Source organism: Plecotus auritus (assembly GCF_963455305.1).
Source record: "Plecotus auritus genome assembly, chromosome: 7".
Taxonomy (NCBI): domain Eukaryota; kingdom Metazoa; phylum Chordata; class Mammalia; order Chiroptera; family Vespertilionidae; genus Plecotus; species Plecotus auritus.
The window spans coordinates 41,160,613-41,287,616 of NC_137774.1; the positions used below are offsets into that span (position 1 = coordinate 41,160,613).

General features: G+C 54.0%; 4 protein-coding genes across 13 annotated transcripts; 2 read left to right on the forward strand and 2 right to left on the reverse strand.

Annotated features, from left to right (window-relative positions):
* Nucleotides 1-2,438: 2,438 nt before the first annotated feature.
* Nucleotides 2,439-44,591, forward strand: SPNS3 (SPNS lysolipid transporter 3, sphingosine-1-phosphate (putative); the record flags this gene model as incomplete). Of its 6 annotated transcripts, XM_080679865.1 has the most annotated exons (12): nucleotides 2,461-2,701; nucleotides 6,483-6,548; nucleotides 11,947-12,083; nucleotides 12,607-12,758; nucleotides 13,409-13,475; nucleotides 14,159-14,301; nucleotides 15,121-15,273; nucleotides 19,641-19,830; nucleotides 37,273-37,338; nucleotides 42,860-42,958; nucleotides 43,090-43,261; nucleotides 44,200-44,591. In XM_080679865.1, exons 1-12 carry the CDS (start codon nucleotides 2,494-2,496, stop codon nucleotides 44,271-44,273), a joined length of 1,527 nt encoding a protein of 508 aa, XP_080535991.1. In that variant the 5' UTR covers nucleotides 2,461-2,493. The 6 variants fall into 6 exon arrangements, with proteins under 6 accessions (XP_080535993.1, XP_080535995.1, XP_080535991.1 ...); XM_080679867.1 differs by lacking the exon at nucleotides 37,273-37,338 and having other exon boundaries at nucleotides 2,439-2,701; nucleotides 44,200-44,581; XM_080679866.1 differs by lacking the exon at nucleotides 6,483-6,548 and having other exon boundaries at nucleotides 2,466-2,701; nucleotides 44,200-44,590.
* A 7,328-nt stretch (nucleotides 44,592-51,919) lies between these two features.
* Nucleotides 51,920-91,401, forward strand: SPNS2 (SPNS lysolipid transporter 2, sphingosine-1-phosphate). 4 transcript variants are annotated; one of them, XM_080679862.1, is made up of 13 exons: nucleotides 51,920-52,457; nucleotides 66,602-66,667; nucleotides 77,584-77,720; nucleotides 82,180-82,331; nucleotides 82,557-82,623; nucleotides 83,902-84,044; nucleotides 84,297-84,449; nucleotides 84,577-84,766; nucleotides 85,089-85,154; nucleotides 88,564-88,662; nucleotides 88,748-88,911; nucleotides 89,207-89,398; nucleotides 89,843-91,400. In XM_080679862.1, exons 1-13 carry the CDS (start codon nucleotides 52,088-52,090, stop codon nucleotides 90,315-90,317), a joined length of 2,274 nt encoding a protein of 757 aa, XP_080535988.1. In that variant the 5' UTR covers nucleotides 51,920-52,087; the 3' UTR covers nucleotides 90,318-91,400. The 4 variants fall into 4 exon arrangements, 2 of the variants coding, with proteins under 2 accessions (XP_080535988.1, XP_080535989.1); XR_013961187.1 differs by having other exon boundaries at nucleotides 51,940-52,457; nucleotides 89,238-89,398; nucleotides 89,843-91,398; XR_013961188.1 differs by having other exon boundaries at nucleotides 51,940-52,457; nucleotides 89,250-89,398; nucleotides 89,843-89,945.
* On the reverse strand, nucleotides 91,265-109,149 carry MYBBP1A (MYB binding protein 1a). Of its 2 annotated transcripts, XM_080679860.1 has the most exons (26): nucleotides 108,901-109,149; nucleotides 108,626-108,721; nucleotides 107,841-107,924; nucleotides 107,679-107,753; nucleotides 107,482-107,589; nucleotides 105,748-105,923; nucleotides 105,444-105,611; nucleotides 105,200-105,317; nucleotides 103,749-104,044; nucleotides 103,359-103,469; nucleotides 102,659-102,784; nucleotides 102,299-102,466; nucleotides 102,103-102,208; nucleotides 97,943-98,039; nucleotides 97,695-97,846; nucleotides 97,304-97,387; nucleotides 97,075-97,224; nucleotides 96,820-96,990; nucleotides 96,575-96,732; nucleotides 95,175-95,427; nucleotides 94,819-94,953; nucleotides 94,670-94,738; nucleotides 93,985-94,098; nucleotides 93,716-93,817; nucleotides 92,702-92,850; nucleotides 91,265-92,523 (listed from the first exon to the last, which is right to left on the reverse strand). In XM_080679860.1, the coding sequence occupies exons 1-26, from the start codon at nucleotides 109,111-109,113 to the stop codon at nucleotides 91,794-91,796; spliced, it is 4,209 nt and encodes a 1,402-aa protein (XP_080535986.1). In that variant the 5' UTR covers nucleotides 109,114-109,149; the 3' UTR covers nucleotides 91,265-91,793. The 2 variants fall into 2 exon arrangements, with proteins under 2 accessions (XP_080535986.1, XP_080535987.1); XM_080679861.1 differs by lacking the exon at nucleotides 93,985-94,098.
* Nucleotides 109,150-110,516: 1,367 nt separating this feature from the next.
* On the reverse strand, nucleotides 110,517-113,062 carry GGT6 (gamma-glutamyltransferase 6; the record flags this gene model as incomplete). The annotated part of the gene is made up of 4 exons (XM_080679342.1): nucleotides 112,774-113,062; nucleotides 112,001-112,203; nucleotides 111,806-111,919; nucleotides 110,517-111,556 (listed from the first exon to the last, which is right to left on the reverse strand). Exons 1-4 carry the CDS (start codon nucleotides 112,905-112,907, stop codon nucleotides 110,517-110,519), a joined length of 1,491 nt encoding a protein of 496 aa, XP_080535468.1. The 5' UTR covers nucleotides 112,908-113,062.
* Between the last annotated feature and the right edge of the window lie 13,942 nt (nucleotides 113,063-127,004).

A 127,004-nucleotide genomic window follows, 5' to 3' on the forward strand; every position in this document is an offset into this window, starting at 1 on the left:
AGACTCACGGAAGGTTGTTCATTGAAGAAGCCTACACTAATGATCCACACAGAGTCCTGAATTGCTGTTCTATCACTGAAAGCCTTATCAGTTCAGTAATTCTAGCTACTCTACCAAGATAATGTAATCTCATTTAATTTTCTAAGTACTATACAACAGTGATGTCCTATTTTGGTGTTAGTTTTTCAATAAAGTTTTGATTATGGGCAAAAAAACAAGGACTTACAACCAAGATGACTTTACCCATGAAGGCTATCATTTAGAATCAAAGGACAGATAAAAAGCTTCCCAGAGAAGAAAAAGCTAAAAGTTTTTCACCACCAAACCAGTATTACAAAAAAAAAAAAAAAAAAAAAAAAAAAAAAGTTACATACTTCTTTAGGATAGAGAAGAAAAAAAGATAAAAATATGAATAATAAATTGGCAATAACTATATATCTATCAACAATTACTTCTTTTAAAAATATATTTTATTGATTTTTTACAGAGAGAAAGGGAGAGGGATAAAGAGTTAGAAACATCGATGAGAGAGAAACATCGATCAGCTGCCTCCTGCACACTCCCTACTGGGTATGTGCCTGCAACCAAGGTACATGCCCTTGACCAGAATCGAACCTGGGACCCTTCAGTCCACAGGCCGATGCTCTATCCACTGAGCCAAACTGGTTAGGGCAAGGTACATGCCCTTGACCGGAATCGAACCTGGGACTCTTGAGTCTGCAGGCTGATGCTCTATCCATAGAGCCAAACTGGCTAGGGCAATAATTACTTTAAATACAAATGGATTAAAAGCTTCAATCAAAAGACATAGGGTGGCTGAATGGATAAATAAAACAAGACTATTATATATGTTGTCGATAAGAGACTTCAGATCGAAAGACACACACAGACTAAAAGTAAAGGGATGGAAAAAGGTATTTCATGAAAAAGGGCACAAACAAATAAACAAAGCCAGGGGAATACTTATACCTGACAAACTAGATTTTAACACAAAGGCTATAACAAGAGATAAAGAAGGACCCTGCAAAAGAAGTGGTGCAGATATACGATGGAATATGGCTCAGCCATAAAAAAGAACAAAATCTTACCATCTGCAAGATGAACCTTGAGGGTAGTGTGCTGAGTGAAATAAGTCAGACAGAGAAAGACAAATGTCATGTAATTTCACTTATATGTGGAATCTAAGAAACAAAATAAATGAACACACAAAACAGAAACAAACTCATTGGTTGCCAGATGGGAGGGGTGGTGGGAGGATAGATGAAAGAAGGGGAGGGATTAAGAAGTACAAATTAGCCCTAACCGGTTTGGCTCAGTGGATAGAGCGTCGGCCTGCGGACTCAAGGGTCCCAGGTTCGATTCCGGTCAAGGGCATGTACTGTGGTTGTGGGCACATCCCCGGTGGGGAGTGTGCAGGAGGCAGCTGATCGATGTTTCTAACTCTCTATCCCTCTCCCTTCCTCTCTGTAAAAAATCAATAAAGTATATTTAAAAAAAAAAAAGAAGTACAAATTAGTATTTACAAAATAGTCATGGGGATGGAAAGTTCAGTATAGGGAAAATAGTCAATAATCCTATGTAATAAAGGCCCAATATGCAAATTGTCCCCTCTACCGGGAGTTCAGCCAAAAGTTGGACCAGGGGGCTGGCCTGGCTGGCCAACCTCGGGAAGGGAGGCCCCAGCCTGCAGCCAGCAGCCGCTAGGGACCCTACCCGTGAAAAAATTTCATACACTGGGCCTCTAGTATTGTAATAAGTATGTATGGTGTCAGATGGGTACTAGATTTATTGGGGTGATCATTTTGTAAGTTATATAAATGTCTAATCACTGGGTTGTACACCTGAAACAAATATTGAATATTAAGTGTAAATGAAAAATAAAAATAATTGTTTAAAAATATTTCCCCCTAGATTTTTTATCCATTGATGAGTTTTGCCCACAGGCTGTCTTCCTGTAGGCAGCCCGTCTGCCATCCTTGTTTCTCCAGGTGGGCATCACTCAGGAGTAGGTGCTGCTTTCACTTAAGTCCAGTCCAATGCTGCTCTCCTGGCCAACACCACTCTTCCTGATTTGACCCGGATGCAAGTCCCTGGTTCACATCTCTTGTGTGGGCAGCCAGATCCTCCCACATCTAGGAGTCTCATCTTATTTCCTGTCCTGTGAAGCTTCTCTTCCTCACTGCAGTCACTGCAGCCACCACAGCCGCAGACTAGATCAACGCCCGTGGACTAGTTCAACGGGGCCATGGCATTCAGTTGCCCAGGGTGGGGGATGGGGACAGGAGCCCTCTTCCCCTCTAGCAGCCTCTGGGGCAGGGGATGGTGAAATCTCACCATCGAGGCTGTGGTGGGCTCAGCAGGAACCTGTGATAAGATGCTCAAGCAGTTAGGGCAGCTGCTTTGAGGTTGGGCGGCTGGAACCCACAGGAAGTGACTCGGTGCAGAGCTGTATGCCTCCTGGGACAGGAGCTGCAGGCCAGCAAGGTGCGGGGCATGTCTGCGGAGCTCCAGGAGCCGGGGCCAGAGGGGCCTCAGAGGTCCCCAGGGTCAGGCGGGCAATCAGGGGCCTCTGGCTCAGGTCAGTGTCCTCCTCCCCGCACGCCTGCCCCCTGGAGCCTGCCCCGCTGGAGAGCGTATGTGGCTGCGGCGGTGCTCTGCTACATCAACCTCCTCAACTACATGAACTGGTTCATCATCGCAGGTGAGGAAGGACAGGCTTCCCGGGCAGCCCTGCCCATCTACCCACTGGCTGTCCTGCAAGCTTTCTTCCTGTGAAGCGTTATATCCCTGCTGTCTTCATCCCTGGCCATGCCAACCTCGTTTCCCAGTCCAGCCCCAAATTAAGAGTGTGCGCATAGGTGGGTGGGTGGGTGGGTGGGTGGGTGAGGACAGCAGGCCTGGGCCTTCAGGCAAAGGCCTGGAGGTTCTGGGTGGAATGGCGGGGTGAGGTTGTGGAGGACGGGGCAGCCTGGCCTGGTCCCTAAGCTTGCTGGGACAGCAGGCTCCGCGCAAACCTTGCACATCTGCGTTCCTTCCTGTAGGCCCCAGGGGTCAACCTCCTCTGTCACTCATTTACTCATTCATTAATTAATTCATTCAAAATTCAACCTTCTTTTCTGAGGTTCATCTTGCAGATGGTAAGATTTTGTTCTTTATATGGCTGAGTCATATTCCATCGTATATCTGCACCACTTCTTTTGCAAGGTCCTTCTTATCTCTTGTTATAGCCTTTGTTTTAAAATCTAGTTTGTCTGGTATAAGTATTCCCCTGGCTTTGTTTATTTGTTTGTTTGTGCCCTTTTTCATGAAATATCTTTTTTCCATCCCTTTACTTTTAGTCTGTGTGTGTCTTTCGATCTGAAGTCTCTTATCGACAGCATATATAATAGTCTTGTTTTATCCCTGATTTATTCAAAATTGACTGGGCACCAACTATGAGCAGGACCCTCTGGGTGGGGCTTGGGAACCCAGGGGAGGGGAAGCCAGCCTCGTAGTTCCTGAACTTAGAAATGACCATCTCTAGGCCTAGCTGGTTTGGCTTAGTGGATAGAGTGTCAGCCTGTGGACTGAAGGGTCCCAGGTTCGGTTCCAGTCAAGGGCACATGCCTGGGCTGTGGGCTTGGTCACCAGTGGGGAACGTGCAACGGGCAGACATTCAATGATTCTCTCTATCATTGATGTTTCTATCGCCCTCTCCCTTCTTCTCTGAATTCAATTAAAAAATATATTAAAAAAAAATAAAAAGAATGACCATCTCATAGAACAGAGGGAGAAGCTCATTATCAAGACTCCTGCCAGGTAGAGAGATGCAGCCAGATGAGGGAGGTGCCACCTAGCCTGGGAGCTCAGAGATGGCACCTGGAGGGGTTGGGATCCCTGAGACCAGGATACTGAGTGGTCAGTTACCAGCGTGGCACATCAGAGAGAGGCTGTGGAATGAACGGGACTCAGGGGTTACAGAAAGCCCCAGATCCAGGGTCTGTCTTTGATGAACTTAGAGGGTCACAGACACATGTGCAAGTAGGTCCATTACAGGCAGAGTGGGGTGAGCATCAGCTGGGCGGCCCCAGGACCAATGACTGAGGGTTCTGGTAGAATCCACAGGAGAGGGAGCATTTGTTTGGGCCTTGAAGACTCAGAAAATTGGCAAGGCGGGGAACGGGATGAGGCAAGGGCATTCAGAGAGAGGGGTCAGGATGAGCGAGGGCACCTGGGGCAGAAGTGATGCTCTGATCAGGTGTGGTGAGGGGGAGAAAGCAGGAACTTGTTCTAAAAGGGGGCTTGGGGCTAGATCATGGACTTTATCGGTGCCAAAGCCAGGAGCCTGGACTTTCTGCTAAAGCAACGGGGAGCCATGGAAAGTGTTTTTACGTGGGGGGACTATAATCAGATTTGAGCCCCCGATGGAAGCAAACTGAAGCAGGGAAGCCAATTCAGGGGCAACTGCAAAGGATGAGGCCAAAGCCGAGGAGGCCTGAGCTGGAGTGTGGGCCCAGGGCATGAAGGGGGAGGGACCGGCAAGACATGATGACAGCAGGGCCATCATGGGTGCAGAGCTCTTTGAGCCCCACGGGCTGGGGTCCCTGCTCTCACGGCCACTTGTCCAGATGCCTTTGGCTGGGTCAGACCCTGAGTTCTGCCTGCCCGAGGCCCTTCCCTGCTGGGACTTCCTCTGCTGTGAGAAGCGAGGCCCCCAAGGCGTTACTGGGAAGAAGGAGGCCTGGAGAAGTGAAACCAAGCGTGGGGGCTGCTGGGGGCAGGCAAGTATCCCAGCAACTAGAGTTCTCTGTGGGAAGCAGCCCTTTGGGAGGCCAGAGTGACAGCGTAAGGTAATAAATGAGGCTGCGCCCAAGCACCACAAGGCTGGGAGGAGCCCAGGAGCAGACCAAACCCGGGGTGAGTCCTTGTCCCTAAACATGGGAGATGAGTGTGGTCAGAGAGAATTTTTGTTTAGCCATTTACTTTGCTTATCTGCTTGTCTATTTATTCTTTCCAATGATTCTGTCTTATTCGTGTAATTAAAAATATTAAAAGGGAAGGAAAAGGCATATAGGTTGGTATGCCTAGATGCTGTGACAATTGGGCCCGAAGTAAAAGTCTGAACAAAAATCTTACTTCGTTTCTCTGATTCTTTGCTCTTTCTTCACCTGCTGACAAGTCTCGGAGGTGTGGATGGGGGGCTTTCTCCTCCTCCCCCAACCCCGTGGGCATTTTTGCAGGGCCCCATTGGGGGTTTCTGCTCCTCTTCTGTGCCTCTGGCTGGGATTCTAGTCCCAGCTCTCCCGTTTCCAGCTGTGCAAGCATGGCTGGCTGGAGCCTCTGTCTCCTCGACTGTGTTGTGGGGACAAAGATAGTCCCCACTTCTTGGCAAAATACTGCAACTGTCCAGCTCAGGGTCTGGCCCTCATTCATCTCATGATTCAGTGAAAGTAATGATTGTTCCTCATCATGACAGGGTCAGAGCCCCACCGCTCAGATACTTGGGTGCCTAGGACCCCGACTTCCTAAAATACACCAAAAGGCTGAGGGATTTCAGGGAACAGAGCCTGGTATCAGGAGGCCCGATTCCTATCTCTGCAATAGGCTGAGGGCCCACTGCACCACCCACGGCCTAGCAAGGTCTCAGAGGGGCTTGAGGGACCTGGCTAGTGCAGAGCGGGAGCCTGCCACCTGCAGGGAGTTGGGGCCAAGGTCGGATCTATCTCTGAAGCGTTCACGTGCACTCTCATGCCTGTGTGCTCATGCTTCTGGAAGAACATGCTTGTGTGTGCGCATGTGCAGGCCATGGCACATATGTCTCTGGATGTAGATGGATGTCTGTGAATATCTGGGGTTTGTACGTGAGCGGGGCTGCTATGCGCAATCCCAGGGACTTCCGTTACACTGTGGCCCAAGTGGATGGCTGTGCACTGGGCAGCAACAGGGAGCTGCCGGTCCCTCTGGCTGTGATGTGAATGGCACCTCTGCACATGTGCACACGCGTGCATGACTGTGGGTGTGTCTTTATGTGTACATCTCAGTGTGTATGTGTATGTGTGTCTGGGTGTACGAGGCTGGGCTACCACGTCTGTGAGCACAGGTTCCTCTGTGTATGTGTATCTGTGTCTCTGTGAGTATATTTCTCTGGGCATTCCTGTTTGTATGTATGTGGACCTGCATGTCTGTGTGTCTGTATGACTATGTGCCTGTGCCTGGGAGTGCATGCTGTGTGTGAATGTGTCTGCATAAGTCAGGGCCTTTGGGATGCATGTTTCTGCATGTGTTTGACGTGCACACGTCTCTCTGTGCCTGCTTGTGTGTGTGTGTGTGTGCGTGTGCACGTGTGTGGTGGTATTATGTGTAGGAGAGAGGGGAAAGAACAGTGGGCCTGGGGTACACCCTGTGCTGTCTTTCAGCTGTGGCCCTTTCCCAATGTGGGGCAGTTGCCTGTAGAGGCCCGTGGGCCACTTCCCATTTCCTGAGCGCTGTCCGTCTGTCCGCAGGAGTGCTGCTGGATGTACAGAAGTTTTTCCGGATCAGTGACAGCAGTGCTGGTTTGCTTCAGACGGGTAAAGGAGGGAGTCCTGGCCCTGGGCTGGGGCCGGGGCTCGGGCCGGGCTGGGGTTCTCTGGCAGGTCCTGCTCTGTGCCCAGCAATAGCTCAGTCCCCGGCAGAGGAGGGCACTGTGGATGGCGGTGGGTGAGAGGGACACCCCGGTAGCAGAGGCGATGGCACAGGCTGAGACTCGTGCTTGAGCAGCCAGCCCTCGGGTCTGAGTGCGGTGCTGCCGAAAGAGCAGGGCGCGGGGCTGGAAAGGGCTCCCGAGCTCCCGAGCCTGAGCTCCCGATCGTGGCTGTGGAGTTGGTCACTCACCCTTCATGTTGGTTCAGCTCAGCTGGGTACCGGGGCCTGGCAGGGGCTGAGAACTCCTGACGCCTACTTTCCTCTCATGGACCTGAAAAATCTGGTCACCAGGACACACAGAAAGACAGACAGACAGACAGACAGACAAAGACCCCCACCCCACACAAGGCCTAAGAGAGGGTCTGGGCCCACAGGTGCCTGCAGTCCAGCATCAGGGAGCAGCCACGTGTCCCATTCCAAGGAGGGGGCAGTTAGGGTCATGCGTGCCTGCACATGCACTCCCCAAATGTGTGCACACACTGTCATAACATAGGACACACATGCGTGAATATACCCGGACAGTAACCAGCACACGCGTGGTTCCTCTTCCTAATAGTCCACCATATTCGATGCAATTTAGAACAAGGCTCTCAAACTGGGGTACGGGGACCCCTGGGGAGACATAAAAACTTTCAGGAGCTACCGGAGCAGCGCCTTGAGAAAACCCATAAATAGGTCCTCAAGCCTGTGGCTGTCTCTTCTACAGAGGACCTGCCTGAGCGCAGCCTCTGGCTCTCCCCTCTCTCCCCTCCGAGTTAACCATCACCCACCCACCGTTTTAGCAGGAAAGGACACCTCTCCCCCTTTCTGAGTCTTACCATGGTGCCCTGCCTGGGGGTGTCAAAACCTCCAGGGTCCAGACAGAGGGCCTCCTCGGGGATGCGTGGCTTTGGCTGGGGAGGGGCTGGGAGCAGAGCAGTCAGTAGAACCCCCTGGGGATGTTATCTCCAGGCCACAAATCCATGGCAAGACGCCAAGCCTCATCTCGCTGTCTCGCTGGCATGACAGTCTGCTATTTATCTATGATTTAGAATTCAGAAGTGAGAAGGTTGTCTCGGGGATGGGTGTCGGCACATTTATTTTGATAAAAAATGAAGCCAACATTTTAACGTCTTTCTTACAGACAACCAGTCTGATTTGTCCTGTTGGTTTGGCAAATAAGGTCTGGTTTTGCTCATTAGACTCTCTGGCAGGCATTTCTCATAAAGTGAATGAACTCGATCTGCAGCCTCGAGGATTTGGATGAAAATATAGTTAAAAAATACCATAATGCTGGAAATCACATCATTTGCAACTATTTAAACTTATGATGAAAGTGTTTTAAATGTCAGCGGAAAACTCATGCAGGGGTGCATAATTCTATAAACTTCTCCAAGAGGCACCAAGCAGAAGCGTTAGCAGAGCCCTGCTTCAGACCATGACTCTCCCAGTTGCTCCTGTCTCAGGCCACCAGCTGGGGCTGGTCTTCCTTCATAATTGTAGCTAAAGTGAGATCATCTCCGCTCAATGCCCTCAAACTTCTAGATTAAACAGATAACGGTAGAGTCAACATTTCCCTTTTCTGGTTCTTACCATGGTGAATAGGATCATTACTACAAGGCCCCTGATAAGTGAGATGCTGTGGAGGAAATAGTGTGTGCATGTGTGTGTGTGTGCATGAAAGAGAGAGAGGGAGGGAGGGTGGGGGGGGGGGGAGAGAGAGAGAGAGAGAGAGAGAGAGAGAGAGAGAGCGCGCGAGAGAGAGAGTGCGTGCGAGAGAGAGAATGAGAATGCGAAGATGTGGATATGTGAGTGTGTGTTTGGGAGTGGGTAAAGGGCAGGGTCACCTCTGCAGAAACAGCCCCAAAAGGTGTATGGATGGAGAGGGCAGTGGGACTGGAGGCCTGATGGCCAAGCGTGTCTTTAGTGACCTCAGGTGAGTATTTTAACCTTTCCAAGTCACCATGCAGTGGCCCAAAGACTCACCCTGCTCTCTGTCCACAGGGCTGCAGCATGAAGGAAACCTATAAGAGAGGGCTTGGTCAAGCTGTAAGAGTGGGGTAGGGGGAAGGGGGAAACAGTGGTCAGACCTCCTTCCCCCCAGTTGGACAGAAAAGCTTCTGGAGTTGATCCTATCTAATAAAGAGGCAATATGCAAATTGACTGTCACTCCAACACACAAGATGGCCACCCCCATGTGGTCAAAGATGTTGGCCCCTATATGGACACAAGTTGGCTGCCACAAGATGGCTGGCAGGGGAGGGCAGTTGTGGGCAATCAGGCCAGCAGGGGAGGGCAGTTGGGGGGGTCCAGGCCGGTAGGGGAAGGCAGTTGGGGGTGACTAGGCTGGCAGGGGAGGGCAGTTGGTGGGGACAAGGCCAACAGGGGAGGGCAGTTAGGGGCAATCGGGCTGGCAGGCGAGCAGTTAGTCATCGATCAGGCTGGCAAGGGAGTGGTTAGGGAGTGATCAGGCTGGCAGGCAGGCGAGTGGTTGGGAGCCAGCAGTCCTGGATTGTGAGAGACCTGGTGGGATTGGGCCTAAACGGGCAGTCGGACATCCCTCGAGGGGTCCCAGATTGGAGAGGGTGCAGGCTGGGCTGAGGGACACCCCCCCACACCCATGCACGAATTTCTTGCACCGGGCCTCTAGTTGATTAATAATATTAAAAAGGAACATTGATGTGGCCTTTACCCTGTGCCAGGCACTATTCTTTTCTTTTCTTTCTTTTTTTTGTTAATCTTCACCTGAGGATTTGAATCTATTGATTTTTAGAGAGAGTGGAAGGGAGAGGGAGAGACAGAGAGAAACATCAATGTGAAGGAGACCCATAGATTGGTTGCCTCCTGCATGCACCCCGACCAGGGCCAGGGAACCTGCAACCGAGGTGCGTGTCCTTGACTGGAATAGAACCTGGGACCCTTCAGTCACAGGCCGATGCTCTATCCACTGAGCCAAACTGGCTAGGGCCCAGGCACTATTTTAAGTGCTTTATAATGTTAACTCATTTAATCTTCAAAACAATCCCATGAGGCAGGCATTATTATGATGCTCATTTTACAAATGCGAACCTGAGGCACAGAGTGGCTGTGGAGCTTGCTGAAGGCCACACAGAACTGGGATTCAAATCCAGGCAGCTGCCTGGAGAGTCCTCTTAACCTGGTGGTCCTTGGTAACTCACTCCCACCTTGTCACAGAAATTATTTGAACGTGGAGATGCTAGAAAGGAAAGAAAGAGTACTTGCCTTCCCCTGAGGGGCAGGTCTCTCCACCCCAGGGCACCTGCAGGTTTAATTAAGGTGTTTATGTCCTGTGAAGCATCCCTGCCCCAACTCTCATAAAAGTATTAGATTTAGGGAAATATTTTTATATCCTGTGGGTAAAAAAGATAGGTATTAACAAGACATGAGACAACTTCCCTAGAGGAAGATTATAAATTTGACTACATCAAAGCTAAACTCTCCTGTGTGATGGTGGTTGAAACGACACATGCAATAAGTAATAATAGGTAACATTTATTAGGCATTTATAGAAAACCGGCCACTGCCTTTTATATGCTTTATTTTATTTAATCTTATGAGGCAAGTACTCTTACTGTCATTGAGTGGTTGAGAGGGGAACAGGAGAGTTAAGGAATGTGCCCAAGGTCACACAGCTAGGAAGGGGTGGCATCAGGATGAGCCCAGGTAGTTTAGTCTCAGATCTTGCATTTTATTTTATTTTTATTTTTTTAAAAATATATTTTATTGATATTTTACAGAGAGGAAGGGAGAGGGATAGAGAGTTAGAACATCGATAAGAGAGAAACATCGATCAGCTGCCTCCTGCACACCCCCCACTGGGGATGTGCCCACAACCAAGTTACATGCCCTTGACCGGAATCGAACCTGGGACCCTTCAGTCCGCAGGCCGACACTCTATCCACTGAGCCAAACCGGTGTTGGCCAGATCTTGCATTTTAAATCCTTAAAACAAATACGGAGGACTGGGAGAAATTATTTCCACACAACAAAGAGCCCAGTAGAAAAATGGGCAGAGGATGCTGACTTCACTGGGAATAGCACGCAGATTAAAACATCAGCGAGACACCATTTGTTTTTCAACCATTAGATGAACAAAAATAAAGTGATTGATCCTATCAAGTGTCACAAGGGTGCTGGCATATGATTCTATGCAAGTGTAAATCGATATAGCCTTTTTGGAGGCCTATTTTGGCAGTAGCTATTAAAATTATAAATGCCATTGACATCAAAGACCATTCTCGGTGGAGTATTATATTAAATATATTTATTATATTAAATAAGGTCGAACCATATTAAATTCTCATTTTTGTAGGTCAAAACTGGCCTAATTTCTGCAATTGCAGTGGCTCAACCCAATACTGGAGTGGGAGGGGCTGGAACCTGAGCCGGGAGGAATCTGGACAGTCTTTGGGCTCAGGAAATGTCAATCATATGTGCTCAATGAATAGAGACTCAGGCAGTGGGCGGGGCCCACTAAACTCTAAGGCCCTTGGATGGTGGGACTGGGTGGGGTGGGTCCAGACCTTCCCCTTGCCACCTGCAGGCGCTCAGAGGCAGTGGACACGTCCTCCCAGGAGGGTGGAGGTGAGTTATTTAAGGAACAGAACCAGTGAGGGTATATATTCACGTGGTAGAGCCATGAAAAAACGTGGCAGTTTCTTTGTCTTCACAGAATAGCAAGCGTATTCATTAATACAGCCGCCGGTTCTTAAGGGTTTACTTTAAAAAATGGTATAAACACAACTGACTTGTCAGGGGAATGCTTTACGTACTTAGGAAAACCAACGCATTTCCAGCCTCCAGGAATCACTGCTCATCTGCGTGATGTGTGCACCTCACACATCCCTCTGCCACCCCTCACCCCCAGCAGGCGCAGTCCCAGATCAGGCTCACAGAGGGCAGAAGCTCTGGCAAAGCTAGGGCACTGGTGGGCACCGAACACTGTCAGCTCCACGCCAGGCTCCATGTTCACTTCTATCTCACAGCCTCGGAGGAGCTCCTGAGGGTGGGGGGTGCTGGGGTGATGATCAGAGAGGTGGAGTTAGTAACCTAAGGCCGCACAGTGAGCAAATAGCCACGCTGGGATTTGAGCCTTTGAGCGGGGTCCAACCCCTGACTTTGGGCAATGGGTTATGTGCTAGGAGGGGACTGAGGGTTCACCTTCTTTTTTCCTCCTTTGGGCCTTGACCTGCTGCCAAGGTGCCCTTCTGTGGGTCTGCTGGGCCCATCTGCCTGCCCACCTTTGTGGGGAGATGCATGCTGCCCCTTGCCTGTCTCCTCCAGTCTTCACCGGCTGCCTGCTGCTGTCTGCACCCGTGTTTGGCTACCTGGGCGACCGACACAGCCGCAAAGCCACGCTGAGCTTTGGGATCCTCCTCTGGTCAGGAGCAGGCCTCTCCAGCTCCTTCATCCCCCCACAGGTAGGTGCTCTCACCCCTGCACAGACCCCAGGGAACACGCCTCCCCCTTCCTCCCTGGCCCAGCCCCAGCCCCAGCCCCATCAGGGCTGGGTGGGGCTGCTTCGCCTCAGTTCCAGGCTCCAGGCTTGCTGGGGATTTCTTCCAGGCGGAGAGAGGAGCCCGTTATGCTTTCTTAACAGGAGCCTTCCGCTCTTGCACCTCCCGCTGCTGCTGTGGCTTCATTTCTGCCCACTGTGCTGGGGATGGGGTGGTGTAATACCAGCTTACAGTCTGGGGGAACTGGCCTGGTGAGCAAGGGCTCCTTGGGGCTCAGGGCAGGCAGCAGCCGCAGGTGCCAGCAGGGGGCACCCGTGTGATTTGGGGAACCTGGGCTGGGAGGATAGCAAGCTGCCTGCAGCTGCATCCCCTCTTCCTCTCCTGGGGGCACGTGTCTCCAAGTGCCCTTGCCCCTCTGACAAACCCTTGAGTCCCTTGCCTGTGGTGATTTCTGGAACGCACCGTGTTCTCGTGCCTGCTTGCCCAGTACTCCTGGCTCTTCTTCCTGTCCCGGGGAGTGGTGGGCATTGGCACCGCCAGCTACTCCACCCTTGCGCCCACCATCCTGGCCGACCTCTTTGTGAGGGACCAGCGGACCCGGGTACTGGCTATCTTCTACATCTTTATTCCTGTTGGAAGGTTAGTAGCACCCTGGACCCACTTCCTGGGGTGGTAAACTGAGACCCAAAGGAGTCAGAGCAAGGGCCTGGTTGGGGAAGATCCATCAGACTCTACCCCTTTCTCACCGGGTCACTTTCCCTCTCTGAGCCTCAGCTCCTCATCTGTGAATGGGGACGATAACACGGGTGGGCTGTGCAGAGGTTTAGAGAGAATAAAGGTGCTCCCGCCATGCTAGTGCACTTCCAAAGGGTGAGCAAGAGCAGCCTGGTGGGGGCTGTTCAGAGAGGGGGGCTCTGGGAGGGGAGGCAGAGAAGTGCACTATGGCTGGGCAGTGTACCCCACAGCGGGGCAGGACAGCGTGGGACTTACAGTGAGGCCCCAAGCGCTCTGACCCAGGTTTCCTGATATCACATGACTCAGGCAGAGCTGGGCCTCGGGCGAGGGAGGGGCGTCCTCGTATAGAGAGACAGTGGACAGTGGTGCTGGGATGGGCTAGGAGCCAGAGGTCACCGGTGACCTGACGGAGGGCAGTGGACACCTGGGCCTCACGTGGCTCACTTTCCCAGTGCAAGGGCCATAGCTGCAGGAGCCGGCTCCCTGGGGTGGGCACCTGGGCTCCACTGGCCGTGGCGCCCTCGCGGCCCATCCCCCTTGCCTCTCCGTTGCAGTGGTCTGGGCTATGTGCTGGGGTCAGCTGTGAAGGCGCTGACTGGGAACTGGCGTTGGGCCCTGCGGGTGAGTCCAGCTCCCGTTTCTTCCCTCAGCTTTCCCCCTGGGCCGAGGGGACTTTCCAGCCTCCAGTGGCCTTAGCCACTTGGCCCGTGCCCGGTGCCATGGGGGGTGATCAGTACCAGCAGCTTCAGACAGCTGGGCCTCCTGTGGAATGTGGACTGTGGAAGCCTGTCCCTAGGTTCAAGTCCTGTCTGCTCAGTTTGCTAGCTGTGTGACCGGAAGCAAACCACCTCGCTCTTAGGAGCCTCAGTTTGCCTATTTGTAAGACGAGGGAGTAAGTGCTGCCTTAGGAACTCTCAAGATTAAGGAGATGAGATGGAAAGATGCTAGGGCAGGACTGGCGTGGCAGAGGGAGGGGAGGGGGCAGTGATGGGGGCAGCAAGTACACAATAGTCAGGGCTCCAGTTCTCAGTCGTGTCAGGCTCATTGATCCAAAAGAGCAGTGTCTGCACTGGATCAACAGGTATTAAAGCAACCCCCAAGGACACCTTGCTTTCAAGGGGTGGGGGTGATGGGGTGAGAAACGGTTAGGATCTGTATAACCAGCACCCAGGAATTGAGCCCTTCTCCCACCACCCCCAGAGCACAGAGCACCCCAAAAGCCTGGACCACAGGGCTCAGTCACCCTAACATCTCTGGCCACAGGGGCATGTGGCACTGAGCTTCCCGGGTCCTCCTGTCCCTAGATCATGCCCTGCCTGGAAGCTGTGGCCTTGATCCTGCTGGTCACGCTGGTTCCAGACCCGCCTCGGGGAGCTGCGGAGAAGCAGAGGGAGGTGAGGGACCTGAGGAGCACCTGGTGTGAGGATGTCAGATACCTGGGGAGAAAGTGAGTGTTCCTGCTCCTTCCTGCTTGTCCTCAAAATCCGCTGTCTTCCCCAGAATCCCTGACCTCTCCCTCTCTGCCTCCAGGGAGCCCTCTGTGACTGTCCAAGTTCACAGCCCTTTCTTTCTCCTCTGAGCTCCCACTCATCCACTGAGATGCCCCTCCCTTGCTTGGAGGCCCCTCCCCCTAGCCACGTGACAGAATATGGGCTGGGAGGGAGGGGAGGAGGGAGAGGGGAGGGGGTAGCATGAGCTCCAGCCTTGGCTCTGCCACTGCCTTAGCCTTAAGTGACCTGAGACTTGGAGCCTCACTTCCCTCAATGGACGTAATTCTCCAGCCTAGCCTGCTTCTCAGGGCTGCTGGAAGGATGGTGGGAGTTAATCACTTACCTCTCTGAGCCTCCTGGGAGTGCACCTAGCCTCAATTCCAGGCATGGTCAGGGAGGCAGACAGGAAGCAACTGCACTCCCAGGCCTCATGATTTACCCAAATGTGGGGCATGACCAGGACCCAGCTCTGTTTGTTACAGAGCCATGAGGCGAGGGAGGGCACCGGAGGAAGGTGGGGGCAGCAGGGGCAGCTTCTGGAGAATGTGGTGTTGGATGTGGGCCTTTAGGCTGGGGAGAGCTGGTCCTAGGGGAGGGAGGAAGGCAAAGCATGAGTAAAGGCATGGAGGTGGGACGGGCAGGGGTCTTAGGGGATGCTGGGTAGGAAGCAGAGCCCACCTGAGTGCCCAGATGATGGGAGAAGGGGAACAAACAGAAGCGGACGCCCCTGCACCCTAGCCCTCTCCCTGCTTCAGCCAGGGTGATTTCTCTTGCAGCTGGAGTTTTGTGTGGTCGACCCTTGGAGTGACAGCCATGGCCTTTGTGACTGGAGCTGTGGGCTTCTGGGCCCCCAAATTTCTGTTTGAGGCTCGTGTGGTGCATGGGCTGCAGCCTCCCTGCTTCCAGCAGCCATGTGACAGCAAGGACAGGTGAGGCCTCTGGGAGCCCTGGGCACCTGGCCCAGGTTAGGGGGCTCTTGGTGGAGAAGTGTCAGGAGGTTCCGAGCCCCCAAACTCAAATCTGTCTGGGCCCATGCTGCTCTGCGAAGACCCCAGAGCTCGGGAGCCAGCTGGCAGCAGGAGGCTGGTCTGGCTCTGGCTGAGCCCCAGCCACGCTGGGTGTCCTGAGGCGGCTCCCTTGTCCTCCCTGGACCCCAGCCCCTGACTCCCCACTCTTGGACTATTGTGGAGGTCCAGAAGGCACTTGGGGTCGGAGTGAGAATGATGGGACTCTTAGGCAAGTTTCCTTTGAAGGGACCCATAGTATGAGGTCATCCCATTTTACAGATGGCAAACCAAGGCACTGGGAGGCCTTGTTACTCACCTGGCTTAGGGATTTCACACATCCATTCATTTGTTCTTTACCTCATTTGGGGCACTGAAAATCCGGGAAAGCTGCTGGGAGGGTGGGGAGGAGGCGAACAAAAGCCCTCAGGGAATGCCCTATCGCTCTCTGCCCTCCTCACCCTATTCTCCAAGGGCTCAGTGACTCCTGATTGAGAGAGCACATCTCGGTCCTCTGCTACCTGCTTTCTCCTCCTCCTTGAAATCCTTAATCCTAGTTTCTCCTCCTTCTAATTGATGCTTTTCAGTCCCTCCTTCTCTCTGCCCCTGCCCCATGGGCCCTTCAGAGTCCTCAGGGCTCTGAGCTCTTCCCAGAGCTCTGTGCTCCCTGAGGCTTTAGTGACACCAGTTGTCTGCTGGCTCCCTCTCTTGTCTCTTCCTCACTCCCAGATGGCCAGAGGGAGAGCTCCCTGCAATTTCCAGACTGTCCCATGCCCTCTCACTGTTTGTGCCTTTGTTCAAGCTACGCCCTCTGCCCACAGCTCCCTCCCCTTTTCTCCTTGTTACTTCTCAGGCTTTCACTTTACTTCAGGCCCTAAGCTATGCATTCTAGTGAAAAGCCATCTGAGGTTTTATAATAATTAGCCCTATTATTCCTGTAAGACAAATGAGGCGATGGAAGACCTGAGAGGATAAGTGACTTGTCCAAGGTCACACCACTAGCAGTTAATAGAGCCAGGTTCAAACCCACCTGACTCCAAAGTTGGTGCCTTTAAGCTCCACATCCTGTTGCCTCTGGAGACTGCCTCTTACTGTGAATTGACTTGACCATCTCTCCACTTAGCTGGGAGCAGCTTCCTGGCACTCACCCCGTGGGAGCTCAGGGAAAGCACCCGTGAGTGAGTGAATGGATGCATCAAATGAGGCTGCCATGTTTGTCTTGGAGATTGTTATCTCCCTGGAGGCAAAGACTGAGTCCTAACAGCACCACAACAGCTTGAAAAAGTGGAGGGAAACAGTACTCGATTCCACCTCAAGCATTAACTGGCTGTGTATTCCCTGAGCAACTTACCTCCCCTTTTCTCAGCTTCAGCCTCTTCTATCTCAGTCCCTTCATAGAACCTGTGTGAGAAACAGACATGGACATTTATGTTCTCATCATTCTTGAGGTCAGCAGTCCAAAATGGTTTCACGGGGCTAAGATCCAGTTCAGCAGGGCCACAGTCCCTCCACAGGCGCCATGGGAGAAACTGTTCTTTTCTCTTCCAACTCCTGGTGGCTGTCGGCATCCCTTGGTCTGTGGCTGCATCACTTCAAGTTCTACATCTGCAGACACTTGGCTTCTCCTCTTCTGTCTCCAATCTCTCTCTGCTTCCTTCTTATAAGGACACGTGTGATTGCACTTAGGGCCCACTAACTAATGGAGGATAATCGCTCCTTCTCAAGGTCCTTGTTGCAATCACATTTTGTCATACGAGGTAACATTCGCAGGTTCCAGAAAATAGGATGTGGACATCTTGGGGGGGCATTATACAGCCTATCACAGAGTGGGTAGAAGGTCCCAGTGTTGAAGTTCTGCACAGACTCCATCTATTAATATGCCCTCTGTGGTTAGGATAAGCCTTAGGGTGAGCGTGGGTGAGGGCAGGAAGCTGCAGGACACAGGACTTCAGCTCGGCCAGAGGGAAAACTTTCAACACTCAGACCTGGCCAGATGGAAGGGGCTGCATGGGGGTAGTGAGCTTCCCATGCCTGGGGGTATGTAAGTAGAAGTTGACAGCTGCTTGCCAGGACCATTGTGCAGAGAATCAGCATAGAACTTGCAGGCCTTTAAGAACCCCCCACTCTTGGCTCTGAGAGTCTGATTCTGGGAAGGCCTTATAGAGGGGCTTGGTGGCTGGGAGTGTCCTGTGGCCACACCCTCTGCTTAGGGGTCTCCCCTGTCTGCACAGCCTGTCTGAAAATCAACCCTAAGACCGATCAGTCTTGGTCTCGAAAATCTGCCAAGGCCGGCTCAGACTAGGACTCAAGCAGATCGCATTCATCCGGGATTCAGGGTCACTTGACTGGGCTGAGCCAGAGCCTTGCACAGCGTGGCAGGGTGGGAGGGTTCAGTGAGCACCTTTAAGCTGCCTAAGGACCCACATGCTTTGGTAGGCAGAGGGCCAGGAAGCCCTGGCTGTGTGGAGGCCAGAAAGCGGCTATGTGACCTCAGGCAGGTGCCTGCCCACTCTGGGCTCTATACTTACTTCTGTAAATGGAGGAGGTGGGGCGGAGAAACAGACCACTAGTCCTCAGCCTGTGGAATGGATATTTTACAGAAGTTGTTTAGAGGAGAGGAGTTTCTTGTGACACTCAATTTGTCAGTAACCATAGTCTTGCATCTCTCATGTTCTTATATCTTGTGGGAGCCACCACGCAATGGCAGGGCACCGGGACATCCCATGAACTTCTGGAAATGTTTGGGTCTGGCCAGGTAGAGAAGTTGGGTGGGGGGTAAAGGTACTCAAGGCCAAGAGAAGAGTGTGGGCCAAGACAGGGAAGCTAGAAAGCATAGGGTGAGTTTAGAGAATTCCCGGTCATTTGTGTAGAGGGAGGGAGAGCGAAGAGAGGGGAGGTTACACTGGTGTGCGGGGGCCAGTACTGGCCAAGAGCTTGCCCTGAGGACAACAGGGAGCCACTTGGGGGCTGGAAAGGTCCTGGTTACATTTGTGTTTTCAAGAATTCACGTTGGTCAGTCTTGGTATCCCTTTGAGCTCTTTTAATAGGAGGCTTGGGAGAGCGGGATGGACTAGGAGATGAAGATGTATGTTCAAATCCTGCCTCTGTCATTTATTAGCTGGGTAATCTTGACCTTAACCTTTTCCAGTCTAACTTTCCTCATCTGTCCACCTGGGAATTCTGGGAAGGTTCAATGAGCTCATTTGCTCAGCATGTATCTCTTGTGGTCCAGGCTCTATGCTCCCAGCATCGTCAAGAAAGGAAACCAACCTGGTCTCTGTTCTCCAGGAATTCACAGGTCATACCTTGATGACAGAGACACAGAAGTGCGATGGTAACTGAAGGGAGTAAATGAATCAGCAAAGGGCCAGGGGAAGGCATTTCCAATGAGGAGATAATTGTGATGGGTCTTGAAGGATGAGTAAGAGTTCAGTAGGTACAAAAACTAGTGAAGTGTGTCCAGATGGAGGAATAAAAATATGAAGTGGGAACGATAACGAGTTTGGAGGCAGAGGAGGATGGAGCCGGTGGTTGGGGTGGAGGTCAGCCAGGGTCAGATCATGAAGGGCCATGTATGCCAGGAGTTGGCTCCAAGCCTGGTAGATGTTTGAGAGCTGGTGGAGAATTTTAGTCTGGGGGTGGGCAGGGGGACAGTCAGATCTGTGTTCTAGAAAGCGCCCTCTGGGGACCTGAATGGAAATTGTTTTGGAGAGACAGGTTTCCACAGGAGGGAGGTACAAGAGGGGCCAAGTAGTGTTGACGTAGGCCCAGGAGTAGGCGGGCAAGGTAGTGAAGTTAGGAGGGGGCTACTTGAGAGGTGTTCAAGGACAGAGAGTAGAAGGTGGGATTCAAGGAGGGAGGGTGTGCAGAATGTCTAGATCAGGGCTGAGGAACATGGGAACTCAATAGATAAATGTTCACTTGCCTCTATTCCCATTAGTATTGGGGGTGGAAGGTGAGGAGGTTGGGAGAAGATTGGGGCCATAGAATTGAGAATCCGAGTGGGATAGTTTTGGGTGGTGAGAGGATGGAGAAGGTTACTGGGGTTGAGGAAGCCTGGGAACTGGGGTGCTGGGCAGATCACCACATGGCCAGTGGCATCCCCAGAATGAGGCAGGAAAGGGGGCAGAGAATACCTGGGTTCCTGCTTAGGTTCCCAAGGGCCTAGGAGCACTGGTCAGCAGGGAGGGAAAGGGGCCCACAGCCACATTTCTTTTGGGTCCCATATCATGCACAGCGGCAGGTGGCTGCACCCACCCACTGACCAATCCCTTTCTGTTCTTTCCCACCAGCCTGATTTTTGGGGCACTGACCATTGTGACTGGCATCATTGGGGTGGTCCTGGGAGCAGAGGCTTCAAGGAGGTACAAGAAAGTCAACCCGCGGGCTGAGCCCCTCATCTGTGCCTCTAGCCTGCTTGCTGCAGCCATCTGCCTCTACCTGGCTCTCATCCTGGCCCCAACCACTCTTCTGGCCTCCTATGTAAGTGAGGGTCCCATTGGAAGCGGGGTGCGATGGGGTGCGATGGGGTGCGATGGGCTGGGATGGGAACTCCTGCCTGATAAAGGTTCACACTGTGCCAGGTCTTTACGTGCATCAGGTGTATCAGTTCTTCCGGGTGGAGCTTGTCATTCCCATTTTACAGATGAGTAAACTGACGCTTACCAAGAGTTACCCAGCTAGGAAGGGGAAGAACTGGGATTAGAGCCTAAGCCTTTCCGACTCGAAAGTGTATCCTCCGAGCTCCTGGTTAATGCTCTGATTGGAGATAAGGAGACTCACTTGCTCCTAGGACGTGGAGAACTAGGGTGATTCTTTCCAGGTTACAGATGAGGAAAGTGAGGCCCAGCTTGGCCATAGCCAGTGCAGACACTGCTTTAAAGGTGATCCTTGTGATGCTATCCCGTTTTCCAGATCCATGACCCACACATGCGCCTCACTCTCTATACCATTGACAGGTGCTCACGCCTCCCAGCCTTTCTATGTCCGTGCCTCCGCCAGGGGCACCTTTCTCTTCTGTGCACCTGGCAATCCTTCTCCTTCTGCAAGACCCAAATCAGAGGCCGCTGCCTTCAAAAGCCTCTCCGGACTACTCTCTGTCTCTCTCAGTGCAGTTCCCACTTGGGCTCAGTGCATGTGTGGGTCCCCTCAGGCACTGCGGCGCACGGGTGGGGCTGTAGCCACATGCACACGTATGTGTGTGCAGCGGTGTCCCTGCCCCCAAAGCGCCAGCCCTGACGGACCCACCTGATGGGAAGGGCACCGACTCTGGGAAGATGGCTGCAGCGCCCCCCCCCCCCCCCCCGAACGACAGGCTTGGGTGCCTCCCTGTCTCTGGCCCCAAGGCTGTGAGACCTACCGCATGGACACGGAGGCCCCTGCACGTATGTGCGGGGTTCACTGAGCAGACTGGACTCAGAAAGAAAAAAAAAGGAAAACAAAGAAAGCTAATCAGTAACAGTTTTCCTGTTCTCCTGCCACCAGATCTCACAGCTTTTCCAGTCACACTCATGGGCTAAAAAGCCAGTCCCGCTTAAATCGAAACTTGGGTTCTACTTCCCAATAAAGCTTCTATCCAGACCCAGATGGCATTGGGGTGGGGGAGAAGGGGGAGCTCCAAGTGGCTCTGCTCTCCTGTTCCATCTCTGTCCCTTGTCCCCAACACCGCCCTTCCCCAGGGTCCTGACCCCTCCAGGGCTGGGCAGGTGGGGGGTGGGGTGGGGAATGACCCCAAATGGGAGCTGAGTTGTTTTGCTGACTGCGTGCCCTCCACGTGGCGGGTGCCCAGAAGCTGGCTGACACCTCACTTTGGGCCACATCTGTGGGTGTTTGGGACCCGGGCCCTGGCTTCAGCACTGTGCGGCTCCCTGATGCAGCTGACAGTCACCGCGGCCTCTCGTTTCTCCCTCTACCCCTCCCTCGTCAGGTGGTGCCTTTCCAACCTTCCTGCCAGACCCTGTGTCCCGACAGGCACCCTGTGGGGCTCCTCTCGTGACCCTCAAGCCTGTCTCCTCTCTTGTGTCCCTTTAACCCCCGGATGAACTCAGGAAGTGCAGCTGCCTCCACCCCTGCCCTCTCTCCTCACCCCACACTGCAGGCTGCTCCCTCTGGCACTGCTGTCCTTAGCCTCCCCTGAGGCCCCAGGGTCCTGTCCTCCCAGTTCCAGCTGACATGCTTCAAGATGCCCCGAGGATGCCCTTTGTGGATGCCCCTGGGTGGCCCTGGTGCGGGAGGGTCAGCATTTCACTGGCGTCCAGCCAGAGAAGGAGGCCGGCCTCCTTCCTGGCGGGCACTGCCCTGTCTGTGAGTGTGTCGCCAAGGCCCCTCACTCAGCTTTCTCGCACTTCAAATAGACCCTCCCAGCCCAAGTCTCCAGCCTTCTACACAAGCCGGGGCAGCTCCAATTCTCTCTCTAAACCCTGAGGGTGTGTCCGGCACCTCTTGTAAGGTGTGGAGCTTCTCACCTGAGTCCTTAGCTCTGGTTGGGCTTCTGCTGAGATTCCTCGAGAGCAGACAAGTCCAGTTAGCATTCCTCCCTCCCTCTGTTCTTATTTGGTCTTTATGACACCTTCATGGGGAAGGCTTTTTCTCGTGCCCACTTGAAAGATTAGAAAACTGAGGCCCAGAGGCAGCAACACAAAGAACAGAACAGACAAAACCCAAACTCAGTCCCGCAGACTATAAAGTCTGTGTCCTTCTTGCTGCACTGACCTTTATCACCTGCATGGGAGAGAAACAGCCTGCATACACTTGGCACCGACAAATGCCTTAATGCTTTCTGGCTGAGGGAGCAGAAGAGTGACTGGGACCATCATCTCCAGCTGGTGGGACCTAGATGGACCTGACCTTGCAGGCGGGCTGAGGCCCAGGCAGATGGAGGCCCGTCAAAGGCCTATCCCGGCATTGGCTGTGGCCGTGGACCCCCTGTCAGCTCTGCTTCTGCCACTGCTTGGTTGGCTCTGGGAGGCAGCTCCTTGGCTGTATTTTGGGGACACAGCTGTCCCCCCTCCCACAGCCTGGCACGTTTCCAGAGCTGGATGGCTCATCTAGAAATGACATTGCGTCTTGGCTGACAGAGCCAGCTGGAGAAACTCTCTTCCAGGCCTGCCGGGTGAGGGCTGAGGGGCAGGGAGGTAGGAGGCCAGGATGCAACCCAGTGCTGGGAAGCTGCTCCTGCCTGTGGTTCGTGTTTGGCCCTGGCACGATGCCCAGAGGTGCTGAGCCTCCACCGCCAGAACTCCAGCCTCGCAGAAGCGGTGCCCTTCTTCTGGACCTCCCGACAGACCCCCACCGCCACGGTCCTGTTGTACCTCTGAAGTCCACCTGAATGTTCTGACTTGAGATTTAGGCTCCAGCTCCTTCCCCCCAAAATGGTTATAAAATCCTAATACTGCCAACCTACTCACTTCTCTCGGGCCCTTCTGTCCTTTCCTGGATCATATCTTACTGTCTTTCTCCAAGACTGTTCTGGGAGCCACCTTCCTGCCCACCCACCACGATCTGTTCTTCCCGCTCTGCCAGAGTGGCACCATGGACATTCCCTGCTCTGAAGCCTTGCATGGCTCCCTGGTGCCTCTCTTCATCCTGGGGTTCAAAGCCCCTCACAGACTCTCCTGACAATCTTAGTAGCCTTATTCCCATGCAGTCCGGCCATGCAGGTCCCTTCTCGATTTCCAGGGCATGCCCCAGGCTTCCCACATCTGGGGCCTCCCTCTGTTGCCCCACCCCTTTCCCATATGCCCGAATCACTCTGGACCTTCAAGGACCAGCTTGAGCACCATCTCTGCATGGAGCCTTCCCTGATTGGTAGGCCTTACCCTCTCCCCATCCTCGATGCTCCTCAGCATTGCCTTCCTTGGTCCATGGTCATTTATACTTTCACCCTCTCTCAGCACGGCCCAGGGTGGCTTTGATCTTTCTCAGTACTCCAGCCTGAAACATAATGTCAGGCATCTTGGGATGGGTGGGGTAGTCACTGCTTGCTCAGTGAATGGTTGAGTGACTAGCTATTTACTATCGTTTATTTATCCAACACATATTTATTGAGTGCCTATAAAGTGGCATGCTGGTTTAAATGCTATGGATGTAACACTGGATAAAACAGACTAAAATATCTATGTCCTTAGGGAGCTTAACTTCTAGTTGGGTGAGATAGACAACAGGCAAGATACATAAGTAAAGTTCACAATGTTCCGGATGATCATAAATGCTTAGAATACATCGAGGAGAAGGGAGATAGGGAGTGTGTGGGTTTGTGGGGAGAGGGCTGCACATTTAAAAAAATACATTTTTATTGATTTTTTTTAGAGAGAGAAGGAGTGAGAGGGAGAGGGAGACATCAATGGGCTGCCTCCTGCATGCCCCCTACTGGAGATGGAGCCCACAAGCTGGGCATGTGCCCTGACTGGGAATTGAACCAGGGACCTCTTGGTGCATGGGACAACTCTCGATCAATTGAACTACACTGGCCAGGACAAGGGCTGCAGTTTTATGTAGTATAACCAGAGAAGCCTCCCTGAGAAGGTGGTTGTTGCGTAAAGACCTATAGGAGGTGAAGGGGTGGATTGTGTGGCTATTTAGGGGAACAATTTTCCAGGCAGAGGAAACAGGAACTGTAAAAACCCTGAGGCAGGAGTGTACCTGGTGGATTCAAGGAGCAGCAAGGACACTGTGGTTAGTGTGGAGAGAGGGAGAAGAGGACAAAAAGTTGATGGGGCCGGATTATATAGGGCCTCATGGGTACTAGGTGGGATTAGCTTTTACTGAGAGTGAGACAGGGTTTTGTGTTGAGGAGTGGGAGATCTGGCATGTGTCTTCTGCATTAATTGAGATGATTGTGTTGTTTGTCCTTTATTCCATTGATATGGTGTATTACATTGATTGATAGTTGTGTGTAGCCAACCTTGCATTCCTGGGATAAATCGTGTCTTGGCCATGGTGTGCCGTCGGCCCTCCATAGCCATGGGTTCTACATCCATGAATCAACCAATCTCGGATAGAAAATAACTGGAAAAAAAGGAAATTATGTTGTTGCTGACATGTACTATGTTAAGCCTACAGTGGTTGTGTCTATGCTAAAATATACAGGCCTTTTTTTTTTTTGGTCATCATTCCCTAAACAATAATCTATAACCATTATTTACATAGCATTTCCATTGTGTTGGGTATTATAAGTACTCTAGAGATGATTTAAAGTATACAGGAGAATGCATCTAGGTCATATCCAAATACTGCACCATTTTATTATTTTTATTTTAATTAAAATATATATATATATTTAATTGATTTCAGAGAGGAGAGGAGAGGGAGAGAGAGATAGAAACATCAATGATGAGAGAGAATTCTTTATCAGCTGCCTCCTGCACACCCCCTACTGGGGAGTGAGCCTGCAATCCGGGCATGTGCCCTTGACTAGAATCGAACCCAGGACCTTTCAGTCCGCAGGCCGATGCTCTATCCACTGAGCCAAACCGGCTAGGCTACTACACCATTTTATATAAGGAACTTGAGCATTCATGGATTCTGGTGGATTCTTAGGGGCCCTGGAACCAATCCCCCTCTGATGCCGAGGACAACTGTATAAATCATTCTTACGTGATGCTGAATTCGGCTTGCTAGTATCTAGTATATTCATTAGTAATATTGGTCTGTAGTTTTCTTGGTAATGGCATCCTTGAATGAGCTGACAAGTGTTTCCTCCTCTTCTATTTTTTTGGAAGGGTTTGTGAAGGGCTTGTGTTAATCCATCTTTAGATGTTTGTTAGAGTCCATCAGTGATGCCATCTGGTTCTGGGCTTTTGTTTGTGAGAAGTTTTTGATTACTGACTAAATATTTATTTGTTACAGGTCAATTAAGACTTTTTATTTCTTTTTAAGTCAGTTTTGGTAGTTTGGGTCTTTCCAGAAATTTGTACATTTCACTTAGATTATCTAATTTGTGGCATATACTTGTTCATAGTATTCCCTTACAATCCTTTACATTTCTGTAAGGTCAGCAGTAGCGGTCCCTCTTTTGTTCTTGATTTTAGTAATTTGAGTTTTCACTTATTTTTTCTTGGCCAGGTCGACTAAAGATTTGTCAGTTTTGCCGCCAACTTTTGGTTTTATTGATTCTCTGTTGTTTTTCTATTATTGGCTTGTGTCTAATAGAATCACTGGTTTCTCAGTGGAGAATAGACTTGGGGGAAACAGAGAGAAGAGTTAGACTACTGCCATAATCCAGGTGAGAAGTTATGGGGCTTGGCCAGTGTGGAAGCAGTGCAGATGGTGAGAAGTGGTTGGATTACAGATATTTTTTGAAGGCAGAGCTATCAGAATTTCCTGATGGACTCAATGTGGTGTGTAAAAGAAAGAAGAGTCAAAGGTGAGTTCTAAAATATTGGCCTGAGCTCTGACTGGTTTGGCTTAGTGGATAGAGCGTCGGCCTGCGGACTGAAGGGTCCCAGGTTCGATTCCGGTCAAGGGCATGTACCTTGGTTGCGGGCACATCCCCAGTGGGGGGTGTGTAGGAGGCAGCTGATCGATGTTCCTCTCTCATCGATATTTCTAACTCTCTATCCCTCTCCCTTCCTCTCTGTAAAAAATCAATAACAATATATTAAAAAAAAAATAAAAATAAAATATTGGCCTGCGCAAGTGGGAGAAAGGAGATACCATTAACGGAGATAGTAAAGGGCAGGAACAGCATGGTTTCGTATATTCTCAGTTTGTGGTGGGAGGTCAACATCCAAGTGGAGGTATAGTGGAGAGTTGGATACAGGAGTCTAGAGTCCAAGGGACATGACATCACCCCTAAAACTTCAATGGGTGGAACTGGCTGCAGCCCACCATGACGGATGTCATTAGATTTGAAGAACCTATGAGGATCAACATCAGAAAGGCATCTAAAGGGGCTAAGGAATTGGCTGATGTTGAACTTCATAATAGGAAGGGTCACTTGAACCTCTTTGCTCCATCCACCTATCCCTTGTCCTCAGATTCCAGGAACCAAAGTTCTTGCACTATCTCTGCAAGTCCTCAGAAAACGGATGGGCCCCGAGATCTGCTTGGGAAGAGCCCATGGGAAATTGGGCATGTGTGTTAGTGTGTGTATGCATCTAAGTGTGAATATAGTTAGGTCTGTGAATATGAGTGCTGATGTGTGCTCTGGTGTGTTCAACTTCTGTGTACCTGTATAGTCATACTTCATGGGTATTGCATGTAAATGTATATTTATTCTATATGTACACGGTGTGTATGAGTGAGTCCATGTGTGCTGTTTTGTATATATGTTTGTGCATGTGTGTGCACGTACATGTGTCAGGGCATGCAGATAATTGTGTGGGACACATGTGCATATGTGAGTGTGCACATGTGTGTTTGCAGCTGAGTATAGTTTTTCTTCCATTGCTTTTGTGGCTGTAGCTGCATCACGTGTCTGCCCCTAAATTTCCTGAAGTAGGGGCCAAATCATGCTGTATGTTTCATGGCAATGAGGTTTCCTGAGCTTGTAAAGTCTGGTCTGGTCTGGTCTGGGCCTTCCCTGGGGGAGCTCACGCCCAGTGGCCCACCTGCCGGCACAGGGGTTTCCATCTCTTCCCTCCTTCCAGTCCCCTTGGCATGGAAAGTAGACTTTTTTGGCTGTTAATTGGGATCCAGACATGCACAGCAGGTCTTGGCTCACACCTTCTTCTTTGGCCTTTTTCCCAAAGCAGCTGCCCTTCAGAGGAGAAGGGGTTTGTACTCAGAGGAGGGACTGAGCCCCATGCCAGGCTCCACTGTCGCTGGCCTGGTTGCTGGAGGACATGGCTGAATGCTAGCAACCCCCAAGGGTGGGCTTTATGGTCCAGATGGGAGGGCAGGAGTGGGGGGATGGGAATGAGCATGCATTGAGATGTCTGCAAGACCTGGATGTCATTCCTGCTTCTTCATTTACTAGCTCTGTGAACTAGGGCAAGATCTTGGCCCTGCTGTGCCTCCATTTTCTCAGCTGTAAAATGGGAGTACTAGTACTTACCTCTTGGTTTCCTTAGGGAGCTAAATGAACTTTTGTGCTTGTTCTAGTAACTATGGCTATCTCATAAAACTTGGTAACTTAAAACAGCCCAAACACATTTGCTCACAAATTTGCAGTTTGGACAAAGTTGGGGTATGTGGATCATTTACCTTTTTTCCACTGGGGGTTAAGTAGGCAGGATGGGGTTGGGGACTGGATCAGCAAGGGCCCTGATAGTTGCATAGAGCCCTGATGCTGACTATCGGCTGAGGCCGCAGCTGGAACTATTGGCTGGAACACCTGCCCGTGGCCTTTCCATGTGGCCTGGGCTTCCTCAGCACATTGTGGCCGGGTTCCAAGGACCAGCATCCTGAGAGCCAGAGCCAGTTGAAGCCATATTGCTTTTCATGACCTGCCCTTGAAAGTTACATAGTGTCACTTTCAAGGCATTCAGTTCTTTGCTGGAGCCACAACTTCTCACGTGGATTTCAGGGGAGAGAATATAGATTCAGTCTTTTGAGGAGAATGACAGTGATCTTAAAGAGCATTTGGAAATATGACAGTGGGTGTTTGGGGTAAATACAATCTGCCACAGTGCCCCAAGGGCTCCTCCTCCACTGTGGTCTGGGTCCTGCATTGTGGGAAATGGTGTCTGGGCACATGGCCCTGAGGCCCCCCAAATGTGGGCCAGCCCCTCCCTGGGCAGGTGTCTAATTCCATGCTGCTCTTTTGGTCTCATAGGTGAGAAGCCTTAGGGTTCAGTCTTCACACTCAACCCCCACTGGGCACCCTGGGCTGAGGGAGCAGGGCCCTGGAGGGGCAGAGCCAAGGCCATGGTGAGATGGCTGGAGGAGCTGCAATGTTCACTTACTTACCAAGTATTTCCCAAGCACCTCCTGTGCGCCAGGCTCTGTTTCCGTTTTGGGGATACAACATTGAACAAAACAGGCAAAAATATGTGTGTAATGAAATAAACATGCAAAATAAATGGCATGTTCGATGGGGATGAGCTCTGTGGACAATAACAGAGCAGGGAAAGGGCACCAGAAGAGGTACAGGGGCAGTGCAAAGTGGTCAGAGAGGCCTCACTGAGATGGTGACACTTCCGTAGTCACTTGAAACAATGAGGGAGGGGCCGAGCGAACATGGGGTGGAGTGGGGAAGAGCATTCCACACAAAGGGAACAGCAAGTGCCAAGGCCATGAAGGGGAAAGCATGGCTGGTGTGTATGAGGAAATGTGGTTGGAATGGGGCGAGCCAGGGAAGAGCAGGGGACGTGAGGTCAGAGGTAATGGCAGCGGGGATGCCGGTTGCGTAGAGCCCTTTGGCTTCAAGTTTAAGTGAAACGGGAAGCCATTAGAGGATGTCTAGCACAGATGAAACGATCAGATTTATGGGTGTACCAGTGATCTGTTGCTGTATAACAAATCGCCCCAAACTTAGTGGCTTAAAACAATGATTTATTATTTCCTGTGATTCTGTGGATTGGCTGGACAGTTTCTCTGCTGGTGCTCACTCCAGTGGCTCCCTTCACCCGGAGGATGGGCTGGGCTGGCATGTGCAAGCTGGCCTCACTCAGGTCTGGCTGTCCGATCCTCCACGTGGCCTCTTGTCCTCCACTCGGGAAGACCGGCTCCTTACATGGCGGTCCCAGGCCAGCATTCCAAGAAAGCACAAGTGAAAGATGCAAAGCCCCTTAAGGCCTAGGCCAGGAACAGCTCAGCATCACTTCTGCTATTTATTAGTCAAAGCAAGGTGAAAGGCCAGCCCAATTTCACCACGGGAGGGCGCTATGCAAGAGTATGACCAAGAAGCATGATTAATTGGGGGTCATTTTGTAAGATGTACCATGTGGTTTAACAGGGTCTCTCTGGCTCCTGTGCTGACAATAGAATGAAAGAAGACAAAGACAGAAACAGGGAAAAGAATCAGGAGGCCTTCCAATAATACAGGCAAGGGAGGCTTGTGGCTGGGACCAGGGCCGTTATGGAGGAGGTGTGGAGAAGTGGTCAGATTCTGGTATATCCTGAGGTGGAATCAACAGGATTTCCTGACAGGTTGGGTGTGGAGTGGGAGTGAGAGGGAGGAGTCGAGGGCCACTCCAGGGGTTTTGGCCCGAGCAATCGGAAGTATGGACTTGGCATTGACTGGGATGGAGAAAACTGAGGGAGATGCAGTTTGTTTTGTTTTTGTTTCAGAGGGGGTGAAATTAGGAATTCAGTTTTAGACATGTTAAATTTAAGATGCCTCTTAGGGCAGTCAACTGGAAATGTTAAGAGGCAGTTAGATATATATGAGTCTGGAGTTCAGGAGAGAGGTCTAGACTGGTTATTTAAAGCCACGAGGTTGAATGAGATCATCCAGGGAGGGAGCATGGCCAGAGAAGAGGACCAGGGATTAAGCTTCAGGGCACTCTACATGTCAAGGCTGTGGAGGCATCAAGCGTTGAGACCAACAATTCAGTCTACCGTTCGGCATCCAAGGACCTTTACGTTTTTAACTGAGAGAAATTAAAAAAACACACACAAAAGCAAAAGCAGAAAAGGGCAATTTTATCCATATCCTCATCTTTCAGAATTAGCAACTCTCAACATCTTGGCCTATTTGCTTCCACTTTTGTTATGTAATTAGGTGACTGACAGGCTATACATGTCACGCAGATTTATTTATTCATTTATTTTTTGTTAATCCTCACCCCAGGATATTTTTTCCATTGATTTTTAGATTGAGTGACAGGGAGGTACGGAGGGGGAGGCAGAGAGAGAAACATCGATGTGAGAGAGACGTCTAGTGCCTCCTACACACACCCTGACCTGGCCGGGGATTGAACCTACAACCCAGACCCTAAATTGAACACTCGACCTCCCCCTCAGTTGCGTAGGCAGATGTTCTAACCCCTGAGCAATGCCGGCCAGGACCCAGCCTCCTGATTTTTGTTAGTTATATTATTAGTTTTACTTTTCTAGATGTATAACACCCACAGTTTGTTCTCTAAGCATAATCCTTCTGGTTGTTTGACAGCAGCCCCAGATTTAAATAGATGCAATGCTCACTATCAGTCCCTTTACATAGATCCTCCATTCCTGAGTTCTTTATTTTGCTTCTCCTAACCGAGTAGATTTTTGGGGTTAAGTAGTTTTATTCATTCCCCCTCTTCCCATGTCCCCCCAGAAAGGCTAGAGAGATTGTATTCCTTTGGTGAATTCATGTTTGAGATCGTCTTCTCCTCTTCGACAACATCTAAGTGCGTATACACTCCTGGCTCACATTTTCTTTCCCTCATTCCTTTGCAAACATTTGCTCTGCTGTCTTTTGGCATCAAATGTTGCTATGGAGAATGAAGTTAGCCTGATTTTTAAAAAATCCTTAATGTTGAGTCACTTTTTCCATCTGGATATCTGAAGACTCTATTATTCATTCCTGAAATTCAATAGCTTAGCTAGGATATTAGTTATCTCTTGCTGTGGGACAAATCACCCCAAAACTTAGCCATGGAAGACAACACGCATTTATTACCTCTCTGTTTCTGTGGGTCAGGAATCCAGGCACAGCCTAGCTGGGCCCTCTGGTTCACGGTCTCTTACAGGTTGCAGTCAAGGCAAGGGAGAGAAAACAAGAGGCATCTCGGGAATCATGTTGGAAGATGCTTACCATGGCTAGGCTATGTCTCAGTGGTAAATATCCTATAGCATAACGAAATCTCTTCTCAATAACATTAATCTTCTCCTTTTTTAAAAATATGTTTTTATTGATTTCAGAGAGAGAGAGAGAGAGAAACATCAACGATGAGACAGAATCATTGATCGCCTGCCTCCTGCACCCCTCCCTATCTCCCCCCCCCCCCCCCACTGGGGATTGAGCCAGCAACCCGGGCATGTGCCATGACTGGGAGTCGCACTGTGACCTCCTGGCTCATAGGTTGCTGCTCAACCACTGAGCCATGCCCAGCCGGGCCTAATAATGTTCTTATCTGAATCAGTGTGGAGTATCCTCCTTCCCATTTCAGCTCTTTGAATAGTTCTTATGTTTGTTTGTTTGTTTTTACGTGGGTTGTGTCATCTCCAGGGCTGGGCCTAGGGTGAGGCAAGCAAGGCATTGAGGACACATAATTTCAGGAGGCGCTCCCTCTCAGGTATTGACCCTGCCCGTGTGCCACCTGAGAGGAAGCAGCTCCTTAAATCCGGTGCCTTGGGTGCTTGTTTGCTCCATTCCCAGCCCTGAGCACCTTCATTTGTCTTCCATATCATTTACTTCTCTCTCATGTTTCCTTCTCTTGGTGTTTTAAAAAAATCACTAGTCAGTGAGATTATATCAAGCCTTTTCTTTATATCAATAAGTCTTTTGTTAATGCCTATTCTGTTTCTAGCTGTTTATAATGTGGTTCTTCTGTAATAATGTTGTTTTCTGTTTTGCAGCATGCCCCCCCCCCCATTTATTTCCTTAGGTCTTATATCTCATCCTATGGGGTTCGTTTCATCTTTGAGCTCTTTCTTGATTGAATAAACATTCAATCTAGTCTGAAGCAATTATAAGGAATTTTCTTCTGCTCCTTCTTATATATCTGTCTTCTAGGTTGGATTCTTTTTTTCTCTCCCCCCCCCCTTTCTCTCTCCCTTCCCTTCCCTTCCCTTCCCTTCCCTTCCCTTCCCTTCCCTTCCCTTCCCTTCCCTTCCCTTCCCTTCCCTTCCCTTCCTTTCCCTTCCCTTCCTTTCCCTTCCCCCTTCCCCTCCCTCCGCTCCCTCCCTTTCATTTCTTTTCCTTTCCTTTTCTTTCTTCTACTCTCTCTCTGTCTGCTGAGTGTTCTCCCCTAGCTTGCGTCTGGGCAACTCTGCTCAGATACTGAATTTGCTTTGACAGCCTGTGGGCGACTTTGGTCTTGACTGCCTTCCAGCCTTCTCTGTGACATTCTCTTCTCCAAAGGAGCGCAGTTGGCAGTTGGCGTTAAGCATTAGGCTTTCTGTCGCCTGAGGGAATTGTAGGGCTCAGGTGAGGCCTGAGGAGTCTTTGTTCCAACACCTGGGCTCCCTGCTCTCTCCTCTGGGATTTAGGAAATGCTCTACCATATTCTACCTAATTGCTGGGTGCGTCCCCTTCTGGGATGGGGGCTGTGCTCTGGCCTTGAGTGGAGTCAGTAACTGGAGCCATTGTTCACTTTCTCCACTTTTACCCATCTCCCCCCCCCCCACACACCCCCCCGCCCCTGCTGCAGCAGCTTTTGCCCCTGGTTCTCAGCCAAGAGCGGGGACTTAGGATCCTTCCGTTATTTCCCTCCCATAAGGGGATTTTGGAGAACTCTACGCTCTACTCCAGTTCAGAATTGTGCTTATTTTTCCCCTTGTCTGCCAATACTTAATGTTTGTCTCATGAAGTTTTGTTCTTTGGTGAAAAACAACATTTTTCTGAGTTACTATTTTTTCCTTTCGGGGGAAGGGAAGTCCGTGTTGCAATTTCAGCCTTCCATCTTCACACAGGAGCTGCCCCAGATGACCTTTGAGGCCCCTTCTAGCCCAAACTAGATCATGGCTCTGAGTTCCCTACTTGCCCAAGGAGGGATGTGTCCACCACCACCCAGGACAGAGCCAGCTTGGCAGTGCCGAGGCCTTTCCATCCAGAAGGGAATTCTGTCCTTCTGAGCTTTGAGGACTCCTGAGCAAGGGCCAGGGATGCCCACGGGGGAGACTTGTGCCCACAAGGGAGACTTGTGAAGTGGTTGGTGGAGATGTGCCAGGACGAGTGCCCACCACAGCCATAGTCAGGGTCAGCTAAAGGATTTTTCTCTCTGGCCCGTGGTGGTGGGGGCAGATAGGTGGGCCATGCAGGTGCTCAAGCTTAGCAGGGCTTCGTGAATAAGCCCCTTTTCTCTTGCATCTTGGGCTGGAGTAACCAGACCTGCCAGGGGCTTCCCCAGAGGGACTGTAGAGACCCACTGGCCCTTCCTCCGAAGGCCCCACTTCCCTGCCAAGATCTAGCAGGTGTCTCTTCTTGGATGGTCAGCAGAGCCCACCTGGAGAGCCCACAGTCTCACGCCCCACCTGCCTGCCTATCAGGCTGTGGGCTGCTGCTGGTCCCTGGGAAACAGGTGGTGCCCTTGTGCCCTGAAGCCAGTCCCTGCAATTACAGATTGGCAGGCCCAGGGGCGAAGTGTGCCAGCCAGCACGGCAGCTTGCTGGCAGCCAGTCTGTGCCTGGGGCCTGTGTCCTGACTGGGCCAGCCACACGGGGAGAGGAGCTGATCCATGAACGGAGAGGATCGGGTCTTAGCTCTGTCCCCGTCTCCACAGGCCCATGGAGGATGTCTGCCGTCTCCCTTCCTGGCGGGGCCTAGAATCTGTTCTTTGCAGGTCAGAGGTCAGATACTGCCCAATTGGAAGACTTAGGTGGGCCAAGGTGAAGACACTGCCCACCACCCCATAGGGACTGAGCCTTCTCTGGGCAGGGGCTTCCTCTTTCCTCCGGCTCCCTCCCCTGCCTCCCTGTGCGTGCAGGTGCGCCCGGGGGAGGTGTGTGTGTGTGTGTGTGTGTGTGTGTGTGTGTGTGTGTGTGAGTGAAGGTGTGAGTGTATGCATGTCTGTGTGCATGAGTGTGAGGGCACGAGCATGTTTGTGTACATGCATGCGTGTGTGTGCACATGTGATTGTGTGTGCTGTCCATGTTATGAGACCACAAGCATGCACACACACATGCTGGGCTGTTTTCACCAAGTGAGCATGTACCAGTGTTTACAGCCACCGTCTACTCGGTTGGTGCTTTAGCCACCAGAGTTTTAATGTCATTCATGTTACCTGCACATGTGTGTACTTGAGATACATGAGTTTTGTGTGTGTCCCAGGTTATGTGTCCATGTATATGTGCATATGTGAGATTGTGCACGTGTGCTGAAGCTTGTGTACATGTGTGTGAGGTCTTGCATACGCACGTGTCTGTGCGTGCTTGGGTGCCTGCATCACAGTGTGTGTGTGTGTGTGTGCCCGCCTCTGTGGTTGGGGTGATTAAGGCCAGGGCGAGTAATCAAGGGGGAATCCTCTTGAGTCTGAAATGGGAAAGGCCAGAGGCTGAGGGGCAACACGGTTCTCAAGCTCCAGGCAGCGTTCCCAGGCCCTGTCGCCCAGGGGGACTCAGTCAGGGTGCAGGGGAGCAAGCTCAGGCGATGAGGGGACAAGGGCAGAATCCGATTTCCCTTTTGGAAGTCCCCTCCAGCGCTGGGGCGGGGGTGTGGGGCCTGGGAAACTGGTAAGGAGGAGGGAGAGGGAGGCCTGGACTGGGACAGCAGCAGTGGCAGGAGGGATGGGTGATTGGAGGGATGTTTAGGATGCAGAATGGACAGGACTCAGTGACTGGAGGGCTGTGAGGGTGAGCAGTGCATGTGGGAGCCCCCCCTCCCACTCTCTGTGTGTGGCCTGAGTGATGGGGTACAACAGGCTTTCCCAGAGAGCAGCTTTGAGGCTCGCTGGCGGCCATCTGTCTGGGGCCTATGTCCTGGCTGGCTCATCCAGTGAGGACAGCGATGTGGGGGCACAGCAGGAAACAACACGTTTGGGGACCTGGTCAGTGAGAGGAGCCTGTGGCCACCCTGGAGAGGGTGTCCAGGGGGTGCCAGCCTGTAGGGCTGAGGCAATCACATAGGAGTAGCTTCAGACAGTCGGCTACATTGTTCACGGCGACTGTATTTCAAGCCACAGCCCTTTCTCAGTTTTAATTGAGGAACCAGAGTCTGAACTGGAGAGGGGAGCCACTGAGCTCTCAGACCCAAGTTGCACGCAGCCTGTGGGAACACGCGCAGTGCCCGGCGAGGGTCCCAGCTTTAGAAGCACAGGCCGGAGGCGCCTGGCAGAGTGTCTGGGCCACCCGATTGTTGTCTGGTTAGGCCAGAGGGTGCCCTCCCAGGGTAGCCCAGCCTGGCAGGGTGGGGCTGGCCCATCCACGGGGAGGACACACCCCTTTGTTGGAGGGCCCTTCCTTGAGCAGCTGTCTCAGGAGACTGTAATTGTGGGATTGGGAGGCGGCTTCTCCGCCAGGCCTTTGGCCCCTCCAGCCGCTGTGTGGAGAGAGGATTTGGTGGCTTGGGGCCGGTTTCCAGGTGTGTCAGGAAACCTGGCATCTTCGGAGGTGGCGCTCAGCCTGAATGGCCCATTGTGGCTGCAGCCTCCCTCTGATCTGCTCTATTCTGGGATCGGGCCCCACCCTGCCCCAGCTGGAGGAAGGAAAAGGTGTATTTCAGCATGTCCTGTGGCTATGAGGGGGCCGGGAGAGGCAGAGTGCGTGGTGCCAGGGCGGGTGCCCGCCACAAGCTGGAGGTGGCGGTCCAGGTGGAGCAGCTGGAATGTGAGGGGAGGTGGCTGTGAGCCCAGCCCAGGCTTTCATGTGGCCTCAGGAGGCTGGGGGGACAAATCCTGTCAGGCTGGAATGCGGGTCTGCGGCCTGCCTGGGCCTCGCCTGAGACCTGCCTGCCAGCAGGTCTGCCCCCCACCCTGTGGGTGCCCAGCCCTCTGCCTAGGCCCAGAGGGAGACCCACCCTGCCCTCAGGGTTCCCGAGTTTGGGTGCAGAGGACCAGGGCCTGGTTAGACGAGAGAACACACATAGCTGCTCTCCCTCCTCGGTGGGTTCTGCCCTCTCCCTACACTGGGCCATACTCCTGCCTGCCCAGCCCGGCGCGTGCATGCCGGCCTCTCTACCTCTGCTCCAGTGGGTTCTCTGCCTCCTGGCCTTGGGGCTCTTCTCAGCCCACCCCGATCCTGCCCACCCTCCAGGGCTTTGCTCAGCGCCACCTCCACCCGGGGCACTGCTGTCCTGGGCTTTCCTCTGCTTTTCTCCTGCCAACTTTGCTGGGCACTGTGGCTGCTGAGGCCTCTGTGGAGCCTCCCTCCCCGCCCCCCAGCTTCCTGTCTCTCACCTTGCACAGGGCCAGCCACAGGGGTGAGGGGCTTGCCTTAAAGGGTTTTGCTGTGTGACCTTGGGCTTGAGCCTCCTCACCTGTGAAATAGGTGTAATGATATCTAGCTTATGAGGTGGCTGCGAGGTTAGATAAGTGACCAGATTGACCATGCCTGGCACACAGTAGGTGTGTGTGCAGGCAGTGAGCCCTTGGTTCCTCTGCCCTGGGTGCTCACAGGCCTCCGGAAGCCAGAGCCTGGGCTGCCCGGGGCACAGCCCCGTGACTCCAGGAATGGCGAATTCCACCCCAGCAATAAGCTCTTGGAAGCTCTGAGAAATAAAACTTCTTTTCTCCTTCTTGCTGCCTCATTAAGCTCTTCTTGAGTGAGTGGAATGAGGATTGTCCTAATCCTTTGGCACGAGGAGGGGGTTAGGGAGCTGGGATAGACAGGCTGAGGTGGCCTCCTATTGCCAGCAGACACTGGGGTGGGGGTGGAGGTGGGGACACACAATAGGCACCCATCAGTGTACACAGGCCTTAGGGGAGCAGAGAGGAGGCAAGGGCTTCCCCCTCTCCCAGCCTGTTGTCCTGTCTCTAAAGGTGGCCTGGAAGTCCTGGCTGCCTCCTGCAGGGGCCCTAGGGGTGACCTCAAGTGCTGGACCCAGGGGCTGCCCATGAGGGAGAGTGCTGTTCCCAGGCCGGGGCCTGGCCTCCCCTCTGGGTCATGGCTGCCAGCCTGCCCCATGGGAATGTCCACCCACCCTTGAGGCTGCCGGAATAGGAAATAGTTCCAGACTCAGCCATCCCAATAAGTCTTTTTTAAAAAATTAATATATTTTTATTCATTTCAGGAAGGAAGGGAGAGGGAGAGAGAGACACACACATCAATGATGAGAGAGAATCACCGATTGGCTGCCTCCTGCACGCCCCACACTGGGGATTGAGCTCATCCCAATAAGTCTTGATGGGCCTTCCTCTGTGCAGCCTCAGTCTCCCTCTCCACAGCGGGAAGAGCCATTGCTCAGAGGGGTAGGTGACTGAGGTCCAGGGGCCTCACCCGCCTGCCCTTTGTCCACAGGTGTTCCTGGCCCTTGGGGAGCTGCTTCTGTCCTGCAACTGGGCAGTGGTTGCTGATATCCTGCTGGTAGGTGTGGGGGTCAGAGTGGGGGGTTGGTCTTGGGGCCTTTTGAGCAGGGGGAGCTGGAATCTGCCTACCTCAGGCTGGACCTCTGCTGTTAGGTGGCCTGGATGTTGGGAGGAAGACCCTGGGGTAGGGGACCGAAGTCACTGAATAGTTTCCTTGGGTCATGGGCTTCTCTGACACTCCTAAGTGTCTCCTCTATCACCCCCATTTTGCAGATGAGCAAATGGAGGCTCAGAGAGGGCAGGGCCTGGATGAAGGACACACAGCATGCCAAGGCACTAGGCTAGAACTGGAGCCCAGGCTTTTTGACTCCAGAGCTCCCTTCCTCCCAGTCTCTTTCTTGACTACACTGCTTTCCAACCAGCAGGCTCCTTGGCCTCCCCTCTGGGCTTGTAGATGGGAATGTTGGACTTTAGGGCTTTGGCCACTGAGCCCAGGCGGGTCCGGGCCACCACAGCTCCCATGCCAGGGGCTGTAATGAGGCCTGATGCTGTCCTGACCACATCCCTCTGCTGGGTGCAGAGTCTTCCTTCTTCCCGGTCTCCCTTCTTCCTTCTCAGAGACATGCAGGGAAGGGCTGTGCCCTTGTGGATAACCAAGAGCCCTCATCCCCGGGCACAGGGGATCTGAGCAGCTTGGCTGAGAGCTGTCCTGAGGATAGGGTGGCCGGGGAACGGCCTTGGGCCTTAGTTCCCCTATCTGTAAAAAGGGGTAATCATACAGGCCTGGCCCGGTACGCGAGGGAGCCTGCAGGAAAGCCCTGCAGGTGAATGAGAAAGCAGGAACGTGTTGGCAGACGTGTTCTTTGTGGAATTGCCTACTTTCAGGCAGAGGGAGCTACCCCTGACCGCACATAGCTGTTCTCCCGGGCGGTTCAGAGGGAGCTGCAACCTGCCCCCCGCAGCGCCCTCGCCTGCCCCCCACTGCGCTGCTCCCTTTTCCACGCGACAGCACCAGAGATATGTGAAGACTGCGCCCATGTCCCCCAGTGTCTGTGTTTACAAGAATGATTAACCTGGCCAGGAAGCGCCCTTCGTAGGGCTGTGTGTGCTGGGGGTAGGGGTTGGGGAAAAGGGAGTGCTAGGGCCTGCTCAGCCATAGTTGGACCCGTCTGGCTCTGCTGGGGAGCTACCCAGGGGGCCGGCTGGCCATGGCCCAGACACCTGGGTGCTCCCTGGGGTCCTTCCCTGGCCCGGAGGCCTCCAGCCCCCAAGCTTAGCAAGGCCCATCACCCCTTCTTCTGCTTCCCCACCTTCCCGAAGCCCCTTAGCGAGGACTGTCTTTGGGCACTTTGTCAGTGGGAGCTGGGCCAGTGCTTGCAGTCTTGGGAGCTCAGGTCCCTGGCAGAGAGGAAGTGGCCTTGGCCAAGCACAGGTGAGGGGCAGCTGTGGGGACCTGGTGTGTGGAGAGGAGGAGTAGATGCCAGCTGGGAGCAGGACGAGGAAGGAGTGGGAGGTGAAGGAGACCTGGAGTGCAGACCAAGCCCGCAGGAAGCTGTGCCCGGGGAGAGACAGGATGGCAGCTGAGTTGGCAGAAGATCCTGGGAAGCTGGTGTTGCTTTTCCAGAGATGGGGCAGGAGCAGGGAGGGGAGAAGGAGGGGTAGGTGAGGGCTGCGGGAAGAGCCTGGATCAGGGCAGGGGCAGGGAGCGTGTGGGGACATGGGTACGGCTGAAGGGTCCCATCTGTGCGCAGGCTCTTGCTCCTGAGGCACAGGTGGTCTCATTGGGCAAGACCCAGGGAGTGAGGAGGCCCCAGGCTATAAGGACAGGTAAACTAATCCCTGCTACCGCATCCTGTGGATTCCTGAGGGCTCCATGGAGGTGGCCTCCATGTCTGTCCTGCCCCAGGAGCACTGCTCTCTGGTCCGCATATCCACAAATAAGAGAGGCTGGATTCTCCTGGGGAAAGAGACCTCAGGGCTCTCTGGTCCAGTGGTTTTCGAAGTTCATGATTCATGTTTGGGGAGCTTGTTGCAAATTCAGCTCCGATGCAGTGGGTCTGCACAGGGGGCCAGGGACCTGCATTTCTAATGGACGTTCCATGGGATCCTGACATAGATGTTCCTCGCAGCACACCTGGAGCCCACTGGTCTGGCACGCAGCTCCTCAGTCTGTGAACCCTCTGCAAAACCTGACTAGTGCTGTCCATGCCCTTGTTCATGTCTCTCTGACAAGGCGCTCCCTCCCTGAGCCCTGGGAAGACCCCGTCCTGGCTCATCCTGTTGATGAAAAGGATCTGGCTCCGTCACAGTCAAGACCCACCTCAGACCCACTCCGACAAGCTCCCCCTAGCCCAGCTGGGTCCCCAAAGGCACTGCTCCCTGGAAGGCTGACATTGTGTCTTCCCAGGCTGAGCTCCCAGCTTTCCTGAATCTACCGGTGGGCTCCGGCTCCCTCCCAGCCCTCCTGTCTGTCTGGGCCCCACTTGGGGTGACCCAGAGTCAGCTTACTCCAGCCCAGCCCTGGGGAGGAGGGCAAAGGGGAGCTCACACCCTCTCTCATGTCCATCCTCTGGGGTCTGAAATCTAGCCACAGGACTTGTCTCCCACCTCCCAGCAGATTCCTCCTACCCCCTGCAGGGTAACCCTCCTGTGCTGCTGACCAGGTCCCAGCACCTCCCTGCTCTGCCTTCTGCCCTCCAGGTAGCTGTCTGCTCACACTCCCAGGGGTGTCTGCTCACACTCACAGGGGGTCCCAGTGTGAGGACTGAGTGGGGAGCGCGGGAGGCAGGCTGCCAGGGAGTCTGCACCTGGTGGTTGCCACTCTGAATCTCTGTGGGCCCTTGGTTGGCGCTGGTTATACCCGGGGCTATAAAGAGGAGCAGGCACTGCTCCTCTAAGGAGGGGAATAAAAACAGAGGTGTATTTGTCTCAGAATAGAGCGAGCCTGGGTGTTTGGGAACCCAAAAGCCTCTCGCTTCTACCAGCTGGGCTCCCCAGCATCTGGCGGGTCCAGCCTTGGCCCTCTGGCCACGTGGAGACAAGGGGGCCCAGAGCAGGCAGGGTGTTGGGAGGGGACCTCCCTCTCTAGCCACTGCCCGGGGTTCCTGGGAGGGGAGGATGGGAGCAGCCTGCCTGGATCTTACTCTGAGGGTCCACGCAGCCCTGGCCCCCAAATGGGCTTTTTTGGATACTCAGGGCCTGGCCTCTAGGAATTCCTGCCCTTTTCCCCAGAACTGCTAGTGAGTAATCACATAATTATGGGGTGAGAAGGAAGCGCTTGGGGAAGGTGCAGCGCTGTGGTCAGTTCCTCCTCAGGCCTGTTGGCAGGTTGCCGTGATGGGTGGGAGGCCCCGCTTTCTCAGCACCTGGAAAGAGTGGCTCAGCACCAGTGACCCCAGGACTAGCGGGCCACCCACAAGAGTGACTCCAACTACTCTGCCCTGCCCACCCACAAGGCCCCTCTCACCAGACCCCCTGTGGCTCCCAGTTCCTGGCTTCCTGCTCCCTTTGCTCACACTGTCCCTGGCCTGGAATGCCCCTCCCCAGTCTCTACCAGTTACCTGTTTGCAGGGCTAGGGATGAACTTGTCCTTTTTATCCTTCTCTCTGTTTTCCAAATGTTCTATAACAAACACATAAATATCGTGGAAAGACTCCTCCTTGCTCCTAGCAGCTGAATGGCCAGGTACTGGAGGGAGAAGGCCTGGGAGTGAAGCTCAGGCCTGCTGTTTCCTGGCTGGGTGGCCCTGCAAGTTACTCACCCTTCCTGTGGGAGGTTTCCTCACGGAGAAAATGTGGATAATAATCATATCCCCCTCATGGCTGGGTTGAATATACATACTAGTATGCATATTCATTTGTATATATCTGTATATCTATCTATCTATCTATCTATCTATCTATCTATCTATCTATACACGCACACACACACACATATATTTAAGTATATATACACATATATAAATACACACATATTTAAATATATATACACATATAAATATATATTCACATATAAATACATATATGTACACACACATATAAGTAATATGCACATAGGAAGCATTTAGTAAATGTTTGTAATTATTCTCATTGTTAGTACTCTCTGATGGGCTCTAGGACACCTAGATCTCAGGGAGAAGCCTCTGCAGTGGGAAGCTCCCCGGTGGCTGCTCCGTGGGGACCGTGTGGCTTCTGCTTGAACTCCCCCCGCCCCCCGGCCCCTGCCACAGCTGTGGGTCCAGGCAGGGTTTTTCCTGGGACCGGTTTCCAGATCTACTTGATTTATTTAGCAGTCCCCTCTGTGCCTGGTGCCTTGCTGTACCCCAGGGACCCCAAGAGAAATTCGGAGCTTTGCTGCCCAGACAATGTAGGGGTAAGAGGCAGTGGACAAAGGAGGAACCGTCCCAGTGGTGGGGGATGTGCATTCAGTTAGGGGTGCACACAAGGGCTGTGGGAACTCAGGGCAGGTCCCTGAGCTCTGAAAGGCTTCACAGAGGAGGTGACCCAAAGGTCAGTCCCAAAGGACAAATAGGGATTTATATACATCCCCCAGCTGGACCAGAGAGGGAAGGCTGGCCAGGCAGAAGGCACAGCATGTTCCAATGTCCGGAGGCATTCTGCCTCCCACAGTCAGAGGATGCTGTTTCCATCTGATGTCCACAGAAACCTCCAGGTACCAGATGAAGAACGCTAAGAGCATAACCCTCCGTGGAGGTACTATTATTATCCCTGTTTGGGGATGAGGAGACTGAGGCACAGAAAGCAACTTTCCCAAAGTCACACAGACATTCTGACTCCAGAATCCATATTCTTAACCCCCCTACCCTCTTCTGTGGAGTTGTGTGGGCCTCTCCAGCTAGGCTGCTGTTGGTCTCTGCCAAGTGGGGCTTGAACTTCTTCTTTTTTGAAAATATTTTTATTGATATCAGAGAGGAAGAGAGAGGGTGAGAGAGAGAGATAGAAACATCAATGATAAGAGAGAATCATTGATCGGCTGCCTCTTGCACACCCCCCACTGAGGATTGAGCCTATAACCTGGGCATGTGCCCTTGACTGGAATCCAACTTGGGACCCTTCAGTCCCCAGGCCGATGCTCTATCCACTGAACCAAACCAGCTAGGGTGGGCTTGAACTTCTTGAGAGAAAGGCCCAGCTGACCTTTCTCTGTCCTGCCCAGGCGCCCACCATGCCTGCACCTGGCAGTGTACCCACTTTCACCCTGGCAGCCTGCACTGCTGCTTCCCAGGACCCTGAGCTGGAAGGCCCCACCCCACCTCTGTTGTCACAGCCATGCCTTGTCCCTGCTAGTTTAAGAGCAAACCTTCAAGAGGGGTGGCTTCATCAGGGGCCTTGGCAGCCCCATCCTGGGAGACCAGGGAGTCTTCCTGAACCTCGGTGGGGCCTGCCATTTGGTGGTGGGGCTTCAGGCACTGGGGTCATTGACTCCCTCTCGTCGTATTCCCTGGGCCAGCCTATCACACCTCCAGTTATTGGCAGGAGAGAAGCAGGAGGTGAGCATGAGGGGGCATCCACTCCCTGCCCTCGCTTGGAGAGCTACCCTGGTGCTCCTGTGTTTTACAGTCAGTGGTGCTGCCCAAATGCCGGGGGACAGCAGAGGCGCTTCAGATCACAGTGGGCCACATCCTAGGAGATGCCAGCAGCCCCTATCTCATTGGACTGGTAAGGCCAGGGGGTGGCTGGGTTGCAGGAGGGCCTGAGTGTGTGTGAGGTGGGGAAGGTCTGGAAATGCATGTGGTAGGGCCTGCAAGCTGGCCTGGTGGGCCTGCAGACCCAGCCTCCCTTCTCTGCAGATCTCCAGTGTCCTGCGGGCCAGACGCCCTGACACCTACCTGCAGCGCTTCCTCAGCCTTCAGCAGAGTTTCCTGTGCTGTGCTTTCGCCATCGTCCTGGGGGGCGGCTGCTTCCTGCAGGTTGCACTGCATCTGGAGAAAGACCAGGCACAGGCCCAGCAGCCTGGATCAGGTACCTCCACCCCTCACACCCATGCCAGGCTCAGGGCTGAACCCCATAGGAGCAAGGAGCACCAGCCACCCCCTGAGCTCCTGACCAGTTTATTTGTTCATTAATTCATCATTCATTCATTAAAAAATAGTTATTATGCCCTTGCTATGTGCCAGGCAAGGGTGCAGATGCTGGCGAGTGAATGCCAAGTGCAAGTTCTCATGGAGCTGATGCTCTAGAAGGCAGAGATTCATGAAACAAACAAACAAAAAAAGCAAAAGATGGAGTGTGTTTGAGGTGATAAGTGCTATGGAGACACATTAAGCAGGAAAAGTGGGTTGAGAGGAACAGGTAGGGACAGTTTAAAATTTTCAAAAGGATGGTGAGGGAGGTCCTCACTGCACAGGTGACACTGGAGCAAAGATTTGGAGTTGAGGGCATGAGCCAGGCAGCTGTCTGTGGAGAGGGAACAGCTAGTGCAAAGGCCCTGAGGTGCGATGTACCTGATGTGTTTGAGGACTGGCAAGGAGGCTAGTGTAGCTGGAGCAGGAGCGAGGGGAAAGGCATAAGGATGGCAGAAATGGGGTCAGAGCATGGGGTGTTTTGAGGGGCCCTTGTAGGAACTGGGGCTTTAACTCTGAGAGAGATGGGGGCCCTGTGGGATTTCCAGCAGATGAGCCTTAAGGCAACTGATTTATCCTGCGAAAGCATCACTCTGGCTGCTGTTTGAGAACAGACGGTAGGGGCTTGGCATTGCTGCAGAGAGGCCACAGGAGGCTCCACAGCCTCAAGGGAGAGCAGCGGGGCTGGCACCGTGGTGGTGGCGGCGTTGAAGAAGGGGTCGGATTTGGAATTTGTTTTGAAAATGGAAGCTAGAGGATTTCCTGACAGACTGCCCAGGCCTGGTCCCAACGCTCCTTTTGCCTCCTTTGGGGTTGGCTGAGCTTTTCCTCACACAGGGACCCCGGGCGGCAAGGATAAGGAGTGCCAACGCCTGCTTCCTGGCACAGACGCTTCCACAGAGGACTCCTGAGGCGTCCCCCGTCCCGAAGCGAGGAGTCCCACCCACCCTGTCTGCAACCCTGCTGTTGGTCTCCACAGTGTCAGTGCCTCTGCTCACCCTTGGCTGTGGCTCCAGGACTATGGCCAAGCTGCACCTGCCATGTCTTTGCTCCCAGCTAGAGAGCTGGCAGTGCCTGTGGCGGGGCTGGGAATTGAGCTATCAGCACCCTCCGTGGGAGGCCTGGGCCTGCGCCTGCCCCCAGCACAGGGCTGCTCTAGCCTGGGGTCCTCAGCCTGTCTGTCAGGAGGCCTTGATTAAAGTATGGCCAGTACAAAGCCCATGGATTGCAGGCCTTTGGGCCATTATGTTATTTATAGTCTCGCCGTGCCTCTGCTGGGAGTGGGAGCAGGAAAGGAAGAGGTGGGAAAACAGAGGGAGCCGCTCAGATGGGTCTCTAGGCCTCTCCACCCTGGACTTCCCACTGTGACTCAGTGTCCTCACTCTGCAGGGTCAGGAGGGCACAGGACACCCCTCTCCGTGAATTCAACCTCTGAACAAAAGGTGGGGGCCGAATCCGTAGTCTTGGAGATAGGTTTCTGCTAGGGTGCGGGTGTGGGTGTGCGGCTTCAAGTTCCAGGGAGCTACATGGAGGAGTGCCCACGCCTGCGCAGACCAGGGCCTCACAGGGCTGAGCAGGAGTCCTCCTGGCTGTGCCTTGCTCTGCACACTGGCCCCCACCCCGTCCCCACGCCCTGACCCTAGCACAGCCCACGGGGAGGGCTGGCTCTGCGGGACTCCCACTGGGCTCCGAGCAGCTGGGCACAGCGGGCCCTGCAGGAGATCAGCAGCTTCCAGGCGGGCGGCATGTTCATTCCGCCTGTGAGCATGAGCTCCTCTCCCCCTCCCCTGGTGCCCGGCCAGGCGAACACTTGTTTCCTTGCTGATCGCCCCCGTCACTGTGCCAGGCTGTGCCTGTCTCCCAGCAGCTGTGGGCAGAGCAGTGACCCAGCCCTATGCTCACCTCCTGGCCCTTGCTCGCTCCATCCCTGCCCCCTGTGTGCCCTCCCTGTGCTCATTGGTGGATGGGACAAGTTCCAGGAGCTAGACTCTCGCTCAGCCCACGCCTGTTCTCCAGGCCCAGCTCTCCCGCAGGAGAGGCCACGCCAGGCTGACCAGCCCCTCAACCTAGGATTTGACACTTGGAGCTCGTGAAATGGGGGGAGCTGTCCCGTGATAAGAAAAAGGACTCCTGAGGATATTTAGTAAAGGGTTCTGCACCCAATTACCATGTGGGTGGGGAGTTCCTACAGCACCAAGCAATTCTTTGACACCAGCTGGGTGTCCTGCAATCCCACTCGGTTCTGACAGTCTACCTAGAGATGGTGTCAGACCCTACAGGCTAAGGGTTCAGTCCTACAAACCTTCCCCTCGCCCCCCACTTCTGATGCCAATCCCAAGCCCAGGTTGTTACCTGTGCCTCTGACCAGCTGGCTATAAATCAGAGGTTCCCTCCTTGGGTGTGATGAACTCACTAAAGTGGTCACAGAACTCAGGGAACCCTTTTACTTACTAGATTACTGGTTAATTATAAAAGGATATAACGGAGGCCTCGCCAGATGGAAGAGATACACAGGGTAAGGTATAGGAAAGGGCGGAGCTTCCATGCCCTCGCCAGGTGCCACTCTCTCCAATCTCTGCGTGTTCATCAACCTGCAAGCTCCGGAATGCTGACCTTTGGGGTTTTTATGGAGCCTCCATTACACAGGCACGATTGATTAAACTATTGGCCATTGGCAACTGATCTCAACCTCCAGCCCTCCTCCCCACCTTCCCTCCTCCGGGGACTGGTGGGGTCCCAAAGTCACCTCATTGACAAACAAGACACCTTTAGGGTTCTTATCACTTAGGAAATTCCAAGGGTGTTAGGAGCTCTGTGTCAGAAATGTATACGTATTATAAATCACAGCATCACGCTTTGTTTCTTCTGAGAAGGAGGCGGCCAGTCTGGGGGAAGCTGGGGTGCCACGGTCCTTCAGCATTTGCTGGCTGTGTGACCCCTTCCTGCATGCTCCCCAGCTATATTTAAGAGGTTGAATGTGGCTTTTCCAGCCCAGGCCTCACGTGATTCTCACAGGCTGGGTCCAGGCCCACAAGAACCCAGTGCCAGGTTCTGAGCCTTCCTCCCTACAGCCCTGGGAGGACCCCTGGGAGGCTTGCTCTCAGAAAAGGGTGATGGCTTCCCAAGGGTTAGAACCTCAGCCACCCCCACCTTCCCCACTCCAGAGTCCAGCGGCTGGGGAGAAAGATCAGAAACCTCACTTGCGCCAGTTCCAGAAACATGTAGGTGCCCATCTTGGTGTCAGGCAGGGAATCTGACTCCAGCCCTGCCCTTGGGCCTCACAGCCCAAGATAAGACAGAGACACACTCCGCTAGGCCTAGTCCTGGGCCGAGGAACGGTTACATCCCTCAGAAGCCTTTGGGGAGGTGGCCTAGGAGCTGGCAAATGGCAGAGACTGGGGGGGCGGGGGGGGGGGGAGGGAATTCCCAGTGGAAGGAAGAGACCAGGCCAATGTACAGGACATGGAGCAGATCTGTGATGAATGATGGAGGGATATGGTGTGGCAGGAGAGGAGAGTGCGTGTGTGTTGTAGGGGAGGGAAAGGAGGCAGGAGAGACTGGCTGGGACCAGAGGGGCTCAGATGCCAGTTGAGAGTTGGGGCTTGAGTCCTGTAATCTGGGATAGTTTCTTCTGACTTCAATGGATTCTGGTGTTTGGGTTGCTGGGCAGGGTGGGTGGAGCTTCTTAGGACTGAGCTAGACAAGATGCTGGGCTAGGAGTTTATAGGATGTTATCATCGGAAGTGGTGTGAAGCAGGGTGGGAGCTTCGGGGCTGGTGGACTCTGGGAGGGAGAGACCAGTACCAGACTGGGCTGAGGTCACAGGTGTAGGTCGGTGTGAGCTCAGCCACTCAGACTAGAGCAGAGGAGTGGCCCCTGGAACACACCTGTCTGGCTTGAAGGGCACTTGCTTGGCAATCCCCGTCACTAATACTCGGGACTTGTTTGTTGGGAATGTCACGAGGGAACATGCTGCTCAACAGGTTGAGGTCCTCAAGCCTAACCTGCTCCCACAATGTATGAACTGCTCTTTCCAGAAACGTGCTGCATGCCAGGTCCAGGTGTCATCCTGGCATGCGGGTGTGCCTGAAGTGTGTGTGCCTGTGCGTGCTCCTTTCTGTGTTGGTGTACGAGCATGTGAAGATGTGTTTACAGGGTCTTGATAAAAGCTCTTCTAGCACCCTGACCCCGGGCTTGAAGAATTGAACATGTGTATCGAGGTGATCACCCCAACCCTGGCTATTCTCCTGCAACACCAGACATTGGTCTGCCTGCTTTAGTCCTGAAGTGTCTGTCTTTCCTCCATGCCTGGGTGGGCCTGTGAGGTCACTTGGTTTGATGCAAACTCTAGAGACAGAGCTGTCAGGAGGCAGCAAGAGGTATGTGGCTGCATGTGCTCCTTCTGTGTGGCCATGCCAGTTAGGGTGGTAGGGTTGTGTGCAACAGAAACTATCTCAAGTCAGAAGGAAATTTGTTGGAAGCACATCAGAAGTTCACAAAATTGATGAGAAGATAGGAGATTCAGGAGCCAGGGCTCCTTGGATCATCTTATTGGGGGACCTTCACCAAGCTCCAGACAAATTTTCCCTGTTCTTTTGCCACCCTACTCAAGATTTAAAACACTGGGCAAGCGGATCCTATGCCATGCCTTGATGTATAACTCCACTAAGATCACGAAACGAGGGTGCTGTTAGGAGAGGGGATGGACTCTGAACACCAAAACAAAACAGCAATGAAAGGGGGAAAAAGACCAACCCCTCCCACAAAACAATAAAAATCAAGAGAACAAACATGGTGTCCATTACAATGACCTTGGGCAGGCCACTGGTCCTACCTCAGATGCAATCTCTCCATGGGAAAGGGAAGAGGCTGGACTCGATGTCCTTCAAGGGATTCTTCATTTCGATGGTCTGTTCCATGACCAGAGGAGGATGAAGCTTCTGTAATTTAGAAAGTGTTAAACATGTTCAAATGACAGAACAGAAATGCCTGTGTTTGTGGGGACTCAGAGCCATCTGTTCTGAGCAGCAGAGAGAGGCAGAGACGAAGCATTCTGAGGAAACTCCTGAGGCAGGCTGGGCTGGGGATGGAGGGGCTCCAACAAATCCTAGCTGGGAACACCTGGGCAGGTGCCTTCTCCCCACTTGTGGGTGGTGACCTGTGGAGAAGGTAATCAAAGGGTGGACAAACATAGCACTTAGAAGCTCATGGAGGGTGAGTCAATCAGGGAGGGGATGCCTTTTCCAGAGGGGCCGGGAGAAGAATCGGGCTGGTTTTGGAGTTGCTTAGAGCAATAGACACGTGATACAAATCAACACATACTTCTGAGCACCTGCTAAAAGTCATTTACTCATTCAATCAACAAACATTCTCTGAACACCTCCTCTGTAGGGATGAATCAGACAGGGTATGGACCCTGGAGACTCAGAGTCTATTGTGGGGCGGGTGTGTGTGTGGGTGGACAAACATGATCAGCACAATGTGTGGGGTGGGATGGAGGGATACACAGGTTACTCAGGTAGCCCAGAGGAGGAAATGACAGTTGCTCAGCTGGCTCAAGAAGGGCTTCCTGGAGGAAACCATGTCTGCGCTGGGTTTCTAAATAACAAGTGGGAGGAGGCAACAAGGTCGTCAGCCTTAGGCAGAGCAAGACTCAAGAGCCTGGGGAGGGGGACGAGCCCATGTGACGCTCTCCGTGGTACTGAAGGAGCATTGCATTAGGACAAGGGCTTTTGTGTGGATGGGAGAGCAGGAACTACATACAAGTGCCCCCAACTCCTGCCACTCCTCTGGGCTCCAAGAAGTATAACTGTGCATGAGTTTATGGAGCTCAATTTTCTGTGTGGTGGAGTGTAATTTTGAGAGATGGGCAGCAGGATTTGAGGCTAGAGGTTGGCATGGGTCACAAAGCGTTATGAAAGGTTTTGGAGATCATATTAAGGACCTTACATATATTTTTTAGGGAACTTAGATATTTTTAATCCCACAGGCAGTAAGGAGACATGGAATGTTTTTGTGTAAGGTAGTGATGGGGTCTTACATGTGATTTAGAAAATTGCTGTCAAGAAATATTGAGAAAAGACTGGAGGAGGATTTGGGGCAGGTGGTGCTGAGCTTCAAAAGGGTCCAAGTGAGACAGAGAGATTTGTACTAAGTCAGTGAGCAATGCAGATCTTGGGAAATATTAGAGGAACAAATGGACAGGACTTAGATGTGGGAGCTGAGCGAGAAGAAGGAGTCCCAAATGGCTCCTAGATTTCCGGCATGGTGACAGTGTGGATGATGATGCTATTTGTCAAGAGATAAATGATACTGGGGTGGGGGAGGTTTAAGAAAAAGATGATGAGTTCCATTTTGGATGTGCTGAGTTCAAGGAGCTGTGGGATGTCTAGGAGGGAATGTGCAGAAGACTGCATATGGACCTAGTACTTGGAGATGAGGCTATGTCTAGAGATGGAGATTGGTGTGTCATGGGCACAGGTTGAGTGCTGAAAGCCCATGCCTGGGTGAGAAGCTGCCAGGGGAGAGTGTGCCAAGTGAGAAGGGAAGAGACTGAAGCCTGAGCTGGAAACATTCTCATGTAGGGGGATGGGTGGAGGAGAGGTAGCCTGAACTCCCAGTTTCTTCTTTGGTGATAGGGAGACAGAATCCTAGAAGTCCTTTGACCAATGGTCTCATGAGACTGCCAGAGGCTCTCAGAAGACTGCTATCACTTGCTGGGGGCCACACAACCAGAAAGGACTATGGCTGAAAGGATGAGGAATTTTGGGGAGGCAGAAGGGGCCCTTAAGGCTGGGCTTACAGCTGTGGTTGTGCCTCCTTCACAGCTGGACAGTCTCACAGCTGGACACTGTGCTCCAGATGACACCATTGCACATAAGGTTCATTGCCAGGGCCTAGCCCCAGCCCCATGGAGCTCCTAGGTCTGTCTTTATCTTTTTGTCACCTGTCATCCCAGGCCACCCATCGGAACTTCCCCTGTCCAGCTTTGCAGGCTTGAACTCAGCAAGCTGGAAAGAGGCAGCGAGGCAACTTTCAGAATGAAATCTGCTTTTCTAACCCTTCCATCACAGTCATTCATACCCAACATGCCAAAGCATATTTTCAGTCATTTCGCAGAATTTAAAATACACTTCAAGGGTGTCAAAAGCCACCAGCAGCTAGGGGATTAACTGCTCACAAGAGACAGTGGGTTGGGTGTGTGTGGGGGGGATGCCTCATGCTGAGTCACCCGTTTGCCATGTCATGACTCACTGTAGTCAACATCCTCATGAGAAGCACCTGCCTGTGGACCTTGGATCTGGAGGGACCTGAGGTAGGAATGGAGCTCCCAGCCCAGGGGGTGGTGTTAGAGCTCTCCATCAGCACCTGACACTAACTAGCCCTGTGCCCATAATGGGGTCATTTCTGGGCCCTGGGATGGGTCTGTGAAACACATGGAATAATTCTGGTTTCTCAGGTTCTGTCTAGTTCTATCATTCTGTCCTCAGCACTTTGTTTGTACAGGATTTTAATTTCAATCAAAGTCTCAAACACATGAGTGAGGAGGGGGGCAGAACCTCAGCACCTCTGAGATGGGTGAGAATGGTGGTTGTGGACACACAAGCTACCAACCACTCTCCATGGAAGACAGGCCTCCCCCCTCCACTGACCACTCGTTGACTTCCAGATTGTCTGAATCCCATCTCCCTAACTACCCCGCAGAGAGAAACTGAGACCCAGGGAGTCTAGGCCAGGGTCCTGCCGCCCTCTGGGGCACAGCTGGGCTAGGTCCAAACCTCTTGTCTTCCATTCAGGGGTTTGTCCCTTACCTAGTGCACAGCTGGAAGCCTGACACTTGGGGATGCCACATACTCAGGAGAGGAGGCCCCTTCTTAATGCCCTGTTTCTGGTGGAGCCCTTGCTCTCGCTGCCAGGGGCTGCCTCTCTGAGACAGGGTAGGGTCTCAGTGCACACACAGGAATGGGCCCAGGGGGAGGTTGGGGATTCATCTGGTTTCCCTGGGGAGATAGCCTTGTGTGCCTGTTGGAGACCTGCGTCCTGGGCAAAGTCCGCACGGGTCACGCTTCCTGGTTCTTACGCAGTTCACTCTGAACTGATTAAATGAGTGAGGGTGGGTGAACAGCTGCTGAAGCAGCCACGGGTTCTTCTACAGGAGCTCCTCTCACCCCCCACTTAACAGAGACCCTCTCTCCAGGTCGTGCACGAGCTGGAGTCTTCAGCTTTCTTCCAGCCTCCGCCAAGGGCCCAGTCTCGTGGTAGGAAGTGGAGACGGAGGGCATTGAATGGGTTCTGGGGAGTCCTGCTTCCCGCACCCTGTTCCTAGCCCGGTAGCTCCCACAAACCCGCTCCGGGCCCTCGTCCGCCTCCGCGGTCGTGCGGCTCCAGCGTGACTGCGCCCCCGTCGGGCAGAAGGGGCTCTGCGGAAGGACACCCCCCCCCACCCCCCGGGGCAGCACGTGCGGGGCGGGGCTGTGGTCCGGGTCTGGAGCTGATTGGGCGCGGCGTGGTGGGCGGAGCCGGACCTCAGCTGTCAGAGCCGCGGCGGCGGCGACAGCGCATCGTGCTGAACCTTGGCCGCGCCGCAACCAGGGCCGGAGCGCAGGAGCCGACGGGGCCGGGCCGGGATGGTGCTGCGGCGGCTCCGCGGCGCACACACGCACTGAGTGGGTCCAAGCTGGGCCCCGCGCCCCCCGCGCCCCCCGCCGCCGCGATCCCGGCCGGCATGATGTGCCTGGAATGCGCCTCGGCGGCGGCGGGCGGCGCGGAGGAAGAGGAGGCGGACGCGGAGCGGCGGCGCCGGCGCCGGGGGGCGCAGCTAGGAGCTAGCGGCGGCGTTTGCTGCGGGGCGCGGGCAGCGGGCGCCGCTGGAGTTGCGGCCGCCGACGATGAGGTGCAGACGCTGTCGGGCAGCGTGAGGAGGGCCCCGTCGGGACCTCCCAGCTCCCCCAGCACCCCCAGCTGCGCAGCCGCTGCCAAGGGCCCCGGCGCGCAGCAGCCCAAACCCGCCAGCTTGGGCCGCAGGCGAGGGGCAGCCGCCGCCATCCTCAGCTTGGGCAACGTGCTCAACTACCTGGACAGGTACACCGTAGTAGGTGAGCTAGTGCCCCATTCAGCCCGAGAACCAGAACTCCCCGCCTCGAGGTACCCCGGGGAACCTGTGGTCCCAGATCCCCTTTATCCAAGCCTTACGCGGGGTCCCTAAGGGCCCTCCGCTCAGGCCCCCTGATCCAATCCAGAAACCGTCTCCGACCCGGGGCCAGAGGTTGGGGGAGTCCCACCCCTGGAATAGCCCTCGTGTCCTCGCCAGCCCTTGACGTCTCATCCGTTGTCCTCCTTTCCAAGAGTCTCCTTTACGTCTCTCTGCCTTTCGCCTCCGCGCCCCCTTCCGCCCCCACCTCAGATTTTCGGGCCTCTCCTCCCCTTCCCCCGGTCCAGGCGGTCTGTAGGTCGGTAGCCCGTCAGTTCCTTCCTCCGCCGCCTCCACTCCCCTGCGTCCGTGCGGCGAGTGCGCGCGCCCCTTGCGGGTGTGCGCTAGGGGGGACCAGCTGTGTGCGCGCAGGCAGCGCGGGTGTGTGTGTGAGCGTGTGAGCGTGTGAGCGCGTGGCTGACAAAGGCTCCAGGCTGCGGGGAGCAGAGGGAGGGGCGGAGCGGGTCTGTGGCGCCTGGGGACCCAGGATGCGGTTTGCAGCTGGCCCTGGCTAGAGGCCTGAAGACGCCTCCCCCTGCTCTATGGCGCCTGGGACCTGGGGTAGGGCGCTGGCCACTGGGGCTAGAGAAGGGTTGCCTCATCCTCTATGAGCATCTCGGCGAATTAGCCTTGGAGATGGGGTGACGTTCCGTAGAATAACCGGGTTCTAGTCCAAGATTTACCTCTCCGGTACCTTATGTGTGACCTTGGGCCAGTCTCAGCCTGTGTTTAAGTCTGTTTGTGAGGTGCTTGATCCCTGGGCCTTTGCGGATGGAATTCCAGTCTGCTCCCTCCCCTCCCCCAATTCTCAGGAGTCTGGGAGTAGGGACTTTCCCGGAGGCTGCCCTTAGGTGGGAATGGTGCAGCCCAGGGAGCAAAGGACCTGGCATAGGTGTGGGCTCCCTGCGGGAGAGCTGTGGCAGTATATCTGGCATGCTGGTCCAGAACCTGCCTAACCACAGCTTAGTAAAATCTGGAACTACAAAAAAAATAAAAGGCAGGAGGAATTTGGGACAGATTTTAAAGAGAACTTGGAGGTGATCTAGAGGAGAGCCCTGTATAAACCAGCTGCTACCTGGGTTCCCTTCTCTGGGCGAGTCTCCTCCTCTGTTGATGGGGGTTTTGTGTCAAGTGGAAGGGAAGAACTCTGATGGGAGAGCAGCGGCCTCTCCTTTCTCTCACTCCAGCTTTCAAAACCTTTGGCTCTCTCCATTCCTCTGAGCGTGCTGCAGGGTGGAAGTGGGTACCAGTGGCACCAGTTCCTTACTTTGCTCGTGTGAGCAGGAATACCCAGTATGGCCCAAGTGCACCAGCCCCTGTCATGCAGGTGCCTGCCTGGGACCTGGGAGTTTAAGTGCCACCCTAAGGTGGGGAGAAGTCAGAGAACATTGGGACCCTGGAGTCAGTGCAAAATACGCTTCTGTATACAGATGGGGAAACCCAGGCCCCTGTAGGAGCCTTGTCCAAGATGGCCCGAGGGTGCACAACAGGATGCCATTAGAACTACCAGGAAAGCCTCCTTGGAAGAGGCTTTCCACCCTCTCTCCGCGGAGCAGTGGATGGGCTGCTCCTGGCACTGCAGCACTTTCAACTTGTTTTTTCCGGCCCAAGACCACCCCCCCTGATCTTCTTAGGGAAGCCAACTCTGCTGGGGGGGGGGGGGGAAGGGCTGAGAGGAGAGGGTGGGATCAGGGAGGTCTGATGTTTATCTGCTCCCACCCTGACTTGGGTCCCAGAATCAGAATATCAGATGCTAGGAAATTTCTGGTGAATTGGTAAGGGGGGGATGGGGAGCAGTGGCTAAGCGGGGCGTGGACAGTAGGGAGGAAGGCCCGGAAAGCCCTGTGCAAACACCAGTATGGGTTGTGCATCCCTCCCTTTCCCAGCCAGGGCCGGAGCTCATGCACCACCCCACCTCCAACACACAACATACACAGATTTCCTCTCCGGATGAGTCTGGCTCTCTCTCCCTCTCTTTATGGTAGATTTCCCCCACACTCTCCTGGCCCCAAGGTCAGTTTTTAGGAAGATTTACGGTCTCTATGGCAACTACTATGGCTTGGGTGGGGCAGGGGAATGAATGGTCATTCCAGGTCTGAGCCCACCTGTTGCTGGCTGGCCCATCTGAGAGAGAGCCAGGGGATGCTGACACTCCACTGATCGGTCACTTTTGATGTTGCCACCCACCTACCCCCCAACCCCCCAAAACTTTACAGTCTGGTCCTGGCTCCCGCCTCAAAAAAGAGTTCCCACTCTCTTTTAAATCTGTCCTGTGAATTTCTGTCTTCGTGGTATAGATCAGCTCTGTCCAAAAGGAATATAATGTAGGCCCCATATACCATTTAAAAATTTCTAGCAGTCGCATTTGAAAAATAAAAAAGAAATAAGTGAAATGAATTAATATATTTTATTCAACTCAATATACCCAACCTACTTCAACATGTAATCAGTATAAGAGCTATGGATGAGATCTTTTGCCTTCTTTTTCACACTAAGTTTTGAAACCCTCTGTGTTTGACATTTATGGCACGTGTCAGTTCAGGCGAGTAGCATCTCACCAGACACAGGGCTGGGCCCCTGCAGTGGGCAGTGCAGCTCTAGAGTCCCTGATGCCAGATGTAAGTCCAGGCTCTTCAGTGGCCAGCTGTGTGACCTTGGGCATGTCCCCCGAGGCTTCCAGGTGGTCATTTCCTCCTCCCCACCTCTGGGTTGTGTGGAGCAAATGAAATGTCTCTTAAGCACCTGGGACAAGGCCAGACTCCTAGGAGAGCGTCACAGATGTCAGCTGCCTTCTCTCCCTTGCCTCTGAGCAAGCTGTGCCCTAGCCCCCATGCCCTCCCGCCGTTCTCTGTTTTGAACAGTCTCTTTCAGGACAGCTTTTCGAACCTCTCCCTTCTCTGCCAGGGCTGCTCTCTGTCCTGGGAACAGCAGTAGGTCTTCCTCTGCCCTGGCATTCCCAGCGCCACCCAGTGATCCAGCTAATTATGGCCTCTCCTTGCCATGAGAACCCCTGAGGGCAGCAGGTGAGGAGGGCCAGGCTCCGGCTCTTGCTCTCCTTCCCGAGCTATTTCAGTTGGGTGAAATTGAGGGAACCCAGAAACCAACCCTTCCCTCCGCCTCCTTGTGCGGATGGGACGCTGATGCCTGGGGAATGCAGGTGCTCATCGCTCATCCAAGGTCGCAGGGCAGAGCAGAGCAGAACCAGAGCCCCCGGTGCAGTGTTCTCTTGATGGAGGAGGCCCCTGCTCTCTCTGCTGGCCAGACTCTGGGCAATGACTTTCACTCAGTTTAACAGAGGCAGTTTAAGCCCCCCCAAGGGCATGTGGCTTCTGCTCCCCTGGCCCCTCCCAGCCTGGCAGCCACCCACTCTCCATTCTAAGTCCACTTGTGGCTGCCAGGTGAGGAGAAGGAGGGAGCCGCTCAGTGAGGGTCCTGGATCCCCTCTCCCCAGCTCTGCTTCCTGGTGCCAGAGCTGCCTCTGCCCCTGGACTCCCATTCTTTCATCTGTAAAGTGGGAGCAGAGCTGCAGGTGTGGGTGGCAGCCTTCTGTTTCTGGAACCAAGAGGGGGCTGGCGCCGGCCCTATTCACGGTTGGAGACTGACTACTTGAGAGCTGGGATCCTTCCCCAACTTCTCTGGGTTACCTGTCCCTAAGTTCTTTCCCTTTGATCCAGCCCATGGATCCACTTGAAACTGGGTGGGGTGGGGGCTGGTGAGCAGAAGCAGAGCCCTGCCCTAGGGGAGTCCTTTTCTGCCAAAGAAGCTGAGATCGGTATCCGTGGCAACCGCTCACTAACACAAACCCAGAAGAATAGTGGAGCATAGGGACCCAGCCAAGAACACAAGCCTGGCACGGGGACTGGGGGCTTCCCGAAACACCTGAGCCGGTGCCGAGGGGGCTGCCAGGCTAGGGGTCTTGGCTCCTTTTTGTCTGCTTGGTTGTCTGTCCAGAGCTGACAGATGGGGAAATGGAGGCCTAGGGTCTCCTACAGGGTTACCTGGGTGGGAAGGGTCCAGTTAAGCCTCACCTCTGTGGCTATCTTTGTGGATAAGGATAGTCAATGCTACCTCCATCCGGTCCCCCCAGGTCGTTTTGTCCCCTTGGGTGGCCCTGTTGTAGCCTCTGACACACCAGCACTCCCTGAAATCTGCAGGGCAGGTGTCCCCGGGCCGCATTCCAGAGCGCCTGTCTGGCAGGTCAGCAGGCAGGTGAACCGCAGGCCGGCCTGGAATGCCGGCACCCTAATGACTAACTGCCAGCTGCCCATTTCCTTGATCCTTCTTCCTCCTCAGGCATTTTGCGGTTGGTTCTGTCAGCACCTGGGCTGTGCTGTAGACCTGTTGGAGGAAGTGTCTTCAAATTTTTTTTTAAATTTACTAATTGACGAGAGAGAGAGAGAGAGAGAGAGAGAGAGAGAGAGAGAGAGAGAGAGAGAGAAGAAGAAGAAGGGAGAGATAGAAACATTGATTTGTTGTTCCACTTGTTTATACATTCGTTGGTTGATTCGTGTACGTGCCCTGACTGGGGATCGAACTGGCAACCTTAGTGTATTGGAATGATGCTCTAACCAACTGAGCTACCCGGCCATTGTTCAGAGGAAGTGTCCTGGAACTCACTACCTTAGTCTTGGACCCAGGGCCATTGAATGCCCCAGCCTGTGCCTTAGATCCCCATCTTATGAATGGGGCAAGCGGCTGCAGGCTGCAGGTTACAGCTGATCTGAGAGTAAGGCTGTCTGGGTCAGAGCTGCTCGGAGAGGAGAGAGCGCTGTGTCACTTCTCCAGACAGAAAGTGGCTTTTGTTTCTGCCCAGGTGTGGGGGTCCTGAAATCCTGAGAGTAGAAAGGGAGTGAGAGGAGGGAGGCAAAGGGGACACTGGTTTGATTTTCTTTGTGTTGTTGTTAAAATACATTTTTATTGATTTCAGAGAGGAAGGGAGAGGGAGAGAGATAGAAACATCAGTGATAAGAGAGAATCATTGATTGGCTGCCCCCTGCACTGGGCATGTGCCCTTGACCGGAATCGAACCTGGGACCCTTCAGTCTGCAGGACGATGCTCTATCCACTGAGTCAAACTGGCTAGAGCCTGGTTTGATTTTCAAGCTCCTGGGGCTGGGCTCTCTGTTGGGCTCTGAATGTCTTTTGGGCTGAGCTCCTGGCTTTGCCAGACTGGCTGTGTGACATGATGCAGATCCTGACCCCCTCTGAGCCCTAAATCCATAATAGGTGACTTTGCACCTCTCTGTTTTTTAAAAAAGTATACTTTTATTGATTTCTCAGAGAGGAAGGGAGAAAGAGAGAGAGATAGAAACATCAATGATGAGAGAGAATCAGTGATTGGCTGCCTCCTACAGGCCCCCTACTGGGGATCGAGCCCACAACCCAGGCATGTGTCCTGACCTGGAATTGAACCGTGATCTTCTGGTTCATAGGTCAGTGCTCAACCACTGAACCATGCCGGTCGGGCTGCTCCTCTCTTTTTATGGTCAGCATCTTGCTCCCAAGGGTAGCATGGGCCACTTGGTCACAGGAACACTTACCTGCGGGCCCCTGGCTCTGCCTGCACCTCCCTCCCGCAGGATAACCAGATCTGTTCCCCAGTTACTGCAGCAGCCACCCTCAGTTTCCCTGGTTGGGTCTCAGTGGTGCCACTGCCCTCCTTCCAAAAGTCTTCCCCGCCCTAACCGGTTTGGCTCAGTGGATAGAGCGTCGGCCTGCAGACTGAAGGGTCCCAGGTTTGATTCCGGTCAAGGGCATGTACCTTGGTTGCGGGCACATCTCCAATAGGGGGTGTGCAGGAGGCAGTTGATTGATGTTTCTCACTCTCTATCCTTCCTCTCTGTAAAAAATTAATAAAATATATTTTTTTTTTTTTAAAAAAGAAGTCTTCCCCAACTTTCTGGACTGAGCCAGGCACCTAACTTGTGGTTTTCAAGTGCACTCTTTCCCATATCCATCCCAACACCTAACCCTGCGTAGGGTGGCTGTCTCCCTTGAGGGGCTGAGCCTGGTCATCTCTGGTTGTAGGTTTGATACCTAAGGGCCTGGCACAAGCTTGGCCCTTGTTGACTGACTTGAATGGCAGAGTTGGGTTGACCCAGACCTGTCTGACCACAAAGCCCATCCTGAGCTGAAAGGGCCTTGAAAGGTTTGGACGACCTAGATAAGGACCGGGCCCCTGCTGCTGATGCCAGGGTTTCTCTCAAGGTGGCCGGCTCCACCCTTTCGTCCTGACCAGATCACACAATGATCCATGGACCTCATACCCCCCGGAAGGAAATTGGGGAAGTGGTCAGCATGGACCCTGCCTGCCCAGCTCTTAGCCCCGACATGGGGCCCCCTGACCCCCATACTGGGAAGAATGGCTTCTGTACATTCAGGAGGGCACTGGGGTGGCTATGCTCGGTCTCTCCTGCAGAGAGGGCACTAAAGGTGAAGGGCTGGCCCCAGGTACACAGTGAGGCTGTCTGCTCTGGGCCTGGCCCTCTTGGTGTAACTAGCTGGGAAGTTGGTGAAAGGAACCCTAGAGGAGATGTAGCAGAAATAAGCAGGAATAATGCTCTCCCTGGAGCTTGGAGGGAGGACTGGGGCCTGGCTTCCTACCTCCCCTCAGTCCTCTGCCATCATGGAGACCTTGCTGGGGTCTCCCCCCATACCTGGTAGCTCATGGAGGTCTTTGTGGTCCCTTTCCTGTCAAGCATGGATTTCCAATGGGGTCCCAGGAGGCAAGGGGCATGATTAGGCTTTGAAAACTGTTAAGGGCTGTGCCTGGGGAGGGGTGCTTCCACTTGGTCACATGCTGTTTCTCGCACCCACATGAGGGCTGTGGATGTGGATGTTCAGAGAGGGCTGGTTGCGCCCCCTTTTCTGGGTTTTGTTGGGGTGAGGTGGGAGAACACAGGCCAGGTCTGGAACTTGGAGGCCAGCTCAGCCTTGCTCCCGCCTGTTTCTTTGGCCTTTGTCCCATTCACCTCTGAATCTCAACTTTCCACCCGAGAAGTGGGAGCAGAAGTCGCTGGTCCCCTTGGCCACTGAAGCAGCACACCAGGAAAGCTGGGAGTCTGTGGCTTGAGCTGCGCAGTTTTGTGGTTTCTTATCTCTCTCCCTACACCTCCCCTTATCCTATGTCTGTGGTCACACAGGCCACGCCCTCTGAGGATCATGATGTGGGTGTGGCCACCTTGTCCTCTGTCCGGTGGTCTGGGGAGCTCTGAGGTAGTACAGGGCCAGGGAGGCTGAGCTGGGAAAGGAGTGGCTGTGCAAAGCCCCCAAATTGCTAAGGCCGAGACTGGTTCCAGGAAAGCTGGCCCCAAATGATAGACTAGAACCACAGGACAGAGGCGGGGCTGCCTGTCCCCGCCCACCCTGGGCATGGAGACTTGGTGGGGAGAATGGAGGGCTTTCTGAGCTCTGGGGGTGGGTCCTCTCTAGGGCTGGCAGGCAGGGCTCTTGGTAGGGAGGGGTGTTATGGTCTCCAGCTGGAGTGCTCTTTAGGGGGACAAGCTTGCAGTCTAGATCCTCTAGGGAGGGGGTAGGGCCTCTCTGAGGGGCGCTGGGGCTGGGGCCTCATACCCAGGGTCCCTGCAGAGATGACCACTAAGCTATCCTGACATTAATGACCCAGGTTCGTAGGACAACATGCGGGCAGGAGGGCCAGCATATGTAGAACAAATGCGATTGAGGTTTAGGGATGGCAGGGATGTAGGGCAATCCTGGGTCTCTCTCATCCTGAGGCTCCCAGTAGGGCCCAGAGGCTCCTGGCAGTCACTAAACTTGTCCCTGGTGGGAGCTCTGGGTGGTAGAAGTGTGTGTGCTGGAGAGCCTGGGGCCCCCAATCAGGGACTGCTTTGGCCAGTGCCCTTAGGCTAAAGGGGGGGTGTTGTCAGCCTGGCCAGGCTGTGGTTTCCCAGCCTTAGCCATCCAGAGCCAGGTCAGCAGAGCCAGGCCCTCAGGCCCTATAATTACTGGGGTGGGAGCTGTGGCCCAGTGTTAAAGCAGAGTAAGCCAGCTCTGAGGCCTCTACAGGGGGACCAGGGTCCCTTCTAGGGGGACCAATCAATGGCAGGCCTGACCCATCCCTTCAGATCCCTAGGCCCTGTCTCTCTAGCCATCTGCCCCCACTTTGGAGAAAAGATCACTGAGGTGGGAGTTCCCATTGTTCTCTGTCACGACTAGGGCTCCTGCCCCATGAGGTAATGACCTGTGATAACATTTATTGACTACCTACTATGTGCCAGGCACCATTCTATGCACTTTACATGGACCAACCCATTCAAACCTCACAACAACCATAGAAAGCAGATCTTAAAACTAAGCCATATTACAGAAGATGAAACCAGCACAGAGAGGTTAAGTAACTTGCTTGGGTCACACAGCAGAGAAGGTTGAGAAGCCAGGATTTGAACCCAGATGGTCTGGCTCTAAAGCCCAGGCTCTTGGGAATTCAGCTAAGGTGCCTGTTGCTCTGAGAGAGGCAGAGTGACTGTGGGGTGGGGATAACTGTGGTTGGGGAGGGAGCTTGAATGGCCTGCCCTGGCTGACTAGGCAAGAAGAGACCTCGGGATCACAATGTCCCTACCTTGCATCCGAGCTGGTCTGAACTGGGGCTCCTGAGGTCATTGTGGGTTTCCTTGTACACCTTGGCCGTTCGGTGGACTCTGTGATGTCAGCAGTTTTGGTCTGGACCTGGCTCCTCTGGTGGCTACAAAGGGACCAGCAGTGATGGGGATCACCGTGAGTATCTGTGACCAGCCAACTGGGTGAGTCAGGCCAGATTCCAAACAGCTCTGGAGGTGCCCTTGAGGTTATAGGTACATCTTCAACAGGAGCCATAGAGGAGGGGTTGGGTGGGTGGGGGGAAAGGGGGTGTCCTGGCAGAAGTGATCTTGGATCTGGGCTCTGGATCAGGTGGATCTGAACAAGTGGACTTGGACACTCCAGGAGGAGGGCATGGCTGCAGTCAAGTCCTGGAGGCCTACATACAGGCTGTTATGTGCGAGTCCTGGTGGCCTCAGATCAGCCAGGCCCGTGGTTTCCAAACACCTGGGCTGCGTGTTAATAGGCCCCTGCTCCTCACCTCTAGACAGGGTGATTGTACAGACGTGGATCACGGAGGCCTCAGATGCCAGAAGAAATCTGGCCTTCATTTGCGTGGCATTTGGGAGCCACTCAACATTATTGGGCAGCCACACCAATGAGCTAATACTGGTAGTCCTCTGAGAACAGTGTCTGGCACATAGTAAGCACTAAACATGTTAAAGTCCAGATTATTGTTGCTGTTGGTAGTTGTTATACTGAACCAGGGACCTAGGCCAGTGGACTTTGAAGAACACATGGGCAACTGAGATCTACCCAGAGGTGACAACCTCTGGATCATGGCAGTAGCTCCTTGAGTCCAGACACTGTCTGTCGTCTCTGAACCCCGCCCAGGACTTAGCAGATCAATAAGTGCTTGTGAGGTCAGGCTGCGGGAGGGATGTTAGATGGGCCAAGAGAGGAAGCAGGGAGCCCGTGGTGAAGGAGAGAATTGTTGGGCCCATTCATGAGCCTATGGGAGGCAAGGGGGTATCATGGCTGACTCCCAGGTGTCTGGCCCTGGGAGTGCCATGGTGCCACTCAAAGAATGGGGACCAAGGGGTGGAGCCCAGATGGCTGGGACACTGAGTGGTGAGAGGGGCTGTGGGACTGAGCCACCAGGAGGAGTGATGGAGGTGAGGCCGTGGAGTTGATTAGGGGCGAGGACATTAGCTGTAAAGAGGGAGAGAGAAGAAGCAGTTGTCAGAGGGGACAGGTCAGGATTGCTTTTGCCACCAGGATGAAAGATGTGAGTGCTTTCTTAGGCTGATGTGCAGGAGACAGAGGTGAGGGAGATGCTGAAAATCCAAGCTCAAGCCAGGGGCAGGCCCAGGGCGAGATCCCTGAGAGGCAGGAGGAACAGGTGGCCTAGAGGGGACAGTTGACCTTAGACAAGAGGCAAGACCCTTGGGGCTCGGAGAGTGTAGCTGGGGTCAATGAAGGAGAAGATTCAGATGCTCTTGCTATTCCAGAATGTTTTCTTGGCTCAGGGAAGAGGACCCTGTGGGCAGAGGGCGATTCTGGCTGTGGATTTGGGGTAACTGCCTGGAGACATCTGGATTGGGACCTGTGGCCATGGGATGGGTGGGGTGGGGACTCCACCGTGCATGCCCCTGGCTGGTAGGGCTGGTGAAGTGGGCTTGGCCTGAGCTGTAGGAGGCTTCTCCTGGGCGTGAGGCCCAGCCTGTGACCCACCAAACCTCAGCCTCCAGGAAAGAGGCTAAAAATAAGGCTGTGGTGAAGAAGGGAGGGGGTGTATGGGCCCAGGCCAGGCTGGAGCCCAGAGGAAAATCTGAGACGACTGGCCGGGCTGCTGTGACACACGCTTCCCGTGCCAGTGGCCGGTGGGATCTCATCCTCTTGTGGCCGTCGCTCCTTCCAGGCCTATTAGAGGGAAAACAACCCAGAAAGGCTCAGGCGGGGCCTGCAGGAGGCCCTACTTCCTGGGAAGGTTCACTCGGGCCTTCTGCCTAGAGCTCAGGTCTTGGACCTAAACTGGGGTGCCGGGGCGGGCGGGCGGGGGGGGGGGCATCCAAAGCTTCCTGTGTCTTGGGGTCTAGACTGCCTGGGACCTCCCTGGGACCCTGGATGCCATCTGGATGTGGAGAAGTGTTTCTCCTCCTTCCCAGGAGCTCCGTGCAGTAGAGGAGGCCAGGGAAGCTTCCTGGAGGCAGAGGCAAACGTTGGGCCATGAAGTCATGGGAGGGAGACCGTGTCTGGTCAGGTGGCTAGAATGTGCCTTGGGAGGAAGCAAGAGTGTTTTTCTTTCTTTCTTTCTTTCTTTCTTTCTTTCTTTCTTTCTTTCTTTCTTTCTTTCTTTCTTTCTTTCTTTCTTTCTTCTTTCCTTCTTCCTTCCTTCTTTCCTTCCTTCCTCCCTCCCTTCCTCCCTCCCTCCCTCCCTCCCTCCCTCCCTCCCTCCCCCCTCCCCTCCCTTCCTTCCTTTTTAATATATTTTTATTGATTTCAGAGAGGAAGGGAGAGGGATAGAGAGATAGAAACATCGATGATGAGAGAGAATCATTGATTGGCTGTCTCCTGCACACCCCCAACTGGGGACCGAGCCCGCAACCCAGGCATGTGCCCTTGACTGGAATCGAACCTGGGACTCTTCAGTCCGCAGGCTGATGCTCTATCCGTTGAGCCAAACCAGCCAGGGCAAGAGTGTTTTTATTTGTTGTGCACATAGGCTGTCTTCATGATGCCGATTTTGATATGGCCTTCTTCCCAGGAAGTGACCAATAGTTACTGTAGATCCGTGCTCTCCATTCGGCTGTGGTTGGGGACCCACTGTTCAGGGGCCCAGGGGGAGTTTTACCCGCCTACCACTTCCCAACTCCACCCATCCTTACCCAGTACTTAAACAGCCCCTGTTCTGGGTTCTGGAGATGACTTTCTGGCTCCAGCGCTCAAGGGGCTCCTGGTCTAGTGGGGGAGGGGGCAGACACACACATTCGTTTGTACATCTACTCCACAGATAGTCATGGTGGGCTGGCTGTGTGCTGGGCCCTGGGCAGGGGGACAAGAGCAAACCACACAGAAGCAGTGTGGCAGAAGAACAAGCTTTGATTATGGTAATAGATATGTTTCAGATCTCACCTCTGACACCTTAAGTGCTCTATGACAAGTTATTTAACTTCTCAGAGCCTGTTTCCTCATATGTAAAATGGGGTTAATAATTGTAGATCCTAGCAGAGGCAGCAAGGGGATGATAATCGTAGACACTAGCACAGGTAGAAATACCATCTGAAGAGCCTCACACGGTACCTGGAACTTAGTGGGAACCAGTAACTGGTGGCTCTTAGCTCCTGGCTACAGTGGGTCCAAGGAGCTCATATCCATGTCCCTGTGTGTCTTCCCTGTAGAACTAACTAATCCTAGTGTGACAGTGCTAAAACAAGGATGGACAGGGGCAACTAACTTATTGAGGTTGGTGGGATGGGCAGAAATCAGGGAAGACTTCCCAGAAGAGGAAGCACCTGAATTAGTCTTGAAGGAGTGGCAGGAATTAGCAGAGTCAACAAAGTTGTGCCAGGGTAGAAGAGGAAGCTTGTGTAATTGTGGGGCCATTAGTAGTTTGGGGTGGCTGGAGTATGGGGTGGAGGGGTGGTTTCCTGAGCTGGGAGGTGGGAGGGTGGGGTTGATAAGGCTGAACCTACAGCTGGTGGCCTGGTGAAGGGGCCTGTGTCCTCCTGAAGCACTGGGGAGTCTCAGTTGATAGTGACTATGCGCGAGAGGGATGTGACCAGACCCACACGTCAGGAGAGGAACAAGTCCTGGCTCAGGAGTGGGAATGGATGTGGGGTGGGAGGTGAGTGTGGGTGGTTCCCCAAGATCAGGCCCACCAGGGCCACCCACAGGCCCCGATGGAACTCTAGGCCTCTGAGGCCAGGTCAGGGCACCTTGGAGGTCCCACTTGGTGGTTCTGCATTCCACAGGCCCAGGATGGGCCCTGGGCTTCTGCCTTCAAGGCAAGGCCACAGCCTGCCTTGGTTATTAAGTCATTACCAGGGCCTCACACAGCCTCTTCATCATGGGTAATTATGGTAAATCCAGGCGGCATTAACAAAGGGGAGGCCAGCTTTTCTTGGCTGTCAGACTGCTAAGGCAGCAGCTGGGGCTGACCCCCACCCCAGGAAACTGCCCAGCACCCCAGCCCTGGGTCTTGGGAGAGGCAGTGAGACAGTCTCCCTACTTACACCCCCAGCCTTCAGGTGGGACCCTCATACAATGCTTGGAATCCCACTTTCACATGGTATGACTTTGACCATGTGGCTTAACTTCCTGTGCCTCAGTTTCTTCATCTGTCCAGTGGGATAATAGTACCATAATAGGGTTGTATGAGGATTAAACTAGCAAAGCACTTAATGCTCAATAATTTGAACCATCATCATTTCAAATGCTGACATCATTTTCATCATCATTATCATCATCATCATGAAGAGCCTGGGAATCCCTGAAGGCAGGGTCTAGTCTCTAGTTCCTTCTTCTGTCCCCTGCATGGGGTGCTCATAAGGCAGGCCCCGTCTCCTCCTCCTGTCCCCCCGCCCCTCCCCAGGGCAGGTGTGGTGGTCAGCGGGGCTCTGGCCTGGCCTCCTGTTGTCCTAGAGATAAGCTGGGAGGGTGGGGGGCGGGCAGCCCTGGGCCCTCAGGGTTGGGGTTGTGCTTACTCACGGCCCTGGTTGAGTGCAGAGAGGAGAGGGGGCCCCAGGAGCTTGCTGGCCCCCAGACAGCCTTGGCCCTGTCTGTTCACAACTGGGGGCAGTTTCTGGTTGTTCTGGTTCCCCACCCCCAGCCCTGACATGCAGTGTGCTAATGGGAGAGCAGAGGTGGCTGGGACTTGGGAAAAGGAATCTCCTTCCCCCAGAAAAGAAAGTCTGGAGCCCCACCTGCTTCCCTCTGCCTCGAAACGTTGGGGGTCCTGGTTATACTCCTGAGGACACCTGGGTGGATGTGTGTGTTTGCATGCATGTGCTCATGGGCTTGTGCACACGTACAGGTGAGCAGGTGTGAGCGTTGCTCCTCAGCCCTCTCCCAGCCAGAGAGCTTCCTTCGAAGTTTCAGCGGCTGCCCAGCTGCTCTCTGGGTGGAGGGGCCCATGTCTGTTCCTCACTGAGGCTGGGGCTGGGCCACAGGTGGGCAGGTAGGAAGCTCAGCTGCCTCACTGGGCTGAGTAACCATGGAGGAGCCCCGCCTGCCTGTGCCTTGGGCCCCTGCAGTGGCAGAGGAAGGGGGTGAGATCCTCTCCCTAGGGTGAGCACAGGAGGCCCAGTGGGGCAGGTTGGAAGCTTGGCCCCCAAGGTCCCCAGTGGCCTGGCTAAGCTGGGCAGGGTGGGTGGAGTTGTGTAGATGGTGCCAGGCTGGCCCTGCAAGGTGGAAAGAGGGCTGGTGTGGGCCTGGGGTAACCCAGGTCAGGTGGGGAATGGGGGTACCAGGCATCAGACGTCACCAGTAAGCACCATCTGTCTTCCCTGCCAGGCGTCCTTCTGGACATCCAGCAGCACTTCGGGGTCAAGGACCGAGGAGCCGGATTGCTGCAGTCAGGTGAGGCCCACTACCCCTGCCCAGTCCTGCCCCTCCTTCCTGGGGGGGTCATTCTCTGCTGGGGCTCTGCTTTGTGTACAGATGCCACTGTTGTCACTCATAAAGGGCCCCCCTTCTTCAGCCTCTGCTTCTCTTCTGGCAAAAGAAATCAAGCCACCACGCCCCTGCCCTGAGAGGCCGTGGGAGGCCGAGTGCAGGCCGAGTACCCACGTCCCTGCGGGTGGCTCCCGGGGCCTCAGGGGACCCAGGGCTCCAGGTTTCATCCGGAGGCTTGAAAGGAGCTCTTTAGGTCAGTAAGTTGGATGCTGTCCATAGGCCCCGGGCAGCCCTGTTTCCATATCCCCCTGCACCTCCAGTTCCTTCCATTGCCATCAACCTAGGAGTTATCACTTAGATGCCAAATCAGGAACCCCCCTGGTCAGCCCAGAGCCCTTCCTGGACTCGGGGCAGGAGCCTAGATCCAGGCCTGAGGTTCTTGGCCCCGGCTCCCTTGAGGGCCCGGGCCTTCTTACTCTTGGGGAGGCAGTGCTCGAGCCCCTGGGCCAGGGCAGGGTGGCAGGTCATTAAGCAATTACCCCTGCCTGTTGGCTCCTCCCTCTAGGGTCCATGTCTCCCTTGTCCCTGCCCTGCCCACTGGCATGCCCGGGTGGGTCTGAGCTCCTGGCTTCCTGGCCCTCTCACTAGCTGTGGCCATGCTGGCTGTATTCTCAGCAGGCCCCCAGACCTGGGCCGAGGCTCAGGGCCAGCACTGCATCCCAGCCTTGCTGTGTGGCGGGGCCTGGCCCCCTTGGCCCTGGTGCCCCCAGGCCCAGGGGTCCGCCTGCCTGACGATGAGGCCCAGTCAGATGTATGGGAGGAAGTCCATAGTCTGCATTCCAGGCTGTGAACCCCTTCCCCTGCCTGGGCTCTCCTGGGGGGAGCGGGGGAGTGAGCTGGCTTTGTCCAGGAACCTGCCTGACCTGTCTAGGTGGCATTCCAATCGAACAATGAGTTCATACAGCCTGGCTACCTGTTGGGGTCTTTGGGGCTCAGAGAGAGGGGGTGTGATAGCTCCGGGCTCATCCCTACTATGTGAGAGCTGACAGAGTGACGAAGGGGCAAGGCTGTGTGGTCCAGCACCTCCTAAGGTCCCTGCCATTGCAGACGTCACCTCCACCCAGGATGTGAGCCCAAACCCCTCCCCTGGCCCTTGCTGGGTGTCCCTGGCTGGGCCAGAGCAAGTCAGCCTGCGTGCTGGGGTCTGGGACAGGTCCCTCCAGCCTGGGCTCTGCACTTAGAGAGTTCAAGCCAGGTGGGAGCATGGGAGGGAGCAGGCTGCTGAGCTGGGGAGGAAAGGGCAGGAGAGAGCCCGGCCACCAGACCCTCCCTCTGTGGCCCCTGAGTCACTTGGAGCTGCTGAGCTTCCTCCCCTCCTGGTCTTGGCCTTGCTGAGTGATACAGAACAAGGCTCTGCCCCAATCTCTCCACTCAGCCCCACTAGTGAGGTCAGGCCAGTGCAGCCACCCAGCGAGCAGGTGGGAGGGCTATGAGGGTTGTAGCGCTGCCACAGTGATGTCCCAGGCTGCCTTCTTGGCTAAGAGAGAAGTCGTGGTGGTCCCTGCGATCCCTGGTGACCTGGCCAGAGATGGACAAATATCCCATAGGCATCATCTCGTTTGATTATTCCTCCTACAAGCTTCACTTTCTAGATCAAGGGACAGAGGCTGAGAGGGGAAGTGACTTGCTTCAGGTCTCATGGTGAGACAGTAGCAGGCCTGGAACTGGAACTCTGCATATACTGTCCTCTTGGCTTGGGGAGGGAGCACAGATGGCCACTGGATTGGTGAGTCTCATCCCAGGTGTCTGAGAGTCTGGATCTCAGTGTTCTGTGGGAGAAGGGGGAGGTGCCTCTGGGCCATGATGAGAGTCCCAGCACTCTCAGAGACCCCCTAGTCTTATGCCCTGACCCTCACCCTAACACCTACCCCTAGCGCAGCTGGGATGGTTCCCAGAGTGTCCTCACCCCGTTGGCCATTTGAGACAAGAAGCCAGGTGAGCTAGTCCAGGATGTGGCCCAGTGGGCACCCAGGCAACTCACCTAATTGCCTGGGCCGCAGGCACCTGTCTCTTCCCCAAGCCCTGATAAGGTCGGAGACAGGTGGAGGGCGCCAGCCAGGTGTTGGTGCTTGCCCGGATCAAAGGGCCAGGGCTGAGAGCCGGTTGTCTGCTTATTTCTGGGCATCAGGGGCTGCTGGGCCAGGAGACAGGCTGGGATGTGGCTGAGGGTGAGGCCTGGGCCTGCCCCTGCTATTTCCGGTTGGGACCAGAGCATGAACCTGGCTTGGGAAAAGCCTGCTTTCTGTAGCCCCCTTGCAGATTGCTGCTAGCTCAGAGCTGACCCGAGTCTCCAGAAATCTAGCTCTTGGTTCTTCCTATTTGGAAAATCAGGGCCTCCTTAACCTACACCTGAAGAGGCAGGTGCATGGCAGGCCCTGAGCTGGGCTCTGCCACAGACGCAGTCCCTGCTCTCAGGGAGTCCCCTCCGTTGATGGGAACAGAAAACATCCAGTCTCTACCCAGGCCTGGGGGCCTGGAGGGCCCAGCTCTGCCTGGAGGCAGGTGGAGAAGTTTCCTCAAGGAGGGCATGTGAGTGGGGCTTTGAAGGATGAGTTAGAATTTATTCAGGGGGAAGAATGGCTACTCAGTCTGTCAGATTGCGTGGATGCGAGAAGCCTTCCATTCCCCTCCACGCTGGATGAAAGATGCCAGGAAACGTCTAAATTACACGCTGAGCTTGAAAGCTAAAGCTAGCAGGGAAGTTTCAGGGGCCAGAAGCAAAGAATTCAACTCAAACACAGGAGTGGAGCTGGTATTAAAGCCAAGTGCTGCAGTGTTTTGGGAAAGTATGTCTTAGAAGCTACTTACAGTATTTTTAATGTAAACACTTAAAAAATACGTTTTTAGCCGAAACCGGTTTGGCTCAGTGGATAGAGCGTCGGCCTGCGGACTGAAGGGTCCCGGGTTCGATTCCGGTCAAGGGCATGTACCTTGGTTGCGGGCACATCCCCAGTGGGAGGTGTGCAGGAGGCAGCTGATCGATGTTTCTCTCTCATCGATGTTTCTAGCTCTCTATCCCTCTCCCTTCCTCTCTGTAAAAATATCAATAAAATATATTTAAAAAAATATGTTTTTATTGATTTCAGAGAGAGGAAGGGAGAGGGAGAGGGAGAGAGATAGAAACATCAATACCAGAGAAACATTGATCAGCTGCCTCCTGCACGCCCCTCCTGGGGATCCAAGCTCACAACCCGGGCATGTGCCCCGACGGGAATGGAACCATGACCTTCTAGTTCATGGAATGACACTCAGCCAACTGAGCCATACAGGCTGAGCTAATGTAAACATTTCTTATGATGAAAAAAATTGAAATATACACACAGTGTGGAGAGAATAGTACAATGACCCTCCATATAGCCATCACCCAGGTTCATCAAGTATCTCCAGGCTCCGGGGTTACTTTGTTCTGAGGAGCGGGCAGTGCAGACGTGGCTTCTCATGTCGCTGGGTAGCTTGGTTTCCACTCAGAGCCCAGGCAGCTCCCTGATTTCAATCTGTACCCCCAGGCCGGTGGGCAGTGTTCCCATCTGTGGAAGACATCGCCTTCCTGGTTCCGGCTTTAAGCAGAGCCTTGTCCAGCCCCTGCCCTGTGCAGTTCTGAGACTTCCCCTGCCTTTCCCGGTAGAACCGATGTTTCTAGGAACCCAGCAGAGGCCAGTGCAAAATTGCTCTTTAGGGAAAGCCTTAACGATCCAGATCCTGCCTGGGACACAGGGGACCACTCCTGCTGAAGACAAACTCAGATGTGAAATGGGTAGAGCACACAAGGACACCCACCTTGGAGGGAGGAATCAGCTGGCCCAGACTATGGGAAAACCAGCTCCTGGAGAACCGCAGAACTCCTGGAGGGACCTGAACACCAGGCAGACTCAGCTTGCAAAGCTCTACAGGAAAGAGTCGAATTTATAAGACAGGAACAGCACCTGATTACCAAAGAACAGGGAGATATTGAAAAGACCTACATTTTAAATTCTACTGGTGAAAAAAATCTAATGATTAAAATTAAAAAAGTGTAATAATTAGCGTTCTTAACAGGTAGACTAGACCCAGTTGAAGAGGAAATAAGCAAGTTGGAAGATGGAGCTGAGGAAATCAGCATAAGTGCAGCTGGACGGGGAGAGTGAAGGCTGTGATGCTGCCTGGCTAGAGTGTGGGGGATGGGAGGAGGGGCTGGATAACAGGCAGGGTCTGATGGTGAAAGGCACCTGGGTTTTGTCTGGGGCGGTGGGGAGCCAGAGAAGGTTTCAGGGCAGGGCAGGTGCATCAGGATCTTTACTCCGGGGCCCAGTGTGGGAAGGGATGGCGGAGGAGGCTGCACGGCATTTCAGGCCTGGGGTTTGTGGAGTCACGAGGCAGTGATAGGATGGGACGTGGGGGTGGCGGGGGGAGAGCGGACAGAGGAACCAGCTCAGACTGAAACCAGACAGCGCATCTGCTTTGGGGCTGCGTCTCCTTCTGGCCTTGCTCCCCTCCCCACTTTGGCCACCATAGTAACATCCTCTGCTTTGATTCTGAAGGCAAAGCTGGGCAGCTCCTGTGGCTACTCCCCCAGGACCTCCTGAGGCCTGAGGGGCCCACCTCGGGCTTATATCCCCAGCAGACTGTAAAGGAGGAGTGGTTCCCTCAGGAAGTCTGGGCATGGTGGCTTCCAGGCACTGATGGGTCCAGGCTGTCCAGGTCCTCCCATCATCTTGGCTGGCCTGGGCTGCCATCCTCCACATCCCACGGGCAGGGAGGGCCCTCAGGCAGAGCCTGGCCCCTGCCCGCCCCATGCTGCCCAAGCACTCTCCCTGCCCACAGGATGTGGAGGATGGCGGATCTTTTCCAAATAACAGGTCAGCCAGATCTGGACTTCGTAAAAATAGCCCTGGTTCAGCCGGGCCAAGGCCACAGTGTGGGAGCCAGGTTCCCCAGCTCAGACCTTGCCCACTCTTGCTCTAGGACCACCATCTGGTGTCAAATGGGGTGCATGTGCACTGAGGGTGGCTCAGCAGCATGTGGTGGGTCCCAGGGTGGCCTGCCAGGGCACAGAGACTTCAGTGGGGCTGTCCTGAGCTTCTGGGTGCTGGTCCCTCTGTGGGCCCCCAAGGGAGAAGGCCTTCAGTCAGCACCCTAAGCCCCTGGACTGCTGTGGGGTGGACAGCCCTTACAGATGGTGTCCATGCCCTGCCTTCCTGGTGACTCTCAGCCGCAGGAGGAGCGGGCCTGGCCATCCCACTGGAAGCGGGTGAAGCTCAGCCCTAACTCCCCCCAACCCCTACTCCCCCCAACCTCTACTCCCCCACAACCTCTACTCCCCCCCAACCTCTACTCCCCCACAACCCCTACTCCCCCCCAACCTCTACTTCCCCACAACCTCTACTCCCCCCCAACCTCTACTCCCCCTACAACCTCTACTCCCCCCTAACCCCTACTCCCCCTACAACCTCTACTCCCCCCTAACCCCTACTCCCCCCCAACCCCTACTCCCCCCCAACCTCTACTCCCCCCCAACCTCTACTCCCCCTACAACCTCTACTCCCCCCTAACCCCTACTCCCCCCCAACCCCTACTCCCCCACAACCTCTACTCCCCCACAACCTCTACTCCCCCACAACCTCTACTCCCCCTACAACCTCTACTCCCCCCTAACCCCTACTCCCCCCCAACCCTACTCCCCCCCAACCTCTACTCCCCCACAACCTCTACTCCCCCACAACCTCTACTCCCCCCCAACCTCTACTCCCCCTACAACCTCTACTCCCCCCTAACCCCTACTCCCCCCCAACCCCTACTCCCCCCCAACCTCTACTCCCCCCCAACCTCTACTCCCCCTACAACCTCTACTCCCCCCTAACCCCTACTCCCCCCCAACCCCTACTCCCCCCAACCTCTACTCCCCCACAACCTCTACTCCCCCCCAACCTCTACTCCCCCACAACCTCTACTCCCCCTACAACCTCTACTCCCCCACAACCTCTACTCCCCCACAACCTCTACTCCCCCTACAACCTCTACTCCCCCCTAACCCCTACTCCCCCCCAACCCCTACTCCCCCCCAACCCCTACTCCCCCCACAACCCCTACTCCCCCACAACCCTTACTCCCCGGCCATCAGGGCCCTGCCTGCCCCGCCCCACCCCACCCCCTGGCTCCCTGCTGGCTACTCCATTGTCTCAGACCTGTGGGCTCAGCACACGTGAGATGAGCGTGGGCTGAGCAAGGGCTTCCCCACACCCGGGCCACAGGATGTCCTCCTGTTGGAGCTGCTGGGAAAGCCAGCCCTAGGGAGATGGGGTGGGGCAGCCGGGCTGCCCAGAAAGCTCTCCTGAAACAAACAAAGACGGTGGGGTGGGGGTGGGGCACAGGGAAGCTTCTAGCCAGGCTGGTCTTTATTTGCAGCAGAGCTGCCTGCTCTGCTGGCCAGATTGGCCTCTGTGCCCTGCCTGGGACAGGCTCACGCGCCCCTGCCTTTGTGCCCTTCCTCTGCCAGCAGCATTTTCCTCCTGTTCCTGTCGTGATTGATTGTGCTTAGCCCCCTCCGCTGGCCTGGGACACCCTCTCTCCCCTGCCTCGGGCAGAGCAAAGGGGAGGGCTGCAAAGATGGGTCATGTCTCCCATTTCCCAGCCGGGGCCACTGGTTTGTGGGGGACTTGCCCAAGATGACACTGTGACCCTCCTGACCCTGGACTCCCTTGTCCCCAAGGGAAGGTACTGAGGGAAGAGGGAGTCCAGGGTCGGGAGGGTCAAAGTATCATCTTGGGCAAGTCCCCCCATGTATCAGTGGCCTCAGCTGTGACATGGGACAGACACGGTGAAGCTCGGGATGGTGCCTGGTGACCTCAGCAGGCTGGAACCGGGGTGCGGGGGGACAGGGAGTACCTGCTGCAATAGGGGTGCACCTGCAGTCTAGGGGAGAGAGGCAGGGGAGAGAGGGTGCCTCTGCCTACCCAGGTGAGCAGGCAGAAAGCCCGGGGGGGGGGGGCTGGGGGGGGGAGGTGGGGAGAGCCAGCAGCTGCCTCCCTGCTCCACTGCAGGCAGGCAGGTGGGGATGGACCAGGAGGGTCGGGGTCTGGCCAAGGCCCTGCTCACTTCCTTCAGCCCCTCTCCACCCACCAGTGGGGGCTCTCCAGGGCGCCCTTGAAGGGGGAGCATGAAATATGCTGTGGTTCTCTACTGCCCGCTAACTAAACGCCAAACCTGGTACTAGTGTTTAGGATCCATCCTCGCTCCACACCTTATCTCCCACTGCTTCCTCCACAGCTTCCTCAGCTGTAGCCTGACCCACTTTCTCGCTGTCCCCAATACACTCTGAACTTTCTCTGACCTTGGGAACCTCAGTTGGGACCATCCCCCTTCCTAGCCTGACAATTGTAGTGTGATTTAGAGCAAGGACTCCGGAGTCAGACAAATGGGGGTTTAAATTCTGGCTCAGCCACACACTAGTTGTGTGACGCCACTCCTTTCAGCCCCTGTTGTCCCCTCTGTGCGATGAAGATAATAGTGAGAATCAGATGAGATAACCTATGCGTATGTCCAAGGCGCATCCTTGGGCCTTGCCTATAATAAATACCCCATAAATGGTAACTGAGGTTATTGTAACAGTAGGCATGATGCCTCCTTAACTGTTATACAGGATCGCTTATAAGATTTGTAATTTATATTTTAAGTATTATCATCATGGCCAATTGCTATGCATCCTAATTGCCCAGCACTGACATCACCACCTCCAGGAAGCCTCCCTTCATTATCCTGGCAGGTTCCCTGGCATTTTAGCCCTTTAAGCTGGGCAACCCATGGATGGGGTCTGCCCCCGGGACCAGACAGGGTGCAGCTCCCACTCTGATTCTTTTTGCTCCCTCCCCACCTAGCACAGACAGGCACAGAGGGAACATTCTCCCTCCCCCGTGACGTGTGTAAGTCCTAATGAGACCGGAATCTCCTTCCTGCCCATATCCTGGTTTGATCTCTGAAAGGTCCTGGGAGACTGGCCCAGCAGGAAAAATTCTTTTTCTAGAGATGAGGAAATAATCTAAACAAGGGCCCAGTGTGGACGGGGCGGGGTGTGGCATGAAGCACCTTACAAACCTTATCTCACCCTCTGCTAAGAGCAACTGGGGAGCTGCTCCTTTTAGCTTCATTTTACAGATGAGGGAGTTGGCCTGCTGGAAATGACTTAGCCCTGCGCCTAAGAGTCAATTGTTAGATTTTTAGGAATTGTGTGAGCTGGTTTTTAAATACAACCATTATTAAAAACTAAATTATGTAAACTTACAATTAAACAACTTATATTAAAAACAAAGGTAATAACCCTGGCCAGGGTGGCTCAATTGGTTGGGCATTGTCCCATGCACCTAGAGGTTGCACGGGACATTCCCCGGGGTTTTGGGCTCCATCCCCAGTAAGGGGTGTGCAGAAGGCAGCTGATCAATGTTTCTCTCATTGATGTTTCTCTTCTCCCTCTCCCTTCCACTTTTTCTGAAATCAATAAAAACAACCCTAGCCTGTTTGGCTCAGTGGATAGAGCGTTGGCCTGTGGACTAAAGGTTCCTGGGTTTGATTCTGGTCAAGGGCATGTACCTTGGTTGCAGGCTCCATCCCCGGCCCTGGTCCAGGCGTGTGCGGGAGGCAACCAATTGATGTGTCTCTCTCACATCGATGTTTCTCTCTCACTGTCTCTCCCTCTCCCTGCCACGCTCTCTAAAAATTAATGGAAAAATACCCTCAAATGAGGATTAACACCCCCCCAAATAATAATAAAAAAATTAATAAAAACGTGTTTAAAAAAACCACCAAGGTATTAGGTACAATTCGTCACTTCTTAATTATTTGACTATGTTTTACTCTTATCTGTGTTCTTAAAGCTATTTACTTCTATTATCTCTGTCTGGTAGAATTACTGTATATACAGTGCTGTGTGGAACAGTGACATCACATTGGTAGCTTGAAATCAGCCAGGGTGGGAGTATTTACACCGTGGGAATTGGCAAACAGTATACCTCAGGAGAGCCAGTTGTTCAACCTTTATCAGCACACCACTAACTGAGGCCCAGAGAGGCTGTGCCCTGCGTGGGTCACCCAGCTGGGAAAGAACAGCTGGGACTTAGAACCCGGGGAGTGTGTCACTGGCGCCCACTTTTGTGCATCTCTATGTTGATTATGCCCAAGGTCCCAGTCACACATGGTTGGGATTAACAGACCCCCCACACATCCCATACATACTCACTGTTCTCACTAGGATAAGAGACTGTCATGCCCTCCAGCCAGCCCTCTTTCCCCTAGTTCACCTCCTTCCCTCTTTCCTCCCCTCCCAGTTTCTCTTTTTCCAGTCCAGCCGCCCTGGGGTCTTGAGAGAGCAGCCCAGCCCATGTGCACATTCAGCCTGTGTCAGAGGCCAGTCACTGGCCACCTTGTCTGCCCACTCCCAGCCTTTGTCTGGCCATCTGCCCATCAGCTGTGGGACTGACTTCCTGGGGGTAGGGGGGAAGGGGGGCTGCCTCGCCTGTTGACCCAGAGCCTACCTTTGCTTGCTGGCCTCTTTATCCCACCTGGGACCTCCAAGGCCCCTCCCATCACCGGCAGTGGCATCCCCATGGAGTCCTCTGAGGCTCTGCCCTTCTCTTGTTCTGGAAGAACAAAACCAGGTCAGATCACTCCTCTGCTCAGCATCCTCCAGTGTTTTCCTTTCTCACCCGCAGACGCCACAGCATCACAATGGGCCATAAGGCCACAACCCAGCTGGCCTTTCCCCGCTTTGCCTCTCTTGTTCCAGCCACTCTGGCCTCCTTGCTGTTCTCAGATATGCTAAGTACACTCCTGCCCCAGGGCCTTTGTACTTGCCATTCTTGCCCCAATATATGCATGATTTGTTTTTTCACCTCCTGTGTTGAAATGTCACTTTCTGTGACCCTTCTATTTATTTATTTTATTTTAAATTTTTTTTATTGATTTCAGAGAGCAAGGGAGAGGAAGAGAGAGATGGAAACATCAGTGATGAGAGAGAATCATTGATCAGCTGCCTCCTGCATGCCCCACACTGGGGATCGAGCCCGAAACCCAGCTGACGCTCTATCCACTGAGCCAAACCAGCTAGGGCTGCCTGTTTCGTTGGATGGATGGATGAATGAATAAATGAACCACGGTGTTTCCAAATGTCAGGGAAGCCTTGCAGCCGGCTGGGAGTGAGGGTGCTGTGTGATGTGTCAGGGGTGGGACCTGGAGTTCTGGCCCAGTTCTGCCCTGACTGGCTGTGTGACCTTGGCTCGTTCCCTTCCCCTCTTTCCCAAGTCTAACGGGGAAGGCAGTGTGGCCAAGCAGCAGGACCGCTGGCTCTGGAGACAGACAGGCGGGATCAAATCCCCACTGGGCTGCTCACTACTGGTGGGGCCCTGGGCAAGTCACTTCTCCTTGAGCCTGTCTCCCATCTGCGAGGTGGGATGGGCTGGAAGGATCCACAGGAGACTGTGTGGTGAGGCTTCGCGCAGCTCCTGGCATATAGAAATGGTTCGAGGAGTACATCTTTACTGTTTTAAAAGTACCCAAAGGGCTCCCCTACAGCTGGATGAGTCGTGGGCCTGCATAAAGAGGATGGGGTCTTAGAGTCACCTGAACCAGAGGGCCTTTCTTGCCGCCCCTGGGCCCAGGCCTGCCTGAGGTTGCTTCCCCGTCATCATTAACGTTTATCATTAACATGTGCTTCCTCTCTGGGGTTGCTGCCTCTGGCCCTGGCCCAGGCTAAGCTTTGTCTCCTGGGCTCTGGCCTCGAGCTGGGGTGGTGTGGGCAGAGGGGTCCAGGCTCAGGGACCCTGCAGCAGCCCTCACGCTCTCCTCTGCCGGCACAGTGTTCATCTGCAGCTTCATGGTGGCAGCCCCCATCTTCGGCTACCTGGGCGACCGCTTCAACAGGAAGGTGATCCTCAGCTGCGGCATTTTCTTCTGGTCGGCAGTCACGTTCTCCAGCTCCTTCATCTCCCAGCAGGTGAGCCTGGCCGGACTGCCTGCCCGGCAACCCTGAGTGTCCCCTCCGTTCCTCCAGTGGGTGCGGTCTGCTTACCCGTCTTAGTCTGGAAGGGGGGTTCCAGCCCCTTTGCTCCAACTCCAGATAGTATCCTCCAAGGACAGTGGGAAGGGGGCGGGGGTTGGGGATTTTTAGAAACTGGCCCTGCAAATAGACCCTTCCCCACACTGGCCGGAACTGAGGGGCCCACAGCCCAGCATGGCAGCCTGACTCTCTAAGCTGCTTCTGATCTGGGGCGGATTCGAGGAACGTAGGGAGCTAGGAGTCGGGACCCATTGGTTCTAGTCCTGGCCCCTCCATCATCTTGCTGTGTGACCACAGGTGAGCCATTACCCCTGTCTGGGCCTCCCACAGTTTGCTCTTTGTGTGATGGCCAGCTAACTACTTGGGTCAAAGTCTTAGGGAGGCCAGCATCACTTCAACATAAGGAAGATGTTTCTTACTCGGCTCCCACAGTTCTGGGTTTGAATATATCAATTCTGTTGCCCACTCAGCCTTGTGATCTGGAGAAATTTACTTAACCTCTCTGAGCCTCAGTTTCTTTATCTCTAAAATGGGGATAATACTTCTCAACTTAAAGGGTTATTGTGAGAGATAACTAAGCCAATGAATATCTAGGCCCTGGAACATGGCAGGTGTTCAGCAAATCATTACTTTGACTCTTTCTTCCAAAAAGGAGATATGTTGCTTTGAGAGGTAGTGAGTTTCCCATCACTGGGGATGTTCAGCAGAGGAAGGACAGTCACATGATGGTGACAGCAGAGGGAGATAGAGGGAGAAGGGAAGAATACCAGATCTGTCCTCGGGAAGTTCGCAGCTTAGGGGACAAAGGAGGAGACCCTGGCCCTGTCCTTGGGAGCACCCAGGCTGGGGTGGGAAGATGTGGCAGAAGGTCCCGTGTTTAGAGCCTTCAAGATGTGCAAAGTGCTGAGAGTCAATGTAAGGAGTGCAGTCTCTTAAAACCCATGGTTCAGGGAAGGCTTCCTGGAGGAGGTGGCATTGAGCTGGGCAGGCAGGACAGGGAGATGAGGCCTTTTGGTGAAGATAGCATGGGCAGAAGGAGCAAACTCCCATGGGTGCAGATGGTGGGGTGTGTTCAGAAATTGAGGGAAAGAGTGTTTTGGCTGGAAAGGAAGGCAGGGACCAAGTCAAGGAGAGCTTCAGATGCCAGGTGGGAGGGCCTGGGCCTCCTCCTGAGGAAGAATGTGAAGAAGGACATGGTGAGTCAGATTTACATTGATCGAGAGGGGGTTGGAAGTGAGGGCAGAGGGGGTCAGCAGGTTTGGGGATACAACTTTGCTTCATGGGCTGCTTCAGAGGAAGGTCAGGCTCAGGAAAGCTCCAAGCCATAGTGTCAACCTGACACCCACAGTAGAAAATGGGGCTTGGACCAAACGCCTCTAGGGCCTCGCTGGGCCATGTCCTGCCCTGGCCAGGCCCCTGGACTTCCGATCTTTGGTGCTATTTCTGGGACAGGACCAGGATGCCAGGGCTGAGCCTCCTCCAGGTGTGTAGAGGAGAGAGGGTTGGGGAGAGAAGATGAGCAGAGGCAGAGAGAGAAGCAGACAGATCACCCCAATTACTCTATAAATTCACTGCAAGCGCAATCCGAGTCCCACAGGATTCTGAAGTTAATTTGGCAGAGAAAACGCCTAGGAACAGCCAAGAACATGGTGAAAAATAACAGCGAAAGGGGACTTGCCCTGTGAGTTAATCCAATATGGCTATTCTACCTGAAACAGCAGAGGGACGGACTAAGAGATCGGGAAACTCAGTCCTCCTTCCTATGGGAATTGGGTGTAGGATGAAAGTTGCATCTCATGGTTTTGGGAGAATTGACTGTCCATCTGGATGAAAAATAAAGTTTAGCCCGTATTTCAAACCAAGCGTCAAAATAAATTCCGGATAAGTCAGAGTAAAGTAAAAAGCAAACTGTAACCATGTAGAACTATAAATCAACAAGCAAAAGACAAATAACCCAGTGGAAAAATGGGCAAAAGATAGTGACAGACAGTTGCAGGAGAAGATACCCAATGGGCATTGACAGTAGGAAGAGACTATACTCTCAAGTAATCAGGGAAATGCAAATTAAAACAACAATGAGATACCATTTCACACCCGTCAGATTGGTAACAATTAGAAAGGCTGGCAATACTACGTGTTACTCCAGCTGCTGGTGGGAGTGTAAATGGATAGACTCTTTGGAGAGCGACACGGCCGGGTTTTGTAAAATTCTAGCTGTGTAAATCCCATAGCCCAGCCTTTGGCTTTGAGGTATATGCCCAAGACAGAAACTCCAACATGGAGACACGAGTGCATGCGAGGATGTTTGCTGTAGTCTTAAAATAGAAAAAAAGGGAGACTAACTAAAGGACCATGACTGGGGGAAGCCCAGATAAAATGGGGTGTCTTCATCTTATGAGACTTTTTTTTTTGTTAATACTCACCCAAGGATATTTTTTCCATTGATTTTTAGAGAGAGTAGAAGGGAGGAGGAAGGAGGAGGTAGAGAGAGAGAGAGAGAGAGAGAGAGAGAGAGAGAGAAGAGAGAGAAACATCGATGTGAGAGAGACACATCATTTGGTTGCCTCCCGAACACACCCGGATTGGGGCCAGGCATTGAACTGGCAACCCAGGTACCTGCCCTTGACCGGAATTGAACCTGAGACCTTCCGATGCATGGGCCGGCGCTCTAACCACTGAGCAACGGCAGCTAGGGCATCTTAGGAGACTCCAAATCACAAAAGAATGAATTAGATCTATATTGAAAGATAAGAAGGAGGGAAAGAGCAAGTTGTGGGACAGAGTTCATGGAATGGTTCCTTTTATGTTCATTTTTTTCAAAGCACACGGGACACTAAATGCTGTTCATTGGTACGTGGATGTGCAAGTAGCAAGTGCACAGAGCAGTGGGCTGCGAGGGGCCGTAGGGGAGTGGGAATCTATAGAATCCCTGGTCAGACAGGGCTTGTTTGTCTGCTCCTGTGCTGGGGAGAATGGCTGAGGACACCCCTCCCAGTCGCATTCTCTCTACAATATAACAACCGTAACATACCAGAGAACACTTCTCTCATTTGGGGATGGAATAGGCCTTCCTGAACAAGATGTGAAATCCAGAAGCCATTAAAGGAGAAATGAGCAGACTGGACATTCCAAATTAAACAACAAGACATGAAGCTTCTGTATGGAGGAACTCCATACACTATTTGTGATATACGTAATAAAGGATCATTACCCAGGCCCTAGCCGGTTTGGTTCAGTAGATATAGCGTCAGCCTACGGATTCAAGGGTCCCAGGTTCGATTCTGGTCAAGGGCATGTACCTTGGTTGTGGACACATTCTCAGTGGGGGGTGTGCAGGAGGCAGCTGATTGATGTTTCTCTCTCATCGATGTTTCTAACTCTCTCTCCCTCTCCCTTCCTCTCTGTAAAAAATCAATAAAATATATTTTAAAAAAGATTAAAAACAAAGAATCATTACCCAGGATGTCCAGAAAGCTAACAGAAACCAAGGCAAGAAAGACAGTTCAACAAAAAATAGGCAAAGGCTGTTGGCAGATGATCCCCAGGAAAAGCAGCAGAAGTAAGGAACCAGAGAAAGACTCGGGGATGGAGAGGGTAACGAGCTATAGAAATGAGAGGCGCAGAGATGGCTGAGCAGGACCAGTGACTCAGAGAAAGGACCGGGAAAGAGCCAGGCAGATGGAGGGAGGGAAGCAGAGCCCAGAGGAGGGCTGGATGTGGGCGATGCTGGCCGGATGGGTGGTCAGGGTGGGGCCGGGGAAAGATGACCAGGCTGGGTTCTCAGGCCCTGGGCAGCTGGGGACAGAGAGGACCGGTCCACATCAAAGGGGTCGTACACTGGCAGCTGGCACGGCCCCACCCTTCCCAGATCAGCGGGGCTGTGCTCTTTGATGTGTGTGCGGGGAGGAGCACCGAGCACTGGGCTGCCCTGGCCACTCCCCACTCACACTTGCTCCTCAATGCTGCCAGGGCCAGCCCAGTTGCCCTGTGGGGGGGTGGGACACAGAGAAGGGTGACCTGAGGCTCCCAAGGCGGGGCCAGAACTCAGGGAGGAAGTCTCCCAATTGGGGTGGTGGAGAAGACACAGGCTTATGTCCACGGTGCTTACGAGGACAGAGGGGGCCTGTCTGGGCCAGAATTACAACACTCAGCTTGGGAGAGTCAAGTCCCATCTCAGCACTGGGCCAACCAGACCCAGTCAGACCCACTCTCTGGAGGGGGAAACTGAGGCCCAGAGTGGCCTAAGGGTGCAGTTGTTGCTGAGGCAGGGGTTGGGCTCCAACCTCTCCCCTAGCTCCTGGACCCTGCAGGGGTGCGGGGCAAAGTGGGGGCCGAGGATGAGCAGGCAGAGGAGCAGCACAGTCCCCAGCATTCTCCGCCCCTCCCTCCCCGACAGCACTTCTGGCTGCTGGTTGTGTCCCGGGGGCTGGTGGGCATCGGGGAGGCCAGCTACTCCACCATCGCGCCCACCATCATCGGCGACCTCTTCACCAAGAACACACGCACGCTCATGCTGTCTGTTTTCTACTTCGCTATCCCACTGGGCAGGTGAGGATCCGGGCGAGGTCCCCTGCAGCTCTGACCGGGCCCTCTCCCTGAGGTTTGGTCCTCGGTGACCTAAACATGTGGGTGGTCAGCATTGGGGAAACACTGGACCTGCTCTCCAGGTGGCTGGCCGGGTGGCTGGGGCAGGTGGGCAGGGGTCCTGCCCCATGGACAGTGAGCATCGCCCCCCCCCCCCCCACCTGCTGACTGTGCCTGTCTTCTCTGCAGCGGCCTGGGCTACATCACTGGCTCCAGCGTGAAGCAGGCAGCCGGAGATTGGCACTGGGCCTTGCGCGTAAGGACACCCCCAGATCAGCTTGTGCCCTGGGTCACCCAGAGATCCAGGGACAGACCCCGGGCTAGGATGCAGGCCTGGGCCTCCAGACTTCCCACCCCGCAGGCCTGCACTCTGTTGGGGAATCCAGGTGTGAGCAGAGCCCAAGTCAGGCCCATCACCCTCAGTGGCCCCCAGGCTGAGGGACGAAGAACTCTCCCAGCAGGTCAGGAAATTCCAGATCCACGATGGCGCTTCCTGCTGTGAGCGCTGGCTCTGTGCTCGGGCGAGGCTGAGACAAAACCTCTGTGGGGGCCTGCAGCCACTTCCTGTCCCCGGAAACAGAGATCCCCAGTCTCCCAGAGGAGAGGAAGCTAAGACAAAGTGTTTTTTCCTCAAAAGCAGGAAGGAAGCAGCCTCCGTGGAATTCCTTAATGGGAGTGGGAGCGCATGGAGAGGCTCCAGGCCTGTGTGGGGGGGAGCAGGTTTCCCGTTTCTCACGAGCTGGCAGAGGAGCTGGCACCTTGGAATCCAGGCTGCCAAAGTGGCCCCCACATCTGGAGAGAGGGCTGGGGCCTGGCGCTTCTGTTTCACACGGGGCAGGACCCAAGGAAGACCCAAGGGGGCCCTGAGCCTCTGTTCTGGGGCCACGTGGGCTCCTCCCACATGATAACCTACCTGGTCTATGTGCTGGATGCTTCATGCCCAGCCAGTCCCTTCCCGGTGACCCGCAGGGTGAGGACCTGACCCAGGGCAGGGCTGGTGTCTGGCTCCCTGTGCACAGGCACTCTCTCCTCTCCCACTCATCATTCCACATGCCTGTCCATTATCTCCCCGTCTTCCTTTTTTCCATCCATCCATTACCCATCCAGCCATCCAGCCATCTTCCTGCTTTTCCATGCCTTAACACAACCATCCAGTGATTCATTGTTCCATCATCCTGTCTGTTAATTCACTCATCCATCCATTCTTTCTTCCATCTGTCTGTCCACATATTCAGCCATCTGTCATCCCTCCTCTATCCATCTGACCGCCCACCCCTCCCTTCTTCCTTCGGTCCCCCCTCCCATCTCACCCCTGCTCTGGACACTGCAGGTTGAGCCCCCACGCCCTTTTGCTGACCTCATTCCCAGCGGCTTTGCTCAGCAGCCCCATCGGGAAGGCTGGGCAGATGCCAGCCCAGAGGAACCTGGAGCCCAGAGCCCAGAGTGTGACTTGCCTGCGCTCCCCCTCCTGGTGCAGCAGAGACAACGCCGGCTTGGCCCTGGCGTCCTAACTTGGTGCTCCCTGTGCCATCAGGTGTCCCCTATCGCGGGCATGATCACAGGAACGCTCATCCTCGTCCTGGTCCCAGCCACGAAGAGAGGCCATGCTGACCAGCTCGGGGGGCAGCTCAAGGCACGGACCTCATGGCTCCGAGACATGAAGGCCCTGATCCGCAAGTGAGTCCTGCTGGGGGCGTTCTGGTGAGAAGGGGGTGGCCCACCTAGCACCCGCGGCTGGACTCCCTGCTGTCTCTGCTACCAGCAGTGCTGGGAGTGACATGGTGGCCACGTGTTGATGACTCTGCTGCCATAGCCCTCACGCCCAGAGCCCGCAAGGGGAGACATCAGAGCCTTCCAACCCTGGGAGGAGTGGGGAGCGAAGGGTGCCTCCGGGGCCCCACTCAGTGTCCCTGCCCGGCCTCTCCCCAGCCGCAGCTACGTCTTCTCCTCCCTGGCCACGTCGGCCGTGTCCTTCGCCACGGGGGCCCTGGGCATGTGGATCCCACTGTACCTGTACCGCGCCCAAGTCGTGCAGAAGACAGCAGAGGCGTGCAGCAGCCCACCCTGTGGGGCCAAGGACAGGTGGGGCCAGGCCCAGGTGGGGGAGGTGGGCGGCAGGGTGGCGAGGGATGCTGGACAGAGGTGCCAGTCCTCTGCCCCAGCGTTGGCCTTCCTCTCAACCCATCCCCCACCATCCTCTGTCCCACAGCCTCATCTTTGGGGCCATCACCTGCTTTACGGGCTTTCTGGGTGTGGTCACGGGGGCAGGAGCCACTCGCTGGTGCCGCCTGCGGACCCAGAGAGCTGACCCGCTGGTGTGTGCTGTGGGCATGCTGGGTTCTGCCATCTTCATCTGCCTCATCTTCGTGGCCGCCAAGAGCAGCATCGTGGGGGCCTATGTGAGTGCAGTGGGGGGTTCAGGGGTGGTAGGGAGCGGCCTGGCAGGAGAAGCAGTGTGATTTATGGGGCCCTCCTCCCTCCATGGGGAGGCTCTTATGTGCCTGCCCCTGTTCTGTCCAGGGCCTGTCCAGGACTCGGCTGTGGGCATCTTGATAAGCCACACACTCCTTACGAGCCTGACTGCCGGGAGCTGCAGGCCAGGGAAGGCTGGGAGGCGTTGGGGTTCCCTGCCTGCAGCCAGGGTGCAGGGAGCGAGCTGAGGCCACGAGTGTGTGTGTGTGGGGGGGCTTCCTGACGGCTGTTCTGGTCTCTCCTGGGCAGATCTGCATCTTTGTCGGGGAGACGCTGCTGTTTTCTAACTGGGCCATCACCGCAGACATCCTCATGGTGAGGCAGCTGAGGTCGCCTCTGCTGACCAGGCCTCTTGACTCTCTGGGCAGCTGGGGAGGGCGAAGGAAGGGGAGGAAGAGCTGCAGGACTTGGTGGTGGTGGCAGTGGCGGCGGTGGTGTGTGTGTGGTGTGTGTGTGTGTGTGGTGTGTGTATGTGTGGTGGTGGTGGTGGTGTGTGTGTGTGTGTGTGGTGTGTGTGTGTGTGTTGTGTGTGTGTGGTGTGTGTGTGTGTGTGTGGTGTGTGTGTGGTGTGTGTGTGTGTGTGTGTGTGGTGATGGTGGTGGTGGTTGTGTGTGTGTGTGTGGTGATGGTGGTGTGTGTGTGGTGGTGGTGGTGGTGTGTGTGTGTGGTGTGTGTGTGTGTGTGTGTGTGGTGATGGTGTTGTATGTGTGTGTGTGGTGATGGTGGTGGTAGGGTGTGTGTGTGTGGTGTGTGTGTTGTGTGTGTGTGGTGATGGTGTTGTGTGTGTGTGTGTGTGTGTGGTGATGGTGGTGGTAGGGTGTGTGTGTGTGGTGATGGTGGTGGTGGTGTGTGTGTGTGTGTGTGTGGTGATGGTGGTGGTAGGGTGTGTGTGTGTGTGGTGGTGGTGGTAGTGTGTGTGTGGTGTGTGTGTGTGTGTGTGTGGTGATGGTGGTGGTGGTTGTGTGTGTGTGTGTGGTGATGGTGGTGTGTGTGTGGTGGTGGTGGTGGTGTGTGTGTGTGGTGTGTGTGTGTGTGTGTGTGTGGTGATGGTGTTGTATGTGTGTGTGTGGTGATGGTGGTGGTAGGGTGTGTGTGTGTGGTGTGTGTGTTGTGTGTGTGTGGTGATGGTGTTGTGTGTGTGTGTGTGTGTGTGGTGATGGTGGTGGTAGGGTGTGTGTGTGTGGTGATGGTGGTGGTGGTGTGTGTGTGTGTGTGTGTGGTGATGGTGGTGTGTGTGTGGTGTGTGTGTGTGTGGTGGTGGTGTGTGTGTGGTGTGTGTGTGTGGTGATGGTGGTGGTGGTTGTGTGTGTGTGTGGTGATGGTGGTGTGTGTGTGGTGTGTGTGTGTGGTGGTTGTGTGTGTGGTGGTGTGTGTGGTGATGGTGGTGTGTGTGTGTGTGGTGGTGGTGTGTGTGGTGGTTGTGTGTGTGGTGGTGGTGTGTGTGTGTGGTGTGTGTGTGTGGTGGTTGTGTGTATGGTGGTGGTGTGTGTGGTGATGGTGGTGTGTGTGTGTGTGTGGTGGTGGTGTGTGTGGTGATGGTGTGTGTGTGTGTGTGTGTGGTGGTGGTGGTGTGTGGTGGTTGTGTGTGTGGTGGTGGTGTGTGTGTGTGGTGGTGGTGTGTGTGGTGATGGTGTGTGTGTGTGTGTGTGTGTGTGTGGTGATGGTAGTGGTGGTGGTGTGTGTGTGTGTGGTGATGGTGGTGGTGGTGTGTGTGTGTGGTGATGGTGGTGTGTGTGGTGATGGTGGTTGTGTGTGTGTGTGTGTGTGTGTGGTGATGGTGGTGGTGGTGGTGTGTGTGTGTGGTGGTTGTGTGTGTGGTGATGGTGGTGTGTGTGGTGATGGTGGTGTGTGTGTGTGTGGTGGTTGTGTGTGTGGTGGTTGTGTGTGTGGTGGTGGGGGAGTTAGGCTGGGAAGGTGAGCCTGGAGGCAGGGAGGGGATCAGAGATGTTGGGGTCTGCGTGGAGAGGGCCTGAAATTGGAGGGTTGAGCAGGCAGGATGGATGTGGAGCCTGGGTGGGGAGGGGATGTCTGGAGGCTCAGGTCTGTGGTGGGGAGGCTGGCAGTGCCAGGCTGGCACCGAGGGGGTGCCGCCTGCCAGCGCTCCTCCCCCAGGGTCTGAGCTTCCATCGACCCAGCTCAGCCTGGGTCCCAGGCGTGCCTGCCTGAGTGCCCGCGGCTGGGCTGTGGCCAGGAGGACAGAGGCCGTCTTCACAGGGCCAACAATGGGCTCCAGACTAGCCGGCCAGGGACAAAGGGCTGTCTGAGCGCGAGGGGCGGGGGTTGGTGTCCCTGGGCGAGGTTGGGTGCAGCCCGGGAGGGGCTGTGGTCCTGGTCAGTTGCAGCAGTCTGAGGGTGGTGAGAGTTGGGGATGGGGTGACACCTGGTCCTATGCCTTGGACTCCAAGTCAGTGTCAGAGAATTGGGAGAAGGGGGTGCAGAGCCCAGCAGGGTGGGGGTGGGGGTGGGGAGAGTGGGAGCTGCAGGGACTGGCCCTGGGGGCAGGAGGCTGAGGGCTCCTCGTGGGCCGACCCTGGGGCACTCAGGGTTTGGTGCCTCAGTATGGGGCAGCCCAGGGGATCAGAGGCAGCCTGGCGCTGGGCTCCTGCCAGCCCCCCTTCTCCAGGAAGGCTGCCCTGCCCACCAGCTTCCTGCATCTCTGCCTTTCTGGGCCGTCTCTCTCTCACCCACACCAGGGACTGGCGGGGGCTGGGCGGTGGAGGGGGGTCTGACTCAACTCTGTGCCTCAGCATGGAGCCAGGCAGGGTGGCGGTGTGTGTGTGGCAGGGGGGTCCGGGGGGCGTCACTGCACATGCCCGGAGTGGAGGGAGGAGGAATCTGTTAGAATCAAGTGTGCTTGGTGCTGGGCAGGACCCCCTCCCTGCCTCTGCCCCCAGGGGCAGCCCCAGCTGCTGACAGGGTTTGGGTCTCAGGGAAATCGTGTCCCATTTTATTAAGTGTCACAGCCACGTGACAATAGTTGGAAATGGGGCCACACAATCCCATCGGATCCAGGTCTCCTCCCTGCCCCCTGTAACAGGGTGCCCAGCGGGCCGTGGCTGCTCCCACAGACTGTCCAAGGGCAGGCACTCTGACTAGATGAGGCAGCTAGAGCTCGGGGCAGGGGCTGCCCAGGGCACCCACTGAGCCGGCTGCTGTCTGCCCACGCTCCTCCACTGCCTTGGCCCACCCAGCCTCAGGGCTGTGGCCCGTGGTTAGGGCCTGCTTAGTCTGATAAGGGTTCCTGGGCCCAGCAGCTCTAGGCACGTGGTACTTAGGGTGCCCAGCAGCTCTAGGCACGTGGTACTTAGGGTGCCCGGGGGTGGAAGTGCAGGCTCTTCCAGGGAGGGTTCTTCTCCCCCCTCCCTCGCAGGCCAACCTAGACCTCCCAGGTCTCATGGAGGGGAACCAAGGTGGGTCTTTAGCTGGTGGGAGGTGAGGGCAGGAGGCTGAGTAGTCAGGGGCTGGGCCCAGCGTTGCCTGACCCTTGTGCAACCTGTGTGCCCCTGGGCCTGTTTCCCTGACCACTGCAGCTGGCTCTCCAAGACCGCAGTGCAGAGTCGCAGCCGGTCTGTGAGCTGGGGATGAGCAGACGGCCCTGGGGTGAGGGGGGTGAGGTGCTAAGACACCAGGGCAGAAGGGATCTTCAGAAGTGTCCTGACCCCAGGGATGAGGCCAGGTGGTGGGCCTGGCTCCTCTGGCCTCTGACCTGCCACCTCTTCCACAGTACGTGGTCATCCCCACGAGAAGGGCCACCGCCGTGGCCCTGCAGAGCTTCACCTCTCACCTGCTGGGGGATGCTGGCAGCCCCTACCTCATCGGCTTTGTGAGTGCCTGGGGTGGGAGCGGCTGTGGTGGGTGACGGGCTCCAGGAGTTGGCCTGCCTTGACATGCACCCACAATCCTCGCAGATCTCCGACCTGATCCGCCAGAGCACCAAGGACTCCCCGCTCTGGGAGTTCCTGAGCCTGGGCTACGCCCTCATGCTCTGCCCCTTCGTCGTGGTCCTGGGTGGCATGTTCTTCCTAGCCACTGCCCTCTTCTTCCTCAGTGACCGTGCCAAGGCCGAGCAGCAGTGAGTGGGTGTGGGTGGGCTTGCTGCCTCTGCTGCCACAACCCTGCCTAAGTGGGAGGTGGGTGGGTGGCCTGGCCCCTGGGGTCCCGCCTTCCTGACCTCTTGATGCTGCCTGCGCCCACAAACCTCAGCCCCTCACCGAGGGAGCCCGTGGTGAACCAGCTGTGCCTGTGGTTCTAGGCTTGGGTTTTTCTTGGGTTAATGGTTTTGAGCTGGGACCCCTCTCCTTCCTTTTTCTCTCATTTTCTGACTTTCTCCTCTTTACTTTTCTCTTTCTTTCCTCTCCCCACCCCTGGGCTCTCCCACCTCCCCCTGGGGCTGACGAGGTCCCTGCCCAGCACGTCCGGTCAACCGGCCCCCGTGATTCGATGTGCCAGAGCAGTGCCCGGGCCCGGCCCCCGCTGATGTGCCACCTTGACCCCTGCCCGTCTCTCCCCCAGGGCGAACGAGCTGGTGATGCCACCCACATCCATGAAGGTCTGAGGCGGTGAGTGCAGGCCAGGGAGGCTGAGGGGCTCCAGGGAGGGGAGGCGGGATTAGGGGGGGAGCACTCAGGGCACTTTCGCCTGAAGCACTGCCCAGTGACTGGAGGATCGTGGGAGGGGTGCAGGCTCCCTCTTCCAGTAAGTCAGCCCCCTTCCTTCCTCAGAAGGGCTGAGGGCATAGGTCAGGGCCACGACTGGCCAGGACTCCCTGCTCGGTCATCCGAATTTTCCTAGATGTGCCAGGGCCTAACTCCTACACTTTGACCTTCCTCTGGACCTGGCCCATAGGGGCAGCACTTCCTAGTAGTGCAAGATCCAAGGTCACCACCCCATACCCTGCCCCCAGAGCCCAGAGGAAGTCATTTCTCCAAACAGCAAGGGAAAGGAAGCTTTAAAAACGATGCCTCCCAAAGCCCCACCTCTGACCTCTGACCCCTTCCCTCTAGGTGCCTCTGGAACTATGAAGAATGCTCGCTCCCGCCTAGTCTGGGAAGTGTCCTTCAGCATCCCAGTCCTGCTGGGCTGTCCAGCTTTCCACGTGACCCTCAGCAGGATGCCCATCTCTGGTCTGGGACAGCTGAGTGGCCATGGCTCCAAGAGGCTGTGTCCTCAACTAACCTGGAAGGCTGTGTGTGCTGGGGCCATGTGGTCAGACAGACCCCCAGCCCTGGGTTTGGACTGCAGGGCCACTGGGACCCAGGGAGAAGAGAGCCCCCAGTGAGTGTGTGGAGAGAGCCTGGCCTATCACCAGCTTATATGATCCTGGGCCAGTCCCTGACCTCCGCAGACCGCGGGGCCAGTGAATCAGACTTTGTAGTGCAGCTGGCCAGGCAAGACACCACCGGCAGCTTTGAAGACCCAGCAGCTCCTGGACTGCGCAGACAGGTTGTCCAGGCCTCAGGGTGGACCTTCAGGCTCTGAGGCTCCCTGGTGTGTGAGGACCGTAGCCTTTCAGCTGGGCCTCTGGACTCAGCCTGGCAGAGCTGGGCAGCTGTCGCTGAGAACTTCCTAGCCTGGCGGGTCACTCTAGAGGGCACTTGTCTCTGTGGCTTTGGCCGGGCTTAGCCTGGGTCTCTCAGGTGGGGACCATCCCAACAAGGAGCTGGTATCACCAGGGGTGAAGGCCCTGGTGGTTGCTATAAGCCACCTGTGCCCCCAGGTTTGAGATCACTGGGGTTGCCCACCACATAGGGCTCCCTGAAGCCCCTGGAACACCTGTTCATCTCCTGAACGCCCCACAGGAGCCAGACCCACGCCTGCCCCACCCTGGGCTCTTTCCAGAGGCAGGGCCCTGGGGGACTATTCCCAGAATCTCCGGGGCAGTGGCCAGGGCTCTGACAGCCAGAGGAAGCAGCCTTCCACTCAGCTTCCTGACCCAGGGAGTAGCCTGGTGGAGGCCGACATCCCAGAACCATCTCCATCAACGTCAGCTGCTCAGCTGCTGCTGCTCACGTGCATTTCCACAGCCCCCTACTGCCCCCAGCCGTTGGCCACCCCTGTGGTCCTGTCTGCATCCCACCCTCATAGCCACGTGCAGGGTGCAGCTGCCAAATGTCACCCGAGCCCTGGTCCCCAGCGTGCAGCTTCTCCTGTCCGCTCTGCTCCACTCCCTCCCTACACATGTGGGGCCTTGTGGCCAGGAGCCCCTCTGAGCCAGCCTAGACAATGCTCGCTGCCCTGTAGTTACTGGCTGGTGTGGCTTCAGTGGTGTGGAAGCTACTGGAAAACCCACTCCCCGCCATGCTCTGGGGCACCCTGGGGGTCTAGAAAGGGGGTGGGATCCCCAAAGACCAGCCTGGCCTCCACCCCCACCCCAGCCTCAACTGGGGCCCCAGCAATGTTTTCTTGTTGTACAAGAACCAGGTCCAAGTGTTGCCTCCTCTTCCTTCCGGAAGCCAAACTGCTCCTTTATTTTTTAGAGCTGCTGATTGTGAATCTCAGAGTCTTAAGAGAAGCCAAATATATTCCTCTTGTAAATGAAGAAATAAACCTATTTAAATCATGCCTTGGTGGCTCCTGCAGGAAAGCTGCGTGGGGGGAGGGCACAAGGAGTGGTCACACCTATGCTCAGCCAGCGTGGTGACCAGGCCTGCACTGGTGGCGGTCTACGAGCTGACCCCCCTGAACATGAGCCCTAAACTGGCCCACACTGCCAGGAGCCAGGGCCCCAGCCCCATACAATGCACATGTGCTCTGAGCTGAGAAACGGGACAGCAGCCCAGCCCAGGCCATGCAGGAAAGGACTTGGGTTGCCCCTGCTGCAGCAGGACCTACCCGCAGACCCTCTCCCCCCAGTACCAGAAGGCAGTACCTCAGAGTGGCTGGTTTATTAAAATCCCGGTGAAAAAATAGGAGTCTCTAGGGCTGACGGGGAGGGCTGAGGGGCAGGGCCGGCACTCAGGGCTTTGTCGCCTTCCTCAGCTGGGCTTTCTTTTTCTTGGCCCCACTCTGGAGAAGGCTGGGGCTCCTGTTGGCCAAAGACAACCTTAATCTTGCCTTTTTCCGCGGCAGTGCCGACTGTGGCGATTTGCCTGAGACCCCCTTTTGGGGCAGCTCCTTCTGATACTGCTTTTCGATAGCAGGCTCCGTGGGGGACACAGGCGTGGCTCCGTTCACCTGGGACAGCTTCCGATTCCTCTTCTGTAGCTTTGGGGTCTTGGCCGGGGGCTGCAACGCCAACTGTGGTGATTTGCCTGAAACCCCCTTTTGGGGCAGCTCCTTCTGATACTGCTTTTCGACAACAGGCTCCATGGGGGACACAGGCGTGGCTCCGTTCACCTGGGACAGCTTCCGATTTCTCTTCCGCAGCTTCGGGGTCTTGGCAGGGGGCTCTGGGGACAGACTCTCGGTGGCAGGACTCTTGGCAGCAGGTGTCCCTTCCACCTGGGCCTGGGCTGCAACCTTAGCCTTCTTCCTTTTCCTCTTCTTGCCTGTGCTGGGGGGCTGGAGCTGGTCCCCGCCGGTGGCTGCAGGCTTGGCCTCCTCTTCTTGTGTGGTGCCCTCTGACTTGCGTTTCTTGCGCTTCTTGGTCTCTGGCAAGAATCCCTTTTTCTTCCGTTTCATGCTAACAGGGCTCTGCGTGGCACTGAGGACTTCCTTGGCATCCTTTCTCTCCAACTTGGGGCGCCTGGGAGGAAGCGAGCAAAGTAAGAAAGCATCTGGCGAGGGCAGGGATAGAGTGTCCTCCATCTCTGTGGTCCACGGGACCCAAGTTGCCCACACTGGGCACGCCAAGTCAGAATGTGTGCAGTGTGAGGGTCTCTCCAGCCCTCCCAAGGTGTGTGGGCCCTTCTCCCAGAACCTACTGGACTCCGAGGACCCTCATGGCCTGCCAGTAGATGTCGTAGAGGCGGCTGGACCCAGCCACTTGCTCCTTCTGCCGCACCCTGTGCTGCAGGTACTGCTGTTGGCTCTGCAGCACGCCCCGCACAACGGTCAGGTCCACGGTCAGCTTCTGCGGGAGGTGGGAAAGCTGTGGTTAGTGTGGAGATGGGAAGCGGGGCCCCTTGACAGCTCTTGGCCCTGTCTTCCCACCCTTGCCCAATTACTGCCTTTCCAGTGACTCCGTGCCCCCTTCCGTACCCTTAGCCACTCCTGCCTGTGAGTCACCAGTTTCACTTGCCTTAGGAAGAAAAGGAGCCCCAGGTGCCACATTCGTTCCCTCTCCCTAGAGCCAGAAGCTCCGATCTCTGCTTCCACACCTCCCTCCCTCTCAGCCCTCCCCTCTGGTGGCACCATGCAATGACGCCAGGGTGGCCATATCCCTTCTACCCATTTTACCCTCCCTGCCACAGACTGGATGGGTTATGTGAACACCCTTCCAGAACACCCTTTCCTCCTGGCATTTTACTGCCACTCTGAGCTACTTTTCAGGTACCCCGCTGTTCTGCAAGGCCCTGCTCCCTCCAGCACCCTCAGCAAGCTTGCCCTGCATGTGGGCCTTGGCCAGTGTCTACGCTAGGAACTCTCAGACCTCACCCTCTGGGCCAGATTGAGGGACCCAGACACTAAGCCACAGCTGCCCCCGCCCCATTCTGATGGCCCCAGGCCCGTCTCTGCAGGCCTGGGAACTGGCTCCTTCCTGACGCTGCCCACCAGGAATCCTCACCTCTTCAGCTTTCTGACTGGAGCAAACACCAGCACAGCCTCCTACCCTAACCCTGGCCAGGCACAGGTGGGCACTCTGCCCTCCCAAGTCAAGCACCTCTGTCCACAGCTCTCTAAACACAGAAAGAGCCTGATTCCTCCCCTGGCATCCAGAAGAGCCATCCCTTCCCCCTGTGGCCTCCGCCCGCCCGGTGACCTCCCCCCGAGCTCACCTCATGATTAATAATCCGGAAGATGGTGTTGAGCAGCTCCAAGGAGGACCGGTTCTTCAGCTGCTCTGACTTGGTCTGCGCCTCCCCCAGGGCCCGCAGATTCTAAGGAGAAGGCGGCCAGGCTGAGCCACTCGAGCGCTTCCCATATGACCAAGTGTCTCCTGGGGCAACCCCCAAACTACCCCCAGGCTTAGTGTCTCGGTAATCCTCCCTCCTTCTGAGAGAACAACTCCTGATGGGGTGTGGAAGGGGAGCCCTGTGGCTGTTACCTCCGTGACCTTTGCCAGGATCTGGCAAGTCAGCTGCTCCCACTCGGGGTCCTCAAAGCACAATCTCAGCTCCCGCATGGGCAGGACCTTCTGGAGCAGCAGGCAGGCCTGGGCCTGGGGAAAGTGGTCACCAGGAGCCTTGGCATGCTGGCCAAGGCTTAGGGAACCACAGGGGACCCCAAGAGCTCTGGCAGCCTGCTGGGCACCTTCTGAGGCCAAGGCAACACTAGGCTGGGGGAGGGACAGCTGCTGCTCTGGCTCCAACCTGCCTGGGTTGTCACCACAGAGCTCTGGGCTCAGTAATCATCTGCTCCTGTCCCCTCTTCTCAGGGGGATGGGGGAACAGAGGCCTGGGGTGCGGGAGCAAGACTCTCAGCTGGGTAGGGGTAGCAACCTGGATTGACAAGTTTTGCCCTCTTGCTACTCACTACTGTCTTCCTCCAGCCTCCCCAGCCTTGTCTCCGTCCTCGCCCTGCCCTGTCTGCTAGGACCTGAGTGGGTAGCCAGAGTGTGAGCACTATGGAGTCGGAGGGCTCAGGCCACATGGGGAGTGGCAGAGGCAGGAGCTGGCCAGGTCACAGGGACAGGGGTGGGGTGGGCCTGCCTGCCTTTACTCACCAGGGCACTCCTGGGCCTCATAAATACCCAGAAGTGAGTCGAGTGGGTAGTTCAGACAGGCCCCTACCTGATGGCGAGGCCGCGTTTGGCCCGTCACATGCTGGATCACCACAGGGAGCAGGCTCTTACAGAGCATCTAGGGAGGGAATGGCAGGGCTATGAGATGGGGATTGGGGTGAGCAGGGGCCCCGAGGGGTGGGCCGGCCCTATACTCACCGGGTGCCGGGAAAAGAGACTGAGGAACATGGGAATGGTGAGCGGGCTGTTGCGCTTGGTCAGGAAGGAGCTCAGTGCTGATGAGTAGATCGGGGTCACGAGGTTCAAATCCAAGCAGCTGGCAGCCTGGGCCACCTGAGAGAGTGCACTGGTTGATGCCAGGGAGAGGGATCCCTGGTATGGGAGCAGAGCCTGGGCTGCCTTCAGGAAGCTGAAAGCTGGGCCCTTGGGAAGTCATGGCCTCAACTCCCCATCTGTGAAACAGGCAGATGGTCCCGGCCTGCTGCCTGGAATCTGCTCCTCTCTATCGGCACTGCACTGCCTAGGCCGAGCCTTCTGGGCCAGGGCCTGCTCACCTCGGGGCCCTTGGGCTTGGTGCTGGCGCTAGTGCCAGCTTTCTCCTTCTTCTGGGGCTTGCGGATGGACCTGTCAGCGGTGTTGCCCTTCAAAACCCGGAGCAGGTAGAGGGAGGCGTTGAAGTAGTAGAGGGCGACGGAGGAGTCGGCCTGGTGAGCAGCCTGCTGCACCAGCCGCTCCACCTGGGTGGACACAGTCTCCACGCAGTTGCCCACGTCACGGCAGTAATGCCGGGAGCGGCACAGGTGGTGTCTGCGGGGAGGTAAGGGGCAAACTGGTTACAACATTCTCTTCCCACCCCTGCTCCCAAGCAAAGCCAACCCCCAAGAATTGGGACCCCAAGCCCATTTCCCAGGTGGGGAATCGACACCTAGAGAGGAAAGGGATCTAAGGCTCAGTGGGAGGTCCAGGGCCAGCTGCAGATCTGTTCTGGAACTGGCTCCCTGGGCCATGGGCTGAACACCCCGACTGGGTCCACATCTCCTGTCTACACCTCTCTTGTGGGCTTTCAGGCCCTTCATACAGCAAGACATGGTCTATGTGCTCAGAACCTGCATGGCCCCGCAGGGCTGGGAACACAGTAGGGACGAGAGGCAGGACACTCAGCAAGCCCAACAGTGCCCAAGCAGGCGGCAGGGAGGAACGGAGAAGGTGTGGCCTGAAGCTGGCACGGGATGAGTTGGGGTGCACTGTCCATCGCGCTCTCCCACCTGCGCTAGTCTGTGTACTTGGCATCTCCTCCCTGGGCCTTCGTCTCCCAGCACCCCTGCACTCTGGAAGGCAGGCCAGCACCTGCCCCCTCTCCCTCTGGCTTGGTTCCCTGCGCTAGTGCAGCCCATGCTGCCGCCCATTTCTTAAAGGGCAGGCCAGCCCTTGGTGAAAACATCTGTGGCTCCTAACACAGCTAGAGGTCCACAGGACTCTCACGTCCCAGCTGCACCTGACCAGCTCCCCGCTGGACTGTCTGCCCCACCTGTGGCCGCAGGCATGACGGACTCTACAGCTCCCAGCACTGCTGACGCTTCCCCAGCAGGCCGTCCCTCACCTTGAGACTGGGTTAGTGCTCCCACTGTCTCTTACCCACTGCCCTACCCCGCCCCCACAATTCTAGGATGTTACTGCCGGATCAACAGTCTGGTTTTCCAACTGCAGGGACCCTGAGGGCTGGGGCTCCCTGGGGACTGCTGGTCTAGCGCAGAGCTGCTCCGTGTGGGAGATGGATGGATGGATGAATCAGCCTGTGTGTGGGTGGCTAGCAGTGAACCTTGAGAGTGGAGAGGGCCCCTTCTGGAAACTTGGCTCCTACCTTTTCTACCTGGGAAACCCCAAAGGCCTGGTGCTCCGAGGAGCATTGGTTTTGGGGCCTGTTGGTGGTCCCTGCCCACCCGCCCGGGCTCACGTGAAGATGCGGGCAGTCTTGTGCAGGAGGTCTTGCTCCTGCTTGGTGCTGCTGGTGCGCATGCTGCGACGGATGATGTTCAGCAGCGGCTCGAGCAGCTCCAGGACCAGGGGGTTCTCGGGCTGCTTGGTCACCAGCACCTCAATCAGGTCCAGGACCTGTGGCGGGATGGGTGGGCTCAGTGCCGTGTGGGAGGTGACTGGGCTGGACAGCGTTGGGGGCGCTCAGGCTGGTTCTTGGCTCACCCTGATCTGGAAGTCCCGCCGGAGCGCCTTCTCCTTCTGGAGCTTGTTCTTCTCGTCCCTCCGGGCCTGGATGCGCAGCTTCTGCTCGGCAAAGAGGCTGGCGAGGTTCTCGTCCAGCGCCATCATGGCCTCATCTCCCAGCTCCTCATCATCATCATCATCGACTCCACCCTGAGCGACAGATGCCCAATGAGCAGCCTGGCCTCCGGGCACATGCAGACAGACAGGGATGGGAGCCTCTGAGCTTCTGCTCACCAGTGCCTTCCCTGCCTGTAGCACTGCCATCAGCTGCTCCCGGAAGCCAGGGTCGACGTCCCCATCCCGATCCTCCTCATCGCTCTCCTCCTCTTCGCTCTCGTCCTCACTCTCGGAGTTTTTGTTGTCCTCGCTCTCAGAGCTCTTGTCCTGTGGGTGGCTGGTGTGTATAGTCACCATTGCACACCACATGTCTGCCCACCCCGTGCTGCCCCTTGCTGGCAAGTACCTCCTCGTTCTCCAGCTGCTTCTCGGAATCGTCCGTGACCACCACATTGTCGTCCTCGTCCTCGTTCTGCTCTGGGTTTAGCACCTGCAGGGCATTCCCAGGTGCTGACCCCCTTTACCTCCTCAGACCACTGGGCCCTCTCGACTAACTTCCCTGGCCTTGCCCAGTCCAGTCTTGGCCAAAAGGTCAAGGCAGGAAAGTGAAGCCCAGGAGGTAAGGCTACACCCTCCACGCCCAACGCCAGCACCGCCTGGGTCAGGGCTGCATAGCAGCAGAGTGAATGAGGCCCCACACACTCTGCAGGTTACAGTGAAGACCAGGGGCTGATAGGCAGCCCTGGTGCTTGGACAGCCACCTCCTGGGACCCATTTCCCGGAAGGCCCCAACTTACATCCAGGATTAGCTGCAAGGCACGTGGAGTCAGGTGGGCGCAGACGTGGCTAAACACAGTCCGGGCCACCTGGCGAATCAAATGGCTGGGTTGGGCCAGGAGGGCCAGGAGGATCTCCACCAGCACCTCCACCCATGGCGGCTCCTGGGGTTCTGCAAGCAGGGAGAAGTCTGAGTCTGGGCAGGCACTGTTATCCCATCCTGGTCCCTGCCCACCCCCCTTTGCTCTCCCCAGGGGCAATGACCCACTGGTGGCCTTGGAGCGGGTCCGGCGGGTCTTCTCCCCCAGGCTCTTCTTGATGCAGGTCTGGATGTCACCTAGGAGGTCGCAGCTCTCTGTGGGGGACTGTGGGGAGGGCAGAAATCAGGAGCTGAGCCCCACCCCCCAGGGGAGGGGCCAGTCAAGGGGAGCTGCTGCATCATCAGAGGCCAAGAACATGGCAGCTTGCCTTGGCCAGTCACCCTCACCAGCCAGGAGGACCCCAGCTGGACACCAGAGAGAGAGCGAGCTGGACAAGGGTGGCTGGGCAGTCACAGGAAGCCCGCAGGCCCCATGCTTAAGGTTCACAATTCTAGGTTGTTCCTCCTACTCTTAGTTCAACATTACTACATAGAAAAAAACGGAAAATCATTAATTTTAACTAATGTAATTTAAACTCATTTAACCCATCTTGTTGGGGACAAGCCCAGACTCCAGACTCCAGCCCCCCCCCCCCCCCGCCCCTTTAGGGTTGAGGGGGCTCTAAAAACAGCCTGTGTGATCCATGGTACTGAAAAGGCAGACTTCTCCCTCACCATGCAGTGGGGGTTTAATGTTGGGGCCAGGGGTGACAGAACAGGCCAGAATAGAAGCCCAGCACTGTGGCCACCTTCATCTCCAGCTCCCTGGCTGTGCAGGCACCTTTTCCTCTTTTCTTTTTTTTAAACCCTCACCCAAGGAGATGTTTTTATTGATTTTAGAGAGAGAGAAAGGGGAGGGGGAGAGGGAGGGAAGGAGAGAAAGAGAGAGAGAGAGAATATGAATGAATGAATGAGATTTGTTGCCTCCCATACACACCCTGTCTGGGGATTGAACCACAGCATTTTGTGTATGGGATGACACTCCAATGGAGCCACCTGGCCAGGGCTGTGGATCCCCAATGGGGCGCGCAGGAGGCAGCCGATTGATGTTTCTCACATCAATGCTTCTCTCTCCCTTTCCCTTCATCTTTCTCTCAAATCAATAAAAACGTATTTTTTAAAAAGCTTAAAAAATAAAAAAGTACAATTACAGAACCATAATTGAGAACAGCCTGAAAACTAGTTGAACAGAAGTCCCAGAATTAAGGATATACACAAGAAGCCAGGCTGGTAGGAGGGGCAGAGACATGGAAGAGGCTGGCCCCACACCCGTGTATTGTGGTTAAAAATCGGGAGGCATATCTCGGCTGTGGAGACCTCCGCTGAGGAGTGAAGGGTCCCAGCACCACAATGGGCTCTCAGCCCAGGGTTCCGGTGCTGGGAAGAGAAGTCCCCATAACTTCTGACTATGAAAACCAGCAGAGGTTGTGGCTGAATGAGACAGAGGGATGCTGGAGTCCCTAACAGCTCAAAAAGTGCCAGAGATATAGAGGGAGGAACTGAATTGTCTAGCTTAGGCCATTGTTCCTCTTCTGAGCCCTTCCCCTACAGAGCCGGCAGCAGGCAACATATCCGAGTCTCCATTAACCTGGCTAACATGGTTTGCCCAGGCCTGGTGATTCCCTGAGACCCTGCCTCATCCAACTTTTGGGCTCACTCAGCACTTCCAGTGGCTTTTCCATACTAACAGCCTGTCTTGGCTCATGATGTGGACTTTCCTAAAATCTCACAAAAGCTCACAAACCCTAAACAAGTAGCCTCTGGCCTCAGACCTCTTGCTAAGCAGCCCCAAGCCAGCACTAGTGGCAGCTTGCTCAGTGTGCAGCTTAGCCTTTCCCTGGCCCTCCAAGTGGCAACCATCTGCAGATCGCTTTGTAGCTCATACCAGGTAACCCTAGCAAAGCAAAGGCCACTGCTGAACTTGGCTGCACCAGCCTCTCCCAAGAGCACCACCTAACCACCTCCAAATGGCACACCCAAAAGGTGGACTCAGCAGGCATCAGAGCCTGGCTACAGCGAATCCTGCTCTGTGGGGCCAGTCCCCACACAACAGTTCCTCCACTTTAGTCATGGCCAGTCCTCACAGACAATCAGCCTGAGGGTCAATCCCTCCCACTGCCAACAGCAATCAAGGCTCAACGACAACAGGACACACACAGCCCACACAAGGGACACACCTGGAGCACCCAGCTCAGGCAACCAGGGAGGCTAAGCCACTTGGCCCCACAGGGTACCTACTACTTAAGGCCACACTACCAAGACCACCGGACACAGCAGCTCTACCTAATATATAGAAGCAAACACAGGAGGCAGTCAAATTGAGGAGATAAAGAAACATGTCCTAAATGAAAGAACAAAATGGAGACAAGCAACTACCAGACTCAGAGTTCAAAGGTTATTAGGATGCTCAATGAACTCAATGAGAACTCTAACGAAGAGAGGAAACGTAAGAAAGGAGACAGAAAACGTAAAAAAGTTAGAAATGAATATAATAACTGAAATGAAAAACACATTAGAATCAACAGATTAGATGAAGCAGAGGACCAAATCAGAGAAGACAAAGTAGTAGAAAACAACCTATCAAAACAGCAAAAAGAATACAAAATAATGAGACAGTTTAAGGGTCTGCTGGGACATTAAGCAAACCAATATTTGCTTCATGGAGGTACCAGAAAGAGGAGAGCAAGGAATTAAAAAGTCTATTTGAAGAAATGACAGAAAACTTCCTTAACCTGGCAAAGGAAATAAGACACTTAAGCCCAGGAAATGAAGAGTCTGAAGAAGATGAATCAAGAGACCCACACCAAACACATCATAACTAAAATGTCAAAGGTTGAAGACAAAGAGAGAATCTTAAAAGCAGCAAGAGAAAAGCAGTTAGTTACTTACAAGGGAGTGCCCATGAGACTGTCAACTGATTTCTCAACATTACTTTCCAGGCCAGAAGGGACTGACAAGAAATAGTGATGAAAAAGGCTATCGTTTAGAATTGAAGGACAGATAAAGAGCTTCCCAGACAAGAGAAAGCTAAAGGAGTTCCTCATCACCAAACCAGTATTAGATATAGGTTGGCTGAATGGATAAGAAAATACGGCCCCTAAATATGCTGTTTACAATAGTCACTACAGATCGAGAGACACACAGACTGAAACTATAGGGATGGGAAAAAACATTTCATGAAAATGAAAACAAACAAAAAGCTGGGGTAGCAATACTTATAACACACAAAATAAACTCTAAAACAAAGGCTACAAGAGACCAATTCCATTTCTGGGTATTTATCTTAAGAAACCCAAAACACTAATGTAAAAAGACATATGCATCCATATGTTCATTGCTGCATTATTTTCAATAGCTAAGATAAGAAAGCAACCTAAGTGCTTATCAACAGATGAATGAGTAAAGAAGAGATGGTATATATACAATGGAATATGACTCAGCCATAAAACAGAATGAAATCTTGCCATCTGCAGTAACAAGAATAAACCTAGAGGGTATTATGCTGAATGAAATAAGGCAGACAGAGAAAGACAAATACCGTATGACTTCACTTAGATGTGGAATCTAAAAGAATAAAAAAACAAACTCAGGTACAGAGAACATTTTGATGATTGTCAGGTATGAGGGTGATTGGGAGGATGGGTGAAAAAGGGGCAGAAATTTAGAAGCACAAATCGCCAGTTATAAGAAAGTAGTCATGGGAATATAAAGTACAGCATTGTGGATGGATATAGTCAGTAAATTGTAGTAACTATGCAGGGGTCCTCAAACTGCGGCCCGTGGGACACATGCGGCCCGCTGAGGGCATTTATCCGGCCCGCCGGGTGCCGCTGCCTGTCCTGCTTAGCAGCCGACTCGTCCCGGGTCCCCAGTGCGCATAGGAATTTGTTCATAGTTTTTTTTTTTAAACTATAGTCCGGCCCTCCAACGGTCTGAGGGACAGTGAACTGGCCCCCTGTTTAAAAAGTCTGAGGACCCCTGAATGGTGTCAGATGGGTACTAGTGTTACTAAGGTGATCACTTTGTAAGTTACATAAATCTCTAATCGCTATGTTGTACACCTTAAACTAACATTGTCTGTCAATTGAGAAATGAAGGTTCAGAGTTAAGAAGTAATCACGAGGGTCAAAAGAGCTGCTGGCACTAAACTCCACCAGGACCAGCTGGATCAACTCCCTACAAAGTTTAGCTCCCCAGAGCCTTTCCTGGCAAAGCCCTCAAGCTGCTCAGGAGGAAGCCTTAGGGCCCAGACCCCAAGTCCATAAGCCCCTCCTTTCCAGATGCCATACCTTGAAAAGGTGGATGCCCACCAGGAGTAGCAGGTGCTGAAAGGCGGTGGCCTTGGCCTTGGCCTCTGAGGAGCAAGCCTCCAGTTCCTCCAGAGTCTGCAGCATCCTGGTGGAAGATGGGCATGCTCTCAGGCCACCTCTGCCAGTGTCAGACCCCAGAGCCTCCCACCCACGCCCTGGAAATCCCACCCCTCACCGGGTCCAGGCCTGGCGCTGCTGAGTAGTGAAGGGCGTCAGGGGGGACACGTTGCGGCTGTGGTTCAACAGCATGTCAGCAAACTGTACCAGGCGATAGGTCCAGGGATGCTTGTCCTGGGTCTGCTCCGGAGCCTGCTTAAACTGTGTGCTGAGGGTCTGCAGCAGGCTGGGGGAGGGCGGGGTCACTGGCTGGGTTAGTAAACATGGACACCCATCCCAGCCCCACACCCTGACCCACTGGAACTCACTGAGCCGCTAGAGTTTCTCCCAGCTTAGAACTGGAGAAAGCAAGCACCCAAGGCCACCTTCCAGCCCTGCTAGCCCACCCTTAGCTTCTACTGAGCTGCCCAAGACCTACCTGAAGAAGGCACTGCTGACCACCTCTCGGGCCCGGCCCTCCACAGGGAAGGAGAACCGCTGCCCAGTTTCAGGAATCTGGGATGTGGGCTTCTTTGTTTCAAAGAATGAGTGGAAAAAGCAAAACCTGGGGAAGGTGGGAGATCAAGCCGTGTTGCCTGCTAGTGCCACCCAGTTTTACCAGCCCCTCCTTAGATGGCACCACCAAAGGCCTGGAGGAAGAGGGAGCCAGCCACTCCAAAGAGAGGGAGTAGACACTTCTCAGATCTGGATCCAGCATCCCTCCATTGGAACCAAGATCCACTAAAGGCTGTGTGACCTCAACCAAATCACATCATCGTTTCTGCAAACACGGGCTACCCCCTGGGACTACAGTGAGAGCTGAACGAGCACCTGGCACAGGTGAGACCAATGGTGAGACCTCCCTGACCCTGTCGATGTGCAGAGGCTGCCCATGGGACACTCGGAGCCTGTGAGGCCCCTGCAGCCTTGCACCTCCTGGGTCCCTTCCTTCCACAGGCTCCCAAGGAATTTCTCCCAAATCCCTTCTGCCTAAGGGACAGGAATGGCTTGCCTGCTCCCCATGGACAACCTGACCAACACTTCTGGCTCCAGGGGGGACCCAAACTAGGACTAGGCAAAAGGCCCAACTCTTTGGTTGCTCCACCCATGGGGAGTTGTGGTTTGAGCACATCTCATACCTGGCCACCTCCTCAATCAAGGCCTCCTCCTTCTCCAGATGCAAGCTATCCACGATGCTGACCAGGCGGAGGATGATCCACTTCCGCAGCCGGAACACAGCTCTCTCAGGCCTGGAGGACAGAAGCCAGGTCACAGGAGCCATTCAGCAATGGTAAAAATGATACTCCTTTGCCCATTTTGGAGACAGGAACACCAAGACCTCCGCCGCCTTAACACCAGCATGGGAACACATGTGAGGAAACTGAGGCCTTCCTTGAGAGCTATGGCTCTCCCCTTCCATGGAACCCCAATAGTGTACGAGGGAGTGTCCTGGTCTCTGGGCTCAGCAGGCCCAGGAAGCCCACCCCTGAGCCCTGGGCCCCTGACTGCCCACCGCTGGGCCCATTCACCCATGGATCGAAGCATCCTGGGCTTTCTTCTGATTGCCAGTGCTGAAGTCCACCAAGGAGTCCAAGTCGGGCTGCAGAAACATGTCCTGCAGCCAGGCCACATAGCCCTTGAGGGCGGGGGCACTCAGGAACCGCACAACCCGCCAGAAGGTAGGCACCACGGGGAGGCCCTGGTTGGTGATGGAAGTGAAGGCCACCACCACGGCCAGCTGCCTCTCAGGGTCATCTCGGCAGCCTTCCAGGAAGCTTCCAACGTACTCGTTCATCTCTGGAGCAAACTTGAACTGGCTTGGGTACTGCAAGAGTCAGGCACTGCATTGACCAACAGCCCTGCCAGCCTCTTTCACCACAGGGTACACCGAGGCCCAGCAAGTGCCCCTCCCTCGTACAGCCAGGATTAGTTGTCCTGTCTCCCCAATGCTAGTCTGCCACCAAGGCCTGCCTGTCTGGCTGCTCTGGCCTCCACAACTCTGGCCTGAGGCCCCTCCTTCCCACCTCTCACTGGACTGGGACAGACTGCTTTCTAGGCTGGAGGCAGGGCAGTCATGGTTCAGTGTCCAGCCTGGGCCACTACAGACCTGGGTTCAAACCCCACTTCTGCCAGCTCCTAGCTGTGCCACTTGTTTTTGTGTGAAAGCTTGTTTAATCTTTGTAACAACCTTTTGTCATTTATAGATAAAGAAAACTAGGTACAAAAACACTTAGAATTTCTGGGGGGCTGTGATTGGTACAACTGGGATGTGGACCAGGTTGGCAGGGCCTCTCAGCCTGTGATTTTCACTGCTCTTTACTTTCTGATTTGTACCCTCCTGCCCCCCGAACCCCTCCCCCCCCGAATTCTAACAGGAGGCAGCTCTTGGAGCTGCTTGTGAGGGTGAAATGAGCTGGCAAGGAGCAAACCCAGCTACGCTTCCTGCTTTAAGGGAACACCTTCACAACTCTGAGGAGGCACCGTTCCTCTCCTCTCAGACAGGGAGAGGCAGGTACGGGGCCAGGAAGCAACCTGTGTGGGGTCACATAGCAGTGAGTGGTGGAGCCAGGACTGGGACCGGTGGTCTGGTCCCCCATCCCATGCTCTTAACCACCACCTGACTCTCCTGTGAGTGCTTAGCTCAGTGAAGGATGCACAGAAGTGTTAAGAACAACACTGGGATGGATGGGGGTCTGGGTAGGCTGCTGGCTGTAATGCCTCTGCCGAGGGCAGAAGGGCCGACCTTGCCACAATTCTGCTCAGAGGGGCAGAGGAAAGGGACACCCAGCTTCCAGGCTCCTTCTAAAAGCCGTTGTGCTTACCCATACCAGGCAGGACCAGGGGCAGGAAGACCCCTGATGCTGGAGCAAAGAGCAACCTTGTATTCCAGAAGCTGACTAATCCCTGAGGTGGCCCACCCCCCTTCTTAGCAGGAAGCCTGGCTGTTTCTGGCAGTGTGGGCTGCAGCGGTGGCACCCACCTTAGCAGTGACTATGTGCTCCCCATAATGTCGGATCGTGTCTCCTCGCATCACCAGCTGCAGCTGCTCCTTGGACAGCATGGGCAAGGATGCACCCAGCAGGCGGAAACACAGGTAGCTAAGGGTGTGCATGACAGAGCCTGGTCAGAGCCCTCAGTCCCCTGGGTGGACTTTGGGATTGCCAACCCATCTCAGCCTAACCAACAGGAAAGAGGGGTCAAGAGTGGAGAAGCACCACAGGCACCTGGCTGGCCAGAACTGCTTCTTCATTAGCCCTTGTTCCACAATTTCGTTCCAGAACCACGGGAACTTGTCTTCCCGAAGAGCCAGGCGGAGCAGGTCCAGAGCCACAGCGGGCAGTTTGCGCTCCTTCTTCACAGAGTTGGCGGCCATCTTCAGCACAGTCACCAGTCTGTGGAGGGCAGAGGGGACTCAGGTGGCATCCACCGAGCAGACAAGGGAAGCAGGGACACCCCAGGCCATATTGCAAATCTGTGAATGGCCAGATGCAGCCCCTTGGCCCCGGAACCCGCCCACCTCCCTCACACCTGGGGATATTCTCATCCGACAATAGGTTGACCGATCCCATGAGCTTCTCCAGCTGCATGGGCACCTTCTGCTGGGCCAAGAGGAAGATCTCCAGGTGCTCAGGGGAGCCAAGTATTGAATTCAAGTCGGGCTTGAGAACCTTCGGCAGGACCTCCTGCCACATGGCCTCCGGGACCTGGGATGGGGAGATAGGTTGAGGGAGGGTGGCTCCCTCACAGCATCCTTTGTCTCTTCTGTGAAGTGAGCCCTATGGGCTCCCTCGAGGGCCCAGGTACAGTGCAATCTTAGGTGGGGGAGCCACAATCCCTCCTGCTAGGCGTCAGAATCATCAGAGGATATTTGTTAAAAAGCTCCCATTTCAAGTCTCAGGAAGCTATTTTTTAAATATATTTCTTTATTGTTTCAGAGAGGAAGGGAGAGGGAGATAGAAACATCAATGAGAGAGAATCACTGAGTGGCTGCCTCCTGTACGCCCCCTACTGGGGATCAAGCCCACAACCCAGGCATGTGCCCTTGGCCGGAATCGAACCTGGGACCCTTCAATCCAGAGGCCGATGCTCTATCCACTGAGCCAAACTGGCTAGGGCAGGAAGCTGGGTTTTTAATAAGCACCCCACTGATGCCAACTGGTCAGGGGTCACCACTTTTATTATTCCTCTTTCGCGTTTTTCAGGACTAGCCCATTTCTTATATAAGGAACCCCAAGTGGAGAGCTGGGGTTCAAATTCAGATCCTCTGGTTCTGCAGCCAGAGCCGTGCAGAAAGCTGGGGCCTAGGATTTTGCTGTCCTTGCCTTTTCCCCAGTAGCAAAAGGTTCCAGGTATTAGCCTATTTCCATTTCCCAAGTAGGGCAGTGGGGAGGGGGTCCCCCCTGAGCGGCCAGTTCTGCCCCCAAACAGCAGCAAACATGTTTAAATATACTTGCAACATGCCAGGTGCTGTTCTAGTAACTACACTGTCCAATAGGCAGCCACTGACTACAAGTAGCTACTGAGCACCCAGGATATGCTAATCTGAATAGAGACTTGCTCTAAGTGCACAATACACACTAGCTTTCAAAAACTTAACATGACAAAAAGAATGTGAAGTACTTCTACAACTTTTTGAATTGATTGCATGTTGAAATAACATTAGGTTGTTATTTAGGCAACCTAATAGATGTATCAGGTTAATTAAGTACGCCATTGAACTAACTTCTTTTTACCTTTTTAATACAGTTACTAAGTGTCAGTTACACATTTTTGTGTTTCTATGGAACAGTTGCTCTAGAGCGGTGGTTCTCAACCTTTCTAATGCCGCGACCCTTTTATACAGTTCCTCATGTTGTGGTGACCCCCACCCATAAAATTATTTTCGTTGCTACTTCATAACTGTAATTTTGCTACTGTTATGAATCGTAATGTAAATATCTGTGTTTTCCGATGGTCTCGATGGTCTTAGGCTCTACAGCAGCGGTTCGCCACTAGCAGGATCGCCTAAGACCATCGGAAAACACAGATATTTACATTACGATTCATAACAGTAGCAAAATTACAGTTATGAAGTAGCAACGAAAATAATTTTATGGTTGGGGGTCACCACAACATGAGGAACTGTATTAAAGGGTCACGGCATTAGAAAGGTTGAGAACCACTGTTCTAGAGCATCTCCGTCAGTTAACATTAACTTGTGTCTTCTCCATGTTTCTACAAAGAGTAGCGCTACCCAAGGTCCCACACCCCATAAACCCGTACCTCAGAGAGGATGTCCACCAGGGCCTTCTGGGGCTGCTCCTGCAAGTGGTTGTAGTACTGGGCCAGGGCTTGCAGTAGCTTCACGGACTTCATCAGTGCCTCTGAGTCCTGGTGCCCACAAAAGGGTAGAGGATATGAGCAGGATGTGCCACTGTCACCCAGCACTCCCCAGAATCCCGTTCCCACAAAGCTTTTACCTTCATCAGCCTGCCTGACTGAAAGAGGGCTAGCACCCCAAACAGGTTTGCAAAAAGAGCAGGTCTCCTCATCACCTACAAAAGGATTCAGGCATCGGTGAGAAGGCCCCAAGTACCCCCCAACCCAGGGCTGCTGACCTCCCTGGGGACACTCACTCTCACCTTCTTAACTGTCTGCAGGTCATGTTTCTCTTGTATCTGCTGCAGGATGCTGCACAAAGGGATGTCTTCGAAAGACTGTAACAACTGCCAGGAGTTGTGGCAGAAGGGAGAGAGCTCAGGCGGGTGGCCCAGCCACATCCCAACAGATCTCAACTTCCTCCTGCTTCTCCCCCCTTCAGATCCCTGCTCGAACCCTAAGGATGCCTCTGAAGCTACCCACCAATGATGGAATCTGCTGCCGGAGTGGAGCTGAATCTTGCCTCCCTGCCCCATGCCTACCCAGGTTGGAGAAAGTACCTCCTTTGGCTAATAGATTCCCAGAAACTCTATTCCCACAGCCTGCTGGAGCTCCCCTCAGGCTAATCCTAAAGGAATGATCTTTCTTGCGCTTCCAGCTCTTTGAATTCCTCAGAAGTAGTCGGCCTATAATCGGCTGAGTGGCACTTGGGATTAGAGGGTCCTAGACATTGCAGAGATAAGTGAACCCACTCCAAAGCTTACTGCCCCCAGTCAAAAGCACCTCAGAGGTCGGTCAATCCATGTACCAAAAAGAAAACTGCTCAACCTCCTACTCCACTTGTCAGGGCTTCTCTGCAGACATGCCTGGCTCACACACTTTCTCCACCTCCACGTGGGGACGCCTCCCATCAGCTCAGATGTCACCTCCCCCAACTTCTCCCTCCGAAGACCACTGACTCCTTCCCTGCAACTGAGACATCTGCCCTCCTCATTCCCCACCGTTTTGACCAGCACGGCTGGTCCCCTTCCAGGAGTCCCCAGCTCACCTGGGCCAAGGCCAGACTGTAGCAGGGCCGGGCGGTTTCTCGCCCCATTCCGAGCCCAGCGATTAGGCGCTTCTGGGCGTACTTCATCTCGGATCCCTGCGGAACCAGCGCATTCCCGGGTCGATCAGTCACGAGAATCGCACGGCGCCCGCCTCCCCCCTCCGCCCTTCGGCCCGCGCTCACCTGGGCATCCAGGTTCGCGACCACGTGCCCCCAACCCCCAATCCCTCTTTGCTGAGACCCTCGCAGCCCTGTCCCAGGCCCCGCCGCCATACCTCCGGTCTCGCGCGCAGATACTCCAGCAACTTCTCTGTGGCCTCAAGCCGCGTCTCCTGTTGCGGCTTCGCAATGTCCCAGAAAAAGTCCAAGAACTCGCGGCTGTGCTGTAGCAGGCCCTGGCGATCGACAGGCCGAGCACCGCCCTTCGCCGCCTCTCCGGGAGACATAGCCGCAGCCCCGTCCCGCTTCTCCATCTCCACCGCCACCATGCTCCGGGAACACGTGGGCTCCGGGGCAGCCTCTTCCGGGTCAGGTCACGGCGCGTGCGCTCTGGGTTGTGTCGGCTAGGGACAGCGGAGCCGGGCGCGGGGGGCGGGGCCGGAGAAGCTGGGCGGGGCCGGGAGAGGCTGGGCGGGGTCGGGAGAGGCTGGGCGGGGTCGGGAGAGGCTGGGCGGGGTCGGGACCGTCAGGCCCTTTCACTCTCACACCAGGAAATGATGAGTTTGAAATTTATCCTGAGTGTTGGTTCGTTGGAGGGTTTTATGGAGGCGCAAGTCCTGATACTGTTTACACTTTAAAAAGATTATATTGCAGCTGTATTGGGAGGTGGGGTAGTGAAGAGGTAGAAGCAGAAAGAACAGACAATGGTGGATTGGGTCAAGGTAATTTGAGAACAAGTCCGAGTCCAGCTAATTTGGAACTGGTAGTGGGTGATGGATGTGGGGTGGGGTGGGGGGAAGAGATGGATGCCAGATTTAGGGCTAAAATGAGTGGGTAGATTGTGCTACCATTTACTGAGCAGGGGAAGAATTTTCTTTCTAAGCAGGGGTGGGAGGCAGATTGAGGTGGTAGGATCAAGAGTTCTATTACATCAGAGATACCTTTCACAATGTGTATATATGGAGGTGCTACTGGTCACCCTGTTTGTTGACTTGAGAAGCTGTCTTTGGAGGGTGTAGTCCAGAGAGACCCCAGCCCTGAGGGAGGTGGGGTGGTCAGGGCCCAACCTGGCATTTAAATTTCATACACCCATCTTTTTGTACCCAGGCCCTGGCGAACCTCCTACTCACCCTCTCAACCTTTTCCTTGCTCTGCTGTCTGTTTTAGGAAGTGAGATGAAGAGGTTTACATTGTACATAGGGCGCCCTAGGAGACAGGAGGTGAGCAGAGCAGGGGGAGCTGAAAGACATCAGCCCAGGCTCTGCCTCTCTGGGTGGGGGTCTCCTGTGCTGCTTCTCTGGGAAGCCCTGACACAGGTGCCTCAAAGACTTATGGGAAACTAACCAAGAAGCAGGAATGGCACATGGCATCCGTGGGACTTGATCTTTATTTTGTTTCCAGCCTCATTGAGGGAGATCAGCAGAGGGTGGCCTGAAGGGGAGGTCGGAGATGCCAGCAGTACCCCCGGCTCTGCCTGCCTTGCCCAGGAAAGCCCAGAGCCTAGGCAGGTGCTTGGCATTCTTCCATCTTTCCTTCCCAGAGCTGGACCCCAACTCAGGGCTGGCCCCAGGCCCTGGTGCTCTTTTCTTACTATCCTCAGTTTCCTTAGCTGAGAAGAGCCAGTCCCAGTAACTGACCAGGCCAGAGTTTGAGGGCTTGAGCCAGCAGTGAGCACATACTCCATGCATACTCTGTCACTCCATCGCAGCTGGGCCTGCTCTGTCCTGCCCCCTTAGAAGCCTTGGAAGGGGCAGCAGCCACTGGGTACACTGGAGACGTGGGCGTGCTCTGCATGGGCTGCCACCTGGAGCACGGTCCCTTGGCCACAAACACCGGAACGCTCTGTTGGTCCTTGCTGGTGCTGGTGCTGGTGCTGGGCCTGGGTTTGGGACCCAGCCAGGTGGCTGAGCAGGGCATGAATTGTGACTCTGGCTACTGCGGAGGTCCCTGAAGCCACCAGCCCCAACACATCGTCCTCTGTGCCATCTGGGCTGCCACGAAGAATGAGGGGGCAGGCCCAGGTACTAATTGCGGACTTGTCCACTAGGTTGCTGAGTAGAACCCCAGTGCTTGGGGACAGGCGTCCAGAGCCAAAGGAGCTGTTGAGTGAGGAGATGAGAAGGAGCACAGAGCCGCTGCTATCCACGGTGGCCAGGACACTGCTCACGAAGGTCTCATTAGCGTGTAGGGGTGGTGGGCAGGGGTCAGGGCTGGGTCCTCTAGGCTGCAGGGCTGCCTCCAGCAATGCCAGCAGTTCTGGGCCAGCTGAGGGGCTGGGGGTGGTGAACAGGATGCCCTGGGCCAAAGGTAGCTGCAGTGCTGGCTCCAAGGTGGGCATAGGCTCAGCTGAGGGTCCCTCCAGCCCCAGGTCTCTGGCCAGCAGACTCAGTAAAGCATCCTCAGCAAAGTCTGGGGTGGGGGCAAGTGCTGCCCTGCGTAGCACGGCTGCCAGTTTTGGGTTGGTGGCATGGGCCCCAGGACCCAGGGGGGTCCCGTCAGTGTGGCAAAGTAGTGGACAGAGGCCTTCTGTGCCCTGGGCTGCCAGAGCCCTGGCCAAGGGTGTGTCCACCAGGAAACCCTCTTGAGCCAGTGTAGTGGGGCCCACCAGCAGCCGTGGCCAGGGCAGGCGGCCGAAGCGTGTGTGCAGCAAGCGCAGGGTAGGCAGAGCAGAGGGCAGCCCCAGGCCGGGAGCCAGGGTCTGGGCTGGGCCTGATGTCAGGGCAGTTGAATTGCCTGAGGAGCTATTGTGGAAGAGGCCCCAAAACATGGCACCTGGGGAAGACAAAGGGGTCACACGGGGTCAGGGCCACTCAGTAGCCCGGTGAAGGGCTACTGACTTGGCCTGGAGACCCACCTGGGGTCAAGATCACATGGACCTAGAATCAAAAGTCACAGCACTTGGGTTGGCCCTATCCTAGTCCTGTTCACTAACCAGCCTTGAGGTCAGGGCCACTAACTGCCCGGGTTCCAGGTTACCGATTGGGCCCAGGGTTGGGGTCACTGGGGTTGTGGGTCACTGACCTAGCCCTGTGGCATGAGGATGCACTACTGCCAGACACAAAGCTGCTCCAACTCCGGCGTCCACGACATTGCCCCCAGCAACAAGCAGCTCTTGGCCCAGGTCGGAGCACGGGGCTGCAGCAAGGAAGGGACTGTCATGGGAAGGGGCCGAGTGATCCTGGCCCTTCCCCTCCCCGAGCTGCTCTCATCACTGACCTGCAGGGCTGATGATGGCACCGTGGTGGTATACGCCAGGGCGGTGGGAGTGCCTGCTGGGGGGAGGGGCCGCAGAGCCCGAGGTTTCTGTAGAGCTAGCCCTGGTGTGGAGTTGCCACACAGCCAGAGAGAAGCCAACGGCCAACAGCAGCAGGGTGGCCACTAGCTGAGCCCAGGCCCCGGGCCGAGCACCAACTTTCTTCCTGCAGAGAGGTTGTCCTGAGCCAGGGCCGAGGCAGCAGCCACCCGGGAGCCCCAAGAAAACCCAGGGAATATTTCCCCAAAGGTTGACCTTGCTTTCAAGAGGAGTGTAAGTTTGCCAAGAAGGGCTTCCTGGCAGATGGCCCAGCCTGGACAGAAACATGAAGATTGGGGAAACCGAGGACAGTGAGGGAGGGCGTCCTAGAGAGAAGGTTGGAGAGGCAGGGTTGAGCCAGTGGGAGGACAGCCTGACAGGAGCTTGGCAGGCTGAGGAGCGGGCCCAGCCAGGTGCAGCCAGGCCCCAACCTGCTCAACAGGTGCCTCCTGCACTAGGGGATGGGATTGGGAACCTCTGACAGAGCAGCTGGCAGGGCTGGCTTGGTACATATGTCCTTTCAGACACACAGACCGCGAATTGACTGGTTCAGGCCAGGTCTGGGGCTGCAGCAAGGGTTCCTCCCAGTCAACCAGAAAGTTCCTGGAGCTGAGCCAAGCACTAGGGGCCCCAGAGGGAGGGACACGACCAGCCTCAGTCCTGAGTTGCCAGGTGTCCAGACCCCTCCCTGACTCACCCAGAGGAGTCCTGGGGCTTCCAGGGGCCCGGAACAAGCGGCTCTGCTATCTCCTCCTCTTCTTCCCCAGACTCCCAGCTCTGCTCCCAGAGCAGCAGTTTCCGATAGAGCACGGGCTCCGCTGTGGCTTCCATGGCCCCGGAGCCCGCCCCAGCCACCTGCCTGCCAGCCTTCCCAGCTGAGTCTCAGGAGGCCCTGCCCGAGCCAGGCTGGTGGGAGGTGGAGGCAGCCTTGGGGAAGGGTGGCGTGGAATCTAGAACAGGTCTGGGCAGGTCACGGGCCAGGGAGGCTGCCTGTCCCGGTAGGGCACAGGGCTCTAGGGGCTCACAGGGCAGGGGCCTCTTCGGGGGGTAGGGAGGATGCCACTCAGGGAGGTAGGAGGAGCCCAGCCCTCGGACCACAGCCATAGGCCCTGAGATCCAGGATGCTTGCTGGCTCCCTGTTCAGGGGATGCAGCCCCGGAACCCCCAGGCCTGTTCAGAATGCTAATTCGGGGCAGTGGAGCTTGAATTGGGACTGCAGTTACATTGTTGCTTGGATCGGGGCTCAGCACTTGACTAGGTTCTAAGTGGAGGTAGGTGTCTGGCTGGGTGCAAGGCTCAGCCTGAGGGGATCTGGGGAGCAACTGGAGGAAGAGAAATAGTCATGTGGCTCTTGGCCAGCAGGTGGCACTACAGCCCCCCCTCCCTTAGGGAGCCACAGCCTGGAAACCAGGTTAGCAAATTCCTTCACTCTGGGACTCCTCACACCAAGGACTTGTTCTGTGGCAAAATCCCAGAATCCCAGAGTGCTACAGGACAGGTTATGGACTCCAGTCTCATTCGTCCTCTAGTCATCTCTCTGCTGACCATTCTGACCTCCTCAAACCTTCCCCCTCTCTCCTGCCTCAAACCCCGAACCCTGCGACTCCACACTTCAGTCTACCATCTTGCTTCCTACTTCACGTGGGCAAATCAAGGCTGATCCACCCCCAACTACAAACCCACCTTCCACTGCTCTCTCCTCCCCACCTGTTGCCACTCCCTGCCTCTGGTTCAGGCCCAACCCTTCCTGTCGCTTGCCTCCTACTTCCCCAGGGACCTCACTCTCTTTGACCCCCTTCTCTCCTGTAGCTTCACATCTTCTCTAATGGCTTCTTCTCAACAACGTTTAAACAGGGCCAAGTCCTCAGAAATTCCTCTCCTGGGGATGTACCCAACGGACATGTCCTAGAATGTTCATAGCATCACTAATTGGAACAGCCCCACATTGGAAAGTGTCCACACACCCATTATCAGTAGAGGGAGTGGCGCAATCCCTCTGGAATACTCTGCAGCAGTGGGAATGAGGAATCTACACTAGTATGCCATAATACAGACGATCGTACAAACACACCGATGAGTGAAAAAAGCCAGATACCAAAGGGCACATGTCTTTTGCTTCCATTTCTATAAAGTACAAGAACAGGTAAAACGAGTTCCTGCCATTAGAAGTCAGGTGGTGACAGGAGAAGGCACGAGAGGGCTGCTGGGATGTGGGCGATGTTTTGTTTTTTAATCCGATATTGGCTACACGAGGGTGCTGACTGTGAAAATGCCTCCAGCTGTTCATTTATGACACGTGCACTTCTCTGGAGGTGTATTGTATTTCAATAAAAAGCATTTTTAAAAGCTCGAGTATTTTCTCCATTTAAACAACCCCCATAAACATCATCTGTTAATCCAATTTGGCTCTCCAGCCACGTCCCTTTCTCTCGGCCTCTTCACAGGCAGGTCGAGTTGGTCCTCTGGCTTTGGTGTGCACTAGAGTCACCCAGGGAGCTTGTTAAACCAGGATACTGGGCTCCATTCCCAGAGAGCCTGACTCTAAAGCAGGGGTGGGCAAACTTTTTGACTCGAGTTCCACAATGGGTTCTTAAACTGGACCGGAGGGCTGGAACAAAAGCATGGATGGAGTGTTTGTGTGAACTAATATAAATTCAAAGTAAAGGAGCGGAGGGGAGAGCAAGAGAACCGGATAGAACAGCCGGATCCGGCCCGCGGGCCGTAGTTTGCCCAAGGCTGCTCTAAAGGCTTGGAGCAGGGACCAGGAATTTGGTTCCCTAACTCCCAGGTGATGCCACTGCCACCAGTCCTGGAACCACACGGATCTACAGAAAATCGCCTGCACCTGCTGTTTCCATTTCCTGCCCCCGCTCCCCCAAGCTGCTTTCCATCCCCAAACCCCCAGAGAAACCTTTGGTTTCCAGATTTTCTGATTTTTTGGACCAATAAAAAAACCAACCAACCAAATGGAGATATCAGCATAGGTTGTCACCTCTTCCACTGAGTGACTGCTCCACTCCCTCTACTCATAATGGTGTGTGGACACTTTCCAATGTGGGGCTATTTAAGTTAGTGATGCTATGAACATTCTAGGACATGTCTGTTGGGTACATACCCAGGAGAGGAATTTCTAAGGACTCAACCCTGTTTCAGTAAATTGCTCTTATTAAAATAATTTGATTCCACTTCCTGTTAACACAATGTGGGAAGGTTATTATCTCAGAATGAAGCTCAGTCCTTCCTTCCTAAGAAAGGGTTGCTGGGAATCTAATATGCCTGTGCTACCCCATCTCCTGCCCCAGCTTCAGTCTGACCTCTGGGCTCCCAGCGTTGGCTCCCTTTGTCCAGCAGACATGATGCTTTGGCCCCATGTCCAGCCAGTATTCCTCTGCTTCAGAGCTATGTCCCAACCAGCTCTTTGGGACCAAGGCCTCCACGATTAGGTCATGGGGACCTTTCCCTTTGTGGTCATTCTCACTCCCGGAGCTCTGGGCCTGGACAGCACTGCCCACACCCCAAGAGATGACTATCAGCTAAGCTTCAATCAGATGCCAGGCAGGCTCTGGGGATGAATGGTGGTCAGGCCGAGACATCTTCCGGGGCAGACGGGGCCAGTCATTTCAACGCAGTCAGGAATGGCATTGGCTTTAGGACACTTGGGTCTCATCGGTTTCTGCCACTGACTCACTCCGTGACTGCAGGCAAGTCATTTAACCTCTGGGAGCCTTGACTCCCATTCTGTAAAAACGTGTCTCACAATATCTATCCTCCCAGGGTTATTGGGAGGATTCAACAAGGAAGTGCATTTAAAGCTTTAGGCCACTGTCTGGGACAGAGTGGACCCTCCAAAACACATGAAGTCCTTGCTCCTGTTCCATGGACCTCAGTATCACAATGCTGAAATGATGTGGGTAATCCCCACCCCTGCAACCTCTCTCTCTCTCTCTCTCTCTCTCTCTCTCTCTCTCTCTCTCTCTCTTTCTCTCTCTCACACACACACACACTCACTCACAGGGTGGCTCTAAGTCGGAAGTACAAAACTATAGATTCAGTCATGCCTTCATTCGTTTTCCCATTTTAGCTTTTATTCATTCCTTATCCTAATGGTCCTCATCACTCATTCAATATCTTATCCTACTAGTTTTCAACCTCATCCTACTGGTTCTGCACATTAGAATCACCTGGGAAAATCCTCATACCCAGGGAGATCAATTAAATAATTAAGTCAGAATCTTTAGGTTGGCATTTCATTGAGATTTTCTTTTTAAAAATATATTTTTATTGATTTCAGAAAGGAAGGGAGAGGGAAAGAGATAGAAACATCAATGATGAGAGAGAATCATTGATCGGCTGCCTCCTGCACGCCCCCTATTGGGGGATGGAGCCCACAACCTGGGCATGTACCCTTGACCGGAATCGAATCCGGGACCCTTCAGTCCTCAGGCCGGTATGCTATCCACTTAGCCAAACCAGCCAGGGCCATTGGTATTTTCTTTAAAGCTTCCCAGGTGTTTTCTTTTTTGTTTGTTTGTTTTTTTGTTAATCCTCATTCGAGGATATTTTTCCATTGAATTTTAGGGAGAGTGGAAGGGAGAGGGAAAGACAGAGAGAAACATCCATGTGAAACAAACACGAGCTCCAACCTGGACCCAGTCTGCAACCGAGATACATACCCTTGACTGGACTCGAACCCGGGACCCTTTGGTCTGCAGGCCAACACTCTATCCACTGAGCCAAACCCGCTAGAGCTCTCAGGTGTTTTCAATGTGCAGCCAAGGTTGAGAACTACTGCCTTCTCTAGGTTCCTAGTCCAGTGATTTCTGCAGCTGGAATCACTACCAGTGATTAAAAAATACAACCAGTATGCCGGTCCATCCCCTGCCCCCCAGTCCCCCGCAACGGCATCAGTACTTCTGGAAGTGAGCCTCGATAGTTGTTAAAGCTCCCCACGTGATTCTAAGGTGTAGGCAGGTTTGAGAATGGCTGCTTATGATAATTCCCTTGCAGGTGCATTTCTCAGGCATTCCCTGGCTACCTCTTCTGGGGGGTGTGTGCTGGGGGAGGGCAGAGAGGAGCTTGGGAGCAGCTAAGGGTTGGATGTCCCCTCCTCCACAGAGCATGTCCTCCAGCAGCCTGGCTGCTCCTTCCAACAGAAGGGCTCCAGAGGCCAGCAGTCCGCTTCTGTCCAGTCCCTTCCGCTGATTGTCCCACTCATCCTCTCCTCGGCTCTGACCTGCTGTGTGTGTTGACGTGACAATTGGCGCGTTGGGCCATGCTGAGCTTTGACTCTGATTATAGATTTGGAGACAATGAAGTGTCGTGGGGATCAAACAATTGGTTTTTCCTTGCAAGGTGACTCTGTGTGATGTGACTAGAATATTGGGGGGTGTGATTTAAGTCACTCCCGGTGAGTCCAGTTGCAGAAACCACTGAAAAGGGCTTTGAGCCAGTCAGGAGCAGCCTCGGCAGATGGAGGTGGCAGTGTTAGAGTGAGTACAGGCCGCTTGCTGGGGCACGTGCACCCGGGGAGGAGAAGTACCCGAACCTTCCAGGGGTTATCGGGTGCTGGCTCTAAGCTACTAATTCCCGAGTGACACTGTGGTCCACCAGTCCACTAGCTAGAAGGGGGACTTTAGGTGCCGAAGGGAAATTGGTAAGTCTGGTGGAATTCTTAACTTATCCACAGGCTCAGATTCCCAATCACCAATAGAAAATACAGTTAAAAATAATGAAAATCCGCCCGGCTGGCGTGGCTCAGGGGTTGAGCGTTGACCTATGAACCAGGAGGTCACGGTTTGATTCCCAGTCAGGGCACATACATGCCCGGGTTGCGGGCTCAATTCCCAGTGTGGGCATAGGGGGCGTGCAGGAGGCAGCCGCTCAACGATTCTCTCATCATTGATGTTTCTATCTCTTTCTCCCTCTCCCTTTCTCTCTGAAATCAATAGCCAAAATACATTAAAAAATAATGAAAACGCAACCCGTGTTGTTCAAGGGTCAATTGTAGTAATACGAGGTAAGTCAAACTGCAGCTGCTATTCCAGGTGATTCTTTACTGGGGGAAATCAACACAGCCCCTGGCAAATGCTTCATTCTCTGTTCCAATAGGCAGAGAATCCCGAAGTCATTTGTTTTTACCAGGTAGGGATAGCAGCACACCTTCAAAATCTTGCTTCGGAGTTATGGCAACACAGCATCCAGTGGTCATGTCAGGGGTACACACTGTGGCATCCGCTCCCAGACGAGGTGGAAACAGTAGTGCCCTCACCAGACATTTCAGCAGCACAATTCTGAGCACTGGTCCTTGCTGCATATCCTTCAAGCCAGTTCTCAAACAGCACCACCCCATCCACGTTCTGTGCGCACAGACCTTTCATAGATGTATTTTCTTTGCAATTCAGGCAGAAGTGTGGCTTTTGCTTACAGCTGGTGACACTGATGGGTGAACACACAGCTAGGAGTCTCTGGAGGGCAACAGACACATGCACTTGAGAGGCGGTGGTGCCAGATAGAAGCAGCACATTGACCTTGGCTCGAAGGCCCTGAGGACCTAGCGGGCAAGGAGGCCATATATGCTCTCCTGACTGCTGGCTCCCAGGTATAGTGTGTCTGAGACCCAGACTTAGAATGGGGGAGTTCAACTCCAGTAGGAGGTCGTTGGTCCATTTCTTGTCTGAATATTCCTAAAGCAGAAGACCTGAGTCAGGAAGTAGCTTTGGTGTCCCTTTCCTGGCAGCATCTAGGTCTTTTATTTATTTATTTTTTAGCATCTAGGTCTTTTTTCACTGCTTTTATCTTTTTTTAAAAAATATATTTTATTGATTTTTTACAGAGAGGAAGGGAGAGGGATAGAGAGCTAGAAACATCGATGAGAGAGAAACATCGATCAGCTGCCTCCTGCACACTCCCCACTGGGGATGTGCCCGCAACCAAAGCACATGCCCTTGACTGGAATTGAACCTGGGACCCTTCAGTACACAGGCCGATGCTCTGTCCCCTGAGCCAAACCGGTTAGGTGCTTTTATCTTTTGTCAAAATGTTCCAGTTGCCTTTGAGCCCAGTCCTATCCTTGGGCTGAGGGCCTTATTTCAAGTAGACACTACCGACTGTAGTGGGTTTGCCAGGTTTTCAGCTGTCTACTCCCTATTCTCTTTAATAATAGCATCCGGATTTTCTACTGGGGAATTATTCCCCTCCCCAACTCCTTCCTATTGTGTGGAGTTCCAAGATTTAGGGCTGATCAAGAAAAAAAAAAGTATGACCACCAGGTGGCAGTAACACCCAGAGAGCTGTATGTGGGTGCCTGGCGAGGGCTGCCTGGAGGGGAAGTCCCCAGTTGCAGAAGACCTTCCAGGAATGACCTTCCGGGAATGGGCAAGGGACCTCTTGGGGGAGAAGGGACTCTGAGAGGGGATTTCCGTAGGCGTCTAGGTCCCTGGAGGAGGGGAGTCCCTGGTCAGAGGACTCTGAAGGGCAGCAGTGGCTTGGGGTCTTACAGCCCTGAGGTTTGTCATATCTGTGGCCAGCAGACATTAGGTAAAGTTTACAAGGTATGCAAAGCAGGCAGGCACTAAATGGCTAAAAATATGCTTATTCGGGCTATACTTAAAGCAATTGGATGTATACAAATTTGAGTCTGTCTTCGGTGGTCTTTTGAGCTGTCAGGCCCCAGCCTGCTGTGAAGAAATAAACACCACAGGGGCCAAAATACAGGGCTCAGCCATAGCCTATTCATCTGACAGTGGTGTACACTGTCAATACCTGCCTCCCACCACTCTCTCCCACTACAGAAGCGGAGGGAGCAAAGCCCTCCTCCACCTACCCTACTGGTAGAGCCAAGGACATGCATGTGGCTCAGCCAGTTAGACAAGTACCTTCAGGGCTATTCCGTTGGGTGAGTGACTTTACTATTTGGAGATGAGACTCATTGACCAGCCTGGTCCTACCAAGAGACTGTACCACACTCTGGCTTCGTAACCTTTTAGAGCAGGCTTTGTCATCCAGGTTACTCACGAACCACAGAGCATGGAAGTGAATGAGTGACAATTTCCCCAATTCTTCCCAAAGTTTTTGCCTTTTCTCTTTCTTCCTTCCTGGAACTCAGACTCTAGAATCTAGACCTAGGCCGTGGGGATGGGAGCTACACTAAGGATGGGATGGTAAGGAGCTAAGAGGAACCTGCGCTTAGATGACTTTTCAACCAGCTATGAGCCCTAGGCTGCCTGTCTTTAGATTTCTTGTCACATGAGAAAAATAACCCCTTATTTGTGAAGTGTGAGGCTGCAAAAATAGGACTCAGAAGGTGCCATCTTAACGCAATTAAAAATTTTTTTTTTATTCATTTCGGAGAGGAAAGGAGAGAGAGATAGAAACATCAATGATGAGAGAGAATCATTGATTGGCTACCTCCTGCACTGCCCACACTGGGGATCGAGCCTGCATTCTGGGCATGTGCCCTGATACCATAACCTCCTAGTTCATAGGTTGATGCTTAATTACTGAGCCACATCGGCTAGGCCATCATAACACAATTTTATTTTTATCTCCCAATCTCCATTGAAACTTGTTCTGTGGGGATGGTTTATCGCCACCCTTTGCCTTGAACATAGGGCGGGCCCATGTCTTCTCTGGAAACTCCGTTGGTAAAAAGTTTCTGGGTCACTTCAAATTATAAAAGTCTCATTCCAGTAATTGCAATTTAAAACACCGGACAGAGCCCGGCCAGCGTGGCTCAGTGGTTGAGCGTTGACCTATAAACCAGGAGGCCATGGTTCAATTCCTAGTCAGGGCACATGCCTGGGTTGCAGGCTCAATCCCCAGTAGGGGGTGTGCAGGAGGCAGCCGATCAGTGATTCTCTCTCATCATTGATGTTTCTATCCATCTCTCTCTCTCCCTTCCTCTCTGAAATAAATAAATAAAAAATATATTAGAAAAAAACACACACCGGACAGAATGGTCAGATTCATGGAGACGAGGGGCAGAATGCTGGTGCTGGGGGCAGGGCAGGGGTCGTGGGTAGAGGCTTCAGTTGGGGATGATGGAAATGTTCTTGAGGTGGATGTACTTGGTGTTACTGAATTGTGGTTAAAATGGTAAATTATGTTATTTATATTTCACCACAATAAAAAAAATACAAGAAGAAAATGGAAGTTCCTTTATGGTTAAAAACTTCTCCCTAGCACCTTCTTGTTCTGTTTTGGGTTGGCAGCATGCAGCAGGGAAAAGGGTACGAGTGTGAGTGTGTGTGTGAGTGTGTGTGTGTGTGTGAGAGAGAGAGAGAGAGAAAGAGAGAGAGAGAGAGAGAGAGAGAGAGAGAGAGAGAGAATGTGTGCGTATCTCTTTAACTCTTTCTCAGTTTCCCCTCCCCTCACTGCTCATACACCCTGATATTCTCTTCCTCACACACTAGCTTGCTTTTTGGAGCTAAAGTGGGGGAGAGAGAGGACCAGGGCAAGAAAGCGCTTGTTCTGACCAGTACTGTGTGAGCTGCCACAGTGTCCTCAGCCTTGGTGTGTGTGTAAAGCTGACTCCTCACTGAGTGGGCTCTTCCATAAGTTCTTCCAAAACCCTTTAGCCCAGTGGTTCTCAACCTTTCTAATGCTGCGACCTTTTAATACAGTTTCTCATGTTGTGGTGACCCCCAACCATAAAATTATTTTCGTTGCTACTTCATAACTGTAATTTTGCTACTGTTATGAATCGTAATGTAAATATCCGTGTTTTCTGATGGTCTTAGGCGACCCTGCTAGTGACCCACAGGTCGCGACCCACAGGTTGAGAACCGCTGCTGTAGAGCCTAAGACCATCGGAAAACACAGATATTTACATTACAATTCATTAAAGTTTAGCCCATACTATTATCAAGGTAAGTCCCGGATGTGGTGAACTGGTAGCTCAGGCTTCAGCTTCTTGCTGCTAAGGTCTCATCTCTCCTCCAGGGGGCACTCTTGGACAGGTTTTAATAGGGCTCCAGGTATGTCTTTGCTCTTCCAAGGGCTCATATCTGGACCATGGACATTCATACATCCTTTTTTCTCTCTCCCCCATAGCTTTGAGGGGTACCAGTTTCCAGTGCAGCAAACTGTTTTCACTTTATTATAAGAATCATAATAGGCCAGTGAGTCTGTCATGTATTCTATTTTTTAAAAAATTGATTTCAGAGAGAAAGGGAGAAGGAGACAGAGAGAGAGAAACATCAATGATGAAAGATAATCATTGATCGGCTGCCTCCTGCACACCCCCTATTGGGAATTGAGCCCGCAACCCAGGCATGTGCCCTTGACTGGAATCGAACCCTGGACCCTTCAGTTGGCAGGTGATGCTCTATCCATTGAGCCAAACCAGCTAGGGTGATTTTAAAAATCCGATTTATTGAGGTATAATTGACATAAAGTAAAACTCACCAATTTTAATGTATAAAGCCACAATCAAGATAAAAAGAACATTTTCATCACCTCAAAAGTTTCCTTGTGTCCCTTTGCCATACATCCTCTGCAACCACCAATCTGATTTCTGTTCCTACATGTTGGCCTTTAAAAGCAAAGGAATCGTGTTTTAAGATTTACATATTACAAATGAAATAATAAAATATGTAATTATTCATATCTGGCTTCTTTCACTTAGTATAAAGTCTTTGGGAAACATGCACGTTATTGCATGTATCCGTAATTTTTCTTTTTATATATCCACTAGAGGCCCAGTGCATGACATTCATGCATGGGCGGGGGGTCCCTCAGCCCGGCCTGCACCCTCTCCAATCTGGGACCCCTCAGGGGATGTCTGACTGCCGGTTTATGGGATCCTATGGGATTGGGCCTAAACTGGCAGTCGGACATCCCTCTTGCAATCCAGGACCGCTGGCTCCTAACCACTCACCTGCCTGCTGGCCTGATTCCCCTAACTGCTCTCCCTTGCTGGCCTGATCCCTAACTGCTCTCCCCTGCCAGCCTGATCACCCCTAGCCACCTCTGCCTTGGCCCCACCACCATGGCTTTGTCTGGAAGGACATCTGGAAGGTTGTATAATAATTAGCATATTACCCTTTTATTAGTATAGATTGATGAAGATTGGATTATTTGCAATTTTTTATTATGAATAGAGCTGAATGAAAGTACCAGTTACTCTGTGTTCTTGGTATCACTTAGTATTGTCAGTTTTTAAAATTTTAATGTGTGTATGTGCAGTGGTATCTCATGTGGTTCTAATTTGCATTTTCCTAATGTCTAATGATGTTGAACATCATTTTATTTGCTTATTTTCTGTTCATATATTTCTTTGGTGAAATGTCTGTTCAAATCTTTTGCCCATTAAAAAATAAGTTATTATTATTGAGTTTTAAGAATTCCTTGTACATTCCAGATACAAGTCCTTTACTGGATAAACATGTTTTGTAAATATAGGGTGTCTCAAAAAATGTGTGTACAAACTTTGAATAATTATAAAGGCAGTGTTTATTAAAATACATTTCATTTTCTTTTTATTTTATTTTATTATTTTAATTGGTTTCAGAGAGAAAGGGAGAGGGAAAGAGAGATAGAAACGTTAATGATGAGACTCATTAATCGGCTCCCTCCTGCACGTCCCCTCCTGGGGATTAAGCCTGCAACCTGGGCATATGCACTTGACCAGAACTGAACCAGGGACCTTTCAGTTCGCAGGCTGATGCTCTATCCACTGAGCAAAACCAGCTAGGGCAAAATACATTTCATTTTCAAAATTGAGCTATCAGCTGTTAAAGTGTGTATACATTTTTGGGGGGACACCCTGTATGTTTTCTCAGTCTGTGGCTTGACCTTTGGTTTTCTTTTTCTTGACTCTCCCCCTGCCCACTAATGCAAAAAGCTTTATTGTTTCCATTGGTCCAGTGCACGGGAGCGGGCTCGAGGGTGGTTAAAAGGATGCCTGCTGGTTTCAGGGAGAGGCTCAGGCAAAAGCCAGACACCAGGGGAATGCATGGGGGCCTCCCAAAGGCCTCTGGCTCCAAGGCTCCCAGTTGTGTTCCCTCCAAACACTGTGGAAGCAAGAGACAGATCCGGGGATCACTGAGGGCACTGCTGCCTTTTGTTTTCTTAATGGCATCTTTTGAGGATCAAAACTTTTTATTTTTGATAAAATTCTATTTATCATTTTGCTTTTGTCTAAGAAAGCTTTGCCTAACCCCAGGTCATAAAGATTTTTATTCTTTGTTTTCTTCTGGAAGTGTTGTATTTTTAGTTCTTATAGTTAGGTCTAAGATTAATTTTTAATTAATTTTGGGATATAGTGTGCGGTACAGGTCAAGATTCATTTTATTTTTGCATACAGGTGTCCAGTTATTCCAGCTGCGCATGTGTGTGTGTGTGTGTGTGTGTGTGTGTGTGTGTGTGTGTATACTAGAGGCCCAGTGCACAAAATTCGTGCACTGGGGGGGGGTGTCCCTCAGCCCAGCCTACACCCTCTCCAATCTGGGACCCCTCAAGGGACGTCCGACTGCCTGTTTAGGCCCGATCCTTAGGATCAGGCCTAAACGGGCAGTCGGACACCCCTCTCACAATCCAGGACTGCTGGCTCCCAACTGCTCGCCTGCCTGCCTTCCTGATTGCCCCTAACCCAGCCGTGGGCAAACTATGGCCCGTGGGCCGGATCCGGCCCGTTCGGCTGTTCTATCTGGCCTGCGGAGCTGAAAGAGTGGAGGGTTCTCTTGCTCTCCCCTCCGCTCTTTTACTTTGAATTTATATTAGTTCACACAAACACTCCATCCATGCTTTTGTTCCGGCCCTTTGGTCCAGTTTAAGAACCCATTGTGGCCCTCGAGTCAAAAAGTTTGCCCACCCCTGCCCTAACTGCTTCTGCCTGCCAGCCTGATCACCCCCTAACCACTCCCCTGCCAGCCTGATTGATGCCTAACTGCTCCCCTGCCAGCCTGTTTGCCTCTAACTGCCCTCCCCTGCAGGCCTGGTCACCCCTAACTGCCCTCCCCGGCAGGCCTAGTCCCCCCCACAACTGCTCTCCCCTGCAGGCCCGGGTCCCCCCCAATTGCCTTTCCCTGCAGGCCCGGTTGCCCCCAACTTCCCTCTTTTGCCAGCCTGGTCACCCCTAACTGCCCTCCCTTGCCGGCTTGATCGCCCCCAACTGCCCTCCCTTGCAGGCCTGGTCCCTCCCAACTGCCCTCCCCTGCTGGCCATCTTGTGGTGGCTATCTTGTGTCCACATGGGGGGAGCCATCTTTGACCACCTGGGGGCAGCCATCTTGTGTGTTGGAGTGACGGTCAATTTGCATACTATTCTTTTATTAGATAGGATAGAGGCCTGGTGCATGGGTGAGGGCCAGCTGGTTTGCCTTGAAGGGTGTCCTGGATCAGGGTGGGGGTACCAGGGGCATGGGGCGGCCTGGGCGAGGGGCCTGTGGTGGTTTGCAGGCTGGCCACACCCCCCTGTAACCCAAGAGGTGGCTCTGGGATCTGGGATTTATTTATCTTCTATAATTGAAACTTTGTAGCCTTGAGTGGAGGGAGGCCTGGGCCGGCCAAGGTGTGCAGGAAGCTTGGCTTCCTCCATTGCCAGGAAAACCCAAGCCTCCTGCTCACTCAGTGGCTACAGCCATCTTGGTTGGTTTAATTTGCATATTTGCTCCTGATTGGCTGGTGGGCATGACTTGTGGGTGTATTGGAGGTGCGGTCAATTTGCATATTACTCTTTTATTAGATAGGATATATTTGATTTCAGAGAGAAAGGGAGAGGGAGAGATAGAAATATCAATGATGAGAGAGAATCATTGATTGGCTGCCTCCTGCACACCCCCTACTGGAGATGGAGCCCACAACCCAAGTATGTGCCCTGACCAGGAATCGAACCACCACCTCCTGGTTCATAGGTTGATGCTCAACCACTGAGCAACACGAGCCGGACTCCAGCTGCATTTTTAGAACTTTTTGTTTGTTTGTTAATTCTCGCCCAAGGATATTTTTCCATTGATTTTTAGAGAGAGTGGAGGGGGAGAGAGAGAGAGAGAAACATTAATGTGAGAGAGACTCATGGATTGGTTGGGATTGAGTTTGCAATTGAGGTACGTGCCTTGACTGGAATCAAACCTGGGACCCTTCAGTCGAGGGCCAACACTTTATCCACTGATCCATATCGGCTAGGGCTCCAGCTGCATTTTTAGAAAAGATTTTCCCTTCCCCACATTTCAAGATTTCTTGAAAGGCAATCAACTATATGTGTGTGAGCTTATTTTTGGACCCTTAATTTTGTTCCAGTGATGTCACTGTTTATTCTAAACTGAGAGAACACTATTTTGATTACTGAAATTTTAGAGTGAGTCTGAAAATTGAGTAGTTTGAGTCCTCCTACATATATATTTTTAAAATTTTGGGATAAATTTTGGAATTACCAATTTTTAAGAAAGAAAGCCTACAGAAATTTTGATTGAGATAGTAAGACTCTATAGATCCATTTAGGGTGAATTGACAATAACATTGATTCTTACGATTTGTGAACATGGTATATCTCTCCATTTATATAGGACTTCTTTAGTTTATCTCTGCAATGTTTTGTCATTTTCCATGCACAAGGCTGTTAAATATTCTGTTAAATATATCCTTGAGTGTTTTTTTAGTTTTCTCCTATTGTAAATGGTATTGAGTTTTCTGCTATTGTAAATGCTATTTTTTTAAAATTTAATAAATCTTTATTGTTCAGATTATTACAATTGTTCCTCTATTTTCCCCCATAGCTCCCCTCCACCTGGTTCCCACCCCACCCTCTGCCCTTACCCGCCCCCCACTGTCCTGATCCATAGGTGTACGATTTTTGTCCAGTTTCTTCCCCCATCCCCCACACCCCTTTCCCCCTGAGAATTGTCAGTCCACTCCCTTTCTATGCCCCTGATTCTATTTATATTCACCAGTTTATTCTGTTCATCAGATTTTTTTATTCACTTGATTTTTA

Excerpts from the sequence above, each read along its gene's own strand:
- SPNS2 (XM_080679862.1), top strand. The coding sequence starts at position 52,088 with ATGATGTGCCTGGAATGCGCCTCGGCGGCGGCGGGCGGCGCGGAGGAA. Across the intron at positions 52,458-66,601 it reads GGACAGGTACACCGTAGTAG|GCGTCCTTCTGGACATCCAG; the intron begins GTGAGCTAGTGC and ends CTTCCCTGCCAG. Across the intron at positions 82,624-83,901 it reads ATTGGCACTGGGCCTTGCGC|GTGTCCCCTATCGCGGGCAT; the intron begins GTAAGGACACCC and ends CTGTGCCATCAG.
- MYBBP1A (XM_080679860.1), bottom strand. The coding sequence starts at position 109,113 with ATGGTGGCGGTGGAGATGGAGAAGCGGGACGGGGCTGCGGCTATGTCT. Across the intron at positions 105,924-107,481 it reads TGGTGGACATCCTCTCTGAG|GTCCCGGAGGCCATGTGGCA; the intron begins GTACGGGTTTAT and ends TCCCCATCCCAG. Across the intron at positions 96,991-97,074 it reads TACAGGCAGGGAAGGCACTG|GGTGGAGTCGATGATGATGA; the intron begins GTGAGCAGAAGC and ends TCTGTCGCTCAG.